Genomic DNA, 132,354 nt, shown 5'->3' with positions numbered 1-132,354 from the left:
AGCCCACGGAGAGGCGGGCATGTTACTGTCTGCTGTGCCGTGTCCTGGGGAGCCGGGGAAAGGGGCCAAGGAGAGACCGGATCCTGGAAAGCAGCCCGTGCTGCCTGCCAGTGCGCTCTGCCAGAGGTGGGAAGTGGGGAAAGTCATGCACGGCCTCCACACCTCCTCTGCTGCTGGCGTGGGGCAGCCCAGCAGAAGCCTGCAGGCTGCTGCCCTGCACCCCCATTTCAGCACCCGATGCTGATTTGGGTGTCTTGTTCCCACACAGGGCAAAGGGTTCTGGGGCCTCCACCATCCTTTGAACCTCTGACTCTTGGGGTTGATGCGTCACACACTGCTCTTGGCTGCATCCCTCTCCTCCTTGTCCCATTGCCGTGTGCTCCCCAGCTCACTGGGAGCCCTTTTCCACTGCTCTGCAGCCCAGCACCCTCAACGCACTTGGTGGGGACTGTCCCTTGCTCTGTGTATCTCCAGCTCTGGTTTTGGTGGGAGCCTGTCTGCAGCAGCTGAAGTATTGTCATTTATGAGGCTGTGCTGACAAACGCCAGCCAAGTCTCTGGCAGGGACGTGTTCGAATCTCCCCCACCACCCGTGTTCATGCTCAAGAGCATGTTTGGGATTCGTCCGTCATTCGGGTTCTGTCTGGTCTTCGTCCCTGGCCCCTTCCCCACCTTTCCTTTCCCCCTGAAGATGGTAAGTGCCTCTTCAGTGCACCCCACTCCAGCGTCTCATCTCAACAGGCCAAGCATTCACTTCGTGCCAAACTGGCAGGCGACTCACTTTCCTGGCACGTGGCCTCCTTGGCTCTCCGTCCAGACTGATTTCTTTCATTTTTATTGTTTTATTTTTTCCTTGTATTTAAAATTCACCATCGGTTTTAATTAGGTGGCCATGGACTTGCAGCCCTGATGAGACTGAGGGTCTTCCAAGAGCAGAAAAGGGGTGGCCTGATGTGGTGGGTTGTGTGGCAGCAGGACCATAACCCAGCTCAGGGTGACCCAGCTCATCTTGCTTTCTGGAGAGGGCAACTGCTCTGAATCAAGGGCCAAGAGGTGACCAAAGTGTTTTTTCTTATTCCAGCATGCTCCCAGACTCCCTGCAGCTCCTGGAGTCCTACCATGGAAATGCCACCTCGAGGAGCCAGCGCTGCTGCCAGGGTGAGGAGAGCAATGGTGGCAGAGAAAGGCTATGGGAGCAGGTTCCCAGCCCTGAGCAACAGCTGAAAAATGAGTGAAACCCCAAAGGAAAAATAAATGTCTGAACATCCCATGTAGGGCCTCTGTCCTGGAGGGGTTTGGACCCTCCTTGGAGAGAAGGTGATTTTGCAGAGGAGCCCTGTGGTCAGCTTGGAGAAAGTGGAGGCAGGTCCCAGTCCTGCTGCAGCTCGCCAGGCAGACGTTTAAACCCACCTCTGAACGGCCCCATGCCCATCTCTGAAATGGCCTCCCCACAGAGGGTTTGTGCACCCCACGCATCCTGCCCATATGGGCCAGTCAGGTGCAGAGTCTGTCCTGTACAGCCTTCCTGCTGCAAGCCGAGTTAATTCCTTGGGGAAAAAAAGAAATTATTTCTTTTCTCCTATTGATTCCATATGACCTAGGCCTGAGGAGCTGAAGTGCTTCAGGGAATCTGAATCAACAAAGAAGGGTTTGATTTTCAGTGGTTTCATCTCTGGATATAAATGTTGGAGCAAGTGAATGGCTCTGGACTGACAGGATTTGCAGATCCATCCTGGGGCAGTTCCCAGGATAACCAGGGTTCAGCTCCAGCCAGGACATCACTGATTTGGGGTGTACAGGAAACATTTCTTCCCCCAGACTTGGGCTGAGCAGACATGGTCCCTGCCTTGCTGAGCCCCATAGGCCAGTGCGCAGGCAGGTCAGAGGGATGAGCAACCTCTGGCAGGAGCTAAGAAGGGGTTTGGATGGGGCAGCAGCTCCTGGGACAGTGTCTGCACCCTGCTCCTCAGTAGCAAACATGTTTTCCCCCAGGGGAGATGTGACAGGGATGGGCAGCAGGCTGCTGTCATTGCTGCCACCCAATCAGCTCCTGGGAGTCCCAGCCTACTCTCTCCATCCTCCCCAACATCTGGGAGAGAAGGCAGAGAGGGGAGAGGTCGGCTCTGCCCCAAGGCTGAGCCCCACAGCTGTGAGAATCATCCCTAAAAGCCCTACATGCTTTGCCAGTCCCCCAAAATATCTCAGTCCCTCCACCCTGCTGTTGTTCTTTCATTTTATTTTTAGATTTGCTGCTCCCGTTAGCTCTTTTCTATTTGTTTTTGGTTCTTATTATTCCTGGCTTCTCTCAGTGTTTTAGTTTCCCTCCTCAGCCCTCATCCGGATGTTTATTCTCGCTGCTTGTTTTTATACTTTCCCAAGGTGCCTCCTGGATGTAGCTGGGCAGAGGTCTGTGTTTGGACTGGGCAGGCACTCTCGTGTAGCTGGGCTGGGACCAGCTGCCAGACCATCACCTGGAGAAACCGATCTGGTCCAGGAGACAAGACCTGGGTGCTGTAGCTTGCTTTTCTCTCTGCTTTCTTTCTCACCTGGGCATCTCAGCTCCTTGCCAAGAATGAGCAGAGCGCTCGCCCCATTTAGGAGCACGGCTGGTATATGGATGTGTCAGCTCCATTAATAGAATTGATAGCAGCAGGGTGAAGAAGGTGAGGGAAAAAGGAGTTAGCCCGTCTCTCAGGAGTTCAAAGGGACAAGCCCAAGGTCATGCGGAGGATCTCAAGCAGCCCTGGAAGCTGCTCCTCCCATATCTCCATTTGACCTGGTTGCCAGCATGGTTGTGCCTTGGGATATCTTGAAAATCAGGCATGGCCATTCAGTGCCTCCACCTACTAAGACTTAAAAGTTTTCTTTTTGCCTCACTTTAGGATAAATACACCCAAGTCTGTCTCTGTTCCTTCCATGCTCATTGCTCTCTCACACATGTGCCTGGATATCTCTGTGCATCTTCTCCCTGCTCATCCAGAAACGTTTCTCAAGGGTTTTTGGGACTCCAGCTAGGACACATCCCCAGGGAGCAGACAGAAGGAACTGTTACATTGCTTCATGGACCTGCAGGCTAAGAGCACATGTATGACTGAGGTCTATCATTGCCCCTGGTTTTAGAGGCAGGGACTGCCGGGTGCATTTGGGCCGAGTGGTGGGTGCTAACTGTGCACTCACTTGTGGGAATGAGGCTCTGCTCTCACCCAGTGCCATCAGGGTTACAATAATTCCCACCCCTACCCTCCAGCTTTTGCTCCATTTTCTGTCTAATTGGGAGGAAAAATGAGGCAGCATGAAAAAGGCACTGTATTATCTCACATTAGACAGCTGTGGTGACTCTGGGTATTTTATTGTACCCCTGCACATCTCGCATCCCCCACCACAGCTGCTGAATTTCAGATAAACACAAGCACATGCCTGCATTTGCTGAAAAAACTGTCCTGGATTCCCTTTTAAAATTATTTATTCCAGTGCAAGGGCACAGATTTTTCTTTATTTTATTCTTTTGTTATTCATCCATGTTCCTCTTCCCATCTTACAGCCTTTTTGGTGACGAGATGCCCAGAGCCACGTGGCCATGGGCGTATCGTAGTCCTGTGGCTGAATCGGGGTCAAGGGAGCCCCCAGCAAGGAAATGCTGATACCCCATGGATGGGATGAGGCCATTCTCTGATCTGCGGGTATTTATTTGATGAACCATTCACTTCTGAGAGTGACGCAATAGTCTGGAGCAGCCTTCCACATCTCAGTAGGGTTACAGTGAAATTCACATTTGAGTCCTTAAAGAGTTGGCAGGGAGCTCTGAGCCTGGATATAGGGGCTTTTTATTGTGCAACTTCAAAGAGGTTCAATAACATGAGTGAGCTCAGGTAGGGAAAAGCTCTTTCTTCTTTCCATGTGCAAAAAAGTGTGCTAGAGGACTCAAAGGCATCCCTGCACACACAGTCACAGGGCCCTGGGGAGAGTTAAAACAGAGCAGGCTGAGGATTTCACATCAAAAATATTATTATTTTTGGACGGAAAAGTCAGCTGACACAACAGTCCAAGACGTCAGGATCCTTTAGGTGGGGGGGGGCGGGGAGGGGGAATCAAAATGAAAAGCACTTCAGTTTGCTGAAAGGAGACAAAACAGCAATTTTTGATCAGTTTGAGGCCAAAGTCCACGCGTCTGCTGGGCTTCACGAGAGCTGGGGTCCGGGTGCTGTGGATGTCAACTCCTTGCATGAGTTGGACCCAACACCAGGTCACGTCTCTAGGCACATGGCAGCTGCTCTTGGACCACGCACAGGGATGGGGAGTCCCATCCAAGGGCTCATGAGGGCAGGGTGCTTCCTGGTGGGTCTGTCCCCAAGGGCTGGAGCTCCCGAGTGTCACACTCCAGTCTGAATTTGATTCAGCAGAAGAAATGTAAACGTTTCACTTCACAGGCACCGAGTCACGTCCCTCCTGCTTGAAAACTTGGCAAAGTTTTCTGCATGTGTGTTTTTTCCAGATTTTTTATTCCACAGGCAGGGCTGATATTTAGTAGCTCGCTCACTGCTTGGGATGAAAGCCGGTGTTGGAAAATCATGGGAAAAATTTCATTCATGTTTTAATGTGGAGAAATTTGGATCATTTGCATTCAGAAATAGAGCTCAGCCTCCTCCAGGAAATCACATACAGTGAAGGACATCTCCTGCAACGTGCTCACAGGCATCCTTCCCTGTCCTTCCTCACAGCCAAAAGGGCCCATTTGTGTGATTCCCCAGTTTCTCTGCCATCCCTTTTGAGTCCCTTGCATATGGGCACACATGCATATGCATACATGCATAGCAGGGGGGTGACTTTGCCCTTATCCCTGGGTAGGAAAGCATCCATTTCCATTGTTCATAGCAGCTGAGGGCTGCATATATATGGCCATATGTGCCCAGGGGCATGACTCAGACATCTTCTTATGTTTTGGGGCCTAACCTCTCCCTCCTCTGATTTCCAACCCATCACTGTGGGGTACAGTCCCCAAGAGGGCATCTCTGCATGCCAGCTCCATGGACACAGCTCACCACGCTCCAAACGGGCTGGACCTCTCCAAGGCTCAAACAAATTCAGCTTTTCTGTAGAGAGCTGGTGATGTCCTGAGTGGTCTGTGAGCTGACACGCAAACCGAGGTCTGTTCCCAGGTACTGCCGTGCTCCTGGAGCTGGTGCCCACCTGAGCTCTGCTGCCTCTGTGCACCCACAGACCCAGCAGCATCTCTGCTCCTGGCCACAGTGAGGACACTGGGTCCCCTCTGTCACTTTTTACTGCTCGTGTTAAATTATTTTAAAGAAAAATTCCCAGGAGAGGCTGACACTGGTGGGGGAAGGCAGCAACCCTCTGTCTCTCTGCACCGCTCCATCTTCCACCACAGTCCCCTCCATAGTTCTTTCCCATCCACGAATGAGACCCACACACGCCCACAGATGCTTCATGGCTGTTTCACGTCCTGCCTGCTCCTTCTTTTGCCAGGGAGAGTGAGCTGGGGCAAGGCTGAGGGTGAGATTTCCACTCCTCCACAGGGCCAGCCGTTCTACCAAGCTGTTTTGCTAAATGGAAATAAACCGACGGCAGCAATTCCTGGAGCCCTGTGCCAGCCGTGTTTGCAGAGGCTGGGGAAGAGACAGGGCAGGGACTGTCTCTTCTCGCAGGCCCAGTGGTGCTCTGCTCTGGCAGGGAGCACCGAGGCAGGGCCAGCCTCCTCTGAAAGAAAACATATGAGATCTCTACAAGGAGCGATAGTGCTGGAAGGGGGCCTGGTAGCCCATCCCATTTGTGGTATGGGTGAGATGGATGGCATTACACCCAGGTTCAACTCCACACTTTCCTTTTGACCCCTCTTAATTGTAAAGAGAAAAGTGTGTGTTTATTACTCCTTATTAGCCCCTTCCATCTCATGGCTGATGCTTTCCCTGCACCTTTCAACATTCACCCATTTTTTCTTCCATCAGTAGCTTTCTGCTGAGATACTAGGATCGTTCACCCCCTGTCACCCCAGTTTTACCTGGATAACCCTCCCTGCAAAGCCAGGACTTGAACTGATTTCTGCCAATTTTCCATGACTCTGCAGTAAATCGGAGCCAAACTGCTGGCACAAGCTCTGCTCTGAGTCCAAATCAGCATTAACCCCCCTGCCAGCCCAGGGATTTAAAGCTGGACAGCCCTTATCTTGGGAACCCACTTGTGGGGACAACACCAGCTTTCCCAGAAATGGGTGGACATTAGCCCTTCTCCAGCTGGCTGTTTTTGGAGGGGAAGCAGCTGCCAGCCATCGTGGTCACTTCTGTGGGTGCCTGGGCTGTTTCACTGCCGTGTTTCATAAGCAGCTCTCCTGCCCCGGGGGGCTCAGCCTGATGCATTCACCTACCCCTGAGTCAGCTCCCAGCTGCTGGTGCTGGGAACCGCAGAGTCCTTTGCTGACTGCAGGGAAATGATTTTAATTACTGGGGGTTTTGGCAGGCCTGGGAGACAACAGTGGCCCTGCTGTGCTACCGCTGGGCTGGAGCATGTGCTTAGGGTATTTCCTTAGGCTGGGAGCTGTCTGAAGGGTTTCTGGGACCTGTTCCCAGCACGGGGCACAGGTACAAATGTGCAGGGCAGGACCGGTGGCTGGAAGTTGCCTGGAGTGGCAATGCAGCTGGGCTGAGACATCCCATGGCACAGCCTGAAATGCTCCCGCTGCAGCTTTCTGGGCAGGAGACCCCACTCCAGTGCCAAGAGCTGTGCCTTGGAGAGAGGGAGACTCTGCTGACAGCATGTGCTGACAGGGCTGGATGTGACTTCGCTGGTGCCACAGTGCTGACCAGGTGCCAGGAACCACACGGATGAGCTGTGGAGGTTACACCCAGACCTGGGGGTTTTGCCCTCTGGAGCAGGCTGTCAGAGACTTTCCAGTAGATGTTGTTTGTCTTGTCATATTCTGTAGTTACAAACCTTTTTGGAAAGCCTTTTTTCCTGGGCTAGAATGATGCTCAGACTAAAGAAAGAGGAGTCCCAGAGTCAGTCAACACAGATTTGGCCATGGTCATACTTGATGGTACCTAAACCATGGGGTGATGACTTTGCCCACAGCACATTTGCAGACATCCAGCAGCAGCCACAGCACCGGCCGATACACAGACTTTCTCCCATGTTGTCTTCTTCCCGTTGGCCTGCCGAGGCATAGAGCAGCAGATCTGTGTGCTGGGTCAGACTGGTGTGGACTGGTGTGGCATCACAGACCAATCTGAAGAGTGTCACCTAAAAGGGAACTGTACAGGAGACACTGGCAAAGGACTGGTCACACTTTAATTCCACCACAGGGGAATATTTACACCCCTGGGGAACAGCCACCACCTCCCAGTGCCTGTGGAGGGAACGGCTGCTCTTATTTTACCACCGCACAAATGAGACAGGAGGGAGAAAATACAATTCCCCATATCTCTGACAAATCCTTCTTTGACAGATGAGCTCTGACCTACTTTGCAGTGGAGCCAGATGTTTAAATTTATGTATGCAGACGTGTTTCCGTCAGATCTGGGAAGGAAAGTTGTATTACCACGTGTCTATGCGGTCTCTCGGGCAGAGGAGCTGGATTTCATGTGAAAATACCATTTGCGGTTCAATCCTAAAGGTTTTTAGAGGAAAGGAAAACATGAGAGCATGCCGTGCCTTTTCAAATGTGATCACAATGGTACAGAACAAGGGATGTTCAAGTGATAGTATGTATACCAAGCTGCAAACTGACTGCTGCTAAAAAAGAAATCCTAGCCTGACTTTTCAGAGGGTCACATTTTCACAGCTTTGGCTTCGTGTTGGTTATATCTTCTTCCATGGGATTTCACAGTTGTTGGTATCCAGCATGTGCAGGACAGAATTTAGCAGGTATTTCTTCATTCTCTCAATAAATCCCTTTTGCAACCATGCAAATGGCAGAGTGGCATCCCTGGGAATACCCTCCCAAAGCAGCAATAGTGCTGCTGAGTTTCTAGTTCTGCATCTGGAAAACGAGCGCTATTTTACTCCTGACATCCTATGTGGGTTGTACTCCTCCAAAGTACCCCAGGTGGTAAGATGAGTTTGCAGAAGTACCTTGAAAGAGCAGATATCCTGAAATACAACTTGGATGTAAATCAGCCAGGTCCCACTGACTGTAATTGATGTGGGACCTGATTTGTGGTAATTTAATTTGCAGCTTTTGCTGTTCTTGATGTTACTGTGGTTTCTAAACTGTAAACCAGACCATATCAGCATAAGGGGAAGACAAAGTTAAATACAGGAAAACACACAAAACCACATCATCTTCCTATTTATTTTCAGATTTTAAAGATACCTGTGCATCGCCCATACTTTTCAAATTAAAAATGACATAAAGATGCTTGTATTGGCTATCAAAAGATACTGATATCAGCTGAAATACTGAATTGCATGTCATCAGGGTATACAGGCTTAAAGCAAGATATTCAGAAAGATTTAAGGCACAGATTGTGCAAATTTTGTAATCGGGAGGACATCAGATGCTGTGTGATGGCTGGGAAAAGCTCTGCCTGTCTTTCAGAGAAGTGCCACTCAGTCACTAACTTATGCCTCAGCTTGTCCAAAATCTTTGCATACTGGAGACAGTAAAGCATGAGCCTGGCAAACCAACAGTAGAGAAAAATTCTTGACTTAGCTGTTGTCCAGGTTCAACAGGAGGGAAGATGTTCCCCTCCTATCCTCCAATAAATCCAGTATCCTGCAGCTTGTAGCCTGCTGGCAAGGATGCTCTCCTGGGAGGAATGCATTTGAACTCAGGGCTGCAGTGGATGGGGGTACACACAGCTCCTCCTCTTTTTTCGGCTGGCTTTTAAGCACAGAAAACACCTGTAATTGCATTGATCCTGTCCAGATATTAAAATGCCAAGGGCACTGGTGGTGACATGGTCTCACGGTGAATTACTCTGTTATCCTTGGTGGGAGAGGACTTGGCCAGTGAGCTGCTGCTAAGCCCAGGCCAGCGCAGGCATGTGCAGCAGTGCAAACATGGGGGATTTTCTGTTCCAAGCAGCATGGGCAGGAATTTGGACCTCACTGGCTGGCTGCTGGGCTTACAAGGATTTGAGCTGCAGTTTCGGGTTTATATGCCTAAAGTCTGTTCAAGGCTTGCTCTGGGTCTCTCCATCCTTTTGAGGACAGCTGCTTTTTTTGCCACACCACATGCCACAAGAGGATCGAGGAGTACAAGGAGCACAAGCCAGAGCACTTACATGCCCAACAGCTCATCTGATTTTTCCTGAGTGTATCATTTGACCTGACATAGGGTTCATGATCATCATATCACCTCTTGCCACCACTGCGACGATAACACAATTAATGCCAACTGCCAGTGGACCATTCTGCGCTCCCCTCACACGGCTGCTCAGCTGGGATGATCCTCGTCCCTCCAGAGCAGCTTTTCTGTACATGCCTGAGCCTAAATGAGGTCAGGTGCAGCCAGCCTCATCCCAAAATATTCCCCAGTCATCAGCACTCCAACCTGCTGCTCACAACCCTGTCCCCAAGGTGACACTGGCTGGCGGCAGGATAGCAAGGTTTCCACAAGGTGGCATCAAAAGACCTGGGCTTCCCTTCCCAGAGCTCAGACCCCACAAGATTTAGGGCTTTCCTGGGATGGTTTGCATCAGCTGCAGCCAGAGACATCTCTGGGGAGAGGGAAGAATAGAGCCTGTGTGATGGGACTTTTGTCAGGGATTTGGCGTGGGAGGGTCAGCCCTCAACCCTGACACCCATCACTGCTTTCCCAGGGGCTGCAGGGGTGTTTGACCACAGACAGCAAACACCTGCAGAGATCACAAAGGAAATAAATGTGCTCCCCTCCCTGCAAACAACTGCAGCAACGGGATGGGAGGGTGAGGAGTGGGGAATGGCAACAGTTACCAAAAACACTAGGAAGAAATAAGGATTGATGTATCCAGGTGAGGCAGGTTTGCTTTTTACAGGGCAGCAAAGCCAGAGAGAAACCCCCGGGAGTGGGGAACAATGAACACAGCCTATTTGGCCCCAGAGGTCCTTCTTCTTATACAGCTTTAACGCTGCCCAGTGTTCATATTCACCAGGCTGGGAGGTGAGGTTTGTCAGCCCTTATCCCACAAACATCATCCCTGGGGTGTGCCTGGAGCTGGTCCTACCCCAGCAGTAGTGGTGGCCTCCAACTCTGCCCCGTCACAGCTGCCAGCAGCAGCCATACCCGAGCATCACACAGGCACGGCCACGTGTGTTGCGGCTGGAGTGTTTGCCCGAGCTCCTGCTAACCTTTGTGGATGTAAATCCCAGTCCTACAATGATCCGAGGCTGCGCTGGGTGAGAGCTGACCTGGCCACGCTGGGCACCGAGCTGAGAAGTCTGTCAGAAGAATGGGATTGGACACTGAGTAAGTGTATTTGAGCACAAAGTATGGTTGTGTTTGGACTGTTTTAGCAAGAGGCAAACTCCAGCGGGACTGCTGAATGATTGCAGCCCTTAGAGAAGTTACAAGCCAAACAAAAAAACAAAACAAAAAAAGAAATCTATCACCTTGTCCTTTTGGAAGAAGCAGAGAAGGGTAATCAGTGAGAGTCCGCGTCCCTCGGCAAGTGTTCAAACGTGGGGTGAAAGCAAATAACCAAGCTCACGCAGAATTATTGCAGGGTCTAACAAGATGCGATGCAGCAGGGTGTAATTCTGGCAATATTAAGCATTGGGTTGTCAAGTCCTGAAATAATGAATGTATCCTTCCTTGAGAGCCGGGTAAGAAGATGCCCTTAGAACCAGCAGGGTTTTCTTGGTTTGCTTTTTAAAAATGTATTTTAAACTTTTTTTTTTTTTTTTTTTAAAAAAAAGGTAAATAAAGGCATAAATGTGACTAACAGGAGCTGCCCGCGGTCGATGTTCTCAGGCTCTCCGGGTCCGGAGGGCCGGTGCGCTCCCGGCTCCGCACACGGTGGAGCTGTTGCTCCGCGCCGGGGCCGCCGCGGGGGCTCCGCCGGCACTGCCGCCCGCTCCGCCCGGGCCGCACCCCGACCCCCACCCTGACCCCCACCCGGGACAGACAGGAGTTTACTTTTCTTTCAAAGACTTGGATTTTGGCAGAGCGGCGGCTGGAGGGGTCCAGGCAGCTGTGCGTGGGGCACCAGCACAACCACGGGTGCCCCCAAATCCCCCCCAAATTCAAGCTTTCTTGCTCCTAAATGGGGCCAGGAGTCAGGGGCTGAGTCGAGGGGAGCAGCTTTAATCAGGTAGAGAGAGGTTGAAGTGGAAACTGGAGCCCAGATCCTTACCCAGAGCTTTTCTTCAGGTATGCCTGTCTAGGAGAAAATAAAATTTAAAAAGCCCTGACAGTTCCATCTCCTCCTTCTGCCCTCACCCTGGGCATGGGCTTCCCTGCAGAGATCCCTGCCTGAGCACAGGGACTCACTGCTCCTGCTGCCTGTTCCTGCCGCCACCTCGCCTGGCCCAACCCTGGCGCAGCTCAGGACCAGGTAAGAAGGATATTTGTGTGTCTGATCCATGCAGTCACTACTGTGTCGTAAGAGGTGACGCTTGGTGTCAGCTGAGACAGCTCTGGAGCGTGACACTGCACGTGGGGACACAGACACAGCTCCACTCATCTGTGTCTGCTTCTTGTGGCCAACGCCACCACGTACATCTTCAGTCCTTGCTTACATGCTTTCCTGGAATCAGGGCAGCCTGGACCCCATTTGTCCCTGCCACCCTCAACAGGTCTGAGGTCTCACTCCTTTTCAGCTGAGGAGACTTGTAGATGCAGACTAGGTTGGGGATCAACGGCGCCTTGAAATAGCCCAACCCAAAGCCTCTCTAAGCAGCTAGCTTTGCCAAGCGGCGATAAAACTGTCTGGCTGTAAGCTTTTCTATCCAAACCGTTAATGTTACCAGATAAACTCTTCTCTTCCTTTCCAAGCGAAGGAGGAAGCGATACCAATGCTGTGGGGAAGGCATCGCTGCCATCCACCTGCGCGGCAGCTGTCATGCGAGAGGATTGTTGCAGCCCTGGCACCACGGTGCCGGGCCCTGCCCACCCCGGGCTGGTGCTGGGCGCTGGTACACGCTGAAGTTTCCCGGGTGCTGATGGAGGGGCTGCCCCGGGAAGGCAATGAGGCGTAAGATTGTGCCTAAGTGTTTTCCTGGCTTGGGTCTTGTAATTATAAGTAATTGTAGTTAATCTCTGCCTCATACAAGTCAGCCTGTACACCACCTCTTGTTTAAGCTATTTACGATATGCTTTTGTTTACTGCAACCATCTCTGGGCCATCATATTATCACACATATTATCACAAATCAGTTACATGTTACTAACGTTGCATGGCAATGTTCAATGACAAGCAACGGAAATCTGCTGTCTTTAAAGGAAAACCTCAGATAACCCCATGCCAAATCCAAGTGTTTTCAGCCTGCTGCCGAGGCTATAAATATTGCAGGTATTACATATCTTTGTATAGTATATGTTAAATATTTAAGATCAGAAAAGAGATTTTAGCCTAAATGGCTGCTTGAAGTCGCAGCGCTAGAGACTATTGCTGGAACCACAGACAAACATGGGCTTGCTTTCAGATCAAGGCTCCTAATATTTTGTATCAGGTTAGGCAACTGTTTCCTGAAGATCAAATACAGGTTACAGCTCATTCTACCTGGAGCTGTAAAGAGACAGAGGAAGGAAGAACTGGCAAGTGGATAGCAGGGAGTTCTGTTGGGCCAACAAAACCCAAGGACTTCACCAAGTATTCTTGTGCATCGTCTTAAATGGATTTTGATGTTGTTCAGGAGGTGGTAATAGGCTAGGTGTTTTGAGATAACCTCAGAATTCCCTGATTTGGTATAGAGGATATTTCATTTTAATTTATCCCATGGACCAAACTCATTGCCCTCCTCTCCCATGCCTCTTGCTGTCTCCCTGGCCAATGTGGTCCCTTGGTCTTTCCTGAGAAAGCCAGGCAGGAGCTGCCCAACTCCAGCAGTGCCCTGGAGAAAACCTGCAGGATGGTGCTAAACCAAGCCCAAGCCCATGTACCACAGGTTATCACAGAATGGTTTGGGTTGGAAGGGACCTTTAAAGGTCATCTAGTCCAACCCCCCTGCAGTGAGCAGGGACATCTTCAACTAGATCAGGTTGCTCAGAGTCCCGTCCAACCTGACCTTGAACGTTTCCAGGGATGGGACATCTACCACCTCTCTGGGCAACCGGTACCAGTGTTTCACCACACTCATCATAAAAAATATCTTCCTTATATCTAGTCTGAATTACCCTCCTTTAGCTTAAAACCACTGTTGTCCTATCACAACAGGCCCTATTAAAAAGTCTGTTCCCATCAATATTTGATGTGTTACATTTGACAGCAGTTGAAGCCTCATCCTTTGATGGGTTATACAGAGACATCTCACCGGTGGGGCATGTTCACAGAATGGCGTTGGGGTTTCAGGTGCGAGGGTTTCTGCCAACACCCAGGGAATTTTCACACATGCTCAGGAGCAGGCAGCAAATATAAATTCTCTCTGGCAACTCCGTATGGTTTTGTCTTTCCCATCAGCCACCTCCTGGGAAATGGGCTCCATTGCCTCACACCTGCAGGCCTCTGAGAGGGCAAAGGTGACTCTGAGTCACCCCAAATCCTGGTGCATGGCCAAAATCCAGCTCAGACCAATTCCCACTGGTGCTGTGGCCTCTCTGAGCAGCAGGGAAGGGGAGAAGCCCTCCGAGCACTGTGACACCCCCAGTCCACCACACTGCTACCAGCCAGGCATGGACTATTTTCTTCCTTCAGTCACCTTTGGGCCCTGGCAGTAATCTCGAAGCATCTGCTCCAAATCATCCAGGATTACAGGAATTAAAAAAAAACCCAATTAGATGCCCAGGGTCCTGCAAACACAAATCCGTTTAACCCTAATCCAGGCTGCTGCCCCTTCCCAAAAGGCAAAGGGACAGTCCCCGCTGGCTGTTTTTTGTGTGCTTCAGCACCACCTCCTCTCCTCAGCCTGAATTTACCCATTTTTGCCCCAGAGGTAATGACAGGGGACCCACTCATGCTACTGGAGAAATGTCACACTTGGCCTCGGGATATGAAATCAGCTGCACAGACATGGGTGTTGGTGTCAACCTCTGCCCCTACACACACTCGGGGTTTCCAGAGGACTATGGATGCAAACAGGGGTGCAAATAAATCTGAATGTGTTATAGAGCCCATCTGGGACTGTATGCCAGGCACTGGCTCCTCAACTTCTTGCTTACCATGATGTCTAGCCCTCTGTCCCACCAAGACCATCTTAAGGGCTTTGGTAGGCTTGGCACCCAACATGCACCAGGGCATCTGCAGTCCGATGCTCGCTTGCCTGCCACGTTGCTGGCAGTTCAGTGTGGAAATTCTACTTTCAGATACAGCATAGAAATCAGAGTATTTCTTTAGAGTGAGGGTAGAGACTGAAAATCCATTAGGAGAATCTCTCCTTTCTTTCAGTGCTGCACCCATTTCTTTCAGTGCTATTAGGCTCTTCTCCAGGTATCTAAATCTTGCACCTGCAGCCCTAAACCCCAGATAATTAAAATGCATTATCCATGGGGTGTGCCCAGTGTGAGTTACAAACTCTGTGGATAATGCATTTAATCAACACTGGGTCCCTCCCATGTGTGGTGGCCTTTGTATTCACTGGTATATTTTACATCAAGAAGACATTCATACTGAAAATAATCAGTGCTTTAATTGTTAATATTGAGGAGGTGTTGTGGTTTAAACCTGGTTGGCAGCCGAGCACCATGCAGCCACTTGGTCACCCTCCCCCACCCAGGGAATGGGGGAATAAGCTGGAGGGGTAAGGGTAAGGAGACTCGTAGGTTGAGATAAAAACAATTTAATAATTGATATAAAATAAAATTAAAATAATAATGATAATAATAGTAGTAATAACAGAAAATACAAAAGAGTAATGCACAATGTGATTGCTCACCACTCACTGACTGATGTCCAGCCTGTTCCCGGCTAGTGATCCCAGAGAAGAGAGAATCCTGAAACCACAATCCCGGAAGGCAGAGAGAGCTTCCCTATCAACCCTTATCTATATACTGAGTATGACATTAGATGAAATGGAATATTTCATTGGCCAGTTTGAGTCCATTGCTCTGGCTGTGCTCCCTCCCAGCTTCTTGTGTACCTGTGCACTAGCAGGACATGGGAAGTTGAAAAGTCCTTGATTTCTTAGCAACAACTAAAAACTCCAGTACCTCATCAACATTCTTCCCATACCAAATCCCATACTGAATCCAAAACACAGCACTGTTCTAGCTACTAAGAAGGGAAAAAAAAAAAAAAAAAAGCTCTATTCCAGCCAAAACCAGAACAAGAAGGAAAATCTGGAATTAACATTTAAGCATTGATGGATTTATATGAGTCCAAGAGATGGGTGATTGTTACAGCAGGAGATAAACAATGCTTTGTTTGTTTGCTTTTCTTCTTACGCATGATGCAAAAAAAGGTGATCATGGCAGAGCTTCCAAACAGGTGATGCTGCACAATTAACACAGCTCAACCTGTTAGGATACAGTTGTTTGTGCGACTGGAGTGCCTGTGAGCTAGACAAGAACTCACTCTGCTGAACATGAGCACCATGTTCAGACACGCTGGCACATAAGATGCTGTGGTTGGTAGAAGTTTCCACCATTCAAAGGGAGGTTCATGGGAGAGAAATTCTATTCTGGCTCAGAAAATCCCATGCTGACGGGGAGCCTTGCTGGACCATGATGTTCTTCTGCTCTTTCCTGGCATGTGCTGCTGCTGCTGCTGTCAGGTCATGCTGGCCTCTGGGCTCCGTACAGTGAGGACAGGTAAGGGGTGTGAAGGTGTGCAAGTGTTAGCAGAGGGGTCTGTGTGGCAGCAGCACGTTGGTGCCAGGTCTTTTTGTAAGCCTAGGTGGGGATCAGATAATCTCCAGAGAGATATGGGGAGAGGGGGTCTCAGCAGGTGATAGGAGGGAGCTGAGGAAGAGGAAGAGCAGAAAGGAGGGGACCACGGGGGTTTAAATGATGCTAAAGCAAAAAGCACGTGGACAAGGCAGGGTTTGTCATGAGCAAACAGGCAATCACTGCAGGACGGAGGATCCACCATGAAAACACTCAAGCGCTTCCCTCAAGTGCCTCAAATTTGCCCCAATTCCTGTTTGTTTTGGGGTCTGGCACCTCTAATGTCTCATTGCCACAGGGATCCCAGTGCTCTGAGGTGGTGGCAGAGGCCATTGGGACACAGTTTGAGCCTGGGATGCTGTGAGCTGGGGCCATGGCAGGGACACAGCCATTCTGTGAGTATGTGTAATGTTAGGCTGTCTGTGTGCTTCATCCTTGTTGGACATGAAAGCCATGTTTAACCCATCATGTCAATGCAGCCCCCACTTTACAGACTTCTGCGTTTGCTGACTTTTACTAAAAGCTTTGTTAATCTGGTGTACCCCTGACTTAAAAGTCCATCAGTTTCCTTGGAACCTGGAACTTTCATCCCAGGATATTAGAAGATGCCAGCTGGGCATGATCGGTCCTGACTTGTACGAACAGCACCCATTGAAGTACTCTCCTTGTGAACAAACATTTGCAGGATAGCCTGTTTTTCTAAGACCGGTTCCTGAAACTTCTCTGAGGAAGAAATGAGAGACAGTAATATGACCACACAACATCCACAGGTGTGTACTTCTTCCATCATTCAAGAAGATGCTGGCAGTTGAAAATGTTCCCAAACTTCTGCTTGACACCTAACTTTCATTTGACTTATATACCACTTGGGCTGAGAAATCTGGGTCAACATTGTTTCTTTTTGACATGGCTAAAGTCCTATCCATTTTTATACCCTTCATGAGACAGGTTCCTTCTACCTCTGCAGGAAAGCTCACCACGAGGATTTTCTTAACGGCTCGCAGCAGAGATTCTTCTGGAGTTATGATGCAGAATTGCCAGGGTGGAAAGAGATTTCTCTTACGCCCTGCTGTGCACCCTGTTACAAAGTTTTTCATGTCCAGTTAATTAAATCCCTGAAAATTGCAATTTTATGTTGTTGTAGCAGGATCCAATTTAATGGCCACTGAAGTCAACAGGAACCTAAGTCAACAGGAACCTGTCTGCTAATCTTAAGACATGTTTGGGTCTGGCAGGAATTGACAGCGAGATGCAATGTAGAACTCAGCAAGTAGTGCTGAAGGAAATAGTGTTTATTTATGCAACAAAGAATTAATACCATTCTATTAAAGAAATGAAAGAAGTGTTTCATTATTTACACCTACTCTGCAATGTAATGAAGGAGTCAGTCTGCTCCATTGCTCTTTATGTCTTCTGATACTTTGCTGATGCTCCCAGTAACTTCACGTCTTCTCTGAGCCTTGTCCCCATTGCTTAAATAAATATATCCAATAACTGCAACCAGGATCAGCAATGCCTGTGTGAGTGGCTGGACCAAGGCACCGGACCAAGGCACCACACTCTTACGTGTGTGTACTTGGAAGGTGAAACTTAGAAATCTTGTAATGGCTGAGTCAGTCTAGTAACACAAACAAACTTGAACAGCCAAAGCGTAGACCTACATCCGAATGTATGTACAGTGACATACAGAGGTGACATGTGAACAGCAAGTTCGAATGCCTGGAAGGCCATGAGAGCCTCAGCAAGGTGACTTATTCCTAACAAAGCACAGGAAATTGTTAAAAGTAATAAAGATAACAAATGAAAAACATGCTGCAGCACTGTTAAGAACAGCCTTTCTTCTGTCACCCTGTCTCACACAATGCAGATGTGACCCCTCAGCCCCTCGATGCTTCTTGGCACAAAGAGCCCTATTGAATTCAGTGGGACCAGGGGGGAGCTGGGGGCTGCTACCCATGAAGGTAACGGTTTGTAGGATCAGGGTAGCACACGGTGACAGCTCAGTCCTGCTTGCACGGTGTAGAAGAGCAGGGAAAAAAAAGGCATTTTTGATGAAATAGTTGAAGCAATGGGATTTACACTTTACCAGTGTTACACTGCCCATGAAGCTTGCTCAGTTTGCTGTTGCTAGCAATTCAGATATTGTCCAAGCTGTCCTGCTCATCAGTGCATGAACTCTGAAAACACTTAGCCACTACCAGCTCTGTGCATTATTTCAGCTGGAAGAACCATGGTAGGTAAAGTAACGATGATGGATCTAAACGATAATAAAGTCTCCCTGTTGAAAATTTAAAGTGCTATACAACTATTTTTAGTGACCTCTCCAGCTGAGATAATGCAGAAAGCTAACTAGATGTGAACATCCATCTTAGGTGAATTGATTCTTACAGTTTGCAAACCAAGGTGAATTGTAGGAGGTTAATGTTCATGCTCCAGTACAAGAGATATCAGCTATATAAAAAGATGTATACTGTACATGTAAAGCAATAACCTATTACATATCTAATGTGGATGCGATTGTTTTTTTTCTCTTTGAGCATGTTTATTTCCATAATGGACATTTAGTTTGGACAGAACACTAAGAGCTCCCTCCCTCGTATCCTCCTCCCTCTCCTCCCTCTGTATGTGTATACACGTGTGACGTGTGTGGGCACGAGAGAGGGAGAAGGCTTTTGTCTTTGATTCAGGAAAGCAAAGTTTTCCTAGCTGGGGTATTCTGATCCCACACTGAGGCAAAGTATTTAAATCTGATTTTCTAAAATAAAAGACATTTTAAAAATGTTTTTAAATGGATTTTTTCTTCCTTAATCATGCTCCAAACCTAAGTTCTTGGGTTAGTATTTTCAAATTCAGGACCTTAAAATGAAGCATCTATTTTCTGTGACTTCCTAAGTAAAAGAGCTGAGCACTGTCATCTCTCTCTCTGCAAGGAGATGCAGAGCACTGGATGCCTTTGCAAAATGCGGCACATATTCCAGGACTGCTACAGCAAATTCTTTACTTCTCAGAGCTCATTTATCTCAGAAAGGCTCCACATCTAGCAATGCAGCATGCTTTCCCTCCCGTCCAAACCCTCTGATGGCAATTAGCAACATCAATAAGTAATAGAACAAATACTTGTCTCTAAAAAACTAAGCCACAGGCAGAGCAGCTCATTCACTTTACTCTGAGGCTGCATTACAAACCTTAATTTTTTCTATTTCATCTGCTTAAAGCCCCAGTTCTACAAACATTTATTTTTGAGATTAAACACTTGAAAGTCAACGGGTGATGAAGGATGGGTGAAAGACAAGACCTAATGCTGCAGGGACCCAGGGTGAAGAACCATATTCACCAAGTACCATGCACATCGAGGATGCCACAATAAGGAGGATCTTCAGCCGAGTCCCTGTGGCTCAGCTCTTTAGCAAAGAGCTTTTGGAACAGAGAAATGAGTCTGTTGACCTCTCAGGTCCTGGAGACAGTGAGTTTCCAGGAGAAACAACACCAAAAGAAAAAAGCAGACACTGGCTAAAATACTGTAATAAGAATGTTTATTAGCACTGCATAGTAATAAAATGAAGTATTACTGAAAAACAGCTTTAAAAGGTTAGAAACAGGTGAGCAGATCCACCAAGGGGCCATGAACTATGTACTTGTAAGTACCAATGTTACTCTAGTATTGCTTCAAGAGCCATTCCCTATGGGACACATCCCACCACTGAAGCCCTGAAGTACTTCTGACCCAGGAGTGATCCGCCAAGCCAGTCTGCTGGGAAGTACTCCAGCAGTTTAAGCTTAACAACCAAATTGGTTAACATCACTCCTTCAGCACTTGCGGATGGCAAGGGATAAAGAGGATCATCAACTGAGTGGGAACAATACTCACTTTGGCCTTGGCAGTCTCATCTACCTCTGCCGTCAATAGACAGAGACAAGCTTTTGCAGACGGTGAACTTGATTAGAGAGCTGATCTTGGTTAAAACTGTCTAGATCTTCTTGCTGCAAAGGATGGAGGGGGAGGAGGGTCGGACCATCTCTCTGGGTAACAGAGCCAGATTGACAGTGCTGGATTGCTGCACTAGCATAACTAGAGGGGGATTAGGTGCTCTGAGTCACCTACCTGAGAACTTCTCTCTCCCACAGACCATGTTGGCAACCTGCAGAGATCAACCTCCTTCGTGGCAGTTTTGGGGACATCTGTGCCCGTGGCAGCTCCAGGGACCAGCTGCTGACCTACACACGAGCAGGCACATGAGAAAGAGATTGCAAGCCAAGGTAATTTTGAAGAACAACCCACAAAGCCTTCAAATTGACTTGAGAAACAACCCGGCCTGAAGAGCCATTTCCAGTATAAGTATCCTGATAGAGATGTTTATGAGCACGCTTTTCTCCCAGCTTATAGACACAGCAATTTGCTCCCTGAAGAATAGTTGCATGTCTTTGTGTTTCTTGGAAGTGCCTGAAAAACACTGGACCTGTGTGTCCCTATGTGTGGCTGGCATCGCTGTACATTTAATGGGGAATTATCCTACAATATGATGTTCCAGAAGAACTATCATTCTGTCCTCATCTACCTTGGTATTACAACTGTGTGGTATGAAAGCATTTCAAGATTGCTTCTGAAGAAGCACATGTATTTCAATAGGTGAAATTGGGAGGAATGGGGTCTCTTTGTTCTGAATGGAGCCACTAATGGTCATTGGAAGAAGGTTCAACACAACAAAAGTCCTCCAACTGAAAAAAATCATGTCCTGCTCTCCCGTTGCAGAGCTCGCCATTGAAATCAATGGGTCTTGAAAAAGAGAAGGTAGCTCTAAAATAAAACTCCTCACTTGTCCTAGTGAAGCTCCAAATAGTGTGTCATTCTGGGTTACTATGGAGTTATCGAATAAAGGCTGAGAAGCTTGTTCCGTTGATCAATACGTGTGTGTGTGTGTGTGTGTGTGTGTGTGTGTGTAGCTCTCAGCAATGGCTGTGTATCTCCTGGAAGCTCCCCTCCAAAACCTGCATTCATCTCCTGTGAAGTTTTCTAAGGAGTTGAACTTCTGAGACTAGTACAAATAAGGCTTGGGTGCTCAGGACAATTGGATGCTCCCTTTCTGTTTCTGCCACAAGGTTATGATAACCTCTCTTTTCACATCTTTGCTTTATATCAGACTGCTAACAAATAACAATAAAAAAAAAAAAAGTATCAGGAGGAACAGCTTTAAATGGAAATAAAGATATGTGACTAAATAAAGATATGTGACTAAATGGCTGTTTGGGATGTCTCAAGTGATTTAGTCTGGCTGTATCTGTACGTTAAAACATATGAGGGCACTGAGGTTCATCACTTATCCTATTAAAACATTAGAAGAGTCCCTGGCATGGGATTGCCTCAGACCAGGCAGAGCTGTCCTGCACAGTCCCCAGGAATGGCTCAGCAGCTAGTATGGGGTGTGGAGCCTTTCCCATCAGCAGTATGGACACAGCCCCCCTGGTTTGGAGGGTAAGAGGGCTGAAAATCTTGGAGCAGGGCCCCCACCAGTGGGCAGCAGTGCCAGGACATATCATTTGATAGTGCAGATGTGGCAAAGTGCTCCATGACATGTCTCTACTGTGACAATGAAGAGCTAAAACCCTTCCAGATGTTTTCCAGTCAGGAGTCTGTACTGGATGAAGGCATGTTGGGGGACCACATGAGCCTGGTCTCTATGTGGACACCTTCCCGACAAGTCTGTCCTGGTTGCCTGAGGGTGAGCTGCAAATCCAGATTTTGGGGTTGACAAGCTCCCAGTCTTGTCTGACACCATCTCCGTCTTTATTTGGCTTGGGATAGGCATGGTGGGGAGGGAGTCCTAGAGGTCCCACCAAGCCCCTCCTTGGGCACTCCTGGAGAGGAGATGCTTTTCCCCCAGTCATAAGTGGGGAGGGTGCAGATCCCATCCCACCCATGCCATAAGTGTGGGTCACAGTGGGGAAGGCCACAGGGGTGGGTTTAGCTCAGCGCTATGGGGAAATCCCAAGAAAAGCCACTTGGGTTTTACTTTATACAGTGAGAGAAGATCCTGTGAGGGGAGAGCAGTAGGTGATTGGCACCATTTTTAGGCTTTCTGGGACAGAAATAGTGGAAGCGGTGGTGAGGGCTGATGCCCTGAGGCTGACTCCAGTGGGATGGAAAGGTACTAGTCAAGTGTAAGGAGACAACTAATGATTGTGGAGGTCTGGGGGGCCATGGTGCCTCTCCCCCACCTCTGGGAAGAGACAGAGGGGACAAATATCTGAACCCACTTTGCTTTTATAAGCTTTCAAGCTGGCAACTTGCCTTCAAACCATATTTCTTGCAGGGGAAGGTGTGTGCCAGAGAGGTCCATGTCACCGATCAGAAGGTAGCAGGGTTAAAATGGGCTCTCTAGGGAATTTCTGCATTTTGGGGGGACTTAAGACTGAATGTAGCAAGTGGTGAAGGGAGGAAAGCCACTTCCCAGCCTTTTGCTGGGGGTCTTGCAGCCTGTCCTGAAAGAGAAGGGAACAGAAATCCAAGACCTTTATCCATCACCCCAGCATCGAAAATAAGTGCTGATAGAGTGCAAAGTGCTGTATCCCTCGGGGGATCTGACATGACATGTTCCTCCCCTTGATTCCCAGCTAGGTCCCACCCTCTGGGCCCCCCTCAGGAGGGCACACCAAGGTCAGCCCAGGGTTCAGGCTCCTTTGTGGGTGCTGGGGCTGCAGGGTGGCCTTGGGGAGGGGACAGGAGAGAGGACAGGTCAAAGTCTGGCAGCTTCTGCACCCCACAGTGCCCTTTCCGTTTGGCCTCCCACACCTCCATCCCCACCTCCAGCAAACACATTTGTATCATCTCCTGGAAAAGAGAGAAATAACATAAATATAAAAAAGCCAGTGCCTGACAGTGCTTAGAGGCAGGTAGAGACATCATTGAGGAGTATTACACTCTCCCTCATGGTATTACCCCTGCATTGGCCAGGGGTAACTGGATCTGCGATAGAGTCTGATCCTCCCAAGCCTTTAATTGGATGCGTGAAAGGTCCAAAATGCATCTCACTCTCATGCTTCCTCCAGCTATGAGATGCAGTGTCTTCTTGTTACACAAGGCCACTTCCCAATGAACCCGGCCTCCTTTCTAACCTCTGATACCACCCAGCTGCCAGGCCAGCAAGCTGAGGCAGACCCTTTGTAAAGGAACCTTCCCAGACAAGTGGGGTGCTGGTGGCAGCAAAATATTCAATAGCTTTCCCGACATCCACCCTTTTCTCTACACATAAAATGCTGTAGTTAGATGAGGGGCAAAAGGCGGTGGCAGAACAATTAGGGAACAATCGCTCTCTTCGGTGGGATCGGGCTGTGGGACAGGAACGGGACAAGCGCTCTGCAAGGCTTGTGCAAACTGGAGCGCGAAGATCGGCGTGTGGGGAGCACCCGCGTGTGCCAGGCAGCAGCTGGGGCAGCACTCCCGGCCTGGAAAGGCCGGTGTGGTTTTTCCAAGGCTCCTGCATCCCCCAGCCCTCCCTCCACACCGGTTTCCACCACAAACAGCAGCAGCCCTCCTCTGCAGCGCCGGGGCTGGGACAATGCACCCCGGATAAGTGGGCCTTCTGTCCCCAGCTGCACCGGGGCCAGGCTCTCCCCAACCTGCAAGCCTTTTGCTTTCTTTTTTCTTTTTTTTTTTTTTTCCTCTTGCAAAATCAATTTGCGGACAGCTCACTCATTTTTTCTCCTTGCAAACTTATTAGCTATTCAGCCCCGGCGAGCACTCGTAAGCATCCTTTGTCCCAGGGAGGGCTGGAGACCCCTTCATTAGCAGTGATTACTCTGAGCAGTTTGACAGCCTCCCAGCCCGCTTACAAGACTTTCCCATTCAGCCCTGCCCGGGGCTGCCCTGCTTCTCAAAAGAAACGGAAATATTCAAACATTTCTCCCCCCTTCCCCGCCCCAGCTGAAGAGAGGAAAAGCTGTTTCTCTTCTCCGCCCTCCCCATTCACTTCACTTTTGATACAATATTTTCCTTCTTTGTTAAACCGGAGAGAGAGGGGTCAAGGCAGACTTTTTAGCGACCCTTTGCTGAGCGTTTTGTTTAATGTAAATACAAGCTCCCCACCTCTTCCTCGATTATTATTATTATTATTATTTTCAAAACAGCCGATGGTTCGGGAGGGCGATGGCTTGGGCTGATCTTTAGGGAAAATAAAATGCTGAAAATGCCAGGGGCAGGGCATTCTCTTTCAACGCAGGAAGGGAAAGGGCAGAAGGAAAATAAAAGGGGGGGGGGGTGGTGAAGCGCGATTTTCTTCCGTGGGTCTTCTCGGTACAGCCAAACGCGGGCGGCGCAGCCCCGCGGCCCCGACCCCTGCGCGGCCCCGGCGGTGAATAAGCGGGGCTGGGAGATGCTCAGCTCTCCCGGTCCTCCCCCACCAAGCAAGCCCGGGGAGGGGGGCTGCTCTTCTCGGGGTGGCTCCGTGCTCGCCCCCTCCCCGGCCGCCGTTTCGGAAGGGGCTGATTTGTGCCCCCTCTGCGGCTGGGGGCACGGAGCATCGAGGGAGGGTCCCTCCATGGCCCACTCGGGAGAGACAGTGTCCTCATACCGCTTAAACGCTTTGTAGAAATACATAATGTTCACGTCGCTGCCTATTGTCCAAATTCCAGCTTTTTTAGTTAAAAAGAAATCCCACCTTGTCAGAGGCCGCGCGCGTATGTTCATATAATTCTCCACCTCTCTATATGTCTTTTCGAAAGCTTTAATTCCCCACAACAAGCGCTACTACTCTGCCCGCAGAAGCCGATAGAGAAATCGCAACCCGCCTCACCGACTCCCGGGGAAGGAAAGACAGAACACGGTGTGTTTCAGCAGATTCCGTTTTGAGGGCGAACAACCGCTTTTGCTCCCCAAAAAAACTCGTGGGTGGGAAGCACTGCCCGCCAACGAACCCACCACCAAAACCAAGGCAACCCCCCCCACCTCGTTTGTGGTTTGAGCTGCAAAGCCGGGCTCCTCTTGCACGGCTCTGCCGGGGATAAACCCGGTGGGGTTTAAGAGGCAACAAACCCGGCGCAGGGTTGGGGTGCAAGACGCGCTCCGCGCCCCCCCCTCGGGTAAGTACCCCCAAAGGGAGCTGGAAACCCCCGCGCTGCCCCCGCTCCCCACCGCTGCCCTCCGGCCGCTCCCGCACTCGCAAAACACGGCTTATTTCCCTCCCCCCGACGCCCTAAATTACACCCCGCCAAGGAAATAGCTGCTTGTAAACGGGCTTTAAAAACCAGCTGATAAATACCTGCTGCCTGCCCCGTCCCTGGGATGGTCTGTGAGGAAAACCAAGGTTCATGCATGGGGGGTGAAACGCGGGTTTAGACATCGGCAGTGCCAACAAGCTTTAAACGCGGATTTAGGCAGAGGGGGAAAAGCCACTGCCGAGACGGGAGTATACCCCCCGCTAGAAGGCGGCACGGCTGAATGAATCCATCGCGGAGCTGACACGGCCGCCGAGCCCCCCCGGCCGGCTCCGTAGGGCCGCCGGGGCCGGGGGGGGGGCCGGGGCGGTGCCGGCAGCCGCGGCGGGTCGGCTCTGCCCGGGTCCCCCCGGGCCGGCCTTCGGCCGCTCAACAAAACGAGCCGAGGAATCAGCTTACCGGGGAGGCATCTCTCGGAGGACAGGGAAGTCGAGGCGATGAGACCGAGCAGACAAAAAAAGCACAGCTCAGGCGATTTAAAGATCAATGTCAAATTGTATAATATAAAATCCTTCTGCTGGGGGAAAAAGCTTAGCGCGCTCCTTGGACCTGGCGTTTGGTCTCCTCCAGCAAAACCGCAGCAAAACAACGCGAGGGAGGCGGGTGGGGGGGTCAGTCCCTGGCACATCGCAGGGGCTGGGATTGGGGGGATTTCGCCCCCGTTCCGGCCCTTCCCGCGCACGGACGGCTGTTAATACCCATCTACTCCTTGCATTTGCCAGGTGAGGGAGGAAGCTTGGCTTCCCCGGCTGGGCTGTCCCCAACCATTCCTCTCCTTTTTTTTTTTTTTTTTTTTTTCATTTTTCCTCGTCCCTGTCCGAAAATTCTCCTCCGGATTTCCGTCCCCGGGCACCCACATCCTCCGCCAGCCCCGGACCCGCTCCCCTCACCTCATCCCGGCTCCCCCCGGGAGCAAAGACATCACCCCCGGGCCCGGGGACCCGGTTATTTCAGATCCTGCCGAGCTGATGCTGAAATACCCGTGGCCTCGGAGATCTGCTCTGCGTAAACTGGCGGGCTTGAGACCGACACCGTCATTTCAAAGCAGATGCGAGGGTCGTTCACCAAATATTTTATTATGATTTTAGGCTGCTTCATACAGTTTCGTCCTGCACATGCTCTACAAGTCACCTGTGCACATAGAGAACAAGCCAAAAATAATAATAATTATTAATAATAATAATAATAGAAAAAATCTACCATAGCAATCCCTTAAATAAGTAAATAAACATTATATATATATATATAAAAAAACCCCTTTAAAGTAAAGCAAAACCCAACCAAAAGAACAGCGTCTTTTCAACATGAAACACCCCCGCGGAATAAGGGCAGGCGCTCAGACATTTTGCAACTTGGCATTCGGGTTTTTTGATGGTTTGTTTTTGTTGTGTGTTTTTTTTTTTTTTTTAGTGTTTTGAGGGCTTTAATTTTTTTTTTTTTTAGGCATCAATTCTGCAAATCTTTCGAAATAAAGGCGACAACGAGTTTTATCACGTTTTTTAATGCAGTCTGCTGCGGGGCTGGGATGGAGGCGCGGGCGGGCGGCGTGTGGCCGGGGAGAGCCCCGTCCCCCGGCTTTGGCGACCGCGGCCGGGCCATTGCAAGCCCCGCTGCTCCGGCCGTGTCGGCAGGCAGGCAGGCGGCGGTTAGCCGGACCTCCCGCTCCCCCCGGATTGTCACGGCGGTGGTGTCAGATGTCACATTCACTGTCGCTGGATGTGATGGAGATGGCGGAGGTGGCCGCTTTGCTGGAGAGGCTGGCTGCGGGGCTGGAGGCGGCCCCCACCGCCTCCCCGCCGCTCTCCTCCTCCGCTTGCAGCGAGCGCACCGAGCCCTGCGTGAGGACCTGCTGCTGTAGCCTGCAAGGGGAACCGGCACACACAGCATCACCGCCCGCCCCCCGCGCCCCGGGGACCCGCCGACAGCCCCTCGCTTCCCCCCCTCCCCGGGGGCAACACCGACAGGCACACCCGCGCCGCTGCTCCCACCTCCAGCTCACACCAGTCATCCCAGTCGGGCGGCTCTGCCTGAGAAACTGGGTGCCCACCCCAGGGTCAGCCTGTCCTGCGGCTGTGTCGTCCCCCCCCCGCCCCGCCTTCCGCAGCCTGTCCCCGAACCGGGCCTCATCCGAGGGGTCGGTAATTCCCCGCAGCATCTCCCGGGCGGCGGTTCCCCTCCGGCAGGCCGTAAATCTTCCCCCTCGCCCGATGGAGGGGGGCTGCGGCTGACAGCACCCCCTCCCCCGACGTGCGGCCGCCCGGCTGCGCGCAGCGGCCCGCGGGGCTGCGTGGTCACGGGTGGACACCACCCCCCCCCCCCCCCATCCCCGGGCTCCTGGAGAATGAGATAACGGGGGGACTCTGCTCCCTTCCCCGCCTCCCGGGGCGTCGGCTTGTGCCGCTAGTGTGGGGGTAACACGGCGCATTTAGAGCCGCGATTTTGTTCTTTAAGATTAAAAGAAAAAAAAAAAAAAAAGAAGAGAAGAAAAATAAAAAAAATGAAGAAAAAGAAGAAAATTATCCCAAGAAACGTTCCTGGCCGGCGCCGGCGGAGGTGTGGGGCAAGGCGGTAAAGGAGCAGGGCCCGCGGAGGGTCACTGCTGGCTCTGCTCCGGATGGACATATATAAAATAGGTATCTGTACGTCCGGGCAAAACTTCGACGGGAGGTTTCTCCCTGCGCACGTTTCACGGCCCTTCTGCCGCCAGGCCCTGCCGCGGCCGCGCAGCTCCGCCAGCCGCCGTGCCCGGGGGTCTCCCTCCCTCCCTCTTCCCCCAGGAGCGGCCAAGGGGGAGCCGGGGACACACACACACACACACACACACACTCCCTCCCCTCTTCCAAATAACTAAGTGAAAAAGACGGAGGGTTTTCCCGCTGCCCCCACGTTATCTCGCTGCATTTCCCGGGGAGACACTTCCCGGCTGCTTTCCCCGGCCCCCGAGGCGGGGCTGGTGCCTCCGCCGGCAGCCTCGCACCGGCCCCCCCGGCCCCCCGGCCTCGGCGGGCGGGGGCGAAGCCTCCCTAAGGGGGGGCCCTGTGCTCCGACGGGGCGGGCAGCACCTTACCTGTTCTTAGCGGCTGCTGCCCTGTCCCTTTGCCTGCGGTTTTTGAACCAGTTGCCCACTTGCGTGGGGGTAAGTCCCGTGGCCTGTGCCAGTTCCCGCTTTTTGCTGGGGTTGGGGTAAGGGTCCTGCAGGTACCACTCCCGCAGCAAATGCCTCGTCCGCTCCTTGAAGCAATGTGTCTTCTGCTCGCCGTCCCAGATGGTGCGGGGCAGCGGGAACTTCTTCCTCACCCGGTACTTGTCCACCGGCCCCAGGGGTCGGCCCCGCAGCTTCTCTGCCTCCTGGTAGTGCGCTTCCAGCCAGAGGGCTTGCAGCTTGGCGTGGGACTCCTTGGTGAACTTGTGGTTCTCCAGGATGTGGTAGAGCTCCCGGTAGTTCCCGGTGTGGAAGGCCACGATGGCCCGGGCTCTCAGCACCGACTCGTTCTTGTTGAGGGCCTCGCAGGCCGCGGGGGCCACGGGCAGGGACCAGAGGAAGCGCCCCAGGCGCTCGATGTCCCCGCTCTCCTCCAGGGTCTCGCAGACCCCGGCCACCTGCTGCGGACTGAAATTGAGGATGGGCAGCTGGAACATGGAGGCGGCGCCGGGCTCCGCTCCGCGCTCCGCGCACCCCCGGCGATGCCCGCCGCCGCCGCGCACAGCCCCGCGGCGGGGAAGCGGGCAGCGGCCCCGGGCGACCGCCCCTCGCTCCGCTTCTGCCTCCTCCGGCGCCGGCGGAGCAGCCGCGGGAGGGCCGGCGGAGGGCGGAGAGGCGATGGGGAGCGCTCGGCGGCTCCGGCGACTGGGGGCGGTGGGCAGGGGCGAGGCGGAGGAGGATGGAGCAGGGAGGAGGGCGGGCGTGGGGGGAGGGAGGGAGGGAAGGGGGAAAAAAAAAGGAAAAAAAAATTTAAAAAATAAAAAAGGGGTGGGGGGTGAAAAAAAAAAAAGGAAAAAAGAAAAAGCACAAGCCCAGCTCCGCGCCGCCGCCGCGCTGCTGCGGGAGCGGCTGATTTGCTGCCGGGCTCGGCAGATTGGCTCCCGGGTTTCCATGGCGGGGCTGCCACTCACTGTCAGCCGCTGCCAATCACGGCGGAAGGCCCCGCACCGCCGGTCCGCGGCACCTCCCCGCCCCGGCTCCCCCCCCCCCCGCCCCGGCTCCCCGCCCCGCTCCCCGGGCTCCCCGGCCCGGCCCGCTCCGCTCCCCGGGGGCCGCCGCCCCGCTGCGGGCAGGGGCAAGGCGGAGAAGTGGGGAACACCCGGTACCCGCCGCCGTTTGCTGCCGGAAAGTTGGAGGGAGCGGCCCCCGCGATGGGATAGCGGGGACCCCGCCACACACCCCCTCCCCGGTAAAGCTGTGGGGTCCGGCCCGGTGCGGCCCGCACGGAGCTCGGCGCGCCCGGGTTGGGAGCGGGGGATAAGGCAGAGCTGAGAGATCAGATTAAAACCGGCTGCATCCCCGTGACAGTGATGCTGGGAGTGTCGGTGACAATGGATGCAGCGGGAGGACCGCAAGGAGAGCCGAGATTTAGGGAAAAACTCCCCCCCTTCCCCTCAAGATTACTTCCCATCTCTGTTAAGACAAGGAATTATCTGCAAAGAGCCCAGCGCCCTTCTCCGACCAAATAAAGCTATATCTATCTATATATCTATTTATTTAACATTTTAAACCTTATTGTTTTCGGCTGAATGGTCCTGAATAGACGCCGAGAATAGTCGCGGGGAGTGAGAAGTCATTTGTAGGTCAGGACAGCGACTTAAAGCAGATTTCAGGAATCTTTTGAAATATTGATCACCCAGTAGTAATCATTCCCCGAGGTTTCCCCCCCTCCCCGCGCCCCGAGGTGAGCGCCCGGCCGCCCCTTCGGAGGAGCGGGGGAGCCTCCAGCCGTCTTGGGGCAGAGATGAAAACACTTTCTGAGCTGTGAGGACACGATTTGTTTTCTGGAGAGAAGGGGGGGGTGGAAATAACAATCAGAAATTCACTCTTTATTCTACAGCTAGCTGCTCAGTGGCAATTTCTTCCCGGGAACATTAGGGACCATGCTCGGAAAGGCAGCATATATTTTGAATTAAACTCAATATGTTCTCTCCTCTGCTCTTTGCATTTTTCTTTTTTTTTTTTTTTCTAGAACGCTTGTCAAAGAAATCCCTTCTTAATATGATATCTTGTTATTGTCTCTTTCCCCCTTCTCTATTCTTCTTTGTTTTACTTTTTCTTACTGTTTTTTGTTTTCCTTTCTTCCCTTCTTTAAGCAAGCTCCTTTGCTAGTTGCCCGTAGACCAAAATTAAACAGATTTACATTTTCTCCAATCATTTCTCGGCAGAAATGGAGCCGGACCGGGGCTCGCCGTCTTTTCTTTAGTATCAAGTACAATTTGTCTTTTGCTTGTGAAGATTTGGTAAATCAGAAGGCAGATAGATAGCGCAGATGGTCGGAGGTGTCGGGTCAGATTATGGTACGCCTCAGTACAGTGCTAAGCTCATTCTGACGGAAAACCCTGATATTATTTTCACAGATCTACACAGTTCACTTGAAAAAAACCCTTCGAGCCATTTACATCATTTATGTGAGGCTCACAGCTAGCGGGATGGAAAAGCTTTCAATACTGCTCATTTTCATAAAACCCGACAGAGCTGGGGAGACATAAAAGCCCAGGCAAAACTCACGAGTTCAGAGCCACTCCACAGAAACTTAAAAAATAAAAGGGAAAACTCTTCGGCTTCACTTTACAGACCCAGGTTTGATTTGCCGACCCGCTTAGGGGAAAAAAAGGGGGAAGAAAAAAATCAGAGAAGGGGAAAATATCATCTATAAATATTGCTGAGGGAGGGTCCCCTTCCAGCCCTGTCCTCTCCGCCAGGGAAAAACGGGAATATGAGCAGCTCAGTGAAAGATCCCAAATCACCACTTCGGACAGACAGAAAAAAACCCCAACCCAAACCTCCTCAGTATGAGCATCGGGCTGCCCGAGCAAGGGGGTGAGAAGGCGGCGACCTCTGCGGCGCGGGACGCGTCCCTGCGGGCAGGGGAGCGGCTGCCCCGCCGGAGCCCCCGCTCGGGGGGCGGCCAGCGGCCCCCCAGAACATCCCGGGACAGGGGCTGATGGAGAAAAACCTCTGCTTTGAGAGGGGCAAGCGGGCAGAAAGCCTGTGTTAATGGGTAGCTAATTTAGACCGGCCATAGGATGGTGATGATGATTACTAATATTACTGTAGGTTTTCCTTTTTTTTTTCTTTTTCTTTTTCTTTTTTTTTTTTTTTTTTTTTTTTAAAGCATGCACATGATCTGGCGAGGGAGTTACTGGGCTGCAGCCTAATGACCATGAACAGAGCGAGACAGGCTCCATAATGAAAGCCAGGACTGTAGGCTAAAGAAATGAATCCTCATTAAGAGCAGCGAAAGCAGCTCGCAGGGGCGAGGGGCTGTCCCCCAGGTCCCCAGCCTTTGTTCCCCAGAAAACGGCCCGGATGGGGAGATTCTGGCAGCTCTGCTGGGAGGGGAGAGGAAGAGAAAGAAAAGGCAACACCGAAATGGACCCGGGAACCTTGTGTTAACCATTTAAAGGGTGACCCGCCGGGGAAAACCAGCCCAGCCCCAGGCAGCTCTGCGTCCTCTCCAGCTGTGAACGCTGGGGTCTCTGTTTGGCATAGTCCGGGGGGAACCGGCTTGTCCCTGGCTGGGGAAGGACCTGGGGGCTCCTTGCCCTGTGTCACCACGCCCAAGGAGACATCAGCTCCAAGGGGGTGTCTCCGTCCCTTTCCCACCTCCTCGGGACCTTTATTCGTGGCCGAGACCCCGGAGCTTTCCCCTCGCCCCGCCGCTCCGGGGGAGCTTTACGGCCGGGCCGGGCCGGGCTTTGTCTCCGCAACACGACCGGGACCCCCAGGATGGACCCCCCACCCCCGGGGGACCCGCTGGCGCGGCCAGGATGGGCTTTCCGGGAAAGCACAGGGTCCTGGGGTGCCCAGGCTCCTGGCTCGGCCCCCGTTCATTAGAGCTGTCTGCGAGCCTGGGTGTGCGATGCGGCGTGTCCGCTTCGTTTCTGCCTTTTTTTTTTTTTTTTTTTTGCCCCCTTTATCTTCTTTCCCCCCCCCGTATAATAGGGACATTAATAGCCAGCAATGATAGCTACCTTAATTTAGGACACGGCTCTGACCCTTGCTAAGGTAGACTGAGGCGTTATCCCTGCAGAAATGACCCCACTGGAGAACGAGGGATAAAACAGCACTTTTAAAAAGATTAATCAAAATCACTGCCAGCAATCCATACCGGCCCGACGGCCTGCACCGACACGGTGTGCTCTCTGGCCTACGGACAGGGCATCCTCCCCCCGAGCAGAAGCAAAAATACGCTATCCCCCCCAAAATATGCGTGTCTGTACACCTTCAAATCAGCAGTCACCCGCAGTTATTCTGGGTCCCAGAATCTCAGTCCCTGGGGATTATTTATCTAGACGGAGCTTCCAACCGCAGCAGAGGTGTGAATACATTTTTTTTTAAACCTTTGATTGGTGTTAAGAATTACATTAAAAAAATACCGCCGGGAACGAGAAGACCCACTTTAAAGGTCTGGGTAGGATTGCCGGAGATGGGGGAGTTCATTGGGTGATGCTAACCGAGCCCTGGCCGAGAGAGCCGGAGCGCATGGAGTCCCTCGGGGGGGACCTGGGAATCAGACGGGAATTTTTGGCCTTGGATCCGTCGCGGCAGGACCCGGCCTGGTGCCGGGGAGAGCTCCGAGTCGGGCAGTGCTGGAGCGGGTACCGGGGAGCGGCGCGGCTCCCTGCCCTCACCCCGGCCCCCCCAGCTCATCCCATGCAGCCGGAGGAGGAGGAAGAGGAGGAGGAGGAGGGATGCTCAGGCGGGGGACAGTGCCCACTGTCGCTTATAGAAAAGGTTACTGGCAATGTCAGCCTCTCCCGGGACCGGGTGCGGGGCTTTCGGGAGCGCTTTCCACCGAGCCACCCCGGAGCTTGGGTGGAGGGAGGACCTCAAGCTCGGGGTGATGTGGTGGGGGATGCTTGGTAGGGAAACGACCCGCGTTTCGATGTCTTTCGCGTGCTTGCCTTTTATTTTTAGAAGTGCCATAACCGCTGAAATAGCAGCTGTCAATTGCTCCATTTCTTCCTAAAAAAAAGAATTATGTTTAAAGCTATATTCTGCTTAATAAGGAGAGTGTGTAGGCTGGATCCTCACCTAAATCACTGATAACCGTCGAAAGCACCGAAGAGTCCCTAAAATGCTGCCGGACCAACAGAGGTGTTCACCTACTTTCCGCTCTCAGACCCAAAGATTCATTAAATCTTTGTCCTTAAACGTATTATTTAGGTTACCTGTAATACGAAGTATCCGACCATGCTGGTATATTTGACGTTAGAATAAAGAAGCACCGAAAACTCAAAAAACTTGAATTATTTTGAGACTGCAAAGGGAAGACCTTCCTTGTACAGGGCCCTGATCAAGGCCAGGGCTGCAGGCAGAAAGGATCTACCGCCCAAGATTTATCTTTAACTTTCTTTAGAGTGTAGCTATAGGCTTGGTTTTAAAGTCCCCAGTCCGTCGGGATTTGTCCGGCTGCCACCTTTGCCTGCAGGTGAATACACACAGCAACAAATCTCCTTTTAAACTGAGGTGTGTTTATATAAAATCTTCACTCTGCTTAAAATTCCCGATTTTCATCAGGGTTTTCCCGGAAAATTCCAACAAAAACAATCAAACAAAATACCAAAGTATTCAAATAAATCTGGAAGGTTTTACCATTTAGGTGTTGGGGTTTTTTTTCCCCGTTAAGTCCTTTTTATTAAAAAAAAATAATTTTTTTTTTCCATAGGAAGTGGTCCTTTGGAAAAAGGAGTGCTTGCGGCTCCCTTCCCGTGGGAGTTGGGGATCTGAGAGCAGAAATCATATGGAAAACTATTTCGTGTCTATGGAAATGGAAAAAAAAAAATCCTTCAACCCTTACATATCGTCCCAGGACGGGGACGAGGGCTGACACGAAACCACTTATTTATCAGAAAGCAGGAATGGGGACAATCTGCATGTTTGGGGAAGGGTGAAGAGCCAGGATTAGGTACCCTGAGATAGTTTAGTGTTTAAATGCTTCTGGGGCTGAGTCCGGGAGAAATACTGTGTCACGACTGGTCTGGGCACTGGCGCTGAGCTGGACTCCAGCCCTTACTGGAGGCTGCTCGCGGCCGATGAAGGCTGTTCGGGCGTTGGGGTCCCTCTTCTCTTGTGGGGGAGCCCCTCCGCAGTTCTGGGTGCCCTGTGGGAGTCAGCAGCATCACACCCAGCTCCTGGTCCAGCTCCCGGGCACCACTCCGGGCTTGGAAACAGGATTGGGGCCACCGCAGTGGGCATCTCCCTGGGCTCCGGTGCTGCTTCAAGGAGCAAGTTTATCCCAGAGGAGCCGCATGAGGACGGGAATCGTCCATCCCTTGCCCCTTGAAATTGCCATGCCTCTTTTTTTTTTTTTTTTTTTTTTTTTTTTTTTTTGTGAAAGATAAGAGGTAGGAGGTCCCTGAACCTTGCCGGGTTTTAAGGGCCAGTACTTCAGCCTCTCCGCGTTACCTGCTCGTTTGCTTTCTGAGCTAGTTACTCAGGTTGAGAAGAAAGACACTTGTTTGGGACATGTTTATCCTGTCCCTGTCGCTCTCCAGCCATGATCGCTCCCCTGCTGTGTCCCCAAAACACTGCAGGAAGCCCTATTCCCCCCTGTACGAGTTTAGGCACCGGTCCCCTCTCCCTCTGCGGGAGGACAGCCGGGGGGGGCGGGGGGGGGGAGCCTCAGGGAGCACAAGGCAACAACCCTTCCCTGCTCTCTCCGGGGGGATGCGGCGGGGGTGACCCAAAGATCTTCCCAAACTCGACCATAGGGGCGGCTGGGGGCACTGGGGACACTGGGTGCCCTGTCCTCTCTGGGGGAAAGGTCCCGGGTTTCTTTGCCCTCTCTATCAGCTGGAGGAGGCGACGAGCGGAGGGCTGAGGGGACCCCTCCAAAACTGGGGGAGAGGGGATGGAGAAAGCGGAGCCCACCGAGAGGAAGCGTCGGGGCTCTCCGCTAACGGAGCCGCGGGCCCCGGGGGTCTGTCAGCGGCGGGGAGCGGGTTTGGGAGCCCTTTCTGAGCCCTGAATCGACCATATCTCTTTTCAGAGCAGTGCAACCCATTCACCATTTATTAGAGATGATACTGTGAAAGAGTTCTTCCTGCTTGCCGGACGGTAGTGAAAGCAGTTATTTATGACTTTGGGGTTGGGTTGGGGTTTTTTTTTTGTTTGGTGTGTGGTTTTTTTTTTTTTTTTGTTTTTTTTTTTTTTTTTTTTTTGAGGGATGCTGTTGGGAAGCAAGGCAAAACAAACAAGGCGGAACCAGCGGGACACAAAGCCCTCTTTTCTGCAGCTTCAGAAACCGTTTTTTGGTGGGTACCACAGCGATAACCTCAGGTCGGGAGTCCTTATAATAAATCGATAGGTTAAAGTTGCTCCCGGGCCCTGAAAAGCCCCAGTGGGGACCAGCTCTTGACAGTCCTTAGAGGGAATTAACCGGGAAGTCCCCGCTGGCTTTATCCAAAGCCTGTTGAAATGACTGACAACCTTCCGGGTGAGCTCGGGTCCCTGGGTCTGTGGGAACCTCAGCCTCCCTTGACATCGCTGCCTAAATTACCCGAACACCGGGAGGTGTTAGTGAGCATCACTGAAGTTATCTGCCACTCTGCCATTAAACTCCTATTTCTAGAATTTTGTGGGGGTGTGTGTGTGGGTGTCTTTAAGAGAATTGCTTACGGCAGGACAACGCTTTGAAGCGATTTCTCCTTGGGTTTTATTTAAGATTTGGGAAGGCGGGTTGCAAAGCAGCAATTGCGGAGGCCCCAGGGGCATCTAGGAATGAACATGTCCCTGGGCAGCTGGGCAGGGAGGGGGCTCTCGCCCACCGGGAGAGAAGGTGGGCGGCGGGGGCAGCGCGGGGGGCGGCGGGGCAACGCGGAGGTTCCGCAGGGGAGGACGGGCCCCGCCGCCAGCCGGGAGCACAGCCCAGAGGCCGCACACATGTGGCTTCCAAACGAACATGCCGGTCTCCACTTGTCTCTCTCCCTTTTCTTTCCTCTCCTTCATCTCTGACCTGGAGCCAGGTAGGTCAGCTATTTCTCTTGGAAGTTGCATTTCTTGTTGGTTGAATTGAAAGCAGCATCGCATCTGACCGACACCCGGTGCTGTGGCTGGCAGAAAGAGTTTTCTATTCGTCTCTTCCGTCCTGTTTCTATTTTCCCTGTCCTCTCTTCTTTCATCAGCCATGCTGATGTCTGTTTTTTTCCCCTTCACTCTGTGCCCCCTCCCCATCTCATTTTTTTTCCTTTGTTTATCGATAATCTTAAATCCATCCTCTGCCTCAGTCATCTCAATAGGGAGGAAAAAAAGGCCCCGTTGCCACCGCAGTTTGGAGGCAAGTGCCATGTTCTAGTTTCTTCCGTTGACCGGGCTATGCATTTTTGCCTTGTAATGCTGCACATCAATGAATAAATAAAGTCACACGATTTAGTTAGCGCAACTTGTGCCGAGGCGAGCCGCGAGGCGGCTGCGCGCATCGGAGCTGCCGGGGCTGATGACATTCCCCAGCACCTGCAATGTAAAGCGCTGTTCCAGGATGTGAAGTGTGACACTTTAACGCGTTTTTAAACTGTCAGAGGGCTGGGCCGCCCCTTGAGACTGGAGGTACGGAGGGAGAAAGCTTTATGCAATCGCTCCACCTGCGCCCCCCCACCCCAGCCGGGTCAGCAACACGCGTGGGACCTGGAGGGTGGATAAAGCAAGTTACACGCTGCAGCCTGTTCTTTCTGTGTTACATCCCGGCGTGTGAGTGTGTGTGTGTGTTTAACCCCCAAGCACGTTTTTTTGCAAGAGATGCCCCGTTTCTGCGGCGCTGCCTCCTCTCCCCGGCGGCCGCCCGGCTCCCGCCCGCCTGCGCGCTCTCCCCGGTAGATGGAGCATCCTCATCGCTTTTCGCCCACGGCCGGCGCCGCTGGCTCGGCCCTCCGCCCCGAAGCCCTCGGAAATGTTGGTCTTTCCCTTATAACTCTTACTGTTAAGGCAAACGGGTGGGTTTTGGGGAAACACACACCCCTCTGATATGCCCCCGAGAGAGCGGGAGGGCGGCGGACCCCGCCGGGCGCTGCTTGTTTGACCTCCTCGCAAAATGGCCTCAGCCCCTTCAGCGGCGGGGTGAGGCTGCTCCAGGTTTCCCAGCGGAAAGCCCGACGTGCCGGCAGCTGCCACCCTCGCCCCCAGCCACCCCCGGCGAGGCGGGCGGCGGGGAGGTGACACCCTCATGTGACGGGGCTGAGCTGCCCGTTCCGCCCCGCAGGAGGCTGCTGCTCCAGCCCGGCCTCGCGCCCTTCTGCCGCCTCGGCCCTCCGCCCCCCAAGGCCGCGGGGGGTCCCCGGCGGTTTTCCCGCCTCACTGCGGCTTGGGGCGCGGCCGGCGGTGAGGGAGAGCGGCGAGACGGTGCTCGGCGCCCGCGGGGGCTGATGCGGGCCCTTCGCCGGGGTGCGGGGCTCCTCCCGGGGTAGGCTGGCGCCTGCTCTGGGCCGCCCCTGTTCCCCTCCGAGACGGCGGTGAGGAAGCTGAGGGAGCGGGGCGGTGGCTATGCTCCGGCCCCCTCCCCCTGACGGCCCTGGATGAGGCGCTGGGTGGCTGTCATAGCTCTCCTCGCCCCTTCCCCTCCTGGCAGCGCCTCAGACGGTGCAGGGCCACCACGTCCTGGTCGCTTTCCCAGCGCTGATGGCCCCCCAAAATGCAGAGGGGCCACCTGGCCGCCGCGGCCGCGTCACCCCTCTCCGCCGGGAGGGACTCGCTCCCCTTTTCTTGCGCCGCCATTTTGTGGCGCTCATCCGCAGCCCCTGTGGTATCCCGCACGATGGGTTTTTTCCCCTACCATTTTGATAAAAATTGGTTTGATTTTCTAATTCCAGGAATTTAGGGAATAATCTGCAGCAATATCCTTTCGTTTGGTGTGTGCCCGACTAAGTAAAATGTGGCAATCCAGTAGATGTTTGACTTTCTGAGGACTTGACAGACATGTCGGTAGCTAATAAGGAAGGCACAGTACATAACGCACGGTGGTAATGCGCTTAAAACACAGGTGTTAGAAACGGGGACTTTATAAACGAAGAGCCCTACAATTACGTTAACTCAGATATAATAACTAGAGTTGTCACCAGTCAGGAAAGGGTGCGGATGATGTTAGAAACACTGAAAATATCAGCGGGTTTCGAAAAAGATGGCATGTCCTCACTTTGAATGCAGAGTTCAAGCCTCCTCACAGGGTTCTTAAAACGGTATTGCAGAAGATGGGCAGAGGAGCATAAACAGCACAATGAGAGACACTTTTTTTTTTTTTCTTTTTTAAACAGAGGTAAAAAGTTAGTCTAGAAATGTGAACTCTACTAAATTTCAGGAAGAATCGACTAACCAGTCACTTGAATAGCACAGGAGAAATATGGCGTGCTCTGAAAAAAGGAGCCCTGCTGGAATGAAAATAATTTCTAGAAAGCCAACAGAAATTAATACTGTTGCACAGCTGACAATGGGTAGGATTGAGCGTTCGATTTTAAGGAAGAAATTTATGTCATAGGTTATAGGTATTTTTCACTTTTTAATGAAGAGCCTAGAAATGGCCGTTGCCAGATGAGGTATGAAGCTACTGCTGTACTTCTGCTATGAGAGGTGCCATTAGTGTTAGCGTTATGATAATGGCGAGAGACTCCATCAGGCAGTTTGTGGTTTCTGCACTCAATGCAATCTTGTAATACACGAATCTTTATTGCCGCAATTGAATTCCATATAATTACGTTAATGCGGTACAAAAATGCAAGATGCATAAAAGATTTTGCTTCTGGCAGCATTCTGAATAGCACCATTAGAAATAATATATGCAGTTTTAAGTTGTTTTACCTGTTGCTGTGTATTACGTATTTCTCTTTAACAAAAATAACAGTCCCATATGAGAACATCCTCTGAATTTGTTATCCAAAATTGGCTAATGGTTCGATGTTACTTTTCTCCAGTAGACCAAGAATCAGTCTTTACGACAGTCATATCCTGGAAGACATCAATTGGCCAACATTTAGATGTCTTTTGTTTCAGGCTGGTGTTAACTACTGTCTTTAAAATCTGTTACAAGCATCCTACAGATTACCAGTGCAATTGACTCTCTCAGCTCTTTCTACTAGTGGCACGTGTATCCTCGTAATTTGCAACACAGAATAGCGTTTGTCATTTGCAGCTATGTTACTTCATTTTAACGCTATCCAGAATAGGAGGTATTTTACAGACGCAATCTTTCAGAAGTACTGCCATTTTCTGAAATCCTACCCTTTTCATAAATTGTATTGTAAAATTACAGAAAAAATAAACACTCACTTTAGTTCTGTTTCTCTCTCCTACAAAAGCATTCAAAAGTTAAAATTCATTGTAACTGTCTTAGTGACTAGATGATAGAAGAGCATGTATCTTAATAATACACAGCTGTACAGTCTGCTCTGTTGGTGATTTATAAACCAGTGAATATAAATTCTTCGCTGTTTAATGTTTGTGCTTTTTATTTTGCATTCATCTGTGTACCTTCTGTGTACACCTCATTGTCGTGCAGCTTTTATGGGAACTGTCAGGGAAACAACTAACAAACATTGTTAAACTGTTTCTAGAGAACAGATTTTTAACATATGATCCAAACTATTTTTTGCATCCAAAGGAATTACTTAGTATTTTCTTTCACATTGTGTAAAAGCAAAAATATTCTGCATGGACCCGTGGCTTGAGGTAGTATTTCTTAGTATTTTCAGGAAGTGTTTTGTTTGTTATATTAAGTGTTTCCAGACACTGGGAACCAGGGTTCCAAGCTTTTAAATACATTTAGTAAAACTATTATCTCTTTCTCAGAGTTTTTATCACAGCCTGTACTAATCCAGTCACTTGGATTAGGTGTTCTGATCCTCACTTAACTGTTAGACAAATTAATTTCTGTCAAACATCCAGCATTTTAAATGCTCCCCCCACCCCCTCCCGTTTCCACAGCCTCAGTGCTACATCACATAGCCTTAATGCCACTTTAGTTCAATTCTGCAGTTGTTTTCTATTCCATTTGATCCTGGATTAGGATCTCATCCTCATCTCCAATTTGTTGTGGCTTTGCTTCTTACACGGTACTAAGGGTACGGGGAAGCCATTGGGACAGTTAAGCACCGGATAACTTTGCTTAATGTTAAGTATATCTGAGCTAACTAGCTGTATTCAGTACGTTCTGATAAAATGGTGATGGCATCCTTTTTAGAAGACTGCATGACTCTGAAACTGTTTAAAAACCCGTAACTGAATTTCTGCATGTAGCAGCACTATACAAACAGAAGAATGAATTTGTAATAGTCTGTTTTCCATTGTGTAAGAGTTCTGTCTTTAATCACACTTATGCATATATCTTCTGGTCTAAATGTACTTTGCAATTACTACGGGAGGAGTGTACAGAATGGATAAGTAGCTTTTCCATTACCAGCATTGCAGTCGATAGGCTTAGTAAACCAGCTGGAGTAGAGGCTACACATTTTGTACGTGAACATCTTTCCTAGCATTCTTCATGCCGTCTAAGACCAATAAGCCTCTCAAAGACAGAACTGCTCCAGGAACAAAGCTTTACCTAAATGATATATGTCCTTTTTCCTAACCATGGTTCAGACTTTTCAGTGAGTCCATTACTGCTATCAGTGAGAAATTTGGTTCGACTAAAGTGGTTTAGATACTAAATCAAATGCAGTGAAAACTTTTTCTTTTATCCCTTTTATCTTAAAATATATGGTATTGTCCTGCATTTTTGACTTGTTTATTGTATCAATAAAGCTTTTGACTGTGTAAATCATTGAATTGCATTTTTCTTTTGTAGTTTACACAATGAGTGACAGGCTTTTCAGTAACCTAGATGAACTTCTGCTCAAGTTTGGTAGGTCATTATACAATATCTTTAAATTAACAATTGCTAATGCAGTACACACAGTGATGTTTTCTGCTTTAAACAGTTACAGTAACTTCAAATAAATTTATAATATTAAGGTTTTGATGTTTGCCTACATAATGTTTTGTTAGCTGCGAGGTTACAGAGAGGGGTGCTAACAGCTATTTAATTAGTAAAACAGCTATTTAGATATTTTGTTAAAATCTTTGTTAATCAGTGTGCAATTAATGCTGCACAACACACATTTGTTTCACAGCTCAACTCATATGTATTTGTATATATATATGAAAAAGTGTTTATTTTCTTCTTAGTTTTCCAGCTAGAACAAACTTCTTATGCTAAGGAACATGTGAAACAACAGATAAATCGTGAGTAATGATAAATTATCAGTTTATTAGACATTGAACATGCTGCTTTTGTTTCATTACTTCTGGTACATGTTCTGTGTTTCAGGGGCGGAAGCAAGCCTTAGAATGCAAGCTGTCCCGTGTCCTGCTCTCACCCTGCCTCCTCTTTTGCCATCAATACTTGTTCATTCTCCTTAGCAGACTTTGCTTTTCCTTGCGACTTTCAGCTAACGCTGTTCAGCTGTCTCATGGACAGCCAGTTTCATGCTGCGCCATTTCCTGCTCTTACTCTGTAGCTCCTCACAGTCACTGGCAGTTCTTTGGTTCAGCTGTGCTTGCTCAATACATCTGCCACTTGCCTCCCTTTCTTCATGTTTTTGTTCTTTCCAGATTTGGACCTCTGCCTCACTGCTTCTTCTCTCTTTCTGTATTCTTAAAATAATGAAAGTTCTCTCAGTTGCTACTACCTACTCAAGTCTGGTTCTTCTTTTTTGCAATCAAACAGCTGGTAATTTTATTTGAAGTACAAAACAGTAAAGCCAATGAGAAAGTCTTGCTCCACGTCAAATTCTTTCCCCCCAGGACTTACAGACAGCATAATGTTATGGACTGAGGTCTGAACTCTTTTTTTTTTTTTTTTTTTTTTTTTTTTTTACCATGCTACTGTGTGGAATCACTCACAAGAATAGTCGTGGTAGAGAAACTAGTCTTTAGACAATCTGAGGACATCTGTGCTCATCACTGGTACTTCATAGGTAGATATTGAAGCTCATAACATTCAGGAGAAATAATGAGAGAATTCTGGTCTAATTGGTGTTCCTCTTGATGGCAACATCTCTGATAATCTTGACTGATATGTCCAAGCAAGTGCTTACTCATTAAGAAGTTTATCTATATTAAGTTGAAGCATCTTAAACATTAAAACATCTGTAACACTAAATCCGTTACACCTAGAATTCTGTTTTAACTCTTCAGTCACATAACCGAACCTTAGAGCTGAGGTTTTTCTTAACATTTAGGCAGGCTTACAGTAGATGAGCATGCCTGTAGGGAAAATCCAGAGGCTGTGTAGTAACACGGCATAGTTCTTTGTGTCTTCAGTTCAGAGTTATCTAAATATGTGTGAACTCACAACCAATGCTCAGACTTTTAGAAGTTTGGGTTAAATCCTTCAAAAACTTACCCAGAAATAGTTCTGCTGAATTAATTTCATCTCTTTATTACTTGGCAGAGGAAGAGTTGTAGCACTCAGCCTTGGACTTTTAGTGTGAGATTCATCAGGCTTTTTGGCTACAGTCCCTTTATAACCAGTGGAGGGAAATAGGCACTTTTAGGGTGTGATTTGTCTTGTCCTGAAGAAAGGGTTTAAAGTAGGTTAGATAAGGTAAGCTTTAAAAATGTCTGCTTGTGTCCACTGAGGGTAGCTGTCGCCATGGGTGCGCAATTCTGAAGTAGATGCCTGGATTGTAAAGTTGGGTGAGATGATTCTCATCCACAAGGTCCTTGTGAAAACAAAGGGTGAGAACAACTCACACTTGTCACAGAAGTGCTGATCTATAGAAAATACTAAATGAAATGTCAAGTGTATAGCTTTGCTTATGTAATAGATATTTTGTTAAACCAGTTACATTATATCTTGGTAAATCGCAAAATGTCATCTGCAGGATACTTCCAAATACACCTGTTCTTTGTACAGAAATAAAGCATATGTCAGTTGTCCAATAGTTATGCTTCATGATAAGTAAAGGCAAGTTACTGACTTAAGATATTGAAAATATTAAGCTATTGAAGATATTCAGGATAACTCAAGATATTAAAATACATTGAGTATCTTTTCCTTTTCACTGACTGATGTTTCTCTCTGAGAGGTGGTTTTTTTCTGGTATAAATGCAGCTGGCCTTGAGAGTGAATACAGAGCAAGTACTGCAAAGCCAGACCCAAACTTCAGGATGACCTGAAGTTCTAGAGCAGTAATTCAAACAACTCAAGACACATCTCGCATAACTAAGATGCCCTTCCTGGTTAAGTATATGAGAAGGGCAGGATGTCTGTGACTGACTTCTGTTTAGGGCCACCAACTTTGGCATACAGCACATCAGGGAAGCAGAGATGGCAAGGGATAATTTGGCACTAATAAGTCTGAAACCTCGTATGAAAAAATAAGAAGTGAAGAGCACAGAGGAAAAAATGTGTACCTAGTTGTGCTCATTGTATTGCAACATGAGCATGCGCAAAAGCTCCCTCAGCCTTTACTCGTGAAAGAGAACAGTGATCATGTTCCACAATATGGATTTTCTACTAACCACTTATTCAGAAAATATATCAGCTGTCTGCTGTTAGAAAAGGCAGAATTAAGAATCTGTCTTAAGAATCTATGCAAATACCATACTGCTTGAGAATTTGTTGTTATAATGTGCTTTAATTAACCTCTGTCTCATGTATTAATTTATCATACATTACACATTCCCATCTTGAGTAAATTCCCTTTTTATTTTGATTTGTTTGTTTCTGTTTCTAAATAATTTGCTTATATAACTTTAGTGATGTTTTTATTTTTCCCTTCTTGTAGTCAGCTTTTCCATTAAAAAAAAATTGTGTTTCTGGACTTTTCTAAAAGAAAACAAATGTTTAAAAGAGACCTTTATCTCAAGCAACTTTTGTACTTCAATCAGTCTCCCCAGTTGCAAGCATTACTGAGGGCAAAGTGGCTTACACTCTGGTTTCCTTGTATCTGTGTATTTCTAGTATCTGCAGACACTATGGACTGCAAAAAAAAAGAAGTCAGCTCTAACTGTTAAAGAGTGCTTTGCTTTCTACCACTAAGTTACTTCAGTTTTACATAGACTGGAATGCAGAAACAGCACAAAGAATTTTTTTCTTCTGAAGTTAATCTCACAATATTAGATGATAATTAAGGTACTTGCCACACAGCTGAAACTCCCTAAATTTTTGACTCACTTTGTTGTTCCTTTGCTTAATTGCAGGCTGTCTGGCACTATCGAGATTAAGTATTTTGGAAGAAATATTTAATCGTTCTGAATGTAGACCTTTTGTTTCCTGGTTATGTTGAAAATACATATGCTTACTTTTAAATTTATTTTTTATTTCAGTGTATACTGTAAAAATCACAGAAAAAAAGAATGAAATCGCCAGGTTGCAGGAAAATATAAATAACAGCAGTGATGCAATTGCTGATTTGCACAAGCAAAATGAGAGTAGTAAGGAGAGCTCTAATGCGTAAGTGTAATATAGCCTGAACTTTGAGTTATGGTGGCATTAAGAAAGTCAGTGAGGAAGTAGTGTAAAAGTATGTACATATGTGTTCTGAAAGGAGTGATGTTAAAGAAAACTTTAGTATTCTTCTATTTTTTTCAAGCTGCAAATCATCAGGTACAAAAATTGCAGTATTACCCATCCCCTGAAAAAGTAAATTATAGAGAAACAGACTACACTTAAGTTTGGTTTAGTTTTCTATTAGAATCAACAGTTTTCAGAGATCACAGGTACTGTCTTTGCAGCATGCTAAAGTATTCAAGTAATAAGTTAACAGAAACATTTTTTCTCTATTCGGATGCATCTGAGTTCTGTCAAATTTGAACATTATTAAGAATACTGCTTAAAAAAAGTTATTTTTTTAACTAAAAATTAATAACTATCAGTGACAATAAGGCTTCATTATGTTCTTTGTTTAATTCTGAATTTGGCTTCCTGAAATTGAAGCATCTTTCTGTTCTTTGTTCACAACATTTTTGACGTTACTTTTTGTTCTGTACATGTTCTCTCCTAAGATGTGTCATAGCTGTCTCTACATACAGATATGTGTATACTTCTACTAGCAGATTTTGGTATAATTTTTACTGCAGAGTGCAAAATTGTTCTTCTAGGCACACTGTTTTGATGAATGCAGTGGGCTGCAGTTCACAGTTTTCTTCACAGAAATTTTTTTTATCAGATTATTAGTGGAAGTTTTAAATGCAGGTCACTTTTGGATCTTAGTAATTGAAAGTTTCTCAAGCAAGAATTGGGCTATAAGGAGTTTTCCCTTGCTGACATGGAATATCTAATTTTTAAAAATCAAAATTTCAGGTGGCTGCAAGGGTAGCTAAAAAGGCAAATATGTATTGGCAATACAGAGAGTTTGGCCCAGATAATATAATCCTGTCTTTTCTGTGCAGCGTTCATCTCTCCACAACCTGTCTAGTTCCTTGGCAGTTGAAGTGATGATTTGTTAGCAAATTCTATCCATTTTGTTTTCTTGCAATTCTATACCTGAAGATAAGTACTGGACTAAAAATGTGTATAACATATATTTGAATTTTTTTTTTTTAGGGTGTGAATGGAGAATATGGGTGTTTCTAAGAATAAAGAGAGAAGTAAAGATAGCATCAGGGTCATTTCTAGGTTTATTTTGAACTTTCTGGAAACAGAAGAATGGAATCATTAGTGAATGAAGTGGGTGTAGTGGTTAGCTGTTTGAATCAATTGCCTTACCATGCTGATTTGTAGCTTTATCATAAAAAGAGTTAGGAAAAGATTTGACCTTGACAAGAAAATTCCGATTTTCTTTTACCTTAAATTCTTGCCTCTAATGCAGTATAAAATAAACACTTTCCTAAGTTTCTGAAACCACTCACATGACTTTCTTAGATATCTTTTGAAGTTGCACATCTGTTTACAAGTCACAAACTGTTAAATAATGCAAATAAATAAATAAATAAATAATTAAGGGTAGAACTCAGGATCTGATCTAAATTTTAATCATTGAATTCCATGGGTTTTGGCTCAGGCCCTACGAAGAATAATTAATGGCATTAGTGTAAAGAGACTGAAAATGAGAAGTGACTCATTAATGAATACATGTATTCACAGAAGGACAATGCTTGCAGAAGAGTAGAGACTTTGTGTCTTAAATTATTGAAAATGTCATTTAACAACATACTGAAAACTGCAATAAACAAGCCCTAGCTATAAGATCAGACAATTAGAGCACTTACATAGTAGAATCATCTTAAACTTCTAAAATTTATTCTAGTTGATTCTCCATATACACTGGACATGATTCTAATGTTGATTTTGTAAATTCAAATATTGCTTTGGAGTCACAATCACCCTCATAGTTGATTAATTGCCAGTAATGCTCAATAGAGCTCTCAAAGAAACAACTTTTTGTCTGGATTACTAGACATCATAAGTATATTGAAGTATGTTTGAAGACTTGGAACAAAATAAGGGATTGTTATATTCAACAAGTCTACAGAAAATATGATATATGAGACAAGTGCGTTAAGATACTACTGTTTTCTAAATAAATCCATACTGATCTCTCTAACAAAGAACTGAAGGCACAAAATGAAATATATATTTTTAGACAAGTGATGACATTTTTCTAATACTTAGTTACTTGAATGATTCAAACTAGAAATGTTGATCTCAGAACAATAAGCAATGGTGAAATGCTGCTGGTGGAACCTATTCCAATATTATTGTTTCTCTTACTATTTTTTAAATTTGGGTTTAAGGATGATGAGATTTCATGGAAATAAAAAAAAAAAAAGCCAGATGAACTCAGAATGTTGCCAATTTGGAAAAGAAATTGTTGTCTTGTCCTACTAGTTAAACTACAGGGTATTTTTATTGCTTTCAGATTAGTGTGGATAAAGATTTTTTTATAGCCTAGCTGATGAAAGGAAGTACAAATAAATGTGATAGCTACCAAGAACCTCTGTGAAGCAGTGATGCATTTAGCAAACTAGTAGAGGAGCTATTTGAATCCCGTATACCTTGTGTGTTTACAAAACAGTATTCTTGTACTATGCGTTTTTTGCATGTCCACAGAATAGATGTGAACACAAAATGTAACGCACAGCATAGTTTGTACTTTGATTAATAAAAGCTCTATGAGTTTTTCATTGCTTGTTTTCCTTCCTCCAAAGAAAGGCATGGAGTTTTCTGAGAAGATCACAGTGTTTGTGTGCCAGTACATTTTTATATAAGTATATAAGTATGTTGGTTTCTACTTTTTTAAAAATACAACCCTTTAAAAATTCAGATTTCTGCTGAATTTGCAATAGATATGGTGAAGTAGTATTTTGTAATTACAGTTTTAATCACCAGTGGTGTCAAAGAATTTGTGCCAATAGTGCTAAATTTCTTGAATGGATGCTGCAATTTCTCATTCAGCTTTTTTGTTGACAAACTTTACTGCTGTTATAAATGTTGATTATATGTTGTGTTGTCTCACCACCTGGAGCACATTATTTTTTGTTCAAGGTTATTGGACTTCAGTTCAACAAATTAATTGTCAGGTCTTTGTTCTTTATTTATTTCCTTGATGGAAATTGCATTAAGTTAGCTGATACTAAAGCCTCTATTTTATTCCACCTTTGGAGTGATTGTCCAAATGCACATTCATGCTTCATGTAACTGCATGCTACAAACCCTCCAGTTTTGAACCATGGGGCATACTCACATCCAAAAGTGCACTTTGCTTACCCTACTCATGAATACATAGGGCGAAGTGAACTGTACGTCCTCAGTTGCTCTCACCTGTCCAGTAATGAATTACTTGCCTTGTTCAATTGCAGCCTTGTTCTGTATTGCCATTTCTCCCCTCCTCCTCGCTGATGTAATTCTTTAAATGTAACTGTATCTCTGCTGTTCCAGATTCACTTAGTTTCTTCAGTCTTTACGGATTTTTCCTTCTATTTCTTCAGTGTTTACCTTTGATAATATCTGTGTATGTGTTCCTAAAATTGGGTTTTGTGTGTACATCTCCTAGGACAGATAGTTCCACTCAAACTTCATTGTAGGTGTCTGTGTTGCCTTAGGGTACCTTTTATTCTGGACAAAAGTTGAATTTATTGATCACTTTAAGCCCTGACTAGAGAGAAGGTGTGCTAATTTTTTCTATAGAAGGTTCCCTTGGAGGGAGTATGTGATTTTTTTCATTGAAAATAGGATCTCTGTCCTACCCTAGCCCACTCTGTTCAGATGGTTTGGACATCATCTGAACCTCAGCTCCCATCATCTCAGAAGTTGCCTGTTGACAACCTGTCATTACAGAGGTTTTTCTCTCTGAATGAGCAGTGTTTGTCAGTAGCACGTCCACCTATTTAGCTCAGTAGACTTCAGTAATTTTTCTGTTCTTTCCCTCACCTCACAACGTTGGTGTCTGTTAAGCCTTATTAAGGTATTACTGTTTGGAGGCTCCATGCACCAGAAGTTTCTGAATTTGTTTCTTACCATCTTTAACTGAGCAACGTCCTGCCATCTGTTCAGCTACCAGTTTCTGTGAAAATGTCTTTTCTGATAGCTGTTACCTCAGCTGGGAGGGTGGGAGACCTCCAGGCCTGGATGGCTCCTTACACCATCATTTTTCAGGCAGGATGCTTTCTTTCTAAAGGTCACATCTGAATTTCACTTGAATCAGAAAATTTGTCTGCCTGTTTTTATAGAGTTCCCACATCCAAGGAATACCTGGATGTTGAGAAAGTACTATTAGTTTACTAGTTCTAAGTCCTTCCTGTATTTCCTGAAGTAGCTGTGCTTTCAGTTCAATCTACAGCATCCTGCTGCAAGAAATTAACTTTGGTGGGCTGCATCATAGCTCTTACATTATAGGAGGTTCCTGAAATGAGAACAACAAAGAATGGATTAATTGTGTTTCAGAGCTGTAGGGGAGCCACATGAGAGGAGATCCAGGCTAAGCATCACAGAATGTGGACCCATCAGTTTGCTCTAGAGGAATCCAGTTATGAGCTGGGTACGAGCTGCTCAGCACCTCTTGTCAGGATACAGATTTCTGGAATGTGTGCATTTAACAGTGTGGACATCGGACATTCTATATAGCCAGATACCAACTGCATGTAATATGAAAATATATGTGGGTGATGACTTAGAGGTGGAAAAGAATGTTACCTGACAGCAACTGAAGTTCAGTTCTCATCTGCCATTATTTTATTATTAACTATTAGCTGGTGTGTTCCTGTAGGGGCAGAATGTGAGGTCAGATGTAGTCAGTAAGAGGTGGTATGTAGACCTGTGACTTCAGACTGCCAGGTCAGTACTCCCAGTGTCTGGGTTATTGTACTGAAAGACAGCAATCTCTTTCTGGCTGTTTTCTGAGCAGGACTTGCTTGGCAAATGGAGGAAATTCTGAGTTTGTCACTGCTACGTGCATTTAGGTATGAGACAGGTGCTGGTGGCATTGATGAGACTGAAACTGTGTACACCTCCAAGAAAATCATACATATCTAAAGGATTTACTGATGGTGCTGTTCTGAGTGCCTAATATGTGAATTTAGATGCCTAATTGCTTAGTCTTAGGCTCCAAAAATTTGTGAAGCTCACTCGATTCCTTAAAAAGTGCTTTATAATGTTTGTTAATCCTATATATGTATATTCTTGAATTTGCAGCTTTAAAATCTTAAGAAAATAAATGTATGCATGTAAAAGCTTTCTATACTAAACCTGTTTATGTTTGACTTTCAAAACATTAAGTAAATTATTTGTTGTAGTAAGCTAGCTAAAGTAACTTGATGTCTTCATTTCTGAATGCCTTTTTATTAGGAAAGACTACTTATATGATTTTAATTTTTTTTTCCTTACTTTCTCCACAGCTGGAAGCCCACCTATGTAATTCTTAATAAGCATGAAGAATATTTGAAAAACGAAGTTGAAGCTTTACAAGAAGCTATAGAAAATGAGAGGTATCTATCACCAAGTGAGATGAGGTTTCTGGCAGTAGTACCTATTAACCTGTCTAAATTGATCTGCAAAGGTAGTGCAGTCTGCATCAAAAAGTTGTTGTAAACTTTTCAGGATAATATAAGTGAGTAATTAAAAGAATTTCTGTTTTACATTATTATGAGGTCATATGTTATTTTGTAGTTACCAATGGAATAGGATAAAATATGGCTTCTTCAAATACAATTGCTTCCCAAATGCCTATTATAATTTTTCAGAACATTGTTCTGTTGCCTACAATTTCAAGAAAAACCCAAGAAATAAAGGCAATGAATGTTTCAGCTTTGGCAGAAATACGAATTATCAGAGCATATTTAAGAGAGAATACATAAGTTTTATCTACGAATGTTTTTTTGGCCATTATTATGACACATCTTCAAGTATACTGTGATTTCAGTAGTTTCAGATATTCAGGTTTGGGGAGACTTTTTTGAAAATACACAGGTTTTATGTTTTTTTCAGAAGCATCATCTAATTGAACCTAAGCCTTTAAATTCATATATGGACTAAGTAAGATAACATTTAGAAGCATTCAGATAAATTTATGATTTTCTTTATGAATATGAATTGCATACGATTATTAGAATATACAAATCAAGTTTTTGTATACTGTTGTGTATACGGTTCAAAGTAACCACAAAGCATGCAAATTCAACATTAGACCCTGAAAAACAGTATGAATGGCTCAGGAAAGCCTCGTCTAAAACCATTTTAAGACCAGTTGCAGGTAAGATTCTAGTGAGTATTAATTGCAAATTCAATTCTGTTCAGTTAATGTCATTTCAGTTGTTTCATTTTCATTAGTTAGACTCTGCATTTTAAAGAAATGAGTGGTTGTGCAATGTAGCTGCCTACATTCAATGGAATAAAAAACAGTCCATGAAGATTTTCACTGAAATGTTCAAAATGCAGTGTGTCAAGTTAATCCTCTGAAGTTCTATTTAACACTCAGGTAGAACTGATCTTCATTTTAGAGAGGCTGCTTACCTTTACTGATCCGCTTGCGAAGGGGAAGAGGTTGGTTAGCCCTATGGTGAAAAAATCATGGCAGGCCCATCTAGATATCTAAATACCAATTTAGAGTGTAACTTTAGGTGATTTAAAATGTTGGCTTTGATTCTTTTGAAAGTGTTCTTTTTGCCAGTTGTCCAAGACAGCACAAATAATGTGCCTGATAGCCTTTAATTAACTCAGTTAGTAGCTTATCTGTCTTCTTCCTGTTCAGAGCTCTATATTTGGTGAAAAATAAGGCTAAATTGGCTTTCTATGAGTATATGATTAAGCCATTTTGGCTTTCACTAATTTGAGCTGACAAACCAAAGAAGCATTACTTTTAAATTGCTTCTTTAGATAACTAGTTTCAATTCCAACATGAAAGTGTTTGATCTGTTTTCCTGAGCTTAATTATAAGACATCATGACTATAAATCATAAAATAAATTTAATTCATGTGTTTTACAGAAGTGGTCTCTCAAATATAGTCCTGTACTGAAGCATTTGATGATATATTTAAAACAGTAAGATGTGCATTCAGCAAATTCTGAATATTTCAATTAGAAAGAAAAATAAGTACATTTAGAACTTTATGAGCTGAATGTGCTTTTTAGCCTGGCATTTGGGGGCACTGAGGACATACTGCTTTAGATGGGAAGGTGTTTTAAAAAGATGGGCAGATCACTTTGCATTTAATTAGGCACTTATTATGGAAGTTTTAAAACGTTCCACATTTTTTCATTATTATTGGTTTCAAGAACATATAAGAATGCTTCTATGAACTGGAAGTTCATCCTGAAGATAAGTGATATGAAGAAAGAAAGAGGAATAAATAGCTATCCACATAATGTTCAGGGGTTTTGTGGGTGCTGTGCTTTTCCCATTGTCATTAGATTAAAACTTTTTCTAATGACTTTAATGTGAACAGTGCTGAATTCTAAATAGCCTGTGTTTACCTGCATGAACTGGGGGATGTGAATTTCTTCAGAAAAAATATTTAAAATAATGACAATTTCTCAAGACTACTCTACTCTGCTCTACTCTACTCTACATGGCCATAAATATTAATCTGTGGAAAATAAATTTTGGGAAAGGAGTGTAAAGTTTGAGGATGATTTTCAGAAGCTTGAAATGTACCTGCCTCAACAAATTATTTTACCTATTTATATTTTTAAAATGTATTTGTAATGCATTCTTAATTGTATATCAACAGATTTCTTTGTTGCTCAGTTATTGTTTGTAGCATCTATTAAATTAAACTGAATATTTCCATCTTTCATACCTGGGAAATTTTGTACAGTGTACACAGATATTCATTAAATCAAGAAACTTAGATTTCCCTGACCACCTGTGCAGAAAAATAAATAGATTAATGTAATTCTCTGCATGAAGTTTGGGAAGGGTCAATTCCTTGGTTTGACAGTGTTGATCTAAACTTCTTTCCCCTAAACAGGTGTATTGAACTTCAGTCAATTTAACAGGAACTAGTACCGGGAGTGCAGTTTTATCTGAAAATTAAGATTTTACTTTTTTTTTCCTGTGACTTTTGTTTTCCTTTTTGTAAGAGCAGAAGGTTCTACTATTGAATTTGGACACAAATTTTTCTCTCTTTCATTTCCTGGGCTAGCCAGCAAGCAGACAGCAGTGTCTGCCTTTCAGTCATGCTGCATCTAAATGATTAATAGCAGTTTGAGATAAGACATATTCTTTGAAGAGGAATACCGTATGCTTCGTAAGCTGTGAGAGCTGTTCCTTAATGTAGGCTTTATTCATGGTGCAGGTAAACAGGTGGGTCTCTGGCATTAGTTACTATTATGCACCATAATTTGTTTCATAAAACAATTTCTGGCTTATCTACAAGTGTATTAATAACTTAATATTTTAAAATTTGCCTGTCTGTACTGCTCACATAACGTTTTCCTAGAGGATGACATTTCCTTCACCTTATATTGGCATATTCTAATATCAAGCAACTTGGTGTAATATTTCTTTCTCAGTTAAATGACTACTCTGTGTTAATGATACATGATGGATGTCTGTAGCTGTGATATCTCTTTATAAACATGTGCTGTTTGCATAAATGCTCACCATCAAACTCTTATTATGTAGTTTGCATATGCCTAAATTTTTCTTTTTTTATCAGGAATAAGGGGCACAGAATGTCAACGTTCAAAAAAATGACATTTTAATTTCATTTTGAGCAGTTATTAAGCTTTTGCTTTCAAATGAAGAGAGAAATACAATTCCTGGACACTGGTGGTTATTATTCATAATTTTAAAAACTACTAATAGTTAACTCCTGTTTATATGGGAAATACAGACTTCCTGCAGGTCTATACTTAGATTACCTGTGTGTGACATTAAGAACCGGAACCAGTTCCTTGACTGCATTGTTAATGATTCAGCTTTCCCAAAAGATACCACTTTTTGTACTGGAAATTACCTGTAATAAAAGTTATGCCTAGCAGCATTATTGGTGTAATAAAAGACTCATCCCAATGAGATAGTTGAATATTTGATCTGTCATTAGCAATCTATCCTGTAAGTTCCTTGCCTGAGTGAGAAAACCTGAAAAAAAAGTCTTTTCCAGTGTAGTCACTGCAATTGATTTAACACAAGAGGATGGCTGTTCTGTGCAACAACACTTTTCTTTTTCTTTCCAAACATAATATTGATCAATTTTCAGCTTTACATGATGAGTTACCTCCTATTACTTGTTATGGTATTTGTTTGTTTATATAGTGCAATTTTTTCAAAAGCCGATTTAAAGTTTTAAAAATGTCATGAACATTAATGGATGCTACGTACTTTAATAATTTGTAGCTATGTACTCACATGATGTCAGTGAAATTATACTCATGTAAGATTAATTTAGAGGGCAGTCCTACAAGAAGCTGAGCATTCTGGCTCTTTGCCAGTTAAACATTTAAGTGTTTGCTTAACCTTAACCATGAATAGTCCTATTGTTTTAGTGTAACTAATGTGTGTATTTAAGACTTCCCTGAGTCAGACACAGATTACTCAGCATCCCCTTGGAGGCAGCTCTTAGTTCAGTGATGTGTCAGGTTGCTCTAAATATGGGATGCTGGGCCAAATTCTCTTTTACTGTAAGTTTGATACAGCTCTGCTGAAACTGGTGGAGTTGTGCCAATATACATGAACAGAGAATTTGTCTTGCAGTGAATTTCGTGATAATTACACAGGAAAAAATTTTTGTCATCTGCCAGGCTGCCTTTGAATATGGAATGGTCTACATTCCTTTCTCAACAGTGAGGTTTGACTGGTTTTTACATCATGAGTGTATTCTTTGTCACATACAGCATAGTATTCCTTGAAAATAACTGGAAGATAAAAAATATAGCGAAATAGTGGTATGTTAAATATAATCTGACTTTTTTCCAGGAGAGCAGCAAGTCTAATTGAGCTGATGCCATAAATTAATAGTTTTTTTCCTTATAAACAATGGCTTCATGAGAAAATAATTAAATTACATGTATTTTTATAGGAAAATGTATCAGGATTACATAACCCAGTATAAAGAGGTTTTGAAGCAACACCGTGAAAAATATGCAGAATCTGCTCTTGCACAGGAGTATTACAAAAAGAAGAAAGAGCTTGAAGAAATCCAAAACAGAGTTTTGAAACAGTCTGAAAAATATAAATTGAAAGAAGGTGGTTGCTTGGATGTTCTGGGTACTACTATTATCAATGCTTTTACAGTAAACCCTATTGGTAGTGCACTGCACATTAAAGTGCTGTATAGAAACCGTCTAATTAATTTTCCACAGTTTCTCTTAAACTAATAAAAATGTCTTCTTCTTGTTACACCATTTTTAGGAAAAAATTCTGTAGCAAACAGACTTTGAACAAGAATTTAGAGTATATATACTAATATTCATTCCTCCAACCCATGAATGTAGTGGGGACAGGTTTGCTATTGGGCTTCTTGGGGTAAAAAAGTCCTAAAATTACTTCAGAAGAAGCCTCTCAATATTTTAAATTTATTTTTTATATATTTTTGGTGCTGTTTTTAATGGCATTACTGTCTGTTACGCTGCTATTTCTGTTATGTACATTAAGAGAATTGCTCCTGATCTATTAATTCATCTCATATTTGTAAAGAAAATTAGATTTGTGAATTAATGATCTGAAATGAAATTTTATTTCTGCAGAGCCTGTTCCTTTTAAATCCCTAAATGATTGGGCTTTACGGATGTATCCTTGATTTGTAGTGTTTATGCAGTTTACAGGCAAGAAAGTTTATATTAACCTTTCACAACTTTCTGTTAAAAGGTGTAGTAATTATTGATATATTTATGTTTAGAGGGGCAGCATTGACATTTATTTATGAGAAAATAGAAGGTCAAATGATACTCTTCAGTTTAAATTTCTGGGAGCATTTTGAGGAAAGAAAATAAAATTTCACTAAATGACATATCCATCAAAATGCTTCACTAAGGAGGAGAAGCCTAACTGAAGTTAGATTTGAAGATTTGCCTGGGAAATGTAGATTTGGCAGAGCTTCCTGCACCTCTAGCATTTGCACTTATGGCATAGAGGTGTCAGGGATCTGATAGTATCCCTTGCTTGAAAGAAGTAATGTTGCAGTCTATGTTCCGTAACATGAAAGTGCTTCTTCGAGGCAAAAAACACAGGAAATGTTAAAGCTTGCTGAAGTTGCTGCGCAGGAATCCATTGAACTACAAAAGGAATCAGAGGAATTAGAAATGAAAATTAATTCTTTAAAAAAGGTAACTATTTTAATTTAATTTTATATAAATACATTTTATATATGTAGTTACATATACCACCATTATATTTTCTGACACACAGAGACCAACAGGATGATTCCAGTATTAGTAATTATGTTTCTATAGCATCACATATGTTTTCTTAGAGAAGAGGGGTCCATGAATGTAAAGACTCTTAAAGCTTGCTTTCTGTTGACCTCAGTTTACACCATCATTTCTGTCAAGGCACTGTGTCACACTGACTTTTGTGCTAGCTCAAGAGGGCCAGAGAATACACTTCAAAATCTAGCAAGGCTGTTCCTTAGTGAGCCCCAGGGCTTGAGCATACAGATTTCACAAGTCCTACTGTTTTTTGAGGTTTTGTTAATATAAATGTGTTTAACTAAATATGCTTTATAATAAGAATCATGTAAATTATTATTTTTTTTCCCCTCAAACAAATGTGGGTAAATAATACTCAGAGATAAAACTGGTTGATTTTAGACAGGAGGTCAGTTCCACTGTCTAGAAGAAGCAGTGATTCCAAAGGGATGGTCTTCCAAAAAAAATGACTTTGTCCAGACAGCATTTTGACCCACTCCTCTGCTAGGAGATAAAAGGTCTCTCCTAAGCCTGAGTAGCCCAATAGGCAAATCTTGTAAAGAGTTTGGTGGGTTTTTATAGTGTTGCATCTGGACACTTTTACCTCTCTGGACCAGATGATCAAGGATGCCATTTCCTGCTGTGTCAGCCGTGTCCACTTCAGTCAGCCTTATGCTAATAGAAATATATTGTGCATAGGTGGTGTTTTCTATTTATGTTTTGTGATACTCTTTGACACTCATAGACTAAAGTTCCTAATGTGGTATGTGCTGTATAAACATAGAGTAAGAAGGGATGTGGTAGATTTATAACTGTGAAGGAGAACACGTAAGGAGCTCCTTGTTCTGAATAGATATGTAGAGTCTGTGCTCAAAAACTTCTGTGTTTATTCCAGTTGTTACAGTTGATCCAACAAAAAATATTCTCTCTGTTTAACCTTGTTCTGCTTATTTCTTCAGACCGTCTTGGCTACAAAAACTTTACTACTGTCTACTGGTTCATCAGGTTTAGAAAACATTTGCAGCACATAGCTACAATTTTTCAAGGTTTTTTATTTTTATTTGTTCTTTATCTTTTAAGACATTTGAAGAGACTACAGAAGATCAAAATAATTCTGAAATGATTGACAGAAAAAATCAGAAAATTCTAGAGAAGCCAAAGGAGTTTAAAGAAAGGTACACTTAAAAATGATTTATTTCCCTTGCTTTCATCCAGAGTGCTATCTCAGCATTTACACAAAGACTGCCACAAAACACAAATTGTTGCTAAATAATGACTGGGAAGCTTTTCTAACACTGGTCATGTGATTTAACAATGTAATTTTAAAAGTTTTATATGTCTTGGGGTTAAGATGGTGTCAAATTTTGATTCTTGGAAGCTAAATGTATCTGGAAACATTCTATTCACAAGTATTTTGTAGAAACCTTTGCTCCTCACAGCTATTGCAGATAGATCTGTGTGAATAGTTTTACAAGTTTTGAATACAACTACAGTGACTGTACAGTCAGAGATAAATTACATTAACTCTACTAAATGCATATTTGGGGAAAAAGAGTCAGGGTTCTACATGTCATTTGTCTTCAGCTCTGAACTACTTTAGAAATTTAACTCTTAATTTAGTTCTTAAAAATAAGCATGAATGAAAGTTTCATAGACAGGATTAATGGCTTAGTAAATTAGTCAGTGGTCATTTACAACTGGGACTCGCTTTAATTTGAGCTCAATTACAGTGACTGAAAATCACCATCAGGACTATCTTGTACTTATCTGGAGTCCTTGTGAACATTGAAACATCACCCTTAGAGCTGATGCTTTTAGTCCAAAATCCATTTTAAACTGAAAATATGTCCAAAAGACTTTGTCCAAGTGATTTTACATTATGGTGTGCTTGAAAAAGAAGCTTTTTAGGGCTTTAAATAGGGATTTAGTGGACTATATCTATAGAAATGTGCCATTTTAATCATTCCTAAAGATCCTTTCCACAGGGGCTTTTTACGTTTTTAATATCTTCTTACAGGCCTATGAATTATTCAGATGACTTTTTTTTTTTTTTTTTGTGGTTTAAGCCTTTACACCCATTCTACCTTCTTATGTAAGCTTTTTGTAATTGATAAGACCTCAGAAATATAGGAAAGCAAGAAATCCACTTAATTTTAAAACTAGGTAAAAAAAAAAGATGGGAAGCACTCCCTTTGAATTATCAATGAAACTCATGTATATTCAGTCTGCAGAAAGCAAAATGCCAGTTAAAGACCTGTTGTAAAAGGCAGAGATCTATGCTCTGCACGTGGAGGTGTAAGAAGCATTCCATCAGGCTCTTAGTGGAAAGGAATCCATAGGGTACATTGCTAGACCTGCCATTTGTATATAAACCTCTGTGTCACGGAGTCTTCAGGTGCTTGTACCTCCTCCACCTGACGTTTGGTCTTGATTGCATACAAGTAGATCTTTTTGGTGCTCTTACTGAAGCAATAATTGCATGGCTTGCATCATGGTTACAAGACGTTGTAAACATTTTACACTGTCCTAACTCACATTGCCTTTTAACCTCCATGTGTGCATTGATGTGATATAGCATATAGTATCAGACCACAACCTGATTATTAATTAATACATTTTTCTTAGAGTAAATTTTAAAGCTTATTTATGTCAAAGATATCCTTGATATAAAGGCTAGTAGAAAATGGCATAAAAATTGTTTTTAAAAATCCCTATTTGGCATTAGTGTATCAAGAAAAGTCTTCACTAGAAAGCATAGAAGTGTTTGATTAAGTAACTACTGATGTTAAAATTAGGTGTATTATGAATCTGTGATAATAAACACTGTGAAAAAAACACAGAAAATGTGCTAAGATAATAAGCCATATGAATGAAAACCTTTGCAGACTCAAGGCAATGTACAAAAATATAAGAGCAGTTTGGGTACCAAAGGCAGTAGTAGTCTGTGAGCTGTTCTGCAGTCACTACAAGGTTACTACCAAGCAGAGAGCTTTGTGAAGAAAAAGGAGATATCTTCATCTTCTGCCACAAAAAAAGGAACAAGAACAAGAAGAACAAGAAGAACAAGAAGAAAGTGTTGTACTGTGAATCTCCATGACCTGATGCACACCAGTGTGAAGAGAAGACAGCAGCATCAAGGGAAAGAACTAAACAAAACAATGAAAGCACTGAGCAGAAAAGTATAAAAATTGATACCCATGAAATGCTTTAGAGGTCTACAAGACAAGAAACCAGCTTGCAAGTTAATGCATAGGTGCTGGTATACATGTTCTCGTTTGGTCAGGAGGATGGCGGTGGTAACCGTTCTTTTAAAAGGCTTGGAACATTTTAGTTTGAATCACCTATTGCTGGCTAGCTAGTCGTTGATTAGGCTGACTGCAAAACACAGATTCCTCTTCTCAGACCAGCTGTTTTCTCTGATTAGTGAGCTTTCATAGTTCACCAGTACACTGACAAGTGCCATAGTTAAAATTTCTAAATCAAGAATTCTCATCAGTCACCAAATAGCACTCAACTCTTTTGAAGCCCTGGTCTTGATTTCTCAATTAGAGATTATATTTATTACATAGAAAGGCTGACATCTTGAGCTGTGCTTTGGCATATATCATGTTCATTCTCTCTAGTTTTGTAAAATGTTTGAGAACGTTTTAATTCCATTATTCTGTAATTCTGGTTTGTTGCTGGTTTTTGTTTCTTTGTTTGTTTTTAAAAATTTGATTATATATTAATTCCACCTCCGAATACCTAAAATATCTTATGTTCTGAGTGAGAGATTTTTGCTAAAACTTCTTGTAAAGGATATTCCATGGTGGATTATTGCAGTTCTTTCAGTATCTTTGCATTACAAGTGATTAGCTTTTACTGATCAAAGAAAAAAACTTTGTAATATAATTCTTGGAAAAAGACTTATAAAGCTGTTTCTGGACTTCTAGATGGTAATGTATATGAAGAGTCAACCCTGTGCTGACCACAACCTCATAGGCAGTTATTAGTTACTAATTATTATGGCAGTTAGTTATTAGAAGTTCTGCTCCCAAAAGGCCTTGCTGACATGTGATGATTAGGATACTGAACATGACTTCAGTAGAGACTCCTGGTAGATACCACAGTGGCAAGTGTCATTCTCCATATGTACATTAAATACATTTGATTGGTATAGTGAAGATAAAGTCATTAATCTTTGGGCTCATTATGCTACAAAGAAGAAACTACTGCTAAGAAAGTGGGATTTTATTTTGATTTAAGAATATCTACTCTGTTCTTTGCACTTTAGTAAAAAAAAGTTATCTATTTCTCAGTATGGATCAAGATAAAGATATTTTATCTACTCAGATGTCTACTAACAATGAAGTAGAGAAAGAAGACAAATGATCTGTCTTGTTACTGCAATTTGGACTATTTTGAGCTTCAGTATGCAGTTTGATTTTTATTTCAATGGTTATTAATTATGTCAGAGAAGATGTGCATGGGTTTTTTTTCAATAGTGTTTTTGGGGAGGGAAGGAAGCAGGTTTATTGCATATGTATAAAGTTTAACTGCAGGATCTTTTGGAAGGTTTTGTTAAAAAATACCTGTCTTAAGAGCTTCTGAGTCCTGTTTGTAACTCTGCCATCAATACATTCTTCTGTATAGATATGCATTGTAAAGGAATGCTTTATTTTGTGGAGAGTGAGTTTTTAGAATTGTAGAGTTGTCTGCTAGGCTCTACAGAAGCATGTGGAAACTGACTCTAGGAACTTCAAAAAACGCTATTTGGCTATAAAAGTCGTTTATGACAATCTTACTCACAACAAGCAGCAGCCTTGTTCAAGTAATTTTTGAATGATGATTGTGGTAAAGTGGTCAAATAAGCCATTTTGAACAAAGTGAAGCAATTTTAACCAGGGTTCTATGCTTAGCACTGCTTTTATTTCTCCTTGTTTTTGCACTCTCTGCATCTGAATTTAAAGATACACCAGCCATATGCACATCTTGTTTCCTGTAGTACACATTCTTGACACAGGTAATATCTATAATTACTGTAACTGAAATACAGATTTTTTTAAAAAAATCTTTTATTATTCCTGTTTTTTTTGATTGATGTATTAGGTACCATATGGTTTATATAGTTTTTTAGGTCTTAGTCCAGCAAAGCACTAAGTGTATATGTAACTTTACAGGTGAAGATAGTCCTTTTAATCAGGATTATTGACTGAGGTGCATTCATGCTTTTATGTGATCACAGTTGTGCGTGTATATTAGTTTAATGTGTTGTTAGGTCCATATATCTTAACCAGAGCTTCCAGTTTGGTATTTTTTCAGTAATGCTGCTAATTTTACTCCACACTACCTTATAAAGTACATCCTACATTTTATCTTATTTTTATTTAGGGTAAATTTCAAGAAGAACAAAAAGACTGGCTCAATTCTTCATTTGTTCTGAATAGCATTGTTTAGTCAGCTATAAGCCAGATGTTGCAGCTAGAAGCACAGAGGCCTAAGCAGGAATGACAGAGAGAAAGTAAAATAGAACTCATTATTTTAGAAAATGGTAAACGTTCTGTGCCAAATAGCCACTTTACCCTTCATTGTCTGCTAACCTTTGTCTTTCTACACTGTAAAAGGCTATTTACCCTACACAGATAATTACTCCACAAGTGATAACACTTGCTGCAGTTTTCTCTTTTGTGTATGAATAGTGTGAGTATTCCAGACAATCTCAGAGAAAGAAAAAGTGGTTTTAAATGTGAAAATGTGATTTCAGAACTACAGTAATGAACTACTTTAATTAAAGTGTAAAACCCCAAACTACTAATACTTTTCTTTGATACTGACAAAATATAAGTCAACGGTGTTCTTATGATTGGCTTATTACTACTTGATGTCTTCTTCTTTCAGTCATATTCTCTCTGATATTATTTAAAGAAAACTTCAATTTTTATCAGCTGCTGGAGCTGAAAGAAGTAGAACCTCTCTGGCAGAGTGCATCTCCCTTGAAAACTCCACTTATTTGAAGCAGTTATATTTTGTGGTTTCCTTTCTTTTGCAACTGTTAACTTAATTATTTTAAAAATTCAATTATTTTTTAGGGTATTTGAAGAGAGTGAACATCCATCTTTGCTAAATGAGAAACATCAACGGTATAAACCATTATATGTCCCATGTATTCCTCAGAAATTAGTCCACTCTGTACAGAGTATTAGATTCTCAGTGCAACAAAAGGAAACAGGTGCAGTGTATTTAATGATCTTTCTATGAGGATCTTGGATTGTTTTTGTGTAAATTAATGGAAACCGTGATAACAAATCTAGTGAACTGATCCTACTGTGATAGCTGAAGCCAGGCTTTCAATGGAAGTAGGGTACTTATCTCTCTTTATGTTCTGAAAATCTTCTATGTCTGATTCCTCTCTTATCTGTGCAATGAGTAAAGTAACATGACAGGTATACCTGATGCATAGTGTCAGAAAAATCTGAAATATACCTTTAGCACTGTTTACATAAATACAGTAAATATTAATCAACTATTTGCAGTAAATTGGTTGATACTTTCATATTTTGTGATAATTTTCTTTTAGCTTTCTATTAACAGGAAAATTTATAAACTGTTCCCAAGTTCAGTTTAACAGTACCATGCTTTGGATACTTAATCCTATTGACAATATTAAGTAATATTTGTTAATTTAGGAAGAGAAGAAAAAGAAAAAACTGTGGAACTTTCAGTGGCCACTAACAGTTCCTCCAGCCTCGCAGAAAATTCATCACAGTTATGCAGCTCTCCCACTGATAAAAATGTGAGATGAGTATATAAGCTGTTTTATGTAGCTGTTTAAATTTAAAACACTTCAAATATACCTAGTACTATTATATCTCACATAAAACTTGTTAACACTGTAACCAGGATGCTGATCTTGGTAATCTGCTTTTACCTGGTAATCATAATAAAATCTTTCTTGGTGCCATTTCTAATTCAACTGAAAATATGTATATTCTTACGAAGTGCAACTGGTAGTCATAGTAAGCATTCTAATGCCAAACTTGAGGTGGACCATCTATCCATTTAATTTTGTATAATAGTTAAAAAAATTTAGAATACCTTTGTAGATCCACTTGGTTGTATATAGTAAATTTTTGGAATTCCAAAGGAGGAATATAATCTTCTATTACTGATTAATTGTCAGCCATCTACTCCATAATGAAGGATTTCATAAAGGACTACATGTGCAGGATGCTATTCAAGACTGCCTGCAATTAACAGCTCAGTTCTGAGGTTTAACCAGAAACAAAAATCTGGGCTGAGAGGAATAAAACCACAAGCAGCATTGCTTTGTACACTTGAGGAGTCCACAGTTACATTTTCCATCTCTCACCCATAAACAACAAGTTCGTATGTCACTTTTCTGAAAAGGTGAAGGGTATTGCAGCTCAATATCTTAAATATACAAACACAATAAACCAATCCAGAAATAAGTTGGAGGAACAACTTGCACAGTTATGAAAACCACTAATAAAATTTCATTAAGTGCAAGAGCATTCATAGGACCAATAGATTGTTAAAGTATAAAAGGAGTATTCAGATAAGGCCATGGGAGATGAAATAAATAGTTTGAAACTGTTTGCTGTGCAGAAGTTTCTATACCGAAACCTTTTTTTATAGGGGACACTTCACTGGATCTATTTAAAACCAAATTTTAATGAACAACAAAAACTGTCAAGTAAAAAATTAACAGAACCTGTTGTAATTTTAAGAATTTTAAGGGAACTGAAGGATGAAGTGAGCGAATCACTAAATGGTTTAGAGAGGAGCCTGTGGTAGAAGAAGCCTTCATAAGACAACATGAAGGGCAATAGGTAGACCAAGTGGAACAAGACCAGAAGAAATGTCAAGCAATTCTGATTTGTGACTGGCTGAGGGAGTTGGACCTGATGAGGATGATGGAAGGCCTGTTGCCAGGGTAATCCAGAGATGAGGATGGGAATCTGGGACCTAGAATTGCACTTAGAGAATAGTGGGAAGCAGTAAGTCAAGGTTAAGGGAACTTTAAGAAAGGGTGATGACAACAAGGAAAAGAAGATAATCTGAGGAAAACTAAAAGGATTGGAAGAAGGAGGTTGCTATGCTTCAGAAAAGGCTTGCTGTAAACTACAGGAGTTGAATGGCAGACAGATTCTGCATAACCAGCCCTTTTGTCCTCCATCCCAAATTGAATTCAATTTGATACATTTTGCAAATTGAAAACAAAACAGAACTAGCAGCTCACCTGCGAACTAATGTGTTATCTGATGCTGAGGCATAGATTGCTAGTGCCACTCTGCCCTTAAGACACAAATACATGCTACATAAAAGAGTTAGGGCTTCTGATCTGATGAAAATCTGTGAGTGGGAGTATTTCCATGTTTTCTGCAGTTTTTCAATCCCCACAGGAGACGCACTGATGTACATACTCACTTCGGCCTTCGGAGGTGTAGACAGGCCTGGCTCCAACCCCTTCTGTGTTCTCAAGCAACCTGGCTGCAGTAGTAGAAAACCTGGATAAAGTTTGTGAATTATGTAATGTTTGTGCAACAGAAAAGTTAATTATTCACATCTAGTTATCAGTGTTGTGAATGAGACTTTATAAAAAATTGTAGAAGTGGTTTTGGGTATCATGTTAAAATGTAGGTAAAGAAAAGCAAAAAAGTTTTTATGTTGCCTGACCCCTAAAGACTGGTTAAAAGAAGGGATTTCCACAGTCTAAGGAAAAATCAGAGTGATGTTGTTAAAGTGACAATTTCATATGCTGTCTCATTTGAATTTTTTGCTACGTTTTAGATGCTTATTGACACTGCAGAGACTAATAACTCACAAATTGCCCAAGTTCCATCAATAAAACACTTACAAAACCAAATGCAATTCAGGTAACTTTTCTTAAATATAGGAGTTTTCATTCTTGAGATTAAGGTTTATGGAAATAATCCGTATTTAGACAAACAGTAATTTTTGTCTTTTAGGCTGGTAATTCCTCCAAAGCAGACAACTTCCAATCAACAGTTTGAGAGTGAAAATGCAGTAATAGGTAAAGTACCACTGTCATTTTTTTGATAGGTTGCGCTGTTACTGTATTCTGATCACATATATATAAAAGAGAAAATTCTAGGGGCCAAATTTTCATTCTGGTACTAAGTGGGCCACCATTTGTATTCCTTTTCCACGTTGATTATTTAGTTCAAACTTTGAGTGTAGCAGACAGGCAGTGTCCTAATTTAATTGACTGAACTGCTCAGTAATGTGGGATTCATTCTGCACTGACCATTGTTAATGAAAAGAACCTTCCAGCATCTCTTGTAAATCCACGCTCTAGTCTCAAATTACTTGGGTAAAATGAAATCCAGTCTGGAAATCTGCCCAGAAGGCATGAGAAAATGCATAGAAAAGGGATATAATAAACCCAGTAATTTAAGAATCTTGAAGCATCAGATTTAGATTATTAAAGACAAAAATGAATTTGAGGAATACATACAGAATGCTTACAGAAACAAAACAGGGCAGTTACAAATACACCTATAGTTTTTGAAATCACAAGGCACTGAGCTTCTGTTTAGATAAATTTTTTTCTAATTATACTGCCAATTTAGATGCATGTCAAAAATGATAGTGTATTTTTTTTATAAATAAGATCCTAATTATGTGTCCTGAAACACAGGCTCTTAACCAACCCACAGTGCCTGAAATGTTGCACAGTCTGAAGCTCAGAGCAGAAAGTCTGATAACATTCTTCTCATTTCTCATCTTGGCTTTTGCCCAGTTCCTTAAGATACACTTCATCAGTGTCATATGGATGTGCTTTTTATATTGTTTCCACCTGGTTTCTATTGACTGGTATTAGCACTCTGAGGGCGATAGCTGGATTAGATAAACATAGCACTCTCAGGGAACAATAGCTAGGTTTGAAGAACATACCAAACCGTATGAAGCAGCCTAAGCACTGCTTTAATGATAGTGAGTAAGTGGCAGAACGAGAGGTAACTATTATGGACATAGCATAGTGAGTTATTATGAAAACTACAGTCAGAACGCTTCCTTACCAACAGCAATGACAAGTTAGTAAACCTTTCTCAAGGATTCTTTCCCACAATGTAATTTTTATTTATCTGCTTAAAATGCTGTTATAATACAAGTAGTGCTGTCTTTTTTGTACAGCAAACCGAGAAGCCAAATGTGGTGATAAAGAAGCAGAAGGTGAGCCAAAGGATTCTTCATATATACCTCAAGTAAGCAAAACATTTCTTATGTCATAAGTAATTATTTTATTTAGAATAGTCAAAGTATCTTGACATATTTGAATCTATTGGCAAGAGGTAAGTGTCAGAAATTGGCAAGTGACTTATTATAGGCACCCAACAGGTGAGAAGCCCATCAATGCCTTCTGATTACTAATATAGTGATATATATACATCTATACTAACATATATATACTAATGTAGATTACTAACATAGCCATAGTAATACTGCTCTTGAACATGTCAGTATTCTGTGGGTTTTTATGCTAACAATAGGCTATTTAGGATGACTATTCCATGCACATCATAGTTTTTGTATAAATTGGTGCATATAAATTTCATCAGTGCGAGCTGATGAAACATTTTAAAAAAATGTTTGCCTTTGAAACTCATTTCTCCCACAAAACTATAGTAAATAGGCTCCGTGCTGGCTACAGAGTCTGTATGGCTCCACTGGCACTGCTTTTACTAGCTGTGCCTGAATGTGAGATCAAGCTCACCGTGCCATCCTATTCAAGCCAGTTGTGTGTACAGCTTGCGTGTAGAGGTGATACCAAGATGTGGTTTAACACTGGCCGGCAGCTAAGCACCACATAGCCACTTGCTCACTCTCCCCTCAGTGGGATGAGGAAGAGAATTAGAAGGGTAAAAGTGCAAAAACTTGTGAGTTGAGATAAAGACAGTTTAATTGGTATAGCAAAAGACATGCATGCTAGCAAAACAACGTCCCATCTACAGGCAGTTTAGGCATTTCCAGGAATGTAGGGCTTTATCACACATAGCAGTTACTTGGGAAGACAGATGACATAACTCCAAACATTCCCCCTTCTTCCTTCTTCCCCTCCACTTCTGTTGCTGAGCAAGATGTCATATGGTGTGGAATACCCCTGTGGTCAGCAGGGGTCAGCTGTCCCAGCTGTCCCCCCTTCAACTTCTTGTGCACCCCCAACCTACTCACTGGCAGGGCAGCCAGTATGCAAGATCAAGTTTGAGATACTCCTCATCTTCTGGTTGGCTCACTACAGGCTGATGCCTGCAGGCAGCTGGTGGAGAAGAATGTCTTTAAAACAATATTGAGTCCGATGGAAATTGCTCCACAGAATCCAAGTTAAATTCTCATTTAACATTTTCTGAGGAAGAGGAAATAGTCAACTGAAATATATTCTGATGGTGACGTTCCTTTATTTCACTAGGGTGTATCAAGAGGGCACCAGTGTAACTTTAAGCATTATGCTAAGACATACGTTGGAGTGAAATAGTTCTTTTATTCAAAATCAGTGTTTTCAGTCACTTCATGAGTTTATTTTTTTGGGTGAAAATTTTCATATATAGTTTCATTCACAATAAGTCCATTTTAAACTAGATAAATTAAGGTTACAGTTTTAAGTATGGTGAATATGTCACTGTGAGAATTTTGTTAAAATCCTTTTATTTTTCATGAGAATAAAAATAATTAACTAACCCTAAAACGTATAATGAATATAGGTAAATGGACTAATGATATTTTGGGAAATTTTATATGTCATAAACATTATTGTATATTTCTTTTCAATAGGACATAGACACATGTTTTAAGTCAAATGAAGATAATCCTGACACAGCAGAAGACAGTGCAGAACATTTTTTAAGAGCACCTGAAACACCTAAGTTTGTAGGAACGCCTGACTCAAAGGGGAAGAAAACCCAGTTCTCTAAAACACCTCCATTTGATTTGTATGATTTCAACTTTTATTTTGATTTTGAGCAAAGTTGTATTGATGTTTATTGTATAAGCATTTCTGGTGTTTCTGAAAGATACTATATTCAAATTTTTTTTTGAGTTATGCTAGGCAATTTATTAGATTTTCTTCTTACAGTATCGTTTCCACTTGAAGTTGTTTTGAAAGAGGGGGACTCTGCTTAGAAATATGAGACACAGGTTCTATGTAACTCCTTTGCTAAAATTGCTGTCTGTTCTGCAGTCGTATTTGTTTCTAGTTTCTATCTTTAAACCGTTTTTTTGGTAAAAAGGTAGGGAATTGGTAAGAATACCACCTCACTTTGCTTAAAGGAGTTGTGTTACCTATTCTGTGTTGCAAGAAGCAATTATTGATGGAAGCGATAGGAATCTAAAAAAGCGACAAAACAGAAAAAAAAAAAAGCCATCTACGCTAATTTTAAAAACTATTAATACAGTTTCTTCCTTTCTGTCTTTACAGCATTCACAATTTAGGTTGTGAAGAAGGAACATCAAAATCTCCTGCTTTCTTTTCTCTCATGAACTTACCCCAGAAGTCACCTGGCTTTAATTTGTTTGATTCATCTGTGTTTGGGGCAGAAAATTCATCTGATGAGGTAAAAATAAGTACTTGAGAATATTAAATTTCCACAAAGCAAAATATTCTAAGAAATCAGCATTGATGGTGAATGAATTTTTTCAGACTGGTTATCTTTGTAGCAAATCATTTTTTTTACTAGCTTAATTTTACACTTGATATCCTTTCAAAATGTTTACCTCTTTTTTCCTGGCAATCTCCTTATGATGACTCTGATGAAGTATGAATCTTTCCCATATGGGCAAGATTGAATCTCACGCAAAGATACAGGTGACAAGATTCACAAAAAGGCTTCCGTTTCAGCGTTGCAATGCAAAACTTACCTACACTGAGAACAGGAAGAAAACACTGTCTATTAGGAATACTGAAGAGCAGATATGGATTAACTATACTTAAATGGAGGAGATAGGCAACTAACTGGAACAGAGAGTGGAATCCAGGTCTTCCTTCTCCTTTGCAGGTTCCCTAACTACAGTGCTCTAGAGTAATTTTCACTCTCCTGGGCTAATAGGTAGATAATTGGATATTCAGGATAGACGTGTCAGTGCATAGTGTAGTGGTTAGGTATCTCTGCCGGCAGTGTAGATTCAAACCTCATTATGCAAATAGGGCTTTTGAACCCATCTCCAATTTCAGTGGGTGTGCTCAGTCTTGAGATTACTAGATAAAAGCTGAAGGAAGGAAGAGGGAAAACACGTTTATTTTGTGTTTGGCAAGATATATGTTGTTGATATCTCCTAGTATCAGTTGTGTGTAGGAGAGAACACACTGGTGAGTAGTTTGTGAACTGTTTAGGAATGAGGTAGGTATTAAATCACCTAGTGCTCTTAGAACCCATGTTATTTTGTGCCTGCTCAGCGGCAGAAACAAAGAATTTACCAGCCTGTAGCAGTCATGTAGGATTCTCTGAAGTTAGATGGGAGTTTTGAAGGATTTAAGTCTCTATTATAAATCTAGCCTAGGAACTCTTTTCAAGAGGGATGAGTGGTTATTCTGCTACTCTTTCTGGCAATATCAGGTCCTACTCAGTAGGCAGTAATTATGTTGTTGCTTAGAGGTTTTATAAAATGTCAGAGAATGAAATAATTTTGAATCTTTTCAGTTTAGAAAACAGCGGTAAGCCACATCAGATTTTGGTCTGTTCTCAATCTGATTTTTTTTTTCTCCAGAAGAATGGAGAGAGTGTGTTTGCAGATGTAAGCAAATATCATGAAACCTATCTCATCAAAGAATTTACCTTGCAGCTTTAAGGTCTGGTATATACATTTAAAGGCAGATTTTGTGAAGGCTGCTAACATTTACTGGGACTTATTACATACCAGCATTAGAGCTTATTTTTTATCTTTTGCATTGATTAAATAAAATGGCTGTTTACATTTCAGACAGAAGAAAGTTATTCTGTGGGAAACTTGAACCCTCTGTCCCCACAGAAAGATATTGGTAAGTCTGAAGCTCAGATGTACTTGTGTATACCAGCTGTCTTCTCCTTGTGTTTATGTGACTGACAAGCTCATGATCCTGCTTAACAGGACAACCTTTGGTTGTCTAAAAGGATGTTCAGTTGTGACACTGTAGTACAGTGGTTTATTGTGTTCATTTGTGTTTTGACTAGCTTAAATCTTTCCCTGCATATTTGGCTTCAAATGCATGAGATGTCATGAAAAAAAAAGTATGAAAAACAAAGAAGAAGGGATAGTGTTAGGTGGGTTTGAAGCAAACTGAGAAGAGCTGCAAGGAAGAAGCTTTTTCACTGATAAAAAGAACCTTTGTTCTAATGTAAAAAGCTATAGTACTTGATAAATACTACTTTTTAACTTAAGGCTACCAACTTAGTGTTGGAAAGAGTACATCCATTGGGTTTTTTTCCTCCCTCAACTAAAATGAAAATAAGTTTTCATTTGATTAAAGAAATGTCAGTAGTAAACTGACTTCCATCAGATTAAACTGTTGGAGGTACACAATGTAAAAACAGCACAGGTGAGAGAGAGGAGAATCAGACTTAAATAGTATCTTTCAGTCATACTAAGCAAGCCATGCACACTTACACATTCTGTGTGAAATCCTGGCTTTATTGAAATGAAAGGCCTATTTTTCATGATACCAGTATGATCAAAACTTACTCTTGATCAAAACCTTTTCTGAAGGGAACTATAATCACCTCTTTTTTGAGGTGCTGCAAGTGAAAAGTTACTTTTTTGAAGTGGATGAGTATAAGGTTCTATGCATATATAACTGTTGTAGAGAAAAGTGTGTGAATTTTGTGGTACTAAATATAAAACTCAAGTGTTTTTTGTCTGTAGCTTTGTTTCTCCAAGTATTTCGGTGGTTGATTGCATTGCTCTCTGGAGAGGAAAGAATCTGCAAAAATCTATCAGTTTACAAAGACCTCTGTTGCTTAGTATTCAAAATATTTCACCCGGTATATCATGCAGAAGTGTTTTGTTGTTCTAAATCACTCAAGTACTTCACACTTCATTCTATGTAGATTCCCTCCTGGAAGTACCATTTCTATCTAGTGCAGAAATAAACACAACTGGAGGCTGACATTCAGTGGGATGTTGAGAGTACAATGTTATTAAAAAATCATATTATGCTGAATGCAGTATTCTTTCAATAAGATTTGATCTGATAATTAATATAATATGTATTCCTTATAGGAAGCTTGTTTGGGAAATCAGAAAGTGAGGAAGCATTTGCCTTTCCCTTCCCCCCGGAATCGACTTCTCATGCATTTGGAGATGACTTTAGTTTTCCATTTGCATTTGGACAGGATCAGAGATCATCACAGTCTCCTTCTGTGAAAGGTTTTCATTCTTCCTTACAAAATACAAAGCCATTTACATTCTTTTGAATACCTCTGACTTCCTTTTAAATTATTTTCCTACTTAGCCTTGACAAATGTTTTCACTTTCTTAAGTTAAAGCACAAAGCATTTCATCTTCTTTCATTTCGTGTAAGAATACATTATTGCAATTGCTGCAATAGCATGTGTATGTTCATCAGGCACATATACTTTGAGATGCAGCTTATAATTTTCTTATTTATTTTCTAAATATGTTGTTTTCAGAAAATGTTATGATATGCTCTTGCTAAATTGGCACTTGCAGCAGAAATATTTTATAGCAGTGTGTGAATTAATTCAGTATCTGTGAGAGTATATATACTTCTAGATGAGTACTTTCAGCCTCTGATATAAACTAAACTTGTGTTACTAAGAGTAACTGTTTATTGTAGCAGTAAAAGATGTTAAAGATATTCTTGAATTAGCTGTTATACACAATGTTTATGAAGTTTTTGAAATAAACGTTTTTGTTAATTTCATGTAAAGTTTTGCAGGTATTTGTTAATATCTGAAGTGAAATAATGTTGCAATTATAATACTCAACACTTCAGCTTCTGTTGAAATACTGAAAGCAAGCTCCTTCTTTATCTAGTGTCTTTCAAAAAAAGATACAAAAGCAGACAGTTCCCAGAGTCTAACTGTTGTCAGTACTAGTATATCCAGTAGTTCTCCACAGATGGCTTTCCTTATGGAGTGGCTGGCTGTGAAGACAATAGCAGGGTTACTCAGCAAGGAATGCTGACTGTCCTGAGCCACCACAGCACTGTGCCGCCTGAATCCCTTGGAACCATCTCTGGAACCAGCCGTTTCACATTTACGGCCTTTGAAGGAAATACCTGATCGCTTCCAAGTTATTTTTTTCCTGTTACATGTGAAACACAGGTTCCTAATTTTTGAAACTCCTCATGAATTTATAAGGGAAATTAGGGTTCTCAGTCACTTACTATGAAGTAGACAACCCGCCTGACAGCAGGCTAGCAAAACGCTGAAATGGAAGCAAAGTAAATAAAGGGGAGACTGCATCATTCAGCAAACTTCACAGGAGACATTGCAAATGCACAAACTAGTCAGATGGGCACATGGACTGAGTGGAACAAGTTTACAAAAAGCATCCTACCAGTATAGTCTGCACAGTCTGCCAATAAAATGTCAACAGAGTCCAAAGGGAAGTAGAGTCCCTTTCCCTCTGCTGACCTGCAAAGCCCTAAATAACCAAAAGCTCGGTTATCTGTCCTTCTACTTCTTTTCTGTTAAATTCCTACATGTTTTAGGACTATTTTTGTGCAACCCAGCTTCTCCTTAAGTACTTGTGCCTAGAGATTGGTGCAAGTTGGGTATTTTTTTTCCTGGAAAGGGATTCAGGAAATTTTAGTGAATTGTTACTGAGATCCAGCTAATTAGAAGTGAGACACATGGATTTGGTGGGCTTTATGCTCTCCAAATGTGGGTTTCCATGTTACTCTATTTTAAACAAATTTTCTAATTTACTGCATACCTTGCAATCTGAAAAACATAAACTAGAGGCAAGTTTGAGAGCCTATCTATGTTATCTGTATTTTAGAGTATGCTACTGGAAGGTATTCTGAGATAATTTAGAGAGCACAATTTTATTTGCTCAGTTATTCCATAACTGAAGCTTGCTCTCTTGTCTTCTGATGAATTCTGTCATCCATGTCTCTGACATTAGTCTGGTAGTCAAGGCAGCTGTCTGAAGTGGAAGAAACCATAGTTCTAGGTCTTGCTGGATGTTTACTTACACAGATTGAATAGGCTCATTAAAAACATAAGAAAGAAAGCTCCTTCAGAAAAGGCAACCACTCACCATTTGAGATACTTTTCTGAGATCTAAGAGCATAAACTGCTTATAAACTTGCACTGAGGTATTTCATTAGTATCTGTCAAATTCTGTCTAACAATAATCTGTTGTTATTATGCCTATAAAATCAACAGCAATCATGTTGCTGGGTTGCTGAGACTAGTATACATTTCACTGACCAATGTAATTTTGTTTTCTCTTTTACATACACACCTGACTACATCCACCTCTGGTCTGAAAGTCTAGGCAGAGATCCTCTTGTCAATGTAGTGGGGGCTGCTTGAGACCAAAGTGCTGTTTGTTCATTACCATTCGTTATTTGCATTTTATTGCCCCAGTGGTGCAGATACAGTAAATGGACTGTGCATTTGTTCCTCATTCCTCAGTGTTGAGTCGGTAAGTTTAATTTGTATTGCTGCTGAAAGTGTGGAAAGCTAACTTAGCTGACTACTTCAGTAGATCAGGAACAGGTATTACACACATGACTGCAACTTAACTAGAGACCAGTAACCTCCAGCAGCAGGATAGCAATGGCAGCTGGGAGCTGTAATCTCTTAAAAGCAGTGCAGCTGTCTGCAAAGTGGTAATATGGTTATACTATGTACTTCTCTGAATCCTTGGAGGTGGGGGTTGCCTTTTTGTTCTGTCCTTGTATTGCACCTGGTAAAATAGAGTTCAGGTTCACAACCGAGCCCAAAGGTAATAACAATAAAAAAACCTCTCTTAAATAAGCAGAGCAGGGATTTGACTTTGAATGTTATATGAATATCCTAACCAGAAGGTAGATGTTTATTTAGGATGATGATTATCTTTACTGTTCCATTTAAGTTTTTAATGACATTTCTGACAGAAAACTATTTAGCTTGAAAATTCCTTGTACCTTGTATGCCAGTGTAACACGCAGCATTAGGTCAGTGCTGGTTAAATACTTTAGGTCACCAGAATGGTAGGAAATATCATGGTATTTGACTGAATCAATTTTTGAATTTGTTGAGTAAAATTTTTGAAGAGTGGAGAATGAAATTTACATTCTTATCTGTTGCTGCCAGAAGGAAGGCACTGATGCCTCAGATTTCTTTCTCTCACAGAAATAATACCTGTATGGAGATGTCATTTTTCAGATCAGAAATAACACAAAGAGCATTTCTCCATGTTTGTTGGGTTGTGCAAAGTGGTCTTCCAGTTAAAAGATTTCGTTATAATTTGTAAGGTGATATAACACCTTGACTGAAGCCCCATCTACTATTTTACTGTTAATTTTACTGATGCATAAATGTAAAGCATGCTTATAAACAGTCTGGGATATTTGGCTAATGAATGAGCAACAGCTGGACAGGTTTGATGCTAAAAAGTTAATTTAGAAACTAGGAGGTTGGAATGGAATGACTTCTAGCAGCTGTGGGATATAGCATTTATTTTAATTAATGCTGTTCTATGGCTTCACACACTACTTTTGATAGAAAATTAGACATTCACCAAACTGTTCCCACTCAAAAATCAGGTTTCCAGTTAAGAGTGACTTATTAATTTTCTGTAACTTTAGTCTGAGTCTATCAATATAAAGCATGTATGCACAGCATAACATACTTCAGGACAAATTTAATTGTGCTGTTATATATAATGCTTAAGGTGATAAAAACACAAGAGTTCCTTAATTTTATATCAGAAAAACTGTTCAGTGTCCAAGGATGAATACAGCATGTAATATTGTTAAAACTGGTTCTTTACCATATTAAATTTTCAATGATAACATTGTGTGAATACATTGAGGGAAACAAATATGTATATAGCAACACACTGTAGATTCATCTCATATAATTGGTTACTCATTTTATGTGTAATATAGCAAGAGCAACCAGAACTCTGGATTGGAAAAATTGCAGTGACACAAGTGGTACAAAACTGAGTTACAACCCACAGTGTTGATTAGAGAACACCAAGTGTAAGTAGCGGATCTATTTCTAGCTACCTGTTAAGATTAATAGTAGGCTGCAAAAGATATCACCAGGATTCTTAAACGTCAAATAATTATTTAAAACCCTGCTTTCAGTTGCAGTTGTTTAGAGTCTGAGTTGCAGTCTTTCCACACAATTCAAGAAAACTGCTGCACTGAACCTCATTGAAATTCTGTACATGGTTGCCTGCCCAGTTTGGGTCCTATACAAAGAAAAAATTTCTGTTTCATTTTTCATTTCAAGACTATGAACATAATTAAAACTTAATGTTGGAAGTAAAGGGGCGTCACTGCATATATGTGAGTAAACGCAAACTTTGGGGGCAGGGGTAGAAGAATCATTGCATCGTAAGAAAACAATCTTGCACTACAGCATTAATACGCTTAAGCATTTCAAGGAAATAAGCTTTAAGTGCTACTTATTGTAACAGATTGGAATGTGTAGACTTACAGTATTAGATGGTAGTAATCTCCCCAGTGCAAGGCTGATTGCATGGGTAGCAAGAGTTGGCTAATCCTTTTCGGCCAATGGCATAAAACAAGGATTAGTTTTTCATTTACTGCAACTGTGTGGGTCATTAGAATCCAAAGACACTAATGAGCCTGAACAGGCAATTGGATTCTGGTTTCAAAGTTATGGGCTAGTTTAAAAGGAGATGATTGTGTCTTTTAATGATTTAAAACGTGATGTTTGAGTGACCTTTTTCCTGAAACAAATGAATGAAGGATATAACCGTGGAACACAAACGTGGAATGTTGACTTTTTCTCCTGGAACTTGAGTTGTTGCCAGATTCATTGCCTTAGAGGCTGAATGGGTCATTTAGAAATATCTCTGTTGCCTTGCTTTTGTGTTCTACTCTTGATGTCTCCAGAGTTGACACAAGTCACATGCAATCAAGTTTATATTCCTGGTGGACAGGCACTATCCTAATATTCTCTGACTCACACCCAGGTTGTTTGCAGCTCAGCCGTTCTGCTTCCAGACACATCACTTTGTGTTCTGATGCTAACGTCTTGCTGAGAAATTGCCTCTTGGCACATTGTTTCTTGAATCCTCTACCTTGCTTGATTTGATGTGAAGATGATGCTCTTTTTAGCACCTCCAACACGTCACCTTTGGAAAGGTAAATTTTCCCCCTCACCTTGCTACATCCCAGATTTACTTCTTTTCAGTAATCACTTGAGTTCAGAAATAAAAGGTAGCTTGTATTTGATTTCATTTAAATCAAAAGTTGCTGCCAAAAGGGTATAAAACAAAATATCAAAAGGTGAACTTTTCCAAGTTAATAGAATGTTTAAACATATACAAAAGGCAAATACTTTGACTGTTAGGATTCCCCATTCAAACATTCAAATGTTTTAATAACATGAGCTTAATTTTCTGTATTGTACCACAATCCACAAAGCAACCACAAAATTATTTCACACAGCACAGGACTTACTCCATAATCATTTGAGTCTTGGGTTGGGAAAAATCAGGGAAAGAAGTACAGGGCTAAGTAAAAAAAGTTCTCGCTAGTAGGGAACCAGCTGTTATGACTGGTGGGAAGCTTGGTCATTGACAGTCCATACTGAAACTCAGTTTGGAGCTTGCAGTTCTTATCTGCTTCCTTCTGCTGGAGCAGGACTGCCTTGAGCTAAGTGTGGTCACTTGCTGCTTTTTTCTTTTTCTTGAGGCACGTGTTTGGCTAGTTTTACTATTTCCACAAAATGTATACTGCTGTGACCAGTGATGTTGCTCACTGCCACAGCTGCAAAGGGCTCATGTCCAGAAGCTACGGGTATCAGAACTGGTTAAAATTGTTTCTTAACAATTATCCAACAAACCCTTTGTAAGCAATGTTTCCATTACATTTCAGGGATGGGCCAAGCCTTTGAAGCACTCTAGCTGTTACCCAAGCAGGACTGGTGTGCACCACAATTTCAAATCATGACACGTCTGTTGACAAATGTCACCGGATACAATACATACTTTAAGGTGATTTTTTGCCTTGGGAACCTTGCCCCAAACACTTGACCAGTCATGTTTCTCACTGCTACATATACTGAAGGATAATATGCAGCTGCCTATTTCTTTTTCTCCCTCACAGTTGGAAGAGGCTCTCAGAAATATGCCAGTTATTGCCACTGTGATCTTAAAGGTGAGATGTTAAACTAAGGCCCTGACCACCTGTGCTCATTGCAGACCCATTGCTTGCCACTGCTGTTGTTTTGTTGTAAGTGATGCAGAACATGGCTCTTAAGATTTTTTTTTTATTTTTTGACTCATCATCAGAGGCCTGAAAGTAGTGGAGTTCTGATAAAAAAGATGTAAATCACAGATTATGTGGAAAGCAACACTGAACTTCAGACCTGCTTTTAAACCCACATTGACCATCCATGCAGAGCACTTAAAAGAAACTGGTTCTTTGAAGCAGGTCATAACGTCATGTAAACTTCCACTTTACCTTGCATTGTGCTCTTACCAGGTTTCAAAGAAACAGACAGATTTTTTGTTAGTGCAGGAGAAGCATTCTGATTGCAAAATTGGTGCTGTAAGTATTGGACAGATTTTTCTGCTTTAGGCTAACTTCATAGACCTGAGAGTTATGAAAGTGGCTCTACACTGTGTGGTTTGGGGGGGTTGATGTTGTTGCTGTATAAGCTTGTAATTCTCATTTGCTAATTACAAATTAATATAGTATAGTAGTGACTAAAAATTATAATCAGTTGAGTGCGTGGTACCACATATGGTAAGACTGTAGTGTTATTATCACTTGTAGACAGAGTTGTATGAAAATTACAAATTGTAGTGACAATTTTTTGAAAAATTGTTTAAAAAAACAATAGTTTGATGGATGGGAGAGATTAATTGTCCAGATTGCTCTTAAATAGTTCTGAGATATTCTTGGTGCTTGTCAATAGGACACTTGGATTACTTGTCTTGTGTTGCACTGAAACTATAGATCTGCCTGAGGTGATTATATTGCCACATTGTTACAGTCATTGAGCATCTCACAATCCCCAGTAACATAATGAGGAACTGAGTTTGGGGTCAGATTGTTGAGGGACACTGGATTGTTGTAGACTTCCCACAGGTCTACAAGCAGGCTCACAAGAGAGAATATTAGCTGAGATCTTCTAAAACTGTTGTTACTGCCTGAACCACTGGACCATCTATGGGTATGTAAAGGACATTTATCTCCATGTCTGTCAATAGTAGGATTTCCAACAGCTACACACTCACAGAAAATAATTTAAAATGCTAATGGTATGGTAAGCAAGAGATTTTTGTGCTAGCATCAAGGGACCATAAGAGTTTCTTTTCTGAAGAATCAGGAATATTGCATCAGAATGATGAGATACAGATCAAGTCCCTTTGTATGTAAAGCATCTGTGGGTTTGGCCTAAAGCCTATGCACTGCCTGTGTCACTGGGATAACCAGGGTTTGCTGGGGTATGGAAGATCCACACATACCATCTGCTCATGTCCCTGAGCTGATTTTGGAGAAGGAGGAAGGCACAGAAAATCTGAAACAGAAGGTTTTCTGTGTTGCCAAAATTGCTTTAGTGTTACCTTGGGCATCTCTGTGATACACACAGCAAAAGCAAAGGGCTGAGGCATGTCTTTTTCAGTATGTAAATGACACGTTCACAGCAGCGTAAGGCTGGCAGCAGCATACGCCGCTTTGCATGTTTATCTCAGCTAGCTCACATATTGTGGTGTCAATATTTTAACACCGAACATTTTACATCACAAAAAGAAAAAAAAGAACGATGCTCCAGTGGATACTGTATGTATTTCAGTTCCCTTTGTTGAGTTTTATCTGAGCTGACACTACTGGAATAAAGTAGATTGTCAAAGGCTGGGCAGAGTGCTTTTATCATTTGCAAGTATTGGCATAAAGTAAAATAATGATTCGAATTTCTGTTTTCTGTCTTTCGTGGCTTACGTTGGCAGTTATGGTGATGTTTTTGACAAGGGAGTGCTGCTGGGTTAGTGATATCTTCCAGAGCTTCAGAAATAGTTAAGTTATCTGTTATTATCATCATATCAGTACTGACAGTTGATGGTCAGTGCTTATATATTGTCTTTGTAAATTGCAAAGTGAAGTTAGGAGCAGTAAATGCATCTCTCTGCTTTTATAAGATTTATTCCATGGGATTATTTGTTATGTACTTATATTTAGACTTGGTAAAATTCTTGGTACTTGTTAAGTTGTGCAGAACAACTTCAGAGAATAGGGTTTTTTTTCTGTAATAAAGCAGGGAAGATAAAAGAACTATGCTGAGCATGTCCCTTCAAAGCTTGTAGTGTTTTGGAAATATTTACATCTCTGCAAGTTCCTGAGAGGAAGTTGTTACTAGACCAAATGTGTGCTTCTATTAGCTGGTTTTGTCATGTATTACAGCACAGTGACTCTAATGCTATTGGAGTTTTATAACCTAATCATCTGTACAGGTAACATTTAACTATACATTAAATGTCCCTAGGTGAAGCACCAGTCCTTATAATTAGAAAGTTCTGTCACTGAGGGTTGTAATATGAATACAGTTTAATTAACGTACTAGGATATTAAAAAAAAAAGAGAGAACAGCAAAGTTCAAACATTGAAGTCATAGAATCATAGAACTGTTTAAGTTGGAAAAGACCTTTAATATCAAGCCCAACCACTAACCTAGCACTTCCAAGCCCACCACTAAACCATGTCCCTTAGTGCCACATCTACATGTCTTTTAAATACCGCCAGGGATGGTGACTCAACCCCTTCTCTGGGCAGCCTGTTCCAATGCTTGACAACCCTTTTGGTGAAGAAATTTTTCCTAATATTCAATCTAAACCTCCCCTGCTGCAACTTGAGCCTATTTCCTCTCATCCTATCACTTTTTACTTGGGATCAGAGACTGACACCCAGCTCGCTACAACCTCCTTTCCAGTAGTTGTAGAGAACACTAAGGTCTCCCCTCAGCCTCCTTGTCTCCAGACTAAACATCCCCAGTTCTGTCAGCCTCTCCTCACAAGACTTGTGCTCCAGACCCTTCACCAGCTTTGTTGCCCTTCTCTGGACACGCTCCAGCACCTCAATGTCTTTCTTGTAGTGAGGGGACCAAAACTGAACACAGTATTCAAGATGTGACCTCAGCAGTCACTTCCGTAGTTCTGCTGGCCACGCTATTTCTGATACAAGCCAGGATGCTGTTGTCTTCTTGGCCACCTGGGCACACTGCTGGTTCATGTTCAGCTGGCTGTTGACCAACACCCCCAGGTCCTTTTCTGTCGGGCAGCTTTCCAGCCACTCTGCCCCAAGCCTGTAGCATTGCATGGGGTTGTTGTGACCCAAGTGCAGGACCTGGCACTGAGCCTTGTTGAACCTCATACAATTGGCCTCACCCCATCGATCCAGCCTGTCCAGACCCCTCTGTAGAACCTGCCTACCCTCAAGCAGATCAACACTCTTGTCCAACTTGGTGTTGTCTGCAAACTTACTGAGGGTGCACTCAATCCCCTTGTCCAGATCATTGATAAAGATGAAGCAGAACTGGCCCCAGGACTGAGCCCTGGGGAACACCACTTGTGACCAGCTGCCAACCGGATTTAACTCCATTCACCACCACTCTTTGGGCTCGGCCGTCCAGCCAGTTTTTTACCCAGACAAGAGTGCACCTGTCCAAGCTGTGAGCAGCTAGTTTCTCCAGGGGAATGCTGTGGGAAATGGCATCAAAGGCTTTGCTAAAGTCTAGGCAGACAACATCCACAGTCCCTTCATCCCCTAAGCAGGTCACCTTGCTGTAGAAGGAGATCAGGTTAGTGAAGCAGGACCTGCCCTTCATAAACACGCACTGACCGGGCCTGATCACCTGGTTGTCCTGTATGTGCCATGTGATGGCACTCAGGATGATCTGCTCCATAACCTTCCCCAGCACCGAGGTCAGACTGACAGGCCTGGAGTTCTCCAGATCCTCCTTTCAGCCTTTCTTGTGGATGGGCATCACATTTGACAACCTCCAGTCACTGGGACCTCCCTGGTTAGCCAGGACTGTTGGCAAATGATGGAAAGTGGCTTGGTGAGCACTTCTGCCAGCTTCCTCAGCACCCTTGGGTGGACCCCAAGTCATAATTAACTCTTCACTCATATGACTAAAAGATAATTAAGTATCAAGACATATAGCTGCATTATGCTGTAATTGCTGTGTAGCTATGTGGTGTTATAAAATATAACTAGTGTGACTATGGTATTGGCAAAAGATAACAATAATCATTGCTAAGTCATTTTGATAAATATGGCTGAGATTTCAGGAACTGAATAATAATAAACTAATAAAACTGAGTTTTATGCCATCAGCTACTTCTAAATAAAAAATAGGTTGGTTTTCTTATTCACTTTATGTAAGAACTGGATAAACTCTGTGTAAATATTCCTTGCAGGGAAAACATCGCTGCTGTTACAACTCAAAAGATTGATTTGGGAGCAATCCTTCCTATTTTCCCTTCATGAGTGAAAGCAAGCATGTCTGAATTACATTTTAGTTCTAGCTAGGAGACCTATGTAGCAATGATCATTTATATTACAAGAGTACCCACAGGGTCCAGCTTCATTTAGGGCTGCATTGTGTTATGTACAATGAGAGAGTCCAAGCCTTAAGTGTTTTACAATTTAAAAAGACTGGGCAGACAATGATGGGCTGGATCATAAAATGCTGAGTGCTTCCCACAAGTGCTGAGCACATCTGGTTTCCAGTGAAGCCAATGGGAGTTAAGGTTGCTTAGGACCTCAGTACCAGTCAGTCTGCTCCATCAAGCCTGTAGGACTCCTTAAAAAGAAAATCTCAACTGAAATAATAAAGGATAAACAATTCCCACTATTTCCATAGCATTTGCAGAGGGGAAAAAAAAGCCTTAAAATAAATACTAGGCATTTGGAAAATGTGATAGTTGGAAATAAAACAATTCCTCTCATTGGCCAGTTTTTGCTAGGATGTCTCGGGAAGGCATTGTTCACCAAATTCAAACTGGACCAATTACACTAGATCAATGTTACCGACAAACTGTGATCTGAGCAGAGTTGTCATCAAGAACTTAAGCTGGGAGAAATTTATAAAATCCAAAAAACAGCAGCTTTCAAAGTGTTGAATGTCCTTTCAGGTGCATGTCAGTCTAGAAAGATGATGAAAGAGCAAACCTGATGAGGGGAAGAGAGGCAAATAGCAAGAAGGAAAAAGTCATGGAAAAAAGACAACATTTTATTCCTCCTTACCCCCAGATTGTAGTAAGATTATAAGTAAGATTAATCAATGTCTGCATAGTCCAGTGTTTTCAGAGCTAGATTCAAACAGAGTAAGGTAGCCCCGCGACACGGGTGCACATAGCCCAGCATTTAGCATGTTTTGTTATGTGGCAGCAGTGCAGCAGCAGTGCACGTGCAGGCCCGTGCCAGTCAGTGTAAAGATACTGTGGTCAACCACAACATGCCAGGGAAGTGGCCTGGGAAGCTGGCCTTGTTTTTCCTATAATAAATACCATCTCTGTTGGGGTTATTTTTATTGTCATTACTACAGTCGGCATTACAGCTTCTGGCAGCTGTTGTGGGAGGTGAAAAGAAGGCCATCCATATGGCGCTGCGTGTCGTATCAAAGGTGTCTTCGTTTGGGATGATTAATACAAATGTCAATAGTGGGTCATTTAAGGCCTGATTTTATTTCAACAAAGTCAATGGGGATTTTGGCGTTTATTAGTAGGAGCAGAAACAAAACCTTAATCCCTGGCAATTCTGTTTGTATTATGTTATACACAGAGTGTCACAGATGTGCATAGTATACTGTGAAAAACATGGGGTCATATGCTGCTGTCACCTGCTCTCCCGCAACAGCGGGACTGAAGCCGGACTGAAGCCAGAGTGGACCTGCAGACAGACAGGCTTGGGCCACTGTTTCAGGCCACTAATTTAATTTTTTTCATTGCCTGTGAGAGAAAATAAATTTTGGGGAAGTAGATGTGATTCACTAAACTTACTTATGCCACTTCTAGTCTCACTGCCGGTGAGTATCACCTGGCCAGGTGCAATGTGAGTTACTGCATGTGTCATAAGATCTGGAGCAGAATGACAGACACAAACAAAGTGAAAGAGAGGGCATTTAAACTGAAGTTGAAGCAGGGGGAGACAAGTGAGAAAACAGAAAACAAGCAAGAAGCAGGATATCGGAAAAAGAACAGGATCACAAAGCGTGAAGAAGAAACACTGTGTGGGAAAACAGATCCCAAAATGGGTCCTGTTAATTCCAGCTGAGTCACTTTGACCCAAACGCTTTATCTCCTCAGTGCCTCCTCCCTGCTGTGCGTTGGCTCCAGCAAGCGCTGGGCACTGCTCTGAGAATGGGTCAACTGCTGCTAGGCAGGGACCTCTGCTTTCTTACCACTTTTATAGCTTATTGTTAGGACCTCAATGGATGATTACATCAACTTAGATGGGCAGTGATCTGAGGAAGCGCTGAAGTAGAGACATAGCTAGTAAAACCATTGCTGAGATGGACAGTAGCAAAGAAATTTGGAAATCCTGATGCAGAAATGCTGAGTCTCTGTGCTTCCACTTGCGTAACTCCCCCATTGTACAGAGTGCCAGCCCTGGCACTCGATGCTGCCACACCAGCCTGGTTTGACCATGGCATAAAGTATCTTTTCATTTGGTATTTGCTTACAACGTGCCTCATTGTTCTGTAGTGTTGACCGGAACATATCAAAGCAGTCGCTCTTCGTTTGTGAAGTGGGCTGCACTTTATCTAGGCACTGCTCTGCTAAAATTGATTTCTGCATTCGAGCCGTTTGCATGCTGCTAGAACAGGACTCATGTCTGGCCAGCTTCTTGGTTATACTGTCAGGAATGCAGGCACACATAGAGCATCACGGGTGGAGGATGCCTATGTCACTGGGGTGGGATTTTTGTGATGGATGGAGCCTGTCTCCTGAACTCAGAGCTCACTTCTCCATCTCCTTGTGTCAGCTAGAGGTACCAGCTGATTTCAACAAATGAGTTTGTTGACAGAGTTATCCAAAAGTGCCAATATTTATCATATGATAAATTTGTTTCATATGCTGAGTTTGTTTAATAAGAAGCCATGTGTTAACTGAATCTGGTTACACTCCTGATACTTTCTTAGAGCCTTGGAAAGTAGAGCAAGGACAAAGCACATGTTGCTTTTCAGCTTTGTTCCTCTTGTCAATCCTTATAGCATGGTATAAGTGCTACTCACACACTCCTATAGATGGCAGATCTGGCTGTAATGCGTTCATGATCAGCAAGAACCTTATCCCCATAAATGGAGTATGTGCAAGCAGAGGCACATGCATGCCAAGACAGCAGCACCGTCCCTGTTCCACACACACTTCAGCTGTCAGCCTCTTACTTCCCAAAGCACGTGTGGATAGAGGAAGGTGTGGTACCACTGCAGAGGCTAAATAAACTGCTGAACGAATGCAAAGCCACTAACATCCCTGTGTATTAGTGCCGTTAAATACATTTCTAATTAGAACAAGTATAAATGCCTTGTCATAATTTCTGGAACCAGTCTTATTTTATTAAGGTCAATGGCCAAGTTCCAAATTTATTTGTTTCCCTTAGCCTCTGGAGAGCTGGATCTGTCACTGGGCCAGTCACTAGTCTTCCTGTATCTCTGTTCTCAATGGGTAGAAATGAACATGTTAATAATGACCTTGTCATCATCATTGTTATTTTTATGTTCTGTAGGAAGAGATAATGTCTTTTATTAGACTGAAAAGTGGGGGAAAAGCTAATTTAATTTGACTTAGCTTCAGTTGTGATGGTGCATCTTTTGGTTGTTCAGACTGCAAATTGAACAGGCCATGATTAATCTCTTCCTGGGAGTGAGCTGAGTGCCTCTTACACAAAGGTTTTAATCTCTGAACATGCAGTCATGATTCCAATAAAGCTGAATTATGATCTTAGTAATACATAAGCACGACTCATCCCAAGGTTCCTAGTGAAAACAGACTCATACACCACCACCTCGCTTCTCTACTGATGCATCCAAACTGTCTCGTTGATTTTTATCTCTTTCTATTCCCTCTTTTTATGTATTGGCAGCTTCTCCCACTCCTTCATAAAGGCTGAACTTGTAATTCACAAAATTGATTCCCATGTCTAGCATCAGGGAGGGATTTCATAAATGCCTCTGTGTATTTCTTTTCAGGATCTCATCTGAAAACATAATCTCTACCCATGATTAGTATCTGCCGTGCTGCAATGCTGTCTCTACAAGGATTGTTCAAACTGACTCTAAGGTGAAAGCATCCAGGGTTGTAGTGCTGGAGGGGAGCACCCAAGGCAGTGACTCCACTGCTGCCACCTAAGCCTGTGATTAAAACTGTGCAGGAGATGGAAGGTTTTATGACAGGTTCTGACATTGTGAAATATTACCTTTTTTTCTGTGTTGCAGGAGAGGAGTAGTTTTCCGCAAGGAAAATGGTTTATGGATGTCTGGGGTCAGCTGCAACATTTTTATTTCAAGTACTTAAAAACTAGATTTCTTTACAGTGTACAAAATATGAAAGCTGAAATGACAATCTGAAAACTAAGTTCTGTGACTCTGGCTAGATCTGGTAAACCTTTCAGTGTTGATGGAAAACAAAATACTCCAGCTGATGTTGACTCTATTCATATCTTGCTGATCAGCTCTTCTTGCAAAGCATTGTGAGAAATATTTAGATTCCTTACCAGAACTGAGATTTGTAGGAAGTATATGTACCCTTAGGCCAGCATGAAGCTTGCTCTGGCTGCTGCTCCCATTTGCTCCCCAGGAGAGGAACAGTGTCCTCTGACCATGGCTGAGTATCTGCTGCAGAGGTAGCAGAACAGCTATTCTTGACTGGGAAAATGTGGATCCCTCTCAGTGTAGGACATTTTAAACTTATTCATGACAACAAATGCTTCTTAGTGCCAGTATTGAATTGCTATGCCCATGATGTGTAACTGTCTTGTTACAGTACTGAAAAGATACATTTTTCCATACCTGAAACATCATGAACATTCATAGGGCATTTATTGGGAATAAATACAGCAAAGCTGTGCTAAGCTTTTAGCTCCAAGAACTTCAGGTGGAAACCTGCTGGAAGTGCTTCTAAGCTTTGGTTGAGAAAATTTTTTGGGTTTTTTTATTCACCAGGGGCATAGTCTTTCTTTCCCAGGGCAAGACACGGTCTTTCTAAAGCTATTGACAGGAAAAACCAACACTGTTCAGTTGGATGTTGGGCCGAATGTGTATATTTGTGCTGGACCCCCAACCTTCCTGAGCAGAACTGTTACCTCTCCTGTGCATTGGGAACTGCTGTGGGCACCGCGGGCATGATCCTGCTCACATCAGCCTTTCTTTCTAGTACCAGACTGACAGAAAGGGTACACTGTCTCCCAAACAAAGTTGAAAAAAGTCTTTTGTATAGAATACATTAAAAATGATAATTAGATTGTACCTCTGTGTCTTTACTGCTTTGTTTGAGCAGAGGAGGTATTCCACTAACTGACTCGCCTTTCTATACTGCAGTGGAAGGGCTGATCACCCAGCATTCGAACCTCGACTGGGGGAAGCAGAAAAACCCCAGCTGCCAGCACTTCCACCAATTAAAATACAAGATTTGTTGACTATTTCCTCTTATATCACAACAACCTTCCCTTCTGCCAGAACATCTCTGAGACTGATCTTTTCGTAAACTGCATACATCAACCCACTGACATTGTTTCCAAGATCAGCTCACTTCCTGCATGTGCAAAACCATTTTGATCTACTTTCATCATGTTTTGTGAGTGTGCATATGACATAATTTAAATAAGCTTATCCTACTCAGAAAGAAAAAAAACATTCCTACCACAGTTTAGGTAAACCAAGCAATTATTCTGTTACTAAGTGTAATTAATGCCTAATGATTTGCTTTGATTAATAGGACAATCTGCATCTGCTCCTAGAAATAGGGATTAGTAACCCAAGCCCTCTCTAGTATTAGAATGTAGGGGGTCCTTTTGTACTAAAATCTATTTTTCCACATTCATCTCAAAGCAGAAAAACCCTGTGCTGTATTATAAAAGCAGAATAAAGGGAAGGTAGCATATTTGTGAAAGAATATAGAGAAAACTTTATAATGTCTTCATGAGGGTGTGTTTTTGAGTGAAATCCATACATTTCCATCCTTTAAGAAAGAAAATACTTTGATCTAATTCTCTGACAATCTTTACAGGCAAAGTTACAGCCAAAGCATTTAAGATTTTGCATCTTCTAGGCAGTAGAGGCATCTCCTGGAACAGCAAGTTGAACTGAAAAAGAATCTACTTTTGGTATTTCTGTGTTGCTGATTACTGCTAAATATTCCCTCAGTTTAGGAAACAATTGAATGGCATTTTTTAGAGATAATAGTAATTAATAATCTCCTGATTAGTTTCTCCATTTTTTTGCTGTATAGCTGAAGAATTTCAACATACAATGAAGCTGCAAGGCTAATCATTCTTTATCATCTTCTATCGATCCCAAAGATAGAGATGAAGTGCAGTTAGATGCAAACACTAATCCAATCGTATAACAGACATCCCCATATGGTTGGTCACCGGCTTTGCCTTAAGCCAATCAATAATCACTTTGGCGAAGAAAAATAAATTTGGATTTTTTTGTGGAAAGGTTGGTTGTCAGTCATTTGGGCTCTGAATGCTGCATCTACCAAGTGATACCCAGGTGTTATGGACTTCTCAGTCACTCCAACATCCACTCAAAAATAATGCTTGCAATGTCTTGTAGATAGCCAAGGAAATGATTCTCATTACTGGGATTACTACAGAGCCAAGGACAGAATTAACTTGAGCCATCTTGCTTCTAAAAGCCTCTAAAAGAGACTAAACACCTCATAAATGAGTTGGGCTTCCATTGTAATTTAAACAAAAAATGTCCCTGAAGAAACGATGTCAGTACGAGCCATTGAACACAGGAGGTGTGTGATGTGGCCTCACCTGGAGGCTTTTATTCTCCAGTCCGTGGTTGAACATTACGAGAATGGAGAGTGAGTCCCCAGTAGGCACCTGGTAAGCACTTGGTTTATTCTGTTCACGGATGCTTTCACAGAAATATTTGTCTGCTGTGACATGTGCAGTGCTGAATGCAGTGAAGAGACACCATAAATGCCAACATTTCATGTGGCTCTACTTCAGCCCCTCTCAGAGCTTGTTTGGCCAAGGGCTGACTCCTGTGTTTGGTCTCAGGCCTTGCATATGTCCTCTGTGCCAGTTCCCCTGTGTCCAGAAACTCTATTTCAAATTCTCTTGCATAGGAATTCATGCTGCAATTGCAGAGGGACTCCGGCAGGTCAGGATGGATGGTGAAGGATGTTGACTGATGACTAAACATTCACTGTACATTCAGTTTAATTTAGTGAATAATTCTCTAATACCAAATACTCAATATTGACCATGAACTGCCTTTGACCAGATGGGAGCTGAAACAAAAACATTGCAATAAACTTAAAAAGCAACATCAAATACCTGAACACATAAAGGAAGTAAGACATGCTGTGAGATGCCACAGTTACCATGTATTAATGAAATATATTGTATACTGAAAATTATCTTTTTCCTTGGTTTTATTTCCTCTTGGCTTCTATCTTTACTCAGATGGACTATTCTATTTCATAAACCTGCATCAGTTACAAGCTTAACATTTCCAATCACCTTCATACCCTTTTGTTTTTTCCTCCTATCTAATGTGGTTTTACCATGCCTTTCAGATGTGCGTTTCCTCCCGTTGCTTATCATGGTGCTGAAATTCAGGGTTTTATTTAACCTTCTGGAATCAAAGCTCCCTTGTTGTCTTCTTTTGCCCTTATGAAGGCCCAGGGACACGATGACTGAAGCGGGACATTTATTCTCATATCCTCCATTAGAACCAAGTTCTCTCTTCATGATCTGGCTGTGATATTTTAAAACTGACAGATGAGTAACCAGATCCTCTTTGCTGTTGTGTAAATCCCAATTTGAAGCATTCCTCGTTACAATGTGGACATATCTAGGAACCTCCAGTAGGATGAAGCAGGAGCTGTGCAAGCACAGTCCCTGCACCAAGGAGCGTGGCCAGGTCTGCTCACTATTAGCTTACTTCATGTGAGTTGCAGTACATTATACAGTCAGCTCTGAACTGGGTGGTGTGAAGATACTCAAGCAGACTCAGAAGGACTAGAGCGGCATTTTAGTGACTCTGTGCTAGACCCTCTCCACCTATATTGCTTGCACAGTGCCCATATGCAGAAGTGATTTACCTGCAGACTGGATAATCTGCCCAGGGATGATGCCAAGGAAATAAAGAATGCTCAGAGTGTGTAATGACATGTCAACATTTATAGGTACTTTCCCTCAGCACGTCTTTAAAATAGAGAATCTAAACTAGCAGGTACCAAGCACTCAAGATCCCAGAATTTACTGGGGAAAGTTACTTGTAAGCCAATATAGGTACCACACACCAAGTAGGAACTCAGCAAAAATAACCTGCCTAAAAGATGCTCAAAATTCAGCTTCTGGGTGAAGTCTTTCCCAATATGTATTCTCTAGCTGGAGGATGAGGACCACTTTGGTATATGTTCACTGACAGGCCCTTGTGCTCCTCATTGCACTGTGGTGCATCTTTTTACCTTTGCTTGTAATTAAAGCTGCTTTTTGATTGGTCTTGACAGCAGTTTGAAGTGGGTTTTTTTGTTCAGAAATGTCACCAGGAAGGTATTAAAAGCTACCGAGTTCCACGTTACAATGGAGATATATTCTTGTGTATATTCCAGTGCAACTTTGCAATATAAAAGCAGAAACAAAACATCTGTGTTTCTTTCCTCCCTTGAATTCCATCTTTTACCACCCTATTCCCTTTGCAGATTGGTGAGCGGCAGTTGCTAAATATATGCATAATAGTGAAAACCACTACATAATACACTGCATTGAAAAAGAGTCCTGCCAGGCTTCTAGGTCAAGGGAAGAAATATCTCTTTCTTTCCTAGTTAGCTTATCTTCCCATTTGTCTCCTTTCTCTTTATGAAAGAGCTGATGGGGAAGGTCTCCAGTTGAAGAAGCTATTCAGAAAAAGACCTGACATTTTGAACCAAAATTCAGGCTGCCTCCAAACGTCGTGTCCCCAGTGCTATTAAACAATAATCAAAGTATAATGAAATTAATATTTACTCTGAAAACAAAATGCATAAAGGTATTTGATTCAAGAAAACCCAGATAATTGCCTTAGAAAAGAAATTCATGACAAATGGGTGCAAAATGGATAATTTAGGTAGAGCATGAAAAAAAATAATGCTTGAATCTATGGGAAGAAGAGACAAGAGCCAACAGTAGGCAGAAGCACAGATGTTTACATTCTTATGCCACAGAGGAATTGCATAGATACATGGGGACAAAGGCTTGGAAAGGGCCCCCCATTTCACCAAAGTCCACCCCTGGCATCACCAGCGGATAGCTCAGAGACTCTCACAGCACAACACACATCCCCGTGTGCCATCATTTCTGGCCTCCGTGTCACATAGCACTCTGACATCAGTAGCAAATTTAACACCTCCAGTATGCTAAATTAACACCTTCAGTGTGCTTAGCACCTTTATTGTGTGTCAATGAGAACCTGGGTGACACTGGGGAGAAGATTTTACCCTGCACTATGGGTAAAAGAAAAAATTGTAGCCCTAAACCAATGACACATGTCTGTCTGATCTATGGCACAAATTCCTTCTTGACCTCAAGCCTGTCATCAATTTAACCCCGACTTTGTAACAAATCACCCCCTACTTGAGAGGTTCTTGGGATCAGCAGAAACACCGACTTAACTCACATGAAAATCCATCCACATGTGGCTGTTTCAGAAGAGGCTGGAGAAAAGCAACTCAAATGTGGCATTAAGGGTGAAAAAAAATCCTTTCAGTCTCTTGAAAATGGTCAGAATTAGTAGGAAAGAGCTAACAGAGAAGCTCTTTGGTATTTGGATGAGGGCACTAAAATGTTGAAGACTGTACATGAGAAGTGTGCCCCTGCCTATCGCAGGCAAACCCTCGCCTACCTGAAGCTCCGGGGAGGAGTATGAGGCAGATCAAGAAGAGTGAAGACTTGGGTGCTCAGGTTAAAAGTCTTCGTGGGTTTTGCACCCACAGATGAGGTGGTTTTGTCTGACTCACTGATTTCATCGCCTCCTTCAGACGCCCCATAGTCCTGGCATGGACTCTGCTACCATGGAACTTGTCACCGACCAAGCTCTGTCCCACTCCCCCGCCGCTGTGGATAGAGTATCTGAGTAACGTCTCTTCTGGGTGACTACTCTGTCACTGTTTCTTGAAACTGCTCTTTGTGAGATGACTACTGAGTTGTAAACTGACCCCGTTGCAGTGGCCAGGTAAGAATTACTGGCGTGTGCTCAGGATTCCCAGGAAACTGTGTCAGGAGGTGGCGTTGCTTATCCTGTCAGTCACGGGTATGTAACCACAGAGCATAATGAAAGGGCATAAAACCAAGCAGGTGAAAAAGGTCGTTGTACGTACTGTTTGTTGCCCTTTAATCTGTCAGTAAAGAGGCAGCCGCGCTGCAGTTAGTAGGAGCTCTAATGCAATGAGCTGGAACACCAGAGAGGACCAGGAGAGAAGCATTTAGGTGTTTGCTAATCTCACTGATCCACAGTTTGCAAAGGCCTGTACATATCCCACAGAAGTTCACACGGTTTGCCACCACCAGTGGCCTCATGTCTTACCGGTATAGCACATCTCCAAGCTGAGTAATTCAGCAAGGGTGGCAGCAATCCAGGATAGTGCAGCTCCGAGATGCTTCTGGCCTGCCACCTAACAGCGTCCCTAAGAGTTTTGAGCGCTGCAGCAGGGTGAGCACTGTTACTCAAAAGGGAATTATTGCCACGTATATGAGATCTCCAGACAGTTGCTGAGACAGGTGCGTCCCAGATCAGTGACAGCTTCTGTGTGACCAGAGTAGATTCTGAGAACTGCTGCTCAAAAACGATGATCTACCTGATCAAATCGATGATCTAACTGTTAAAATCCTCATGTAAGTTTTGTTAAGCAGCCCAATCTAAAGGCTGTATTCTGCTCTCAGGGATATGTACGCACCCATCAATACCCATTCATGCTGAGCACATCTGCCTGTTACCTGACACCAGGACATTCCAAGGTGGTAGAGCACCGCAAGAAGGTTCCCGTTCTTCAGAGGCTGGTTAGAAATGTTAAGAAATGATAAGAAAACATCAGCATCATTAGAACTACCTGCTGTGCTTCACGACAGAGCTGACTCCATCAGTTCTTGCCCTTGCCCTGCCTTCCCTGCCTCCCAGCTACAGGTTTAAAAAACCCCAGGGATACATGGATCTTCAAAGCTTCCAGGGGCAAAACTTTCCTCTGCAGCCTTCATCGCATCTCTCACTCTCATATTCACAAGCATGGAATTCATTGTATAGTCCATACCCACTCAGCACAAAGATCATTCTTGACACCAGAGGAAAAGTTAATGTATGAAGAAATAAAAGAATACGTAATTGAGATTTCCCCAGAGCAGAAAGGAGTGGAGAAATCTGCCACCGCATATCATACATCTCACTAACAGATACATATTCATTTTGCTTAAATGTATTCTGGTAGTTCTTATGTATTCCTTGTAGTTCTTAACAATTATATCTGATCTCTTTGTTAGGGACAGAAAATATAGGCTTAATAAGATGTCAACAGACAAGGAGTATAAAGTAATTGCCCATTATGCTATAAATGTGTTATAATCATTTGCCAGAGGGAAAAAAAGTCTAATTGAATGAAAACTCTTGATGGTTTCATTATGTTTCTATTAAGAGGCAGTCAGCCCTCCTGATCCAAATACAAGGATTGATGCTTCTTGTGTTTATATCTGTAGAAAATTTGAGGCAATTGCAATGCTACTGATAGATTTGCAATGACGCAGATCTGGAGTAAGAGAGATCAGAGTGGGTCCTGAGCATTTCTGAGCCAGGATTAAATGAAAACATTTACCATGCATGTGGCTGAGGAAGAAAAATTCAATGCAAATGAAATCAAAGCTGAATAAAATGCCAGGGCTCTTTCCAGCAATGGCAGGAATCAAAGTCTGTGTGTGAGGAGAAAGCAAAGTAAAGGGCTAAATTCTGCTTTTCAAATTACACTGCTAAAAATCCATGCTAATTATTTGCTTATTAGTTATTAAATAAAACTTCCTTTTCTCTGTCCTCCCTGCCACCCAGGCAGAACACAGCTGTTGTAATCCCTTTCTGTCTTTGCCAAGATCAGCCCATCCTTTTTCAATCACTCACTAACTCCCCCTTTCTCTACTGCATTTTGTTCAAGCTCCTTGTCCTTGCCTTTGTGCCCTGCATAATTCCGGCTCTTCCCCACTTCGCATGCAACCCCTCCCACATCCTCCATGCCCTACGTACCAACTTCAGCATCCTGTGCATCTGCTTCTCTGCAAATCTCTTGGCATTTTCCCCTCCTGCCACTATTCACAGACTTCCTGAGGTGCTTCACAAAGTCATCCCCCTCACCTACTTTCAATACTTTTTGAAGAACATTTTCTTCCATGACCTTAAATAAACACAACTCCTGGTGGCTTCATCCGCTTACCACATGACAACAGGAGTTGTACTCCTCCTCTGCGTTAGCCTCACTGAATATGTGGCTTCAGCGCTGGTGTGTTAGCTTATGCTTCCCCAGCCCGTCCATCTTGGTGGCTGCTGCGAAGTGGCTTGTGAGCTCCGTGGGATGGGAAGTGTAAGTTGCTGTGAGGAACGGCACGTGGATTTGGATGCCTTCAAAGTAACAGCAGGAGAGTGCCTCTGACTCTAGCTGTGGCTCCTGGTGTGTGAGAGGTGGTGGGGCTGGAAAGGGTGAGAGGTAGCTGGGGTCTCGGGTCAGCCTGGTCCCTTGCCCACAGCGGGAAGCCCTCGATGTCTCATCAGCTCCACCTGCCCACAGACATCCATGGGACAGGGTTTGTGCTTGGTGAGTCCTGCCCACAAGAGGATTTTGGGATGTGGCTCATAAGGTCAGACAGAAGGGACACTCCTAAGCTATGCTGTCTCTGCAAAAAAAGATTTTTGTCTTGTTTTGATTGATAAATGTCTTTTTCCAGCAGGAGTATGTACCAATATATCATGTCTTTTAAAGGCTGACTTTTCTTAATTGCCCTCCATGGGTCTCTGAAGCATCACACACAACTCGCTGAGGATCTGCAGACCACCGATGGGAAAGTGTTTACCACTCACTAGCTTCCTCTGTTCAGGCAATGTACTAAAGCTACCTGAGCAGAGGTAGTTGTGCCAGCTGAGGGCCTCTCTCAGCGGCGAGGATGTGCTCGGGAGGTAGCAAAGAGCGGCAATCTCTTCTGAACGAGGATTTTAAAGTGGTTATAAAGCCAGACACCTGCTTCTTATGCTCATTTGCACATATGCAAGATACTGTGTAAGTTATAAGACAATGAAAAAGCACACCAGCCATGATATATGTTGTGCAGATGATGCTCTAACTAGGATCATCATCCAAAATAGAGAGAAACTAAATGACTGTCTGCTTAGCAGCACATCCTTCTGCCCCTAAGCCCTTAGGCTTCCTAGTCTTTCTATCTGTGTACCTACTTACTCAAGCAGTCTGTTGCATACTGAGTCTTTTGCAGAGTGGGAAAGTAGTAAAGTCTGCTTTCACTCCTTCTCTCTATCATTCTGGTTTTCTTTTTAGCAGATTTGCATGCTATTGGTGTGAATTTGTACCATTATCAGCATCTTTTTCATATCTCATGTTTGAGGCTCAGCACAATAAAACCCCAAGTTGTTTATTTAAAAAAAATACTGGGTAGACAGCTTCAGCAGTGAAGCTAGTGTTTTGGCATGTCTGATCCCTCACTACCATTTTGTTAAGGAAAATATCCCACTTTTTCATTGGATTTGTTTTTGAGCAAATCACACTGTGTTTCTCCCAATCCCTGAACTTTCTGGCCATTTTCAATCACATCTGACAGTCGGTTTCCTTACAGTCTTGCCAAGAAGGAACAGAAGAGAGAGGCAGGTTAGTCCTTCACTGAAGGAAGGACAGGCAGAATTCAGCTGTTACCCAGTGTCTGGGCATGAACGCTTGGCCAGGCAGCATCACGTCCAAGCCAAGGTGATGTTGTCCTGCTGGAGACGGGGAGGCAGCTGTGGGCACTGCAATGGGGAGAAACGTGGGGGACAAAGAGCACATATCCACTGCAACTGAGGCATCACTACTTCATGTTGCAGTATTACTTCCTTACTCTGCATTACATTTTTATCTTCCTTTAACTCACTTGTGCCTTCACATGAATAAGCCATTGCATAACTCTCGAATTGTGAATATTTAATTTTCTTTTCTTTTGGCTGGCACAAAGATACCTATTTGTCCTGCCTCCTTGGAGAGGGTTATTGCTGTATCTTGTCAGATAGGCTCAATGACTCTTCTTTGTTTGGAATCATAGAATCATAGAATACCAGGTTGGAAGGAAAGCTGAACAGGAGACAGCAGTGTGCCCAGGTGGCCAAGAAGGCCAATGGCATCCTGGCTTGTATCAGAAATAGCATGGCCAGCAGGGACAGGGAAGTGATCTTACCCCTGTACTCAGCACTGGTGAGGCCGCACCTTGATGACTGTGTTCAGTTTTGGGCCCCTCACTACAAAAAGGACATTGAATTACTCGAGCGTGTCCAAAGAAGGGCAATGAAGCTGGTGCAGGGTCTGGAGCACATGTTGTACGAGGAGCGGCTGAGGGAACTGGGGGTGTTTAGTCTGGAGAAGAGGAGGCTGAGGGGAGACCTCATTGCCCTCTACAGCTACCTGAAAGGAGGTTGCAGAGAACTGGGGGCGAGTCTCTTTAATCAAGTAATAAGCGATAGGACAGGAGATAATGGCCTCAAGTTGCACCAGGGAAGGTTTAGACTGGATATTAGGAAGCATTTCTTTACAGAACGGGTAGTCAGGCGTTGGAATGGGCTGCCCAGGGAGGTGGTGCAGTCCCCATCCTTGGAGGTGTTTAAGAGTTGGGTCGACATAGTGCTGAGGGATATGGTGTAGTTGGGAGCTGTCAATGTTAGGTTGATGGTTGGACTGGATGATTTTCAAGGTCTTTTCCAACCTAGACAATTCTGTGATTCTGTGATTCTGTGAATGGACCTCAAGGATCATCTGGTCCAGCCTTTCTTGGCAAAAGATTGGTCTAGACAAGATGGCCCAGCACCCTGTCCAGCTGAAACTTAGAAGTGTCCGATATTGGGGAATCCACCACTTCCCTGGGAAGGTTATTCCAGTGACTGTTCTCATTATGAAAAATTTTCCTCTTGTGTCCAATTGGAGTCTCCCCAGGAGTAACTTGTACCCACTACCACTTCTCTTTTCCATGTGACTCTGTGTAAAAAGGAGCCTCCATCTTCTTTGTAGCCACCCTTTAAATACTGGAACATGGTGATAAGGTCTCCCCTAAGCCTTCTCTTCTCAAGGCTGAACAAATTCTCCCAGCCTTTCCTCACATGGCAGGCTTCTCAGTCCTTTGTTCATCTTTGTGGCCCTCCTCTGGACCCTCTCCAGCCTGTCCACAGCTTTTTTGTATAGCAGGGACTAAACCTGAACAAATATTCCAGGTGTGGCCTGACAAGAGCTGAGTAGGGTGGGATAATGACTTCTTTACCTCTGCTGGTGATGTCCTTGTTGATGCAACCCAGCATCCTGTTGGCTTTCTTTACCTCTGCAGCACACTCATATCTTCACTCATATTGAGCACCAGGACCCCCAGGTCCCTTTCCACAGAGCTGCTTTTCAACCAGGTAGATCCTAGTCTGTGCTGCACTCCTGGATTATGTTTTCCCAGGTGCGAGACCTTTTACTTGTCCTTGTTGAACTTCATAAGGTTCTTGTCAGCCCACTCTTCCAGCCTATCCAGGTTGAAAGCCGCTTGCCTGTGCTTGCTGGTACAAAGATGTCTCGTACCCGTTGTTGAGATTTACTTACCTTGACACCAATCTCCTGAGCTCATAATAAGATGGTATTTTGAAATATTTGCTTTCAGAATGTTTACTGAGAAACAACCCTCTCATCTCAGATCATTGTTGAGAGTCATACTTCTGTGTGTGCTCCTCGACTTCAGCAGTAAATGGTTTTGTCATGCAGCAGATTCAGTCTCCGAAAGGAAAATTGCTGGTGGAGCTGTATCTGCAAGTGGAAATATTTCCCTTCGGATGGATCCTGGTCCAAAGCTACCTGGAATTAATGGCATTTTTTCCCCTAAGCTTTCTGAACACTGTGGATCTAACTGTGATGAACTAGTTTATAAATAGAGGAATCTATTTTTAGACTGCTTTTCCCTGAGCAGATGAGTGGTATTGATAATAAATATAGTTTCTTGTACATAGCAGTGAGATTATTCATATCTCTGTTGCTTTATATAAATATAGATACTCTCTGTTCAGAAAAACCCAATGGAAGAAATGAAGCTAAAATGCTGAATTGTGTGCAGGCCAGTGTGCTAACAGACACTGAGCTGCTTTATTTTGCTCTATTTGGGGTAAAAATCAAATCGAATGAGATAAACAAAATGTGGTGTAAAAGATAAACAAGGACCACCAAACCCATGTTGTTTAAAGATTAAATATCTCTGTTGTTTTTAACATTACAAAACCAAGTCCATTCCAAAATACCAGAGTTATTTTATCACTTTTGGCCTGTATCTAAAACTCAGTAGTTTTAACATTTTCTTTTGGTGTAATACAGATAAGGCAAAGGATATAAAGGTGTTAGTATAGATTAGGAATAATTCTGTTGAAATCTTTAGACAAAATTTTCAGCTTGGACATGGAAAAATAGGATTTTTTTTTTTTTTTAAGAATATCTGACTTTTAGTGAGAACTGAACCATTATCTTTCCTGCTTTTGCAAATCTCCTTCAAATGCAGTTACACTCCAACTTTAAAAGCATCCTGTATTTTAAATATGTTTCCCCTGCTGCCTTGGAATTGTAGTTGTTTTGAGAGAAGAAAATCCAACTATGTTTTAAGATATCAAAGTATAGGTTTAGAGGACTAATTTTAGGCACCCAGGCTTGAAGTTTTGTCCAATGGGATTACATTAGTATAAACAACAGCAAAGCCCCAAATCTGGGAAAAATAACAAAGCAAAAAGATCTTCTCAAAGAAAGACAATCCATCTCTTGCAAAAGCTGCTAAGGATTACTGTAAGGCAATAATTAATGACCATCGCTGCTGGGTCTCTAACTGATGCAGGGGGAATATTGATATAATCCTATTAGTGTGTTGCTCTCATTAATGTACTTATGTCAATTAGCTGAGCATTTTAGCAGAAAGGTGATTTTATGAATTATTTTTTTTTCTCCATCCAACATAGATTTCCAGTGCAAAAATCAATTTTGAACAACCACCAAAGATCAAGGTCCATTAATGAATCTTATCTGACACTAATGTTGTCTAATTACATTAAAATGTCACAACTAATTTAATGGCATCAGAGCTCCCTGCTCCATAAACAAAACACAAGTTTTGTTACATTTCTAAGGAATTTAATTTTTGAACAGGAAAAAGATGAATGGAAATTCTAGTTTTGATCATTTTCTACATTTCTGTCATTCTTAAGTGTTTTGAAATAAAGAGTAAGAAAAACCTGGGCTCAACAGAACATTCACCAACCTCTCACCAGCCAAAACAACAGGGCTTTGGGGACCATTTAGAAGAATTTAGTTATCTCTGCCCTTTTCCTTCATTAAATACTAAGAGAGCCCTAGAAAATTGGTCAAAGCATCCTGAGCTGCTCTTTGTGAACCAATTTCTGCGTGTGCTTGTGTCTTGGGGCAGTCGTTTGGGTGCAAAGTTGAAGTCAGATGATGCTGTCCTGACTTAAGCACAGGAGATCCTTGTATGTGTGAGTGTGAGAGTGGCTGCTGCTCAGTCCATGGCTCACCCTTATCAATGCTCCTGCTCTCTGCGGCCCAGCACCCTGCTCTGCCCTGGCACCTACGTGCCACAGTCAGGGCAATGCTGGGAGAAAGGGTGCGGGAGTGGGTAAAACTGGGTGCTGCCCAGTCCCCAGCTTGTGAGTCTGGATGTAAGTGGGTGGAAAAGAAGAGGGACCGGAGACTGCAGTGGAGACACAGCAAGTGTTTTCATCACTGCAACACACTTGAGCCTTGAAAAAGAGTTAAAGTAAGACACTGAACCAACAACTCTTCAAATGACTGATTACTGGGGCAAAGAGAGGAGATCTTAACCTAATTCCCACCGGGTTTTTTCTTCAACGAAGTAAAACAGCAGACTCTCACAGTTGCCAGAGCTGGAGCCTCAGTAAGAGATTATGAGAGATGCATCCAGGGACTAAGTTTGGATACAAAAACATTTCTGATTGGTTTCTCACAAGATGAAATTCTGTTATAAAACCTGCTACTCATTTTCCATTGAAAGAGTAATTTGGGAAACTGTCTCCCTTTGTGCTCTAACTAGGCAGAAGATGGCTCCAGATAAGTTTTACTTGGTCCTATTGATTTCACTGCAGGGATTTAATTTTATTTCTCAGCAGAATGAATTAAAATATGGGAGATGCTTTACAGGCTTCTGAAATGGCATAAACCTGCCCCAAAGAAGCTACAGCATCAGCCTATCACCAAGAGCACCTCTTTCCTTTGTGTCAGCTCAGACACATCTGCTTCCTCACCATGGTCTCCTGTAGCAGCATTTGGGTCCAGGGAATTGTGTTGGCAGACCCAATGCAAAACACAGACAACAAGCAGACAAAGGAGAAACAAGTGACTCTGAGGAAAAGACGTGTGATGTGATTTTTTTTTTTAAAGCCCGTCTCCAATGTTTGCTTAATAAATAATTAATTGCTGTTATTTCCAAGCTCAGATCCATTTTCACACAAATGCACTTTTAACTCCAGTGATAAAAAAAAGGGATGCTTTTTTGTTGGTTCTTCTTCAGTGCAACCCTGAAGCAATAAACCAAATTGACTGCTAAATTTAGACAAGAATACAGTCTGGCCGAGTCATCTCAGAGTCCATAAATTTATTAATAAGTGAGATCAAGACAAGTCAGGAAAGAATCCCTGAGATGCAGAGCTGCTTCTCCTTTTAGTGGGTCAAGGATAGTTTGGGATATGAAACACATACTTTGTTCTCCAATTTACATGTCTAAGTCTAGGTTTATTCTCTTAACTGTGAAAAAGACTTGCACTGAGGAAGAGCAACTGACTGGACAGCCCTGAGCTGGACTCCCCCATGCTGAGGGGCTGCTTGTTCCAGCCCTATGACTCCACACTTCTTCCTCTACCCTTAGGATTCCTGGCTTTTTCAGCAACGGGTGTGCAACATGCTCTTTTATAAGTAGTGTTTCCTGTGTGTTACCTAGCAAAGGAGTGCCTGGGAGTCTATTTGAAGCCCTAGTTGGTGCGTGCATAGTTTTGCAAAGTGGGTGAGATGACTGATATTCAGTCGTATTCCTCACTCAGTACCTAACCTTCTATCTCAGAGTTTGTATGGAGGTGTGTGGGTATTTCACAAATTTTTCCAGGTAAGAAAACAAATCCATAGCATGAAAAAGTGATTTGTCTCCAGTGCTGCACAAATGAAGATGCAGCCAAGTAGAAGATACATTGCATGGCAAGGTAGGAAAAGAAAGATGTGGGGTATGAATCAGGAATTGATTCCCTTCACTGGAGGAAGGGACTGAATCTCATCTTTTCCAGGGAAGAAAACAGGCAAGCAGGTGGCACCTCAGAATAGTTAACGGCATAGTCTGTCTTACTGCCCTTCTTTGTGTCCTTGTACTTCACAGGCATGGCATGGCATGACATGGCAAGAACTTCTCTCCTGAAGACACCCGGAAGCTTCTCCAAGCACTAAACACTAGATCTGGCCTTGAGAGCTTTATCTCCCATTTGTCTCACGATCCTCCTGTCCCTTACAATGCATTTGTCCTGCAAGGGCAGCACAGGTACAGTCAGTAGGGTCACAGAATTTATCATAGTATTATGTGTAACATGAGAAAACAGCCCCATATGGGGTAGATCTTGTGTCCAGAAACTGGTCAGTGTTGAATGAAGGACCAAGGCATTTGCTTAGAGCTACCTCTGTCTGTCATCTTCTCCTCCCGTCCGTGCTGTGTCCTTCTCTCCCACCATGTCCTTTCATCTTTCCTTCTCTCCTCCTGTTCATGCCTGGGGATCAGTGTCTGCAAAGGGCTCATTCAACTTTGCAGTGACAGATTCTGGCAAAAGCTGCATCAGCAACAAGGGGTATGTTAAAAACTGAAAAAGCTAAAAGGGAGCTTAGAAGCCAAGGACATGGGGGAGGAAAGGTGTCAGCTGAGAATGGAGGTGGTCTGTACTACCTTTTCTTGCTGGAGAGCCTGTTTTCCTGCAGTAAAGCACTTCTGCAGGAGTTGGTGAAGGCAAACATGGATGGGTTTTATGATGCTGCAGTTGCTTTTTCTGGGGTTAGAGCTTGCACTCAGGAAAATTACACTCTTTTAGTTACTTAGCAGGAAGAGCTCACTTTCGTCTACTTTGCCATAACACTTGTGTGTTCATTACCCTTGTGAATCACGGAGAGAAAGACAAGAACTTGCTTCTGTGCTTAGAGCATGAGCCCGAGGCTGGGGGACTGCCATTAACTTGATCCTGTCACTCATAGCATATAATTTAATCATCAAGTTTTCAATATCAATCAATGATTATGAAGATTACAACTCAGACTAACTAATGTAACCGCTTGAATTCACATCCAGTCCCCCAAGTAGTAGCATGGATCCAAGTCACTTTCCCCAGGCGGCTTCAAAGAGACTATTTACCTGAGTGAAGGGAGCAGAACTTGATCCACAACATCACACAAAAGGATCGGTGTTTGCTCTACTTGGCCAAAACTCACTGCAAAATGTGTCAGCACAAATGTGGGTGACATACAGCTGTGAAGAAATTAGGACACACTGAACATCACTCTAACAAAACCATGTTACCACAACGCACTGTACACGAGAGCCTACCCTTTAGACCACTCATCCCACCCCAGCCTGACCCAGATTTGGACGCCTGTCCCAGCACACTTGAACCTTGTACAAAGGCTGAAGAGCAAACCCCAGTCTCAGAGCAGTCAGAGGAGCATAAGGCAAAACTGCTTTATTCAACACCGGTGCTGGCTTTCTTGTGCACAAAAAAGGATGAAATTGCTGCAGTTCAATTCCAGACCTGCCTTAAGTGATAAGGTCTTCATCTCCTTTTTCTGGCTCTCAGGAAGCTAATAAGAGTGCAATTAGATTTGTACCTTGTTTGAGTTGGAAAGCCTCAGCTGAACAAGTTGATCACTTATGGGTACTTGGTGCTTCTTGATCAGCCCCTGCGGGTTTTCTCATACCCCATATTTCAAGGCTTGGATGCCAACACAGCCCCATGCTGGTGTCTTCTTACTGCTTGCCCTCTCCTGTGTGTGCTGTTTCTCCAAACCCTGCCAATTTTCCCTCACTCAGTGTGAAGCTGGGTTTCTCCAGCCAGGATTTTGCCCTTGGCTAAAGGGAAGGAGAACCACCACTAGTGTTACAGGTGAAAGATCCTCCACTCACATTCCTGGGCTACAAACTTGATGTCGGAGATCATGGACATTAATAAGGTAGTGCTCGTTATGCTACCTGCTCCCGGTGACCGAATCTGCCCTCAGTGGACCTGTTTCACAGAAGCTGGTAGAGAGTGATATAATTTCCAGCTTCTGGTGTCAGTAACCTTTTGCACTGGTGAGGAAAGAGTTACTACTTAGAAACAGCTACTTAACACTCTTTGGGATTTTTTTTCCTTCAAATTACTCAAGTTCAGCACTCTGCTGAGCAAACAGTGGACAGTCCCCTAGAAGCAATGACTGCCACCTATTTTCACCAGCAGCACTTCTCACATCTACTTGGCTATTCTTAAATTGCCATCTAATTTGCAGTACAAAGAGTGTCTAAGGTACATGCTTTCCATGACTGCAGCTTTATTACAAACCTGTAAGAAGAAAAAAAAATAAAAGAGCTTTCATTGTTGTTTTAATTCCTTTGAACTTCTGAATTCACCTTTCCCAAAACACTTGCACCTATACTGCAGAAAAAAAAGTGCTATTTTAATGAGTGCCCAGAATAAAAGCTGACATTTTTTTTTGTCATTTTCTAATAAAAAACTAAGCAAATAATCACATTCCTGCAGTTAGGTCATTCGGTAAATACCATGTAGTTTGGATCAGCTGTTGGAATAAAAACTAAAATTAAAATAAATGTATTTCCAGAGCAACTAATGGGTGTAAACTAGGCGTGTAATTCTCGAATGCAGATCCATCCTCCGAACGACACAGAACTTCACAAATGTGGTTAACAGTTGATCTGTGCAGGAAAAAGGAGAGTAAAAATAAGCAGGGTAAACACCAGTTTTTAATTGACTTCTGCCACTACAAATCTAGGCCAGATGCAGCCCTGGATTTCCAGTCATTGAAGAAAGAGCCTCATACAAAGAAAATCTATTTTGCAAAATACACAAGTGAAAGAGCTTGGAAGGTCACCAAACCTAAACAGTTAAAAGCAATCGCGTTTCAATTAAGTTGAACTGAAACAAACAGGCTTTAGAAAGAACGGTAAACACAGAAATGTTTCACTGAGCATTAAGATGAACAAAGAGCATATATCTTCTGAAACGCCTTTTAAGAGCCATCTCATCCCAGCACAGACATGAGACATTGCACTGCGTAGAACTCCCAACTTCTCTCCACCAAACGAAGCACAAAAATTAAATAGTTTTTCCTCTCCGTTCGAGATTAAATAATGGCAAGACAGCCATCTGAAGCAAAAGGGGAAGAAATGGCTGCATGGTATTAAGAGAGTTAATTATAGATGCAGATTAAAAGGCAAGACTGAGTGGTGGAAGAAAAGGGAAGAGTAACCTCCGGCGCAGAGATACTGACATGCAGCAGTTGTCAGTCACCTAGCAACAAGTTTCCTATCCCTGCTGTGCTCTTTAATTCAGCAAATCTGCTCAGGATGTTGGGCTGTTCTCCTGACAAAACGCATTATGTAGTAGACTAAAGGATACAAAAATCCACTGTACACAACACTCTGCTCCCTATTGACCACTGATCCTTTCTCTCAACCCACAAAAGAGGCTTGCATAATGCTCTGAAAAGAGAAAAGTCTCAACAGAGAAAACATTTGCTTGTAATTGAGATTGACTACATAATGAAAATGATGTTCTTTTTTAAATTCAGCTTGTTGAGGCCATGCTTTTTGTCTCCTGGCTCTCAAAACCCATCCCTGCTGGGAAAAGGGGCAAACATTGTACAAACTCAAACCTGTGGGTTTTTTCCCTTCTTTTCACTGGAAGCACACACACACACACGCATGCACGCACATGCATTTTGTGGCTAAATGGGCAAGACTGGCTCCTAAAGACTTAAACAAGTTTGAAAAAAGAGAAGACAAATAAGAAAATTGTGGTGTGTTTGTGTTGGAGGGAAGCTGCCTTCCTTCTGAAGGGAAGCTAGGGTGTGGAGGGCAGAATATATTTTTCCAGTGGTTTTGGCTAAGAAGTACCACTGTCTGAGAAGAGTCATTTTATTACTGAATCCACGCAATAAGTTATAAGCAAATCCACGGATAACCTGTGCACTCACAGATACACACATCTTTACCTCTGCATTGAAGTCAGGACTGTGCCTTGAGATAATGATTATCTGAACATGAGGAATAAGAAGGTGGGGGGTGTTTAAAAGGCCTAAGTCTTGACACAGTGAACTGTACTGTGGTCCATGGCAGAAGTCTAGATGAGTGCTCCTCACAGAGCAGTGTCACTGCTGCCACCACCAGGATAGCTGAGGGTGCTGGACCAGGAGTGCTGGGTGTCTTCCTAAGACTTATTAGTGGGTCTCATCTTGAGGCCAGAAGGTAGTAGAAGGATAGAAGATGGTAATGAAAGAGAAACTACAGCCCCATCCAGCTCACATGGATGCCCACAGCAAACTCAAGAGAAGAAAACAAGCCCGCTGAAAAGGGGTTTGAGCCCAGTTGGTACACTCAGCTCTTTGGATTGGAAGTGGTTTGTTTGTCCTGTTTGTAGAGCACCTAACGCCGTAGAGGATCAGCATCCTGGGAGCTCCACAAGTGAGATAATGGCAACAACACATGACAAGCTTTTCCATCGACATCAACAAGTTGACTCTGCAGCTGTTCAACTCCAGATAAACCAGTGTAACACACAATATTATCTGGAGTTCCTTGTGGAACAAGACTAATCAGGCACATCAGAGTGGAGCACATTGTCACATCCAAAACCGAGACTGCAGAGGAGAGGGGACTGATCCCAATGAGTCCCAGAGCGCAGCACAGGTGTGGAACATCATGAAAACCCAGCTTCCTTGGATAACAAAACAGGCTCCCAGCTGCCCTGGCAGAAGACCCATCACTTCACTATCTAAAGCACTGGTGGTGGAGGTAGAACAGCACTTTCCTCCCTCGATGTCAGAACTGACTTCTCTTCATGCTCCATAATATTAAAAAAAAAAAAAAAAAGTCATGTGCTTGTGCCAAAGGAAAAACAGCAGTGAGATTTCTTCCCCCCAAAAATCCACAAAAGACTGAAAAAAACCATTATCTTGCTGCCCCAGCTAAGATAATACGGGAAAGGTAACAGTATAATTTATAATCTGATGCTCACAGAATGGCATCACTTGGAGGCTGTAACAGGCCAGGATAAGGCTGATGGGTACAGTACTTCATCCCATCAAAGCAGACCCACTTGGATTTTGCTCAAGCTCAGCTGTTTCCACCCTCGGCTCTTCTAGAGAGGGAAGGGATGAAAGGCAAGGGCCATCATTCACTCAGGGGGTATTTCCAAAGATGGTAAAACACACTTGTACCTATAAGCCCGAGATGCCCATCCCTGCCCCAATGTCCCCTTCCCTTGTGGGGCTGAGCACCACCAGGCACTTGCTGGGTGTGTTGCCACCACTGTTGCCGGTGAAAGGGAAGAGGTTTGGCTACAGCTCACCTGGTCCTCAACTTTGCTCTGCCCAACTAACCATCCATTCCCTTACTGGCTCATCCATAGAGCCCAGCTTGTTGTATGGGGCTGCTCTGAGCTGTAGCAAGTTAGGGGGAACAATTGCCAATGGACATATCTCAATCGATAACTTACACCCAGTTCTTGGGCTTTTTTGCTCTCAGCACGGCAGAGCCAGGAGCAATTGGTGTGGACTTTTCTTTGGGATCATCTCACAGAATAAGGATAATAGTGGAATAATGTTTCTCTAATAAGAGATGGGTAATGATGAGTTTATTCTCTGGCTTATTGAAACATGTTTAACAATTTCTCTTCCATATCAATGTTTTTGCCAGTCTTTTGCATTGTTTTGTGTACCAAATAACAAGTTGTGTTCTTTGTTTCCTTTATTTTAATAGCCATGGCTCTGAAGATAGGACGGTTAAGGTAAGCAGTATTTACTCCAATGTGAACATAACACAGCCTGTTAAAAAACAAAGGATTGGGAAGGGCTGCCATGAATGTGTTGTGCACCCACAACCAAGAAAAAGTAGACTTTTATTTTTAAAGGTTTCTCTCTTAAACAATATTGTTCCTTTCAAAGAAATAAATTGATTTCCAAAATTTTTCTTCCTCTTTTTAAACAAAACCAAAAATTATTTTCAATCAGAAAATAAAAATTGTACAAAATTTGTGAAGATTATTTCAACCAATAAATATGAATTTAAGGGAGAGCTTCACGAAGCTGGGAATGATTGGAGGGTAATATGTGCAACAGTAGAAAAGTGGGTTATGTGAACCCTCCAAAGAGATGCTAAAAATCTGAAATAGTAGACAGTTTAGAGGAATGCAATGAAAAAAAAACCCCAACCAAACAGAAGATGTGAATAATTGTGGTGCTGGTGAAATACATCTTGCTATCTCCAGAAACAGTGTAGTGTTTACTATAGAATTTAAGACCTTCTCTCACTCAGAGAGTGCCAACAGATTTCATAGGAGTTGCAAAGAAAATTCCTTGTGAAGGAGTTGGATCGATCACAGAATATGCAAGAGTCCAAACTGCTGAAAAAAAGAAAGCCAAGAAGTAACTCCTAGTACTGTAGAATGAACACATAAAAGTGTTTACACCCATTTCTGGAGCTTTGTAAATATGTTCAACAGGGATATTTGTTTAAATCTACCTACAATAACAACCTGTGTAAATCCTACCCTTGTTTAACTCTGTGTAGCTCCTCCCTGCTGAGCCTGTGCACACCACCTGTGGAAGGGACCTTGTCTTCTAAAAGCAGAATTTCTGCTAAGCAGAATATTCATTTTCAGGTATAGTTTTTAGAAAAGTTTTATCTCAGAAAAGATAAAATTAAAGTGGACACTGGGGTCAACATGGAATAGTTGGATCACGTCCCACCAAAAATAGGAATCGTGAGGGATTCTCCTGTTGATATTTAAAACTTTTGTTCATGCAAGTTTTAATCAATTAAAATGTATTATCTACCCTCTTAACTTTCTCAGAGAGGATTATCTGACATTTACTATTCACCAGTTTTGCTGAAAAGGTTAATAGTTCACAGGCTGAAGTTAGAAGTAAACAGAATTGATCATTCCTAATGCTTTGGCTGAAATGGAGGGGCTTTGTGTTGACAGGCTAGGAGATGTAATGAGGCTCTAGTACATTCTTAAGGCTTGTTTCATTTGCTCTGTGAATGGGGAAAGTAAAATTATAGTCTATAGGTGTTTTCCATGGTTCTTTCATAAGCAGGCCTCCTGACACCAATTAAAGAGATTATGTCATCAACTGAAAAGAAAGCTATAACCTTGTATGTTAATGCCATGATTACTTAAGACAGGGTCACTGGACCCAATAGAACAGTGAATGACCTTGGTGAAATTAACTTCGGAGCTCAATTCCTAATTAACTGTTTTCAATGAAAGAATGTGTGATTTCAGGCTATTGGTCAAAATATTCATTTTTTTCTGTACAAGGACTTTGCCACCAGAAGTTAGTCTCCAGCAGCATAAAAAAACCAGGAATAAGATTAGGAAATGGCAAACAGCATGTCCAGAGCTTTATGAAAGCAGATATTGTGCCCTGGATATTTTGCCTGAAAAACCTTTTTCTTTTGAGACTTCTTTGCCCACAATGCAAAAATTACAGTCCTCAGGAGGAAATGACACATTTGAACACACAGTCAGGACAGATGAAATTGAAAAACATTTTGCCAAAATACTCAAAAGTAGCTATGTATAAAATACAAGCATGTATTTATGAATATTATAAATTTAACATATTTTTAATGGAATTGCAGAATATAGAAATATCTGGTCAGAGAAGCTGCATTTCGTAACATTGGAGAAACATGAAAAGAAGACAGGGAAGCATTTTCAAGCAGCTCTCTCCATTCTCTCTCAGGTAAGGATAGTGATGCTCCAAAAGGAGAGCAGATTGCCAGAATACCCCTCGACTTTGCCATGTGTCACAGGCTGATCGCTACCAGAGATGTGCACTCCGAGATGCACACACTCGGTCCTAGTGCTGTAATACTGGTAGGGGCTGTGTAGTCCCCTTGAAGCTGTTGCTCGGCACTGAACATATCTTGGACCTCTGATCAGCCATGCTAAAGTCACGGTTGTACGTGCCTTACTTTACCAGGAAGAATTACACATCTAAAAACAATTTCAACACTAATAACCATGTGATCTGGCTGTAAAAGAAGTCAGTTTAACCTGTCAGTCTCTTTCTACTTTCTTAAATAACTTTTTAGGTGTGGTCCAAGTCATACTCAAACTGGGACTGCAAGTCCCGAGGATGTTGCTAATCCAATACTCCAGCAAACAGCAAATTCCCCTTCAATATTGTTATGAAGTTAATGGCAACTTGCTTCATGTGTAGCAAGACTTCAGACCTGAGCTACCTGTACGAACACATTCTACTTCCATGGGGCTGAATTTACAGGGTCAAATGTTATGCCTGTGGCAGCTCTGAGCTAGGCTATGAGCAAGGCAAGCATGGTGGCTATCCAGGGTGTTACACTGTCCCCAACCCAGGACAAGCTGTGGGGCTCTGGGTCTGCTTCTGTTACTGAATTGTGAGATGGAGCTAATTCCTCTCTGTGGCTGCTGTGATGGGATGAACATCGAAGTAGGTCAAGAAGGGGAAGCAGGAACCTCTCCCATCTGCCCATATCTAATTCTACAAGAAGAAGTGATTAGGCAAAATGTCCCAGAGAGACCCCAGAGTACCTGGTGCTCAGAGACAACGGAGGTATCTATGTGCCATGGGCAAAACCCCAAATGGAGCCTGTAGCAAAGCCAAGGAGTGAGCCAGCTTCCTGAAACTCCATCTCTGTTTGTAAACCACATCTGTGCCAACCATACAGCACTGCTGGTTGACCACCGGGCCAGCTGCTCCTCTCCTCACGTAGAACGAAAATCTGCCTGGGCTTGGACACAGACATTCACTGTTCATGGGAACACGCTGAAATATCAGAGTGCAAAGAAGCCTTTTCCCACGGTCACCAGGTTATAAAGCAGCATGCCCAAATGGGGATCCAGCTCTAGAGGACAGCTAAAGAGACTGAAGGCGATGCACTGGAAATTAAACTGGTGTGATCTGGGTAACACTGCTGATACCTGTCCAGAGATATGGCATGTGGATGAGAAGGCATTGATTAAACATAAAGATCTGTGAAACCTGTGATCATGTAATACAGTCGACACAAAACATGCAATTCACTTCAAATCCAACCAAATGTACGCAGCTGCTTTCTCTAAGAACCAAGAAAATTAAATCTTATATAGCTTTCTCATTTTATTTTTATTGCAGGTCAAAAATATACCTCTTAGGCTGGGCACGAATGTAACCAAACAAGCCCCAGGGCTGGATATCACCAACCTCACAGCGAGTTCAGCCTCCCAGAGCACACTTCAGATAACCACCTTTCACACTCCAGCCCCTGGCTAATAAACGGCAAAGGAGCAGTTAGTAAATTCGCTGAAAGGTGCAATTAAATGCAATAGGGACATTCTGCCCGCTGAAAGCAATGTATTCTTTACTGCTTGTTTGTGGAAGAGAGAGGAGAGAAGAAAAGGAAAGGAAAAGATTTCTCCCTTCACTGTGGACCACCCATGAAACTTTTTGTCTCCTAATTCTGACACCAGAAAGAAAAGAGATACTTGTTGATTACAACGATGCCTTGAGCCCTCATGTGCGTTTCTCCCCATACAGTACGGCTTTGGGAAGCTAATTGCATTAATGTGTTGTCCAAGTAAAAACAGGTGTTGCAACACCTGCATTTTCTAAAGCCGAATTTCATTAAGAATCTACATTTTTGGAGGGTCAGAGCATGTGGTTTATACAGAGGTGATATTTAAGGGACTACGGCTGCACAGAACCACTAAGTTGGAAAGGCTAATAACTTGTGCCATGAAACCCTGCAAAGTGTTGGCTACCATAGCTAAACCTTGGACAGTGCTGAGTTCTCTGCAGGAATTCGACATGGGAGTGATTTCAGAGAGTGGCAGTGGAGTCAGTTTGTGTGATTAACCTTTTGGCCCACGCTTTAGCCTTTGCCTGGACCCAATGACAGTGCTCGGCGCTTTATGGGATGCAGCTCCTTTGATAAGGCCTCTGAGCCTGCAGAACCGAAGCCAGCAGGCTCTTTGCCACCATCGTCATTCAGAAGCCAGGTCAGAGTGAATGCAGTAGCTTTTAGTGAATAAATATTATGATTGCAAAGAATGTGACAGCAACAACACTAAGGCTGGAAAGCCTCCTGGCACTGAGGAGTTTCTAGGAACAGGGAGCAGCTTACAGGCTACAGGGGAGGAAGTGGAAGATCTACTTACTCACATGAGTAAGGGTTACTAGCAGTAGGAAGGATTGCAAGATTAAGCTCTTAAGGAACGTAGTGCTAACAGGTCTGACAGTGAAGTGGCTCTGCAGTTGCATACGCAGTTGAGAATATGGCCTGTGACATAACACACTCAGCCATGCAAGCTTCATGTGCACGTGTCCATGTCATAATACCAGCAACTTCCTAAGTGCACATAATCCCCCCCATCAAGACACGAGAGTTACTTCCTTGTAAAAAGCATGTTAAAGTCCTGAGAATATACACTGCCTTGTGCCAACACTCATTTGTACATTGAATCATACAAGGGGGGATACATCTTGGGCAAGATATCCTTACTTCAGCAAGAGCCCTTTCCACCAGTTGTCCATGTTTGCGAGCGTACTAAAGGGTCAGAGCAGCTGGGAGAAGTTTGAAAAGCTCTACTAAATGCAGATGATTCCTGCAGTGGAGACAGTAGAAGGTGGCAGAGCATCCATCTTCCAGGGACAAGTTCTGGTGCTGAAGATGTGCAGAACAGAGACCTTAATGAGGCAAACCACTGAACAAAGCTGGGTGATAACTAAGATGACTTAAAGAGTTCATTCAAATACAAGTGGAAGGGGGGCTTTCCTCCTCATGCTACCAGTCCAGGGTTGAGAACATTCAGAAAGTATTTAAAATCAGTGTTGCTATGAATGCACTATGAGCTTTGGTGAGGTCCACCTGTGAGTCCTTTTGAGTACTGTGGACATATTTCATGCAGTGCTTCAAATTAAGAATTAATAGTGAATTTTATTAGGTATTATTAGTCTCATTATTATCACTAGCCTCATTACTCACATCCAGCCTGATCACACTCTCATGGTCCGTACATAAAGTGCTGCATGGTTTCTTTCCAGCTCACTACATCTTTCAGCCCAGTCAAACCTTTTGCTGAAACTTGCCAGCTGCCAGCAACCACGGAGAGAAGTGCAGGTTTCTCCCCCGCTGCATCCCTCCTGGGTGCATTGAATTCCCTGTCTGGAATGCAGTACTTCCACAGGATGCCTCTTGCCCTGGACACATAGGCTAGAAACCCATCACGAGGGAAATCATTTAATTACTAGTATCAATCAAAACCTTTAGTTCAAATGCTTTATAGCACAGAAAAGCAGTGGCAGGCTCTAAACATCTTCTCCAGAAAGCAGATTTGCCTTGTAATGATGCTGGAATAAAATTTTCCAAAACGGAAATGAGAGATGAGCAACAGAAATGACCAACATCCGTTTCCTTCCTTCTGTTGTGGGTTTTTTTCAGAGTTGATTGACAATGTCTTTCCTATTTACTTCCTCTGAAGTCCACTTATTTTCAAGCAAATATGCAGTTCCTTCTTCCTTTATCACGATTAGCAAGTCAGAGACCCTGGAGAACAGCTACTTCCTGAGCATACGAAGACATCAGTGTGTTTGCACAGCTATTTTTCACCAGAGCAGCCTTCCCTAAACAGTCTGAGAAAAACCACCAGCTACACACACCCCAGAGAGTCTGCTGGGGCAGAGCAGGCTCCGGCATGGTCAGCTCTTCCCAGAAGATGCTCCAACAGCAATTTCCATGTGTGGTAACAACAGTAAAGCATTGTTCTTATATAGCACTCTTCTCACCAGCAGATCTCAAAGCACTTTACAACGGCAGGGCCGCTATCTCCTTTTCACAGGCAGAAAAGATCAGTCCTCTGGTCATTTAGGAGGTCATCATACAACCAAGAACAGAAGAAAAGCCCCAGCCATGGCTCCAGCCCCTAGGCCACACTACTCCTTCTCCCCAACAAGAAGTAGGGAAGGTGGTAAAGCTACTGATGGAAAGTCAAACCTGTATCATAGCAACCTTGATATTCACATTTAGGATGCCTTTGATTTAAGTCTTTCTTTGACAAGTCTTCTCCTTTACCTTGTGGAGCCCAACCTACGAAGACAGGGCTTGTGAAACACAGGAGGCAGTGGGTGTGCAGCTGCAGGAAGGCTTGAGGAAAACCCTGTGGCAGCACAACTTGTTGAGACCCCTGAGTCCCTCAGATCAGAGGGGATGCTCTGTCTTCCTGAGCTGAGAGCCTGGTGCCAGGGAGCCTCAAAGCCACCGCTCCCCTGCCCACAGACAGGGCTAAGGGCAGCGCACGCTGGTGCCCTGCCTGGTTCAGGGCTGGTGTGTGAGGAGGAGATGAGGACTGAGCCAGACTGCAGGCTGCAAGAGCTGGAGCAGTCAGGGTGAATTTCTCTTGACCTTTCCCTAATCTGTCGGTGTTTGAGCACAAAACCTCAGGCTTTTATACACCACAGGTTTTCATTCGTTTTTACAGATACATTCACGCCGCGATTATACCAGGTTTTTCTGTTTCCATCCCCTGCGGAACGGCGAGCCAGGCATAGACAAGACATCTTCCGCCAGCAGCTACGTGCTGCTCTTTGTCACCGTGCCCCAACGCTATGCCATGAGGGAACTGCTCCTCTCAGCTTTGCTGTGCTCTTTTCATCAGCTGGGATATCTTTCTCCTGACAAAAGGAGCTGGAGCCCTCTTGTGTTGAGTTTTGAAGTTTGCAACAATCCCTTCAGAAATCCCTTTAGATTAAACCACCCCAGCTTCACGGGGATGCTGCGGATGAGCTGCTGTTAATAGGAATCCAGCTGCACTGCTTGTCTTTGTCTTAGTAGCAACATTACATACAATGATACTCCAAAACAGATTTCATCTTCAAAAGCCACAGACTTCATGATAAAAAGATAAATAAAAAAATCTTATGATATAAACCCAGCCTACTCTAATCTCAGCTACTGAAAAAGGTGCTTTTTAATCACCAGAGTTTAATTAGTAGGGTACAATATATGTCAACTATGTAGGAAGCATATATTAGAAAGAGCAGTGATGACTATAGGATTTGCAATTTCACTTGATTTTCAAAGCTGCATGGAATAAATCAATCTCTGTTCACACTTATTACAGAGCTGTGCAAAATGACTGATTTCAGCTGAGGAAAAACTCGGAGTGAGTTTCCCTAAACCTGAGATTTTTCAGTATGTGGCTATGGTAGAACAGCACACACACTTTGGAAGAGGCAGCACTTTAACTGCTGAGAATTCCTGGGATTATTTGAAATGGATGTCAATTTAGTGTAATTAGTCATTAATTTTATTCATAAATTATGCTTTTCTGCCTCTTTTAGTGAGATCAGCTTGACAGTAAAAGCTGATGTTGAAACCACTTTAAATACAAGTAACAGTATTTTATTTTGAAAAACTATTATTTATGCAACCACAACCATGTCACTTTTCCAAAGCTGGGGAAAACCTAGGATTATATTTGCCTTAGGTTTATATGTGGAGAGATATTTTTATTCGTTGTAATACTCTTCTGATAAAAGTTGCTATAAAATGATCTATTCAAAGACATTTAAAATTGTTTCTGTTGCACTCACTTAAGACATCCTAAAAAAATTGTTAGCTGTGCTCTTAAGCCCTATATGGAGGCTTCCAACAGTCTCTAGGCCATAGTGCCTTTTAAGGCTATTTTATCAGAAATTATTATTAGTAGTATTGTTGTTGTTGTTGTTATTTGCTGTAAATTGCAATAGTATTTTACAGACTTGTGAGGTGACAAGGTCCTTGCCCTGTAATGCTCACACTCTAGCTCAGAGACACACGATCTATGGAATAACACCACGTAGTGCATGGCCTTGTAGAGACACACTCCTTATGAAAATCAGCCTTAAAAGGTCCCATGAAGGAAGCAGTTTCTGAAGAGGGTTTTGAAGGTGGGGGAAAAGAGAGGTCACATTATTAGCATGAGTCGAGCCCCCTCTGCCACCAGTGCAACACTTGGAAGACCGAGACCCAAGACTTTGCTAGACAATGTACTCACTTGCAAAGAAGTAGATGCAAAGGTTGTGCCTTTCACTGCTTTCATTGCACGCTGCCATCTCCCCTGTCTCTAAATCCAATCCAAGACCCTGTGTTTCCTGTGTGAAAGAGAGAACGTAAGTCATGGACCAAGATTCTCTGCAGCAACTAGAGCTTTGCAAGCTCCTAGCTTTAAGACAATACAGGGACATGGATTTTTATGAACTGCTGAGACATCCTCTCAAAATTCAGGTCTTTTAAAGATGCTTCCAGTTGTTCTTTTGGAAAAAGAGAAAAAAAGTATTAATAAAAATGCCCCAAAGCATTAATCACTTAAAAAAACCTGTCTACATCGGTTGGCAATATAGATATATTCAGTACAGGTGAAGGTCATGTTTGATCTGTCTCCATTTGGCTTCCTGGTTCTCACCATATGTCAAAGATCACGATTATAATCTGACACAAAAGCATCTTCAGCAAGTGATGCATTTCCTCTGCTTGTGGTTAAATACAACACCTACAGACAAAATGATATTTTATGGTTCAAGACTGCCGTGACAACAACTGGAAGAGAAAACTTGAAGGTATTTCAGCTTTTACTGTCTGGATTGCAGAGCGCATCAGAGATTGAACAACAGCATGCAGTTGATGACTTTCACCATGGCACAGCTGAAATGGAAATAATTGATGCCGATAGTACCTTTCACTGAGCGAGAGTTCCTAATACCTCATGCAAACAGCAGCTGTGTGTCCGAGAGACACAGTGGTCTGATGAAGCAGAGAAGGAAGGCTCTGACAGAAGGCATTATGGTAATGTACTGTAATGGGACTTGCTGATTTGAATAAAGTAGCATGTTAAACACTCCATAGTCTCTTCACTGTGTGCCACGGCCCTATTTACAACTCTATATTTAAGACATTTGCACTCAATACAATTTGAGACAAGCCAACATGCCCAGATTACAGTATTTTTCCATTTATTTTATTTTTAAAAATTTAAAGAAGATACATAGAAACTTTGTCCCTTGGTGGAAATCTAACAGCTATGAACAAGCTTTGCGACAGCATTCTCATCGTTTACCTCTTGGATGAATCTTTTGAAATAAAACATTTGTCCCAAACCCAAGGTCAGGACAAAGTCACCTGTCACTTGTAGAAACACTACTGGTCTCCGAAAATAGCTAACACTTGTTTTTGTCATCATTAGAGCAATAAACATGCTTTATTACCCATTCATAATGAAAAAAAAAGCAAACACTAATAAACTTACCTGTTAATAGCTGCAGGGCACCATAACCCATGTTGGATGCATGGTATTGTGCCTCAGCCCAGGCCCTGGTTGGACACACGTGTTCCTCCCAACTGAGTCAAGCACATGCTGTAATAAAAACAGATGATGGATGCGATGATAATGTATACCATTAAACGATGACAGTCTACTACTCCCTTGACCTCTGCGGCACTTTGTTCTTCAGCCATCTTTCACAATTCAGTCTCTCCTTCTACATCCAGGTTAGAGCATCCACTGTTCCTTCTGCTGCTGCACACCTTCTCCCAGAATATCTCCCTCCATCACCTCCACCTTTGCAGACATGGTTGACTTCATCATCCGTAATGGAGTCGCTCATGGGCTGGGTGCTACCTGGATGGGCTGGATGCTGTAGATGGCTGCCCTGTGGGAAGCTGATGGGGCTATTCCTGCTTGGTCTTGGCCAAGGGAAGAATTAGACCATAAGGGCCTGATCCTCTTCCCATCCCCTCCATCTGCTGAGATTGCAGCTTACATTTATAAAAGGACTCATGGTTTCTTTGAGCTACAAATTGCATTTGTAGCTTTAATTAAATCTTATGTTTGACTTGAAATGCAAACCTTTGTTTTCTTCAAAGTTCCTTGACATAATTTTCCTTAAAATTAAGGAAACTTAAAATGAAGAATTCTCACAGAAATTGAAATATTTAATTTGTTAATGGCAAAATGGCTTTTTCTGAACAGCTTAGTTAAATCTACGCAATTTACAACTTTCTGAAATAGCTGAAACAGTGATTATTTGTTTATTTATTTGATATTTGTCTTGGCTGAGAGATTTTGCAGCTAAATCTTTCTCCTTGCATTTTACCTAGGGACCAGGCTGAGCTCTGGGGCTCAGAGCTCTGTGTCCTGTGTGTTGTTCTTAAAACAGCTCTCGTATTGTCCCCCTGCTCCTCAGATGCTGGTTTGCCTATGAAGGTGGCATCTGCTCCTTAATTATTTGATTTTGTTTTGCCTGGTACGCTCTGTTAAACACATCAGAAGCTCAGGAGTGCCACTGCTGGTGGAGTGTTTCTGCATACACATTTAATATCTTCCCTATAGGTCCAGAGATTTCCTAAATCCTCCAGTGGAGGTGCAGATGTTGTTGGTCCACAAGAATTGTGTGGCCGGTGCCTGTAAATCCGGAACTCTTGGCTTAAGAAGATTGTGCTGAAGAACATGGTGCTGAAACCTACTGACCACAGCAAACTAAGAGGAGCTCTGCATGCAATTCTGCTGTGCCTTTTGAGGGGTCAAGATAATCATGAGCTGACACCATCCGTCACAGCATACCACGCCATGTGATATGAAGCTGAAGAAGAGGGCCATGCAGCCAAGAGTCGGGCAGGACCATCAGGACCACAGAGGAACCTGCAGTGTGGCAGTCCCCAGCTGCTCACAGCTTTTCTGCTGCGCAAGGAGCCCTCTGCAATGTGTGTCATGGAATAGGATGGCCAGCAGCATCTGGCATGGGGGTGGGGGGCAGTCTTGAAGTCAGGGAGAGCTGTGACACTGCGCTGCAATGTCATGAGCTGCTACTGCTCGTAGGGCTGTGGAGAATACATGAGAATTGACAGTGAGGTCAGGGAGATAATATGAAGGAGCTAAAGCAGCTGGAAACCTGGAGAGAAAATGACAAGTTCTTTTGCACTTTTTGAAGCTGAACCTTATTTACTTCTGGGGACAGATGATCTGAAGAACTGATATAGTGGGTAAGTTACAAATTCCAGGAAACTAACAGGGTCATGAGTAGCAGAGAAAAAAAAGGCAAGGATAATTTGGATCTAAAATCAATTTTACTAGAATTTTTCATTTTATTTAAGGAAATATGCAGAAGATAACTTAGTTAAAAAAACCAACAACAATACAACCATATGTATTCATGCATGACTAGACCTGAATTGTAATTCTCTCAATGACATGATGGTCACCCTGGGTTTTTTTAGCTTATATGGGGGAGGAGGGAGACAGAAGTCAGCCAGTAGCTCCCCTGACAAGGCAAATCTTTCATCTTGCATAAACTTAACGTAATTCCCTTCTTGCCACAGGAACTGTGCTGTGGACACTGAATTCCTGGTTTGTAGCATTCTGTGAGAGGGTGTTGGAGGGCATGAAGTGCTCGACACGGGTTAGGTTCAATGGAGAGACAATTTGCCGAGTGTCCCAAGTCTAAGTGCATCATGTTTTAAGTTCTGCAAATGCAGGAATGCAAACTGGCTGACAAACTTTTGTGAAATGGACCACGAGTCATGATTAATTTATCAAGCTGTTCTAAATGCATCAACTAAAATAATGGAAATATAAACAAAAGTTATGTAATTCCTCCTTGCCTGTGCTTGGGCCCTGTTTGTGATGGAGGAAATATAAACTGAACTAGAGCGTATAAAAAGATTTCCAAGAAAAAGCTTTTGTTTAATGTTTCCTATGCATCAAATATTCCACTTGCCTCCCAGACGCATATATTCCAAATCATGCTTTTGCTGTCCATAGAAAATTCCTCCATCTATTTATACTTTCAAATCTATGATCTTATACATTAATAAATAGTAATGAAGTCCTGAAGTAAACATCAGTGTTACAGTTCCACTGGAGATCTTGCTGACATTTATAAGTATCTGCAGCTTTCATGGTTCAGGACACTGGCAGAGCTCACAGATTCTGTTAAACTTTATCACGTAATTGTACATGTGGTCTGTCTTTTGAAAGTATAATGCATGGGATTTATGGAATATTTCTGTTGGGCAGCACTGCATGTGTTTGTTTCCTTTATCAAAAGCCATGTTTCTGTGTGGGTGTATCTTAGCTGACCTACTAAACCCACCATTTTTCATCTTAGCTGCCAGCAAACAGCACACATAGTCTGGATTTTCCCAAGCTATGGAAATATTGCTATCTTATGATTAGTCACTACTCTGAATTAGTCATCCATTTATATGTCTGTCCATTTATACGCTAGGAGATAATCCAACAAGACTAATACCCATTTCACTTCTTGTGTATGCCTTTGTCTATCAACAGGATTACAGGACTTGGTTCTCCATGGTGGAAAGTTTAGCTCAGTGACCCAAGAAATACTTTCCAATGGGATGCTGTCTTTGCCCTGCTCCAAAAGGTAGGAGAGAGGAATTTCACAATAATTCAGGGTGGTACAGTGATGTCTGAACCAGTTTCTTGCAGAAAGCGCCTAATCATGCAGTACTGCCTAACTGCGCAAAAATACGAATGCCATAACATGCAGCCCTTCAGTAGACAGTCTTAAGTGTCCAGTATATTACATTTATACCAAAAGATGGAAAAGTGAGAGGGAATTCTCCCCTCCGGAGAACTCTGTCAAAGTACAACATTGCTCCTTGTACAACAGGGAAGATCCGTGCTGCCTTTGGCCTCCCAAAGGTCCTCCCATGCAAGCAGGAATCAAATAGCTGCAGTCCCTCATCTCTGCTAGAACTGGTAGGAAATCGATAACTTCCAGGTAGAATAATGGTTAAAGGTCCCTTTTTACATGGTAAAACTTTCAAGCTCCAAGGGAGTCCCATGGTCAGTCATCCTCCATCTAACATTAGATTTGATGGAGGCCTCAGGACAGTCAGAACAAGAGGAACTGTTCAGACTAAACTTCCTTGGTTTGTGTGCAGAAGATGTCATGCAGATACAGATGCTCCCAGTAACTCTGCACTGCCTACCTGGGATGATGAAAGGAACTTCTCTCACTCACTAAATGGATTCTGCCAGCACTTCTGAAGCCCTCATAAAGGAAGTTAAAAGTATTATGTGTTATCTCTTTGGGAAACTTTTTATAGATGAACTTCGCCAGTCAGAGAGGGACCTGGGGGTGTTGATTGAAGCCAGCTGAACATGAGCCAGCAGTGTGCCCAGGTGGCCAAGAAGGCCAATGGTATCCTGGCTTGCATCAGAAATAGTGTAGCCAGCAGGGACAGGGAAGGGATCTTACCCCTGTACTCAGCACTGGTGAGGCCGCACCTCGATTACTGTGTTCAGTTTTGGGCCCCTCACTACAAAAAGGACATTGAATTACTCGAGCGTGTCCAGAGAAGGGCAATGAAGCTGGTGCAGGGTCTGGAGCACATGTTGTACGAGGAGCGGCTGAGGGAACTGGGGGTGTTTAGTCTGGAGAAGAGGAGGCTGAGGGGAGACCTCATCGCCCTCTACAGCTACCTGAAAGGAGGCTGCAGAGAACTGGGGATGAGTCTCTTTAACCGAGTAATAAGTGATAGGACAAGAGATAATGGCCTCAAGTTGCACCAGGGAAGGTTTAGACTGGATATTAGGAAGCATTTCTTTACAGAACGGGTTGTTAGGCGTTGGAATGGGCTGCCCAGGGAGGTGGTGGAGTCCCCATCCCTGGAGGTGTTTGAGAGTCGGGTCGACATAGCGCTGAGGGATATGGTGTAGTTGGAAACTGTCAGTGTTAGACAGTTAGACAATGGTTGGACTAGATGATCTTCAAGGTCTTTTCCAACCTAGATGATTCTGTGATTCTGGGAACAGCCACCTTAATCCCCTGTCCAGTCACTAGAGACAGATCTGTGATAGCCACTGCTACCTCTGAGGATGAGACCTTGAAGAGAATGGCCAAGCAAAGCAGGATGACATACTACTGAGGTAGACACTAGATCTCGGAAACTGGTGGGATTTTACTTGTAGGCTACAGGATGGCAGCTCTGAGCACACTGTGAAAACCCAGCTATTTAAGAGAATGCATGAAGGACCTTTAGACTCTCTTCTCTCCAGATTTCCAGAGATGTATTTATACTGGCCTAAAATAAATGTAACAGAGAGGAAGGGAGAACGGCTTGCTGCATATGCCACAACACAGATCAAGTCAAGCGAAAAAGCCAGTGTTGGTGGCACATGAAAAATTAGCTCCCTGAAGCAAAGTAGGCAACGACTTATTTATGCTGGCTGGAAAAACTGCTTGTTCTATACACTTGTTCTTCTCCTACCTCTAGCTCTTCCTAAGTAAGCCTAACTAGCCTGGAGATTTTGCATATCAGATCCTTTTATTAGACACAATAGTGTCTGTAGATGCTGGCTAATGTAACATGTGTGAGTTAAAGCACTTGGCAGTGAATCATGGGTTAAGAGATGAAACCATCTCCAATTATCCTTATTCTGGTAAAGAGAGGAAAAGCAGTGATGGAATAGCTGTGTACCTAAAGAAAGATTGTGTCATGTTCTGATGCATATTTAGCAGTGTTAAACTGCAAAATAGCACAATGAAGTCTGCTTACATTCAACAGAAGACTGGAGAAAAGTGTTTGCTCTAATGTCCAACCTCAGGGACCTGAGAAGGGTTGTATAGAAGAAGATAAAGAACTCTGTTCTTGTCTCTGTACCAATACCAGGAGCTGGTCCAGCAGTGAGTTGAGACTGAGATTAAAACAGCTGAACTGCTTGTAGCATACACAGCGAGTCCTGCTTCACCTGCTTCACCAGTCCTCTGCTTCACCTTCTCCATGGCTGAAGACTTTGTCTGACATGCAGACACGTGTGTGACCCCCACCAAATGCTTCATGGCACCATGGTATGCAAAGACCCCATTTGAGACCCATGGGCTATGCAGAGGTAGGCCCAGTTCTTGCTGTGAAGACCAACTGGTTGGTTTGAAACCTGCAGAAAAGAAGCGTAGGGTAACGGGAGCAGGAGGGAAGGGCGAGTGCAGTTGGATGTGCAATCTCTGTGTCCTGCTGAGGGACAACTATCTGAAAAATGAATTTTAAACATCTTTATGTGAACTCACCAAATCAGTGCACTGTTTGCCTTACTGGTTGGAACATCTCGCTGCCAAACAAATAATTTCTTCAGCTGTTTTCCTGATAACATGTATAATTACTCTCAGCGCAGATAAGCCCAAAGGTAACAAAATAACATCCTTTTCACATTTTTTCTACTTTGATTCTCCAAAGATGAGGTCTTTTAAAGGTCATATCTTGACAGAATTCTTCTTTTACCCCCCTGTTGTGCTAAAATAGATCAGCATTATTGACCTTGACAACAATGCCGGAAAGGTTTAGTGACAATCTATTCTGTATCAATGAGCACATAAAACTGCTTTTATGGGCTGGGGCGCTCTCCGTGCATTTGATAGCAGGCAGATCGGCTTTTCTTGACAAGGCATCGAGTAAAAAGATTTAATGTATCCATCTCAATGTGAATTGGATCGTACTCTCCTGACATGAGATCCTCAGCCCCAGGGAGAGCTGTGCTCAGTGCTGTGTTGCTGCATTAGTCACTTGTAACAGCTACACGAAGAAACAGAGCATGACAAGAGCTAAGTAATATTGTGAGTGTGGAAATGTCCAGGTTTCACCAGCCTCTCTGCTTTCCCAGACTTTTTTAAAAATGAAAAGCAATAAAATGCTTTTAAAGGGAGCTTATTTTTCTTTTCAAACCACTCTTTTTTGAAGTATGCTTTGTAAAGGTAGATGTTGCACAGTGAATAAGGCAGCCACGGGTGCTATGAAGGATCAGACAAGAACTCTGCGTTGGCTCTTTCAAGTGGCTTCAGATTTGGGGTGGTGAAGCAGCTGATCTGCTAACGTTTAACTGCTCTCCTGTTGCTGACTCCGGTTTCAAAGAGGCCAGTTCTCAGCCTGTGTACGCTCTTACACCTGCTCTAGGGCAATAGGTCCCTCTTAATTGATTTTTTCTTTTCTTCCAAATTCTTTTCTTCAGTGATGCCCACTCCAAAATAAGCAACAGAAATAGAGTTTATATGGTGAAACTCTGGCCCAAATGAAGGCAACGAAAATATGCCAGTGGTGTCGGTGGGGGCAAGATTTCACTTGTTTAGTTAGAAACAGGTTTTGCCAGAATCCTGACTCTTTCCCCTTGAGTTATGGTGATTACTGGGGGAGAGGGGAAGGGGGAAGGGAGAGGGAAGAACCATAATAGCTAGATGAATTAAAAAAAAATCACACAGTGGGAGAAGTACAATGGCTATTGTTATTCTGGTGTTTATATTAAAATTTGCAAAACAAGGCACATGAAGAAAAGAAGACAAGATGGAAATTAAGAGCTTTGTTTCAGAATTTACATTTCTCTGGTTTAAGGGGTTATAAATAATACTTCTTAATGGGCTGGGTTACCTCCCATCATTAGTCTTATCTCCACAATGCCTGTTCTATCATGTTGTTCATTTCAGGTTCAAAAAATTCACCTGGAAAAGCAGAAACACACAGCAGATTTCCCCAAACCCAAGCAGGGAGACTGGTCAACCAGCCCTTTCACTATTCCACCACTGGAAGGTCAACCAAAGCTTTGTGTGTTTAGCCTTGGGGTTCCTCCCCTGCACTACCGTGTCTAGAAGTTGCATGGAAGCATCGTAACAACTCTTCATGATCTCTTCTGGAGATGCAGGATTGTTGTTCAAGGATCAACAGCTTCAGTATCAATCCAAAGGCAACTGGTATAATTGAAAACAACATTTGGAAAGAAACGGTGTGACTCACTGCAGCACAACCCTCAGGACTGGAGATACACTGTGTACAGGTACATCATTCTTCCCACCTGTGTGGGGACAAGGGATGGAACTGGGATGAACATTTGCTGGTTTGCACAAACATTACTAAGCACCACAGTTTATGGAGAGACCCCTAAAAATCCCATCCTCCTGTCCTTCTCAAAAGAAAGAGTACAGTGTTATTTTCCCAAGAAAGGATGTTTCTGTATTTCATATTTCACCCATATGAGCTTGTTTGAGTCCTGCAGTGGCAGAAGGCACAGAGAATTGCCAAAAAAAGAGCTTTGATCATGGTAAACTCAGCTGGATTACACATCTCTGTGCAAGTCAAGGACCACCACCATCGCTTACCACATTAGTTTAGTACAGCATAGTTGCTGCAGGTCTAGGAAATCCAGCTCAGATGGCTGGTAAAGCAAAATCACTGGAGTTCAGATTCCTGCTTCAATTATTTAAAGCATAGTTTGCAGATCAAAGGGGTCTTGGGAAAAATGAAGACACAGGTTATTTGAAATACAATCTTGGTCGGAATAAGCCACTGTGGGGTTTCTTTCCGAAGGCAGCCGCTACCTCCAGGTGTTGTTCTGGGAATGAGAACAAAAGTGGGAGGTAGCAGAGGATGAACAAAACCCCCCAAAAGTCAAGGAAAGAATGAGGAGGAAAAGAGAAAAGATTAATCGTTCCATCACCAGCAAACTCCTGAGCAGAGCATTTGTTCTTCCCGCATGAAAAGTCCTTCCTTTGCCATCCAAAACAATCACCTGGCATTTAGCTTGCCTTCAGCCCTTTTCCCCCATTTCAAGCATGTAATTATTTACACCAGGTGCATTGCTTCAACCCATCTCTTATGACGTCCCCATTCAACAAGTAAAGGATTGTAATTTGCCAGCCTTCACCGAAGTTTCTTTGTACAAGTCTCCTACCCTGGGTGTAACGTTACATTGACAAGCGGCACGGCACAATGGAAAGGGAAATAGAATTTACCCGGTGAACAAAGGGTATTAGTGCTCCCTGCCTCTAACCCCAGGTGACTGTACAGAGCTGACTGCAGGGTGCCTGGTGACAGAAGGCTTGGGTCATATAAAAACCGTGAGCATGGCAGCAGTGCTGGCAGACAACTACACCTGCAGCAGCCCACGGCTGTGTGCAACCACGCTGCTTTGTGCCATTACTTCGGGTAAATGCTGCTGGTCCTATTTAAGGTTTAAATTAATGAAAGATTTTAGCTGACAGGGTTGTCAGTGCTGATGGAGGGTATTCAACTCAAGCAGCATTCACCCCCTCCCTTCCTAGCTGGTAACAGAGATCGCCCCATCGCTGCTTGATTCACACTGCATGGTCTGGCCTTGTGTGCACGGAGTTGTCCTAGACTTTGCTGATGGCTGCAATCAGGGTCAGGTGCAGTAATAAAAATGCTGTGAAACCTCAGGTCTCATGGCACTCGTGACGCAGCCTCTTTGTTTCACTGAAGCTCCTGGAATTTGCCTGTTGCACCCACATGGGCCAGGACCTGTCCCTTTGTGTGTGGCCAGGAACTCTCCCTGGCCAGGGCCGATCCATGACAGATGCCCCTGGGCTCTGCTGTAAAACAAACAAACAGCGACAACAATAATGAGGGGAAGGTGAGAAGTGGGATTATTTCAGTTTGCAGCTCCTGTCCTTTGATTTGGTTTGAGGTAGCAAGTCCAGGCATGGATGAACCAGGGGATGAAGGGAGCCTGAGTGCTCCCCTCTTAGCCCTGGCTATGTAGCACACATGACACTGCATGTGACACTTTCACCTATCTAAATCAAAGGTGCCTCCTGTCTTTTCCTCCCAGAAAAATCCCAAGGTCATGGACCACACAGAGATGCAAATAAAAATACTGAGACAATGATGCCAGATAAACACTGTCTCTCCCATCACTTCTCATTGCTTCTCTTCCCTGAAAAGCATGTGCTAAACCTGGAGTCCTGGATGCTAGAGGGGAGAAATTCCTGCTTGTTCAACTTCAGCCTACATCCCCCAGCCTCTGTTGTCTCATCTAGACTTTGAGTGGAGGCAGTGGAAGCCCTGGTCGCTTGTTTTCAGAAGCAGTTCTGGTTCCCAGTGAATTTGCAGTATACGCTGGCCATGCTTTCTTGTGGTCCTGCCCCAAATTTGCCCTTTTAAAATGGCAGTCCACTGCTCCTAGGCTGGCCTCCAACCAGGAGGCCAGAGAAAGATACACCAGGGAAGGGTCAAAACACCATGGCTCACACATCGCACCCGAAAAAGTGGTGTACCCCAGGGGTCCATATAGGGGCTAAGACCACTTAACTTCTTCATTACTGTCCTGGGTGATGGGAAAGAGTGCACCCTCAGCAAGTTTGCAAGTGCTATAAAATTTGGAGGAGTTGTAGATACACCAGAGGGTTGTGCTGCTGTTCAGAGGGAAGCTGATGGAGAAGCAGGTCAACAGCAGTCTCATGAAGTTCAAAGAAGTGCCAAGTTCTGCACGGGGGAGAAATAACCCCCGTACATCAGTCCAGGCGGGGGGCTGACCTGCTGGAAAGCAGCCTTGCACAGAAGTACCTGTGGGTCCTGTTGGAGAGACACCAAGTTGACCATGGGCTAGGAACATGTCCTCACAGGCATGCCTTAGGCAGAGCATTGCTGGCAGGTCAAGGGAGGTGCCACCCATGAAAGCCCTGTTAGAGTACGGGGAAGTCTGTCTTGGACAGGTAGGCTTGCTGGGAGCTCTGCAGCAGCGGCGGCCCTGCCTCAGCAGAGTGCTCTCGGCTCCACTGCCATACACGCTGCACAGACGCTTGAAGATTTCCAGTCCCACCACAAAACCTCAGCCCTGCTGACATCTGCCATGGGAAGTCCCCACTGCACAGCCATTCAACCAGGCATTACAGGCAGTGCTGTAGGACAGATCCCCAGCAGGGAAAGGAAGGGTTGGGCGTGCTTCTGCACATATAAAAATTCATTTTTTATGATTTTTCCATTTCTTTTGCTTTCTAGTCTGTTACCAAACACACAAAGAAAATTCAGGGGAGGGCAGCAGTACAGAAGTTGCTTCATCTGAATATCCCTAAAGCAGCAGCTTACAACAGACTTGGAGAGCTGCGTGCTGCTGGCTGCACCAGCAGGCAGCTTTGCTGAACTCAGCACAACCTCCTGCTAAAGCCCCTTCTGCCGTCTGCCCTAACTCTGCTAGAGCACTGCTCCTTCTGACACGAGCGTGCCCATTGCTTGCTGTGAAATACGCTATGGAGGCACCTTTCTGCTCTTCCTGCAGATGCTTCTGACTCATGCTGATCTACTGAAGATTAGGGAATCCAGCTTTTGAAGTGCTTTGAAACATGTGCTTTAAAAGAAAATAAATTAATTGAAGCAACATTGGTCCGAGCCCTATCAAGGCAGAAATCAGACAGAGGCAGGAGGAATGTCCTTGAGCCTTTTTTTCATGGCTCTCTCTGACCCGCAGGCTGGAGGAGGAAGTGGGCAGATGTTTCAAATGGAGACATTACATCACTGGGTTTTTATATCCTCCATCTGTATGAACTGTAAGACATAAGTGGGGCCAAGCATAATTATTCCTAAAGAAATTAAGGCATGAGCAAGGCACGTGCACAGCCCCAAGGTGTAGCTTGCAATATGGGAGAAGTTTGGCTTCCCTCTGGGGCAAATGAAGATCTGTCCCTCCTTCCTATCACCTCCACCCTCTCCCTATAAACCTGCAGTTACCTGCAGAGCTCCCAGAACACCTGGTCATGCCCAGGACCATCTGTGCAGTCACTGAGACATGTTAGCGAGTTAAAAACAGGAGCACTGGAAAATTATTTTCTTGAGGGACACTTCTTGAGGGCATTTGAAATAACACTCAGCCTTGCTGTTTGATGCAGTAGAAATTTCTCCCATGGACAAATTATTTTAAACTGGAAAGAGATAGTATAAAAAAAGCAGTAAAACCTGCCTATCTCCAAACTGGACTTGATCCCAAGCACTGTAGGAACTGGGCCCACCAGTGGGATGAGGACTCCATTCAATATATAAGCCATCACCAGGCTTTTGCTTGCCCCTTTCTCCATGCTTTCGCCAGGTCACCCCACAACTGCCTTCAGAGGTTTTCCTCAGCTGCTGAAAGAAAGAGCACAGAAACGGGTAAGAGGCTGCACTACAGCAAATGCAAGTTCCTTATCAGAGAATACAGATTTAGCCTGTAGATAACTAGGGGACCACCAGTTTTTGATTTTCTATTAGTTTTCTACTAATTCTATTTTATTTTTCTATAAACTTTCTATTAATTTTTATATTTTGATTTTCTGTTTCCTCTGCTATTTTTTCATCATTCTGCATTATAATCAGCTGAGATGAATAGACAGTTCTGGCCTCTTCCCATTCATTACATGGATTGTTTTGTTTTTCATTAACTTGTTTCTCTTTGCTGCTTTTTGTTCTGGACAGCATACCCTGTCTGCAAAGAGAAAGAGGAAGCAAGTGCAGCATTTTGACCCTCAAATTTTTGCCCAAATTTCTATGGCTGAGATGTCTGGACCTTGTCTTCATACTGGGTACATTTTCTACGCTCAGTTCTGCAGCAGCCAGACTTAGTGGCAACAGCCCAGATCCAGCATTTACCACTAACCAGAAGAAAGAGGCCATCCTGTTCTAGGACATCTCCCTGAGAATAGGCAGACAATTATTTGAAACACAGGAGGAAAGAGGGTGAGAAAACTTCAGTAGTGACAGCCTATTTTACAAGCATTTACAAGTCTCATTTATAAAAAGGAGATTACTGCAAGAAAATTCAGTGTTCACAGCTGGCTGGAAAAATCCCTCAAATATAGTTTCCGTTGACTCTCCCTTCTGCAACAGTTGGGACTTGGTCTGAAATTCAAATTAACTTTCATACCCAGCCCACAATTCCATTTCATGCCCCAAAGCAAAATTTCCTGCATAATTGTGTGTATTTAGGTCAGTTCTCCATTGTTCACTTCTGCAAACAAAATAGCTGACTTGCTAGTGGAGAAAATTCCTAATACAGTTTTCAAAAGCACTTTTGCAATTAGATATTGTGCTCCTAAATGAGACTGAAACATAGGCATGTATTTGCTTGGGTATGCTCTTGAGACTTTTTATGTCTGTTTTTGACAGCAGGGTGACTCCATTTAAACACAGACCATATTGGACATTTATACAGGAATAAGCTGGTTTGACAAACTATGTTTTAAAAAGTAGTTATCCTGTTTTCATACTTCTATCAAATATTAACCACAAGTATGCAAATGTGCAAATATTAATCTAATTAAGATTTAATCTAGAGAAATATCACATCATCTTTTCCCGTTCTAAGGTTCTTTTCACTGCAGATTTTCCCTACACTTATTTTGTGTGAATTTCTTTCGTTTCGAAATTTCTGCTGTGAGAAGTACTCCATTAGTGTCTTCTGATATGTTTGACTGTAAAGCACCAGCCATATGCATGGACAGATCCATATAAACATTTTAACTCATGAAGGTATCAAATTAAAACAAAATATTCTGAGCTGAGTGTAACGAATAAGAAAGCTCTCTTGTACGCTCAGTTAATTGGCTGACACCAGGGATCCAGGCAAAGCAATGCCTTTATCTCTTTCTCTTGTAATGAAGCAAGGAGCACAACTCAAAACATGTATTTTCTCTCCATCTTAGAGACCTATGGTCTGGTCTTGTGGCTTCATAAATATTTTTGTGAATGTGCTGCCAGAACAGGTCCAAAGAGTTTGAACACATCACGCAAAGGCCCCATCAGGGCTGTAATTAGGCGCAATGACACCCAAGGTTGGGTGGTGGAAAGCCAAAAGCTGATGCTACATGTAGACTTCTAGGCATTAATTAAAATTTCAGATCAAATCTCTACCACCCCCCAGATGCTTGTGAGGGACAACAAAGCGTGGCAGATCTACCTCAGGATGCTGGAGAGAGGGGAAAAAGATTCAGGTCAAAGCACACAACATACAAATCCTTGGGATGCCGTAGGGCGCAGTATGCAACGACCTCAGACTGTTTTGAAAATCGATTACAGAAGCCCGTCAGCTATTCAGCTGAGTCAATGACCCTATCTGTGCATGGCAAAAGGAAAACAACTACATCTTCTCTGAGCTAATATGTATGAGGGTTCCTGGCCCAAGATCCTCACGGTGGCTAGCAAAAGGGGACCTATGGAAACAGCCCCTCCCAGCTATTCTTCTTCAGACCAGGAGAGGAAAACATTGGCTTTCTTTGCATAAAAATTTGATTTTCATGAGATCAAAATAGATGAACCCCAGTTTCCCTCCTCCCCTTCAAAAAAACATCACCAGCTGTGCTAGGGGTCACGATGTAATAGACAAAGAACGTGTGTAATTCAGGAACTACAACTGCCTAATGAAATATATGTCAAAAGAGACAGCTGGCCTGAAGGCTTGGGCTGCCCAGTGTTTTTGTCTTAAGGTTCTCTCTAGCTAGAAGTACAGGAGAATTAGGACTGGTGAAATGGGGTAACTTTTATCTGGTATATTCAATTGCCAATGTCTCCTTTTTTGCACTTAAACTTGCACCTTTCGGGATCTGTAACTACTGTCCAGTTAAAGCTGCTCTGCTGAGGCAGTGTAAGCCATAACCAATGCGTGAGAACGAAGGGTTTTGCTCCCGGTGAGCAGAGCATTCAAACACAGGAGAGAACCATTACATGTGATTTGGGTAGCAAAGTAGTGGCAACATTAAGACTCATGATGCTCCAACAGACATAGAAAAATGAGCCTTATTGTGTTACTACTTGGGAGAGACTCTGCTTCTGAGAGCTGTTGCCATCATCCTCATTAGAGCAGGAGAACTAGTAAAGTTCTTGGTTAGTGACACACATTGAGTCTGCTCTCTCCATCAGTGCCTTAAAGCACAAAAGATATTTATGCTAACCATATAAAAACATTTTTAAACTGGTAAAGATGAAGGAATTGAGAATAAGGTTGGAGATCACTACTTCTAAAAAAACTTGTAAATTGGAGCACAGGGATTACATCGCTTAAAAACATACACTTCTCAGACATGAACATGATACACCAGCACCAGTTCACTAGACTAAACACATTTTCCAGGCAACAGTGCAAAAACCTTTTGAAGTCAAGCAATACTGAAGTAAAAAAAATAAAAAAGGTCAAAAGTAGCTCCATTAATTTTCTTTGCCTTAGCTAATGTAGACCATACAATTGTGTCTTCCTTTGTTTCTCTCTCTTCTTTCAGAAAAACCCATAGCAACGGTAGAGGAAATGAATTGTGGGTTCAACATATGAATGGGCTTACTTTTAAGCACGCGAGAAGCTCACTGGCTTCAGCTGGGACTGAATGTTCAGCATATGCTGCAGGGCTCTGCCAGCACGGGACCTACCAAGTGGAAATGGATGAAATGTCTATGCGCGGTCAGATAAGCTGAGACAAGGTATTCACACTACAGCGTGAATTAGCTGCCTGTAGAGAGGGGAAAGTCTAGCTTTTTAGCAGTGCACCTAAGAGCCTCAACCGTATTAGACCAGGTGGTATAGAAAGCAAGCATGCACTATTCCTAATATGAGAAAATGTAGAGAATGCACACAGATGAAAGAGGGAATGTAACAACACCTAGAGGATTTGCAGACTTTTACAGAATAGTCTGGCAGCTTCAGGCCAAAAAGAGATGGTTAAAGAAGAAAAATCAAAGGGACCAGGTATGTGCGAAAGGCAGCAGAAGGAATGTACTTCACTGCAAGCAAAGCAAGAACCAACCACAGAACAAGACCCAGCTCATTTGCGTACACAGGGAATATAAAAATTAGGCTAGAGGTTACAGTCTACCTAGAAACAAGGTGATAAGCACAGACCCTTATCAAATTTTAGTATGAAAGCTTTGTATTAGCTATTAGATCATAAGAGCTGGGCTGTGGCCTGGAGCAGCTTTCTTCTAGCACTGAACTCATGCCTGTGCTGAAGTTTTCAGATGCAGGTAAATCGAGACCCTCACCCTCAGCTTGACATCTGAAACTGGGGCAAGGTTCAGCCTATGAGGCTGGCCACCTATTAATATTTCCTAACAGAACAGTAAAGTTTTCATAATGAAACTCCTGTAAGTTTTAAGAGTGTAAAAGCATTCAGCTAACATATTTCTGTAATTAAATACTTACATTATTTCAACTCACGCTGTACACTTAACTGCTAATACTTTCAGCAAAAGCCTTCAGCCTCCTGTTTTGTTTTGGGGTGGTTTCTTGTTTGTTTGTTTGTTGTTTTTGTTTTTTTTTGTTTTTTTTTCTTCTCTCCAGAAACTGATTCCTGATATCCTGCCAGTTTCCAGTTCATTACTGGGAGTCAACAACCACCAACTGGAGGGTGACTTCACATACTTTCCTATTCCAATTGTATATAGTCTTCTAAGATAGCTGAAGGTGAGCATTAAAATCCCCCAAATAAACAAAAGACCGGAAAAACAGCAAAAAAATCCAAAACCACTCTGAAGTGCACACTTCAGGATACTTACATCAGTATTAAGACTGATTTGATTGTGTCACTTCATATTCTTGAGGTAACAGACTCCCACTACATCCATGACAGGGGTGAACACTACAAAAACAATAAATTATT

At 43.3% G+C, this 132,354-nt stretch overlaps 2 protein-coding genes across 2 annotated transcripts; one reads left to right on the top strand and one right to left on the bottom strand.

The window, feature by feature from the left end:
• Nucleotides 1-26,172: 26,172 nt before the first annotated feature.
• SIX6 (SIX homeobox 6) lies at nt 26,173-29,425 on the bottom strand. Its single transcript, XM_074868986.1, has 2 exons — nt 28,184-29,425; nt 26,173-26,975 (listed from the first exon to the last, which is right to left on the bottom strand). Exons 1-2 carry the CDS (start codon nt 29,209-29,211, stop codon nt 26,807-26,809), a joined length of 1,197 nt encoding a protein of 398 aa, XP_074725087.1. The 5' UTR covers nt 29,212-29,425; the 3' UTR covers nt 26,173-26,806.
• Nucleotides 29,426-41,095: 11,670 nt separating this feature from the next.
• C4H14orf39 (chromosome 4 C14orf39 homolog) lies at nt 41,096-71,480 on the top strand. Its single transcript, XM_074865248.1, has 18 exons — nt 41,096-41,147; nt 41,471-41,527; nt 44,618-44,744; nt 50,126-50,215; nt 54,750-54,937; nt 55,417-55,459; nt 55,875-55,995; nt 57,157-57,251; nt 62,145-62,284; nt 62,742-62,820; nt 63,469; nt 64,867-64,952; nt 65,046-65,110; nt 66,235-66,305; nt 67,870-68,027; nt 68,513-68,648; nt 70,012-70,069; nt 71,287-71,480. Exons 1-18 carry the CDS (start codon nt 41,099-41,101, stop codon nt 71,478-71,480), a joined length of 1,758 nt encoding a protein of 585 aa, XP_074721349.1. The 5' UTR covers nt 41,096-41,098.
• Nucleotides 71,481-132,354: the final 60,874 nt, after the last annotated feature.

This window comes from Strix uralensis, chromosome 4, assembly GCF_047716275.1.
Source record: "Strix uralensis isolate ZFMK-TIS-50842 chromosome 4, bStrUra1, whole genome shotgun sequence".
NCBI lineage: Eukaryota > Metazoa > Chordata > Aves > Strigiformes > Strigidae > Strix > Strix uralensis.
This window is presented reverse-complemented; position numbering and strand designations above follow the sequence as displayed.

Bases quoted from the DNA above. Each gene is read 5' to 3' on its own strand.
- SIX6 (XM_074868986.1), bottom strand. From the start codon at position 29,211: ATGGAAACCCGGGAGCCAATCTGCCGAGCCCGGCAGCAAATCAGCCGC. The intron at 26,976-28,183 runs GTAAGGTGCTGC...TTCCCCTTGCAG, and splicing joins GCAGCAGCCGCTAAGAACAG to GCTACAGCAGCAGGTCCTCA.
- C4H14orf39 (XM_074865248.1), top strand. From the start codon at position 41,099: ATGAGTGACAGGCTTTTCAGTAACCTAGATGAACTTCTGCTCAAGTTT. The intron at 44,745-50,125 runs GTAAGTGTAATA...CTTTCTCCACAG, and splicing joins AGTAAGGAGAGCTCTAATGC to CTGGAAGCCCACCTATGTAA. The intron at 64,953-65,045 runs GTAACTTTTCTT...TTTGTCTTTTAG, and splicing joins CAAAACCAAATGCAATTCAG to GCTGGTAATTCCTCCAAAGC.